The sequence below is a fragment of the Scyliorhinus canicula genome, chromosome 5 (genome assembly GCF_902713615.1).
Source record: "Scyliorhinus canicula chromosome 5, sScyCan1.1, whole genome shotgun sequence".
In the NCBI taxonomy this organism is placed as follows: domain Eukaryota; kingdom Metazoa; phylum Chordata; class Chondrichthyes; order Carcharhiniformes; family Scyliorhinidae; genus Scyliorhinus; species Scyliorhinus canicula.
Window position 1 is genome coordinate 119,084,316 of NC_052150.1, and position 121,896 is coordinate 119,206,211.

The window sequence follows — 121,896 nt, forward strand, 5'->3', positions numbered from 1 at the left end:
CAGGGATCTCCGACTGCTCCAGAATGTAGCTGTCGTACATGCTCCTGGGGAAGCGTACGCACACGTGCATGATCTTGAGGTGTTGGTCGCACACGAGTTCGGCGTTCAGGGAGTGGAACCCTTGCTGGGAACATTATCTGGTTCAGGTTCCCTTCCCGATCCACACACTCACCCTCTGGCCGCGGGATATCCCCAGTGCTGAAGCCCAGCTCTTAGCTGCTGCCTCTGTGGTGCTGATGGCTCCAGTGTTTAAGTAAGATCTCCAGGCTCATGGTCTGATTGGGATGCTAGGCAGTAACACTCGCCTGTGACATGGCACATCTACCTACGGGAATCCACTCAAGAGCTGTGAAGTGCTCATATAATTAACAATGCCAATTCTCTATTGCCAATTCAGCTGTGCAGCCAGAGATTGCTACAGTCAGAGGGGGTTACGGTGACCTTCACCATATTAGTACAGTCATGGCTCTGTCCTGGGGGTGTTTGATGGGACGGACAGGCAGCAGCTGGAGTTGCCTCTGGTATGGATATATACAATCCAGCAGGTTGGCCTGTTGGACCCGCGGGAGCTGAGCTCCTCACTACCCAGTCTAGGGCTGACCCCCACCAATAGCGCCCAACCCCGCCGACCAGGCCCATTCCCCCGGGGTCTTCTCCACCACTCTCCCATCCTCCAGAACACTGGGGCAGCAGCTTCAGTGCCATGGGTAGATTGCCTGATTTTGAAGATGGCTACTCACCTCTGATCCCCACAGCAGCCATTGCTGGCTTCACATTTTTAAATCGGTATTCTGAAGGCGCCCATGTGACCACTCGCTGGGGAGGGGTTAGATCATGGGAGGCAGTTAGGTAGGAGATCCGTCACATTAACGGCATGGAGATGGGCATTAATTGGTGATTATTGGTTTCCCGCCATGTCTAGGCAGGATCCGGATCCCGCCAATGGGAGCAGGCTGGTTAGATCGGACACTGGTCGGCACCTGGTGTAGATCCCAATTTTGGCCTCCCCCGCGATCTAAGCGGCTACCACGGACCCATATGGGGCACAATGCAGCCATTAGGTTGTCTCCAAACTGGGTATGAACTTTGGAGTTTACAGTTTTATAAACCACTTGGATAGCCTCCTGATCAGGTAAGTACAGCACCCTGGGAGGAGAGAGGGTCACACCCAGGCAGTATCCCAGCAGTGCCAGGGAGCAGTGCTAGGGGGCAGTGCAGGGGAGCCCACCCCTCCAGCGTGATGTCATAGGACCTGTTTCCAGGATTTGCTTTGACCAGTTGTCAAAAAAATATGGCAGAAAAATCCAGCAGTGGATTCGATGGGCTACACACCACTTTTCCTGCCTGAGTCAACACGTGGTCGGCAAAGCTTAAATTCTGCCCTATTGTGACTGGAATTCTCTTGGAGGATTGAATGACGGCTTGTGATGCAATCTCTTTACTTCAGTCCACCCTGAGTAATAATCGATGACAATGTGGAAGATTTCTCCATTAAATTTATATAAGTCTGTTCCCAGGCACTCCCAGTGCCTTGATGGAAAGGTAGAAGATAACAGTGGTTCTTTTTGTTCTTGGCTGTTTAGGGCACAAATAAGGAAGTTAGAAATAATTTCATCTGGAGCACATAACGCCTGGCCAATCGACTGATTATTGCACTCTCATATGATGTTTTACTATTCCAAGATGACCTTGGTGAAGTCTTTGAAAAACATTGAGCCAAAGTGCTCCGCCTCCTCCATCTCGGCCTGTTGAGCGGCCGGCACTCCAGCCTGTGCAGCCGCCACCTGCCCCTCTGCAGCCTGCCCCTCTGCTGCAGCTTCCCCCTCCTCTCTGAGCCGACTCCACTCACGCAGCCGCACGGCATCTCACAGGGCTGCAGCCATCACCATAGTGGCCAGCATCGCGGGTTGATGTCTGAATGCCATTTTCTGAAGGGGGTGAAAGGCCAACATGTTAGTATGGCGCATACTCCCGTGCTCATCCAGGTTCCCGGTTGGCAGTATGGGCACCACCCATACATGTCCCTCCCCCACACCCCCACGCCCCTGCCCCGTCGGTACCCTCCCCTGCCGGGGCCCCCTGTTGCGGCGCACGTCCCACCTGCCAGGGCACCTTTGGCTGACATTTCCCTCACTCGGGTGCGGCCCTGGGTGGCCCTCTGGTGGGTGGCTGCCGGGTGGGCGGGGTGCTCAGGCCAGGGGGTGGCACAGCTTTGCAGGGGGTGGCACAGTTTTGCAGGGGTTGTCACAGTATAGAACCAGGGGCCAGGGTGGTCAGTCAGTGAGTGTTCAGCCAGACAGCAGTCGCTGCCTGGTCACTGCCCCGGTCCCGTGGGGGGGGGGGGCACCCGGCTGCTCGGCCACCCTACCCCTCCCCCTCACCTCCCATGGTCCTGGCAGGGGCCCCCTCGCTGCAGTCAGCACGGCCGCTGTCCAGGCCATCAGCCCGCAGTCACTACACACCATTTCCTACCACCTCTCTCTCGTTTAGCAGCCAAGATGCCACATTCACAATTTTTATAACCACAAGTGAACCACGCCATCGGTAACTCAGCCCATCGAAGGCGGTGAATCGAGGAGGCCCCGGAGCATCGGTTGTCAGGCCCGCTATTGACATACCTACTGTACTTATAGCCCGAGTTGCGAGCAACGCATTTAAGCTATTTTTGGGGTGCCAAAGCATCCCGATTTGGGGTCAAACCGGCGCCTACCGTGATTTTGACCTTGGAAGCTATTCTCTACCTACTCGCGTTTCGCGATTTTCACGTCGGCAAACAGAGAATCCCGTCCAACGTGTTTGAGCCATTTTACTTTCTCTGATATAGTAGAAACACATGCTTCTGCGTTTAAGTTAACTGCAATTGGGTGTCCATCCACTTTGAGTTTAATATTCAATACTTGTTTTCAGTGTCATTTACCACAAGACCATAAGACATAGGAGTAGAATTCGGCCACTCGGCCCATCGAGTCCGGCCCCCATTCAATCATGGCTGTTATTTTTATCATCCCCATTCTCCTGCCTTCTCCCCATAACCCCTGTATCCCCTTATTAATCAACAACCTATCTATCTCTGTCATAAAGACACTCAGTGTTTTTGCCTCTACAGCCTTCTGCGGCAAAGAATTCCACAGTTTCACCACTCCCTGGTTGAAGAAATTCCTCCTCATCTCTGTTTTAAAGAATCGTCCCTTTAGTCTGAGATTATATCCTTTGCTTTTAGTTTCTATCCTCTTGACATCTTCTCTATCCAGACCTCGCAGTATCCTGTAAGTTTCAATAAGATCTCCCTTTATCCTTCTAAACTCCAACGAGTACAGACCCAGAGTCTTCAACTGCTCCTCATATGACTAGCTCTTCATTCCAGGGATCACTCTTGTGAACCTCCTCTGGACTCTTTCCAAGTTCAGCACAACCGTCCTTCGATACAGGGCCCAAAACTGCTCACAATATTCCAAATGGGGTCTGACCAGAGCCTTATATAGCCTCAGAGGTATTTCCCTGCTCTTGTACTCTAGCTCTCTCGACATGAATGCTAACATTGCATTTGTTTTCCTAACTGCCGACTGAACCTGCAAGTTAACCTTAAGAGAATCATGAACAAGGACTCCCAAGTCCCTTTGTGCTTCAGATTTCCTAAGCATTTCATCCTTCCAAGTGCATAACCTCACACTTTTTGACATTGTATTCCATCTGCCGCTTCTTTGCCCACTCTCCTAGCCTGTCCAAATCCTTCTGCAGTCCTCCTGCTTCCTCAATACCACCTGTCCCTCTGCAGATCTTTGTATCATCTGCAAACTTAGCAACAGTGCCTTCAGTTCCTTCTTCCAGATTATTAATGTATATTGTGAAAAGTTGTGGTCCCAGCACAGACCCCTGAGGCCCACCACTAGCTGCCATCCTGAAGAAGACTCCTTTATCCCCACTCTCTGCCTTCTGCCAATCAGCCAATTCTATATCCATGCCTTAACACCATGGGTTCTTTATTTATTTAACAGTCTCCTGTGTGACGCCTTCTGGAAATCTAAATAAATCACATCCACTGGTTCTTCCTTGTTACCTCCACAAAAAGTCTAACAGATTTGTCAGACTCAGTCCTATTTTCTCATGCACTTTCAAGTACTCCACAATCTCATCTTTAATAATGGACTCTAAAATCTTACCAACGACTAAAGTCAGGCTAACCGACCTATAATTTCCCGTCTTCGGCCTCCCTTCTTTCTTAAACAGCGGTGTTGCTCCTGCCATTGCTGTTCCACTGTCTTCCCTGCTAGGCTCCTTTTCCAATCAACTCTGGCTAGTTTCTCCCTCATGTCTTTGTAGTTACCCTTATTTAATTGTAATACCATTACATCTGATTGCAGCTTCTCCCTATCAAACTGCAGGGTGAATTCTATCATATTGTGGTCACTGCTCCCTGAGGATTGCCTCACCTTAAGTTCCCTAATCAAGTCTGCCTCAATACACATCACCAAATCCAGAATTGCCTGTTCCCCAGTGGGCTCTACCACAAGCTGCTCCGAAAAACCATCTCTTAGACATTCCACAAAATCCTTTTCTTGGAATCCATGACCAACCTGATTTTCCCAGTCCATCTGCATATTAAAGTCCCCCATGATTGTTGTAATATTGTCTTTTTTACATGCCTTTGCTACCTCCTGATTTATTTTCTGCCCCACCTTCTGAAAACTGCTCGAGGGCTTGTACATAACTCTCATAAGTGTCTTTTTACCTTTGCATTTCCTCAACTCTACCCACAGAGATTTTATGCCTCCTGATCCTATATCACTCCTTGCTATCGATTTAACTTCATTCCTTTTTTAAAAATAATCTTTTTATTGGCATTTTCAACATTCTGTACATTGACGTTCGTGTTTATTTATTGTATAGTGTAACGCAAAAAGGCTTTTGGCTTACTTTACTTTATTTACAGATTGCTGTCATCTAGTTTGGCATGTCCTCCCCCCTCCTGTACTTCCCTCCCCCCCTGCCCCCTTTCTCTAAACACTTCCCGTCTCCCACCCCCCTTGCTATCCTCTTTGATTGATACGGGGTGTTTACCCCCCTTTTTTGGTGATGAATGGAGGGAGGGCTCCCCCTCCCCCCGTGTTGTCCCTCTTTGCTGGACTCAGACTCTCTGCCCCCCCCCCCGCCCCCTGGATTGTGCATCCCTGGCGTTGCTCCTTGTCTTTTGTTTTTTTCCCTTCTCTACTCATTCCAGTTTTCCCTCTATTGGTTGTTGCTGGCCTCAAACAGATTTTGGAACATACCGACAAATTGCTCCCATGCAGTAAGGAAGCCTTCCTCTGACCCTCTGATGGCGTATTTTATCTTCTCCAGGTGGAGACATTCTGAAAGGTCAGGGAGCCAGTCTGCAGCTGTGGGTGGTGCTGATCGCCAGCCGAGCAGGATTCTCCGGCGTGCAATTAGGGAAGCGAAAGCAAGGGTGTCACCCCTCTTCCCTATGTGTAACTCTGGCTGCTCTGATACCCCGAAGATTGCCACATTTGGGAATAGCTTCACCCTCACCCCCACAACCTTGGACATTGGCTCGGAGAAGGCTGTCCAGAACCCAGCAAGCTTGGGCAGGCACAGAACATGTGGGTGTGGTTGGCCGGGCCCCTCTGGCACTTCATTCCTTACTAACAATGCAACCCCGCCCCCTTTGCCCATCTGCCTGTCCTTTTGATAGGACACGTGTCCTTGGATATTTAGATCCCAGCCCTGATCTCCTTGCAGCCACGTCTCTGTGATGCGCACAATATTATACCGACCAATTCCAATCTGTGCAACAAGTTCATTTACCTTATTCTGTATACTGTAAGCATTTAGATACAACACCCTCAGTCTTTGGCAAATAGGGTTAAGGAAAATCCCAAGGCTTTTTACATGTACATAAAATGCAAGAGGGTAACCAGGGAAAGGGTTGGCCCACTGAAGTTCAGGGGAGGGCATCTATGTGTGGAGCCAGAGGAAATGGGCGAGGTACTAAATGAGTACTTTGCTTCAGTATTCACCAAAGAGAAGGAATTGGTGGATGTTGAGTCTGGAGAAGGATGTGTAGACAGCCTGGGTCACATTACGATCCAAGAAGAAGAGGTGTTGGGCGTCTTGAAAAATATTACGGGCAGCAGGGTAGCATGGTGGTTAGCATAAATGCTTCACAGCTCCAGGGTCCCAGGTTCGATTCCCGGCTGGGTCACTGTCTGTGTGGAGTCTGCACGTCCTCCCCCTGTGTGCGTGGGTTTCCTCCGGGTGCTCCGGTTTCCTCCCACAGTCCAAAGATGTGCGGGTTAGGTGGATTGGCCATGCTAAATTGCCCGTAGTGTCCTAATAAAAGTAAGGTTAAGGGGGGGGGGTTGTTGGGTTACGGGTATAGGGTGGATACGTAGGTTTGAGTAGGGTGATCATTGCTCGGCACAACATTGAGGGCCGAAGGGCCTGTTCTGTGCTGTACTGTTCTATATGTTCTATTACGGTGGATAAGCCCCAGGGCCGGATGGGATCTACCCCAGAATACTGAAGGAGGCTAGAGAGGAAATTACTGAGGCCTTGACAGAAATCTTTGGATCCTCACTGTTTTCAGGTGATGTCCCGGAGGACTGGAGAATAGTGAATGTTGTTCCTTGGTTGAAGAAGGGTAGCAAGGATAATCCAGGGAACTACAGGCCGGTGGGCCTTACGTCAGTGGTAGGGAAATTACTGGAGAGAATTCTTCGAGACAGGGAGCTACTCCCATTTGGAAGCAAGTGGACGTATCAGCGAGAGGCAGCACGGTTTTGTGAAGGGGAGGTCGTGTCTCACTAACTTGATAGAGTTTTTCGAGGAGGTCACAAAGATGATTGATGCAGGTAGGGCAGTGGATGTTGTCTATATGGACTTCAGTAAGGCCTTTGACAAGGTCCCTCATGGTAGACTGGTACAAAAGGTGAAGTCACATTGGATCAGAGGTGAGCTGGCAAGGTGGATACAGAACTGGCTAGGTCATAGAAGGCAGAGAGTAGCAATGGAAGGGTGCTTTTCTAATTGGAGGGCTGTGACTAATGGTGTTCCATTGGGATCAGTGCTGGGACCTTTCCTGTTCGTAGTATATATAAATGATTTGGAGGAAAATGTAACTGGTCTGATTAGTAAGTTTGCGGACGACACAAAGGTTGGTTGAATTGCGGACCACGATGAGGACTGTCAGAGGAAACAGCAGGATTTAGATCATTTGGAGACTTGGATTGGCAGATGGAGTTTAATCCGGATAATTGAGAGGTAATACATTTTGGAAGTTCTAATACAGGGAGGGAATATACAGTGAATGGTAGAACCTTCAGGAGTATTGACAGTCAGAGAGATCTAGGTGTACAGGTCCACAGGTCACTGAATGGGGCAACACAGGTGGAGAAGGTAGTCAAGAAAGCATACGCCATGCTTGCCTTCATTGGCCGGGCATTGAGTATAAGAATTGGCAAGTCATGTTGCAGCTATATAGAACCTTAGTTAGGCCACACTTGGAGTATAGCGTTCAATTCTGGTTGCCACACTACCAGAAGGATGTGGTGGCTTTAGAGAGGGTGCAGAAGAGATTTAGCAGAATGTTGCCTGTTATGGAGGGCATTAGCTATGAGGAGAGGTTGAATAAACTTGGTTTGTTCTCGCTGCAATGACAGAGGTTGAGGGGCGACCTGATAGAGGTCTACAAAATTACGAGGGGCATAGACAGAGTGGATAGTCAGAGTCTTTTTCCCAGGGTAGAGGGGTCAATTACTAGGGGGCATAGGTTTAAGGTGTAAGGGGCAAGGTTTAGAGGCGATGTACGAGGCAAGTGTTTTACACAGAGGGTAGTGGGTATCTGGAACTCGCTGCTGCAGGAGGTGGTGGAAGCAGGGACGATAGTGACATTTAAGGGGCATCTTGACAAATACATGAATCAGATAGGAATAGAGGGTTACGGACCTGGAAGTGTAGAAGATTTTAGTTTACACAGGCAGCATGGTCGGCAAAGGCTTGGAGGGCCGAAGGGCCTGTTCCTGTGCTGTACTTTTCTTTGTTCTTTGTCTGTCTGTCTTGTGTGTTTCTGGGTGGAGGGTGGAGCGAGGTTTTGGGATCAGGTAGACTGGTAGACCATTGCTCTGTTATTTCTTTATCTATTCATCTTTTCCTCTTATTATTCAGCAACAGTTTGCTAAGGTTTTACTTATAAATCTGGTGTCTATGGTCATTGGAGCAGTCAAGGGTTAAAGATCTGACTTCCGGTGGCTGTGATGAAGTAGGAAGCCACACATTTGGGAGCTCCCATTTTAAACTGACTTTTCGGCTCTTTTTAGAGCCCAAAACGGAAATTTTTCGACGTCTCCCGGTGGGGGAAGGTGTGCTGAACGACCATGACTCGAACTCGAGTGGAAAGGGCGAAAAAGCAGCAGCAGCTCCCCAGAAAAAACGGGGGAAGGGATCCAAGATGGCCACCGGCAGAGCTCCAGAGGAGTGGAAACAGTGGGTCCAGGAGCAACTAGCTGCTCTCCTGCGTTGCTTCACAGACTTCAAGGCTGAGGTACTGAGCTCTCTGCAGGAAACAAACAGAAGGCTGTCGGAGATTCAGACCACCCAGGCTGCTGCCATCAAGGAGTTGCAGACGCAGGCCACTGAACGAGAGGAGGAGGCTGTGGTCCTCGTGAGTAAGGTGGAGGGGCACGAGGCACTCCACAAGAAGTGGCAGGAATGCTTCGAGGAGCTTGATCACCGCATGAGGCGGAAAAACCTGCAGATCTTGGGCCTTGCGGAGGGGCTGGAGGGGTCGGACCTGACAACCTATGTGGCTATAATGTTGAAATCGCTAGTGGGGGCCGGGTCTTTCCATCTGCCCTTGGAGCTGGAGGGAGCGCACAGGGTGCTGGCCAGGAGGCCCAAGGAAGATGAACCCCCGCGTGCGGTGCTGGTGAGGTTCCACCGGTTCAGTGATCGGGAGTGTGTGCTGCGCTGGGCCAAGAAGGTGAAGAGCAGCAATTGGGAGAATGGGGTAGTACGGATCTACGAGGATTGGAGTGCGGAGATGGCTAAGCGGCGGTCCGGATTTAATCGGACGAAGGAGGTGCTTTACAGCAAAAGATAAAGTTCGGAATGTTGCAGCCCGCGCGCCTGTGGGTAACTTATTCAGACCGGCATTATTATTTTGATTCCCCGGAGGAGGCGTGGGCCTTCGTGCGGACGGAGAAACTGGACTTGAACTAGGGGTTTGGGGTTGCGGGGTCGGTTGTAATATCTTAGCGCTGGATTCTGCTGTTGCTATGTTCTTTTTTTTGTACTTTTGCAATTTTGATATGGTTATTTATGGGGGTGTTGTTCTGCTATATTTTTTTCTGCTGTGGGGCATTGGTTGAGTTGTGTAGCTTGCGGGGAGGGTCGGGGGGGTTTGTTGTATTCTATGTCGGGTTGGGGGTATGGAGTGGGATTGGTATTTGGGAGCTGCGTCAGAAGGGTGTGGTGGGGCAGTGCGAAAGCGCGGGCTTTCCTTTGGGGGGCGGAGATGGTGACGGGGAGGCGGGGCCTTAATTGGTTCTTCCCCGCGCTGGAGCGGTGCCTGGAGGAGGGATAGATTGGGGGATGATCCCACTTTGGGAGGGGTCGGGTTATTGGCGGGAGTTTCCGGGATCAGCAGAAGTTAACTGACCCACGGAAGTACAATGGAGGACGGTTCGCGGCTAGGAGGGTTCCTAGCCTGGGGGGAAGGGAGGGGGGGGAAGGGGAATACCGGGTTGCTGCTGGTAGGGTCAGGAAGGAGCTGGTGGGGGCTGGGGGGACAGAGGAGAGGTGTTGTCGCTGTGGGGACTGGGTCGGGCAGGGGGTACTGGCCTGGGGCGGGCAGTCGACGGGCTATGGCTAGTCAACGGGGGAGGGGGGCGGGACGCCCTCTGATCCGGTTGGTCACCTGGAATGCGAGAGTGTTAAATGGGCCGGTGAAGCGGTCGAGGGTACTGGCTCACCTGAAGGGGCTAAAGGCAGATGTGGCAATGCTTCAGGAGACCCACCTGAAGGTGGCGGACCAGGTCCGCCTGAGGAAGGGATGGGTGGGGCAGGTTTTCCACTCTGGGTTGGATGTGAAGAACCGGGGAGTGGCGATTCTGGTGGGGGAAAATGTGTTGTTTGAGGCATCGGAGGTGGTGGCGGATAAGGGGGGTAGGTATGTTATGGTTAGGGGCAGGCTACAAGGAGAGAAGGTGGTACTGGCTAGTGTGTATGCCCCAAATTGGGACGATGTGGGCTTTATGAGGCGTATGTTGGGACGGGTCCCGGATCTGGAGGTGGGAGGTCTGATCATGGGGGGGGGACTTTAATACGGTGTTGGATCCTTCACTGGATCGGTCCAGCTCTAGGACGGGTAGGAGGCCGGCGGCGGCCAAGGTACTGAGGGGGTTTATGGATCAGATGGGTGGAGTGGATCCATGGAGGTTTGTGAGGCCGAGGGCATGCGAGTACTCTTTCTTCTCTCACGTACATAGAACATAGAACATAGAACAGTACAGCACAGAACAGGCCCTTCGGCCCTCGATGTTGTGCCGAGCAATGATCACCCTACCCAAGTCAACGTATCCACCCTATACCAGTAACCCAACAACCCCCCCCCCCCCCCCCATTAACCTTACTTTTTAGGACACTAAGGGCAATTTAGCATAGCCAATCCACCTAACCCGCACATCTTTGGACTGTGGGAGGAAACCGGAGCACCCGGAGGAAACCCACGTACACACGGGGAGGACGTGCAGACTCCGCACAGACAGTGACCCAGCCGGGAATCGAACCTGGGACCCTGGAGCTGTGAAGCATTTATGCTAACCACCATGCTACCGTGCTGCCCACTCCTTGGGTCTCCTTTGCAGGTTCACCTTCAAATTAGGCTGACCGCACTGCACGTATGCAAATTTCCCCAGAACAGCTGATCAGTAGCTCTGCTCTGCTGCCCTCTGCTGGATGCTTGCCTTCACTCAAACTCCTTGGGTCTCCTTCGCAGGTTCACCTTCAAATTAGGCTGACCGCACTGCACGTATGCAAATTTCCCCAGAACATGGGGTCTACTCTCGGATAGATTTCTTCGTGGTGAGTAGGGGACTGATTCCGAGAGTGGAGGAGGCCGAGTATTCGGCCATTGCAATCTCCGACCATGCTCCGCATTGGATAGAGTTGGAGATGGGGGAGGTGCGGGACCAGCGCCCGTTGTGGCGGTTGGATGTGGGGTTGTTGGCGGAGGAGGAGGTGTGTAGGAGGGTCCGGGCAAGTATTGAGGGGTACCTCGAGGTGAATGATACGGGGGAGGTTCAGGTGGGGATGGTCTGGGAAGCCCCGAAGGCAGTGATTCGTGGGGAGCTGATATCCATCCGGGCACACAGGGAGAGGAGCGAGAGGAGTGAGAGGGATAGACTGGTGGGAAAGATGCTGGAGGTGGGCAGGAGGTATGCAGAGGCACCAGAGGAGGGACTGTTGGGGGAGAGGCGCAGCCTGCAGGCTAAATTTGATTTGCTGACCACTAGAAAGGCGGAGGCACAGTGGAGGAAGGCACAAGGGGCAGTGTACGAACATAGTGAAAAGGCGAGTAGGATGCTGGCTCATCAGCTCCGCAAGCGGGATGCGGCTAAGGAAATTGCTGGAGTGAGAGACAAGAGTGGGAATGTGGTGCGGAAGGGGGTAGAGGTGAATGAGGTCTTCAAGGATTTTTACGGGGAACTGTAACGGTCGGAGCCAATGGGGGAGAGGAGGGAAATGAAGAGGTTCCTCGACGGGCTTCCTTTCCCGAAGGTGCAGGAGGAGAAGGTGCAGGGGTTGGGTGCGCCGATTGAGCTGGAGGAGCTAGTTTAGGGGATCGGGCAGATGCAGTCAGGGAAGGCACCGGGGCCGGATGGGTTCCCGGTGGAATTTTATAAAAAGTTTGTGGACCTAGTGGGCCCCTTGCTGGTGCGGACACTCAATGAAGTGTGGGAAGGGGGGACTTTGCCCCCGACGATGTCACGGGCGCTGATCTCGTTAATTTTAAAGAGGGACAAGGACCCCCAGCAGTGTGGTTCATACAGGCCCATATCTCTCCTCAACGTGGATGCTAAGGTCCTGGCAAAAATCCTGGCCACCAGGATAGAGGATTGTGTGCCAGGGGTTGTGCACGAGGACCAGACAGGTTTTGTGAAGGGAAGGCAGCTGAACACGAATGTGTGGAGATTGTTGAATGTCATCATGATGCCGGCGATTGAGGGGGAGGCAGAGATAGTGGTGGCACAGGATGCGGAGAAGGCCTTCGATAGAGTGGAGTGGGGGTACCTATGGGAGGTGTTGGGGAGGTTTGGATTTGGTGAAGGGTTCATTAGATGGGTAAGGCTGCTATATGAGGCCCCGATGGCGTGCGTGGCCACGAATAGGAGGAGGTCGGAGTACTTCCGGCTTTACCGAGGGACCAGGCAGGGTTGCCCCCGTCCCCCTTGTTGTTTGCATTGGCAATCGAGCCGCTGGCGATGGCGTTGAGGGATTCAGAGAGGTGGAGAGGCTTGGTGCGAGCTGGAGAGGAACATAGGGTGTCGTTGTATGCCGATGACCTGTTACTGTATGTGGCGGACCCGGTGGGAGGGATGCCAGGAGTGATGGAGTTGCTAGCTGAGTTTGGGACCTTTTCAGGTTATAAATTAAATTTAGGCAAGAGCGAGGTGTTTTTGGTGCACCCTGGAGACCAGGAGGAAGGAATTGGTAGGCTCCCGCTTAGGCGGGCAGGGGAGAGCTTTAGGTACCTGGGGGTGCAGGTGGCCAGGGACTGGGGGACTCTTCACAAGCATAACTTAACCAGACTTGTAGATCAGATGGAGGAAGAGTTCAAGAGGTGGGACATGCTGCCATTATCATTGGCGGGGAGGGTACAGTCCGTCAAAATGACGGTGCTTCCGAGGTTCTTGTTCCTCTTTCAGTGCCTGCCCATCTTTATCCCCAGGGCCTTCTTTAGGAGAGTGACTAGCAGTATTTTGAGCTTTGTGTGGGCACATGGGACTCCGAGAGTGAAGAGGGTATTCCTGGAGCGAGGGAGGGATAGAGGCGGGCTGGCGCTGCCCAACCTTCTGGGGTACTATTGGGCAGCCAATGTGTCAATGATGCGTAAATGGGTGATGGAGGGGGGGAGGGGCGGCGTGGAAAAGAATGGAGATGGCGTCATGTAGAGGTATGAGCCTGGGTGCCATGGTAACGGCACCGTTGCCGCTCTCCCATAAGAGGTCTACCACGAGCCCGGTGGTGGCGGGGACCCTAAGAATCTGGGGACAGTGGAGACGGCATCGGGGGGAAACAGGGGGCTCGATGGAGGCTCCACTGGGTGGCAACCATCGGTTCATCCCGGGGAACAAGGATGGGGGATTTAGGGGGTGGCAAAGGGCGGGCATCAGCAAATTGAGGGACCTGTTTATTGGCGGGAGGTTTGCGGGCCTGGGGGAACTGGAAGATAAATTTGGCCTTCCCCAAGGGAACATGTTCAGATACTTGCAGGTAAAGGCGTTTGCTAGGCGACAGGTAGAGGGATTCCCTCTGCTGCCGTCGCGGGGGACGATGGACAGAGTGCTTTCAGGGGTGTGGGTCGGAGAGGGGAAGGTGTCTGACATCTATAAGGTAATGCAGGAGGTGGAGGAGTCGTCAGTGGAGGAGCTGAAGGCTAAATGGGAGGAGGAACTTGGGGAGCAGATAGAGGACGGGACTTGGGCGGATGCCTTGGAGAGAGTCACCTCTTCCTCCTCATATGCGAGGCTTAGTCTCATCCAATTTAAGGTGCTGCACCGGGCCCACATGTCCGGGACTAGGATGAGTAGGTTCTTTGGGGGTGAGGACAGGTGCACCAGATGTTCGGGGAGTCCAGCGAACCACGCCCATATGTTCTGGGCATGCCCAGCACTGGAAGAATTCTGGAAGGGGGTGGCGGGGACGGTGTCGATGGGTGGTTGGATCCAGGGTCAAACCAGGGTGAGGACTCACGATTTTTGGAGTTGCGGTAGAGCCGGGAGTGCAGGAGGCGAAAGAGGCCGGTGTCCTGGCCTTTGCGTCCCTAGTAGCCCGACGTAGGATTCTGCTACAGTGGAAGGATGCAAGGCCCCCAAGTGTGGAGACCTGGATCAGTGACATGGCGGGATTTATAAAATTGGAAAGGGTTAAATTTGCCCTGAGAGGATCAATACAAGGGTTCTATAAACGATGGCAGCCTTTTCTGGACTTCCTGGCTCAAAGATAGGTATCTTGGTCAATAGCAGCAGCAACCCGGTGGGGGGGTGTTCCTTATTGTAGTGTCTATTCTGTAACTTTATATTGTGTTAATTTGCGTTGTTGTTAAAATGCTGTGTTGTTCATGGAGGTGAGGCGAATGTTTATGATTGCTAATATTATTGTTATTTTTGGTATTTTACTATGGTGCGTTATTGTTGTATAAATTCAAAATTTTTCAATAAAAATTATTTTTTAAAAAAAAGGGTTAAAGATCTCAGGAAAACATAAATTATTGGTTAATTCATTTATGTTGAGACTCTGGGGTCTGTGGGACTGGAACTGGCCCACAGTGTTGTAATAATAGGCATTGCCAACATGGATTTATGAATGAGAAATCATGTTTGATTAACCTCTTTAAGGATGTTACTAACAGAGTTGTTGAAGGGGAGTCGGAGGATGTGGTATAGTTGGATTTTCAGAAGGCTTTTTATAAAGTCCCGACAGGAGGTTGGTTAGCAAAATTAGATTGGATACTGACATAGGTTAAGGATTGGTTAACAGTCAGAAAACAGAGTGTAGAAAATTGGTTATACCCGTGTTGACAGGCTGTGACTAGTGGGATAATGCAGGGATCAGAACTTGGGTCCCAACTGTTCCCGATATAAATAAATGTTTTGGATGTGGGGACCAAAGTAATAATTCCAAGTTTGTGGCTGACACAAAACCAATGTGTGAGAATGTGCGCTGTGAGGAAGATACAAAGCGGATTCAAGAGGACTTGAACAGACTTAGTGAGTGGGCAAGAACATGGAAGTTGGAATATAGATGGAAATAATGTGAGGTAATATACTTTGGTACGAGGAACAGATGTGCTGCGTATTTCTTAAATGGTAAGAGATTAGAAAGCTCAGATGTATGAAAGGATCTGGGTGTGTTGGTCAACAAATCACTGACAGATAATATGTAGGTACAATAGAAAATTAGGAAGGCTAATGGTATGTTAGCCTTGATCACAAGAGGGCTTGAGTACAGGGGCAGTGAAGTCTTACTTTAATTTTATTGGACCTTAGTTGGACCATACCTGGAGAACTGTGTGATGGTTTGGTCCCCGTACCTTAGGAAGGATACTATTACCATAGAAGAAGTGCAATGAATGTTAACCAGATTTGTTCGCAGGATGGCAGAACTGTCCCATGAGAAAATTGGGCCTGTATTCTCTATAGCTTTGAAAAATGAGAGGTGATCTCATTGAAACCGACAAAATACCTAATGGAATAGACAGGGTAGATGCTTGTAAGATGCGTCTCTTGGTTGGGGAGTTTAGAACCAGGGGACGCAATTTCAAAATAAGAGGAAGCACTTAGGACGAAGATGAGGAGAAAAGCTTTTATTCAGAGGGTTGTGAATCTTTGTAATTCTCCATCCGAGATGACCGTGGAACCTCAGTCATGAGCATGTTAAAAGTAGATATTGACAGATTTCTGAATCCCTATGATTTGGAGGGATATAGGGCTAGTGTGGGGGCAATATGTTGAAGTGGATGCTCATGGTGATGTGTTAGGCAGGTTGGTTTGACATTGACTGCAACTTGATCCAGGAAAGCTAGAAACAAACGTCTAACACGTTGATCCAACACGGTTTTATTTAAACTATGAATGGCTGTACATGTTCAGCTGTGGGTTGACACTCTACTAATCCTACTGATGACCTCTTACTGGCTCGACCAGACTTACTAGCTACCACATGGCAGTAGTGCCCACTAACTTGTGCACTCTGACTGTCTCAGTGTCTGGGTCCCGAGAGAGTGGGAGTTTTAATGCCCTATGAGCTTTATAGTGGTGGTGTCCTGTCTGGTGATTGGTTGTTCTGTGTTGTGTGTTCATTGGTCATCCTGTGTGTCAATCAATGCCTGTCTGCATCTCATTATATACATGAGTGGATATTATAACATCTCCCTTTTAAAAAAAATAAGTTTTGGAATGTGAAGATATATACATGCCTGACTATGTACAAGTGGTGAGTTAATGAACATATGTACTTGGGAAGGTGTGTATCGTGCAGATACAGAGCAAACTGAACAAAATTTACAAAAGTAAAGTCTATAGATTCAGTCTTTGAGATGGGCGGTGAATTCTTGTCAATCGCCGCAGAGGTGGAGCAGGAGATGCCGGCACTTGGACAGGTGGGATTGCTGGAATTGCGGTGGTGTCGTGAACAGGCGGGATCACTGGCAGATCGGTGTCCGCGTGGCAGGAGACGTCCAGAGAAAGCATGATAACTGGTGGAGCAATGCGGTTAGGCGGTGGGCGGGGAACTCTCCGCAGCGCCCTCCTGTTACGCCGGAGAATGGAGCCGTCGGCCATTTGAACAATGAAAGACATTGGGGCAGCCTTCCTGACAACAACAGTTGGAGCCGACCAACCTCCCTCAGGCAACTGGACACGAACAACATCTTCTGGAGCCAGCGCAGGCAGATCTGTGGCATGAGCATCATACGTGATCTTCTGCTGGTACCTGGATCACTGCACTTTCTGCAGCACCGTGAGGTGGTCAAGATCTGGAACATGGATCGCTCGAACAGTCATCCTCAGGTTGCGGTTCATGAGCAGCTGTGCTGAGACAAACCAGTCCACAGAGGGGCCGCCCTGTAGGCCAGCAGCGCCAAGTTGAAATCGGAGGCTGAGTCGGCAGCCTTGCACAACAACAGCTTGACGATATGGACCCCTTTCTCGGCCTTCCCGTTTGATTGCGGGTTATGGGGCTGGAGATGATGCGTCTGAAGTTGTCGGATCATGCAAAATCGGACCACTCCTGGCTGTAGAAACATGGACCGTTGTCCCTCATTACTGTGAGTGGTATCCCGTGCCTGGCAAATGTCTCTTTGCAGACTTTGGTGACGGACCTAGATGTGAGGTCCGACAGTTTCACCACTTCCGGGTAACTGGAGAAGTAGTCGGCCAAGAGCACGTAATCACGCCCATTGGCGTGAAAGAGGTCTCCCCCCACTTTAGACGGAGAGGTCACAAGCTCGTGCTGTTGCAGTGTTTCCTTGGGCTGAGCTGGTTGAAACTTCTGGCAGGTCGGGCAGTTGAGGACTGTGCCAGCAATGTCCTGGTTGATACCCGGCCAATAAACCACCTCCCGAGCTCTGCATCAACATTTTTCGACCCCAAGGTGACCCTCATGGATCTTTCCAAGCACCTAGCTCGCATGCTTTGAGGAATGACGATCCTATCCAGTTTAAGAAGGATTCCCTCAATGACCGTTAACTCGCCCTTAACGTTAAAGAACTGGGGGCACTGCCCCTTTTGCCAGCCATGGGCGAGGTGTTGCATCACGCGCTGCAGTAGAGGATCCTTGGCAGTTTCTTCACGTATTTGGACCACACGTTCATCAGTGGCTAGTTGGTTGATGGCACACAACTGCACCTGTGCCTCAATATGGCAGATGAAGTCGCCCTGTTCACACGGCGTGGAGTTGGACCTGGATAGGGCATCCGCGATGATCAGCTCCTTACCCAGTGTGTAGATGAGTTCAAAGTCATATCGATGGAGACGAAGAAGAATTCGCTGTAGCCGAGGTGTCATGTCATTTAAATCCTTCTGGGTTATGTGGACTAAAGGCCTATGGTCGGTTCCCACCGTCAACTTTGGCAGGCCGTATGCGTAGTCATGAAACTTGACTATTCCTGTCAGGAGACCCAAGCACTCCTTTTCGATCTGGGCATTCCGTTGTTCGGTCGGAGTCATGGCCCTGGAGGCGTATGCCACTGGGGCCCAGGACGAGGAGTCGTCTCGCTGGAGGAGCACCGCCCCAATGCCGTACTCGCTAGCGTCAGTAGATATCTTGGTGTCCCTGGTTGGATCAAAGAACGCCAGTACTGGAGCTGTGGCGAGCTTCGCCTTTAGCTCGAGCCACTCCTTTTCATGGGCGGGCAGCCACTGGAACACTGTTGTCTTCTTTACGGGATGCCCGAGGACCGTGGTGTGGATGGCTAATTGGGATTGAATTTCCCGAGAAAATTTACCATCCTGAGGAAGCGGAGGACCGCCTTCTTGTCCTCCGGTGTCTTCATGGCATTGATTGCCAGCACCTTGTCAGCGTCAGGTTACACACCCTGCTGTGAAATGTGGTCACCCAGAAACTTGATAGCGGATTGATCAAATGAGCATTTGGCCTGTTGAGCTGGAGGCCATTTTCATGAATCCACTGGAAGACCTGTCTGAGGCCGGCAATGTGATCCTCGGGCGTTGTGGACCAGATGATCACGTCGTCCACATAGACTCCCACCCCCTCGATGCCCTCCATGATGCGATGAAATAGTTCGGAAGCTGATGATACCGTAGGGAATGCGGTTGTAGCAATAGCAGCCGAACGGAGTATTGAACGTGCACAGCTTCTGACTGGGCGTGTCCAGCTGTATTTGCCAGAAGACACGGGAGGTGTCCAGCTTGGTGAAGAATTTGGCATGAGCCATCTCACTGGTTAACTCTTAACGCTTCGAGATCGGGTAGCGCTCTCGCATGATGTTGCGATTCAGGTCTTTGGGATAAATGCAAATGCGGAGTTCACCAGAGGATTTTTTTATGCAGACCATGGAGCTGACCCAGTCTGTTGGTTCCGTGACCTTTGAGATGATGCCCTGGTCTTGGAGGTCTTGCAGCTGCTTTTTTAGATGATCCTTGAGAGGAGCCGGCATCCGGGACGGTGCATTGATCACTGGGATGGTGTTCGGCTTGAGCAAAATTTTAAAGCGATATGGGAGCATGCCCATCCCATCAAACACGTTGTGGTATTGTGTGAGAATGTTGTCTACCTCGGCCTGGAGATTCACATCGGGCGAAGCAGTCACCGGTGTCGAGGACATGGTGTGGACTCGCTGGACCAGATTCAGGAGCTTGCAGGCGCGAGCACTGAGCAAGGACGCTCTGTCAGGCCGGACGATATCGAATCGTAAAGTTGCCTTGATTGCCTTGTGAGATACCCCTAGCCGACACGATCCACTGGCAGCTATGGCATTGCCATTGTAGTCGAGGAGTTGGCATGCTGGTGGAAGAATGCTTGGTCGGTCACGGATGCTGTTGAGATCTGACTGCGGTATGAGGTTCGCAGACACGCCGGTGTCCAGTTTAAATTGGATGCGAGCCTGGTTGACTGTGAGGATAACACACCACTCATCATCTGGATCCACACTGAGGATCGAAAGGCGCATTGCAGGTGCAGTGGGGACCAGCTTGCATGTGGTTATGATGCCCACCCGATATGGAGATTCAAGGTAATCAGCATCGGGATCCGTTGGGCTGTCAGGATCAGAATCCTGCACGTCTTGTTGTACCGAGTGGACACTTCTACGCCATGTCTGGGACCGCTGGCTGATAATCGGTGGAGCGGACCTGCAGCAGGCCGCGTAATGCCCAGGCTTCCCACACTGTAGGCATCGCCGTCCTTTGGCTGGACATTGCTGCTTTAAATGGACGGATCTACAATTCGAACACGTCATAACGCTGATGTCAGCGCGTTCGTGCGCCAATGCGTATGTGCAGTGCGGTCGGCCGACGTACGCACCTGCGCATTAGGGTTTTCGGCCTTGTCGTCCACCCGGCTGTGGCGTACAGGCATCGGGACCCGGGAAAATGCGCAAAACGGCCACTCTCCTCGATATTCAGGCCTTGCATTTTTGCCTGATTTCCCTGATGTGGGAGTAATGATTCTTGGCATGCTCAAGGAGTACGCACATCTCGATAGTGACGGAGAGGGTGAGCTGTTTGATTTTGAGGAGCTGCTGCCGCAGGGAATCGGAGTGGACCCCGAAAACGATCTGATCCCGGATCATGGAATCAGCCGTCGAGCCATAATTACATGACTGCGCCAGGATGTGGAGATGGGTCAGGAAGGACTGAAAAGGTTCGTCCTTACCCTGAAGCCACTGTTGGAAGATGTACCGTTCAAAGCTCTCATTCACTTCAATGTCACAGTGGCTGTCGAATTTTAGCAGAACTGTTTGCACTTCGTCTTGTCTTCGTCGTCAGCAAACATACGCGAGTTGTAGATATGGATGGCATGATCCCCCACGGTCGAGAGAAATAGTGCGATCTTCCTTGAATCTGATTCTGCCTCGAGGTCGGAGACCTCGATATACAGGAGGAACTTTTGCTTGAAGATTTTCCAATTGGCGGCAAGGTTGCCGGAGATGCGGAGCTGCGGAGGAGGCTGGATCTTTTCCATTTCGCTGGATGGCCGCTTGCTGGTCGTTGCAGATTCACTCGAGGTAGGTTTGGCAGGATTAATAGCATTCTGGTACCATGATGTGTTAGGCAGGTTGGTTCGACGTTGACTGCAGGGAATCTAGAAACAAACATCTAACACTGGAGATGATCCAACACGGTTTTATTTAACTATGAATTGCTGTACATGTTCAGCTGTGGGTTGACACTCTACTAATCCTACTGATGACCTCTTACTAGCTCGACCAGACTTACTAGCTATCATATGGCAATAATGCCCACTAACTTGTGCACTCTGACTGTCTCAGTATCTGGGTCCCGAGAGAGAGAGAGAGTCTTAATGCCCTGTGGGCTTTATAGTGGTGGTGTCTTGTCTGGTGATTGGTTGTTCTGTGTTGTGTGTTCATTGGTCATCCTGTGTGTCAATCACTGCCTGTATTATATACATGAGTGGATATTATGACTCATGGCTGATCATATTGAATGGCTGAGTAGGCTCGATGGGCTGTATGGCTGTTTCTACATTCCTACTCCCACTGGTCGCAGAATTCAAAAGATGTAAGACAGGCAAAATAGCAAATTAGCAGAATGGCTGACTCAAAATGAGGTTTGGGCAGTCAAATGCACCAGTTTGAGTGTTGTAAAGTGGCCCCTATAAGGGGCGGTCGGTCATCAGGCACATGACCTACCCAGGGCCTATCAGATCAGAGCGCATGAGGCAATGGGAAGATAGCACACACCCTGGGGCCCGAGTTAGCGAGGATCCAGGAATCAAGGAGAAAAACCTGTTTTTCAACTCCTGTTGCTGTATTTAGTTTCCCCAGTTTTTAGTTCTAATAAATCACTTACTGTTGTTCAAGAAAGCTCGTTTGCAAGGATTCTCAGTATCCTTGCCAACATGTTACATTTTCACAGGAAACGTAATTCAGATAAAAGCAAATTGCTGCGGATGCTGGAATCTGAAACAGGAACAGAAAATACTGGACAATCTCAGCAGGTCTAACAGCATCTGTGGAGAGAGAAAAGTGCGAACGGGTGGGATTCTCCGGTCTCCGACCCTGTACTCTCATTCAGCAATCGGCCGGAGAATGCCCGTTTGCCATATTGGGTGCTCTACGCTGCCTGCCTGCTAGCCCCCCACCACCACCACCACCACCACGGTGGCCGATTAGTTCAGTGAGCTAGATGGTTGGTTTGTGTTGCAGAACAAGGGCAGCAGCGCGGGTTCAATTCACATACCAGCTTACCCGAACAGGCGCTGGAATGTGGCGACTAGAGGCTTTTCACAGTAACTTCATACTTGTGACAATAGAAGATTATTATTATTGTTTTACGCCAATTTTTCGGTTGTAAAATGCCACCGTTTCCACGCCCTGCGGGGTCAGGACAGAAACTTGGAGAATCCAGCCCCATGTGAGGAGTCTGGGTGACTGTCAGACCTGCTGTGGCTGTGCAATATTTTCTGCTTTTGACACAAGTTCAGACATTGTAATCAACCAATTCAGGCAGTAAATGCCGCTTACATATAAACCAACTAAGTGCTGCCAAGGTTATCAGTAAGAAGTCTTACAACACCAGGTTAAAGTCCAACAGGTTTGTTTCAAACACGAGCTTTCGGAGCACGGCTCCTTCTTCAGGTGAATGGAAAGGCTTGTTCCAGAAATGTTTATATAGACACAGTCAGAGATGCCCCGGAATGCGAGCACCTGCAGGCAATCAAATCATCAAAGATGCAGAGAGAGAGGTAACTCCAGGTTAAAGAGGTGTGAATTGTCCCAAGCCAGTTCAGTCGGTAGGCCTCTGCAAGTCCAGGCTTGTTGGTGGGGGCCGAATGTAATGCGACATGAATCCCAGATCCCGGTTGAGTCCGCATTCATGCGTGCGGAACTTAGCTATAAGTTTTTGCTCAGCAATTTTGCGTTGTCGCGTCTCCTGAAGGCCTCCTTGTAGAATGCTGACCCGGAGATCAGAGGCTGAATGTCCTTGACTGCTGAAGTGTTCCCCAACTGGAAGGGAACAGTCCTGCCTGTTGATAGTCGCACGATGCCCGTTTATTCGTTGTCGCAGTGTCTGCATGGTCTCGCGAGACCATGCAGACACTGCGACAACGAATAAACGGGCATCGTGCGACTATCAACAGGCAGGACTGTTCCCTTCCAGTTGGGGAACACTTCAGCAGTCAAGGACATTCAGCCTCTGATCTCCGGGTCAGCATTCTACAAGGAGGCCTTCAGGAGACGCGACAACGCAAAATTGCTGAGCAAAAACTTATAGCTAAGTTCCGCACGCATGAATGCGGACTCAACCGGGATCTGGGATTCATGTCGCATTACATTCGGCCCCCACCAACAAGCCTGGACTTGCAGAGGCCTACCGACTGAACTGGCTTGGGACAATTCACACCTCTTTAACCTGGAGTTACCTCTCTCTCTGCATCTTTGATGATTTGATTGCCTGCAGGTGCTCGCATTCCGGGGCATCTCTGACTGTGTCTATATAAACATTTCTGGAACAAGCCTTTCCATTCACCTGAAGAAGGAGCCGTGCTCCGAAAGCTCGTGTTTGAAACAAACCTGTTGGACTTTAACCTGGTGTTGTAAGACTTCTTACTGTGCTCACCCCAGTCCAACGCCGGCATCTCCACATCAAGGTTATCAGTGTTATTCAGCTGCTCAGCAGTTTGAGGCGGTCTGTGGGGGAGGAGGGAAAGGTGGGGGACGCCCTGCTGACTGATCGCAGAGCTGTGCCTGGCCATGGCGAAGCTGCTAAAAGTCGCTGTTTGCATCGGGATCCTCTCTGTGGTCGTATACCAGCTCGTGGATTTCTGGTAAAGTGGGAAAGCGAGAACTGAGGGGATTTGTTTTCCAGCTGGAGGGTTGGGAAGTTCTGGCCCCGCAAAGCGGAGCGTGTGAGGGCAAAGTGCCACCGTCAAAGCGGTGCAGGTAATCCCATTGTGGAAGGAGCCGAGTTACAGCACAAAGCTGTCCGCAAGCTGTCCCACCAAACCCTCCCCAACACCCCTCCCCAGCACCCCCTCCCCGTGCCCCCTCCCCAGCACCCCCTCTCCGTGCCCCCTCCCCAACATCCCCTCCCCGTGCCCCCTCCCCCAGCACCCCCTCCCCCCATATTCCCGCTCCCCCGCTCTCACTGTGTTCCCACTCTCTCCCCCCCTCCGTGTTCCTGCTGTCCCCCCATATTCCCGCTCTCACCCCACTCTCCCCATATTCCCGCTCCCCCGCTCTCACTGTGTTCCCACTCTCTCTCCGCTCTCGCTGTGTTCCCCGCTCTCGGTGTTCCCGTTCTCCCCCCCAACCCTCACTGTATTCTCACTCTCCCCGCTCTCGCTGTGTTCCCCGCTCTCGCTGTGTTCCCGCGCTCCCCCAGCTCCCGCTGTGTTCCCACTCCCCGCTCTCACTGTGTTCCCACTCTTTCCTCACTCTCGCTGTGTTCCCACTCTCTCCCCGCTCTCGCTGTATTCCCCGCTCTCGGTGTTCCCGTTCTCCCCCTCCCTCCTCGCTGTATTCTCACTCTCCCACGCTCTCGCTGTGTTCCCGCTCTCTCCCCCCCGCTCCCACTGTGTTCCCACTCTCCCCCTGCTCTTGCTGTGTTCCCGCTCTCCCCCTGCGTTCCGCTCTCCCCATATTCCCGCTCTCGCTGTGTTCCCACTGTCCCCCCCCCCGCTCTCTCCACCCCGCTCTCTCTCCCCCCGCTCTCTCTCCCCCCGCTCTCTCCCCCCCACTCTCGCTGTGTTCCCGCTCACACCCGGCCTTCGCTGTGTTCCCGCTCTCTTCCCCTCCCGATCCCACTGTGTTCCCGCTCTCTCCCCGTTCTCTGTGTTCCCACTCTCCCCATTCTCGCCGTGTTCCTGCTGTCCCCATTCTCGCTGTGTTCCCGCTCTCTCCCCATTCTCGCTGTGTTCCCGCTCTCTCCCCGTTCTCGCTGTTCCCGCTGTGTTCCCGCTCTCTCCCCGCTCTCGCTGTGTTCCCGCTCTCTCCCCATTCTCGCTGTGTTCCCGCTCTCTCCCCGCTCACTCCCACTGTGTTCCCAATCTCCCCCCTCACTCCCACTCTCTTCTCCCTGTTTCCACTCTCCCTCTCCTTGCCCCGCTCCCGCTTTGTTCCCGCTCCCCCCTCCGCTCCCACTGTGTTCCTGCTCTCCCCCCCACTCCCGCTCCCGCTCTCCCCCTCCTGTTCCCGCTTTCTTCCCACTCTCTCCCCCCGCTCCCACTGTGCTCCCACTCTCCCCCTCCACTCCCGCTGTGTTCCCACTCTCCCCCCACTCCCACTGTGCTCCCGCTCTCCCCCTCCACTCCCGCTGTGTTCCCACTCTCCCCCCGCTCCCACTGTGCTCCCGCTCTCCCCCTCCACTCCCGCTGTGTTTCCGCTCTCTCCCCCCCGCTTCCATGTGTTCCCGCACTACCCCACGCTGCCGCTGTGTTCCACTCCCGCTGTGTTCCCGCTGCCTTGCCCCCCCCGCTTCCGCCATGTTCCTGTTCCCCCCCGTGCTCCTGTTGTGCTTCCGCTATCCCCCCGCTCCCGCTGTTCCACTCCCGCAGTGTTCCCACCCACCCCTGCTCTCGCTGTGTTCCCGCTCTTCCCCCTTCCCACTCCCGCTGCATTCCCGTTGCCTTTCCCCCCTCTCCCACTGTGTTCCCGCCCACTCCGTGCTCTCGCTGTGTTCCCACTCTTGGGGGAGCACGGTAGCATGGTGGTTAGCATAAATGCTTCACAGCTCCAGGGTCCCAGGTTCGATTCCCGGCTGGGTCACTGTCTGTGTGGAGTCTGCACGTCCTCCCCGTGTGTGCGTGGGTTTCCTCCGGGCGCTCCGGTTTCCTCCCACAGTCCAAAGATGTGCGGGTTAGGTGGATTGGCCATGCTAAATTGCCCGTAGTGTCCTAAAATGTAAGGTTAAGGGGGGGTTGTTGGGTTACGGGTATAGGGTGGATACGTGGGTTTGAGTAGGGTGATCATTGCTCGGCACAATATCGAGGGCCGAAGGGCCTGTTCTATGCTGTACTGTTCTATGTTCTATGTTCTTCCCCCCTTCCCACTCCCGCTGTGTTCCTGCTGCCTTGCCCCCACGCTCCTGCTGTGTTCCCGCTCTCTCCCCACTCCCACTGTTCCACTCCTGCTGTGTTCCCGCCCACCCCCTGCTCTTGCTGTGTTCCCGCTCTTCCCCTTCCCACTCCCGCTGTGTTCCCGCTGCCTTGCCCTCCCCGCTTCCGCCGTGTTCCTGTTCCCCCCCACTCCTGTGTTCCTGCTCTCTCCCCGCTCCCGCTGTGTTCCCACCCACTCTCTGCTCTCGCTGTGTTCCCGCTCTTCCCCCTTCCCACTCTCGCTGTGTTCCCGTTCCCCCCTGCTCCCGCTGTGTTCCCACTCTTCCCCCCTCTTCCCCCCTCTTCCCACTGTGTTCCCGTTCCCCCCTGCGCCCGCTGTGTTCCCGCTCTTCCCCCTTCCCACTCCCGCTGTGTTCCCGTTCCCCCCTGCTCCCGCTGTGTTCCCACTCTTCCCCCCTCTTCCCACTCCCGCTGTGTTCCCATTCCCCCCCCTGCGCCCGCTGTGTTCCCGCTCTTCCCCCTTCCCACTCCCGCTGTGTTCCTGCTCACCCCCACCACTTCTGAAAAGACAGACATGTTGCCAAGCTTTACATCTGAACACATCAGGACGAATGGCAAATTTCAAACTATCTCAACAGTTTATACAGTACTACCTGAGAAAAGGATGCTGTCTGGTAAATAGACTCGGATTGGCTGGTGATGCCGTGGTGAAACTATTGGTTTTCCAAGTTGCTGAGTAATTGATGAGCAGCACCAGCCTCGAACTTCTCTTTGCAGAAAATGGGCCCCATGCATATGAATTGATGTCACTTGTAGCTTAAATGACCTATATTGAGCTTGACTGATTATGTTAAGTTGCTTTGTAGTGTAGCTATTAGCACTCCAGATTGTTCAGAAACTAATTTGCTTTGGGTTTTCCAAGTGTGGGCTGGTTTTAGTATGGTCTGTATTCTGCCTACATACTTTGGTTTCATTGGTTATAACAAGGGGACCATTAGCCAATTATTTTCTTGCATGTTGACTTATTTTGTAATATATTCAATATTTGCTTGTAATTTGAACTTTGGGAAACAAGTAACTAAAACACAACCTGCATGTGGTTATTTGCTCTTTTGTGCAAATTCCACTGGTTCAGCTGCTATGTAGGAAATGGAAGAGGGAGAATCACTAACATTGAACACCTTAATCCCAGCTGCTTCCTCCTGACCAATGTCTATTAAGTAACATTGTACATTATGTCCATTGTTCATGAATGAAAGATGAAGTTTTTAGAATTTTTCACTATATAGACATTTGATGTCTTAAGTGACCTATTAGTTTCCTGCATGATATATTTAAATAGCACAATCTGGAGATCATAACTGAGAACTATTGCTCCATATACAATACTAATACTGGCATGCATTCATTTTTCATGGCAGGTGAATTGAACAGCACATCAAATGGAATTTAGCTTATTTGACCTATACCCAGCACTCTTGTTACAATCCCTGGAGAGACCAAAGGCTTTAAAAAAAAAATCAACTTAAAGTTAATAGTTGCATGGATGATATAACAAGATTTCACATTTTAAGACATTTACTGAAACAGACTAAAAATGGTATTGACTAAACAATATTTTTGTAAGTAACTTGTATTTTAAACTGCAGAACAGAATGTTTAACACAACTCCAATGCAGCAATAAATTGAAAGTCCATGGCAATATATTTGAACAGATTTTTAAATTGATGTTGTTTTTCATTTGTTTGCAGCAAATTGATGGGTGTATTCCGAGAACTGGTTCCAATTGAGCCTGGTAATTGCCATCTGATTAAAGGAGTTGGTATGTAGTTCTGTTATTTACTTTCACCTGTAAAAAGAGAAATTGAAAGGTAAAATTTCAAGCAACAAACATGGATTGTTCCAAAATAATTGGTTTGGCTTGATGGGTCTCATACAGATTGGAAAATGTAACAGTAGTTAGCAATAACTGTTTTGAAAAGACTGTTCCCAAGCAGCATCTGCACAGACAGTCATACACAATAGAAAATAAGAGGCAAGGAGAGTTTATGGGAGTAAGTTAGATACCAACTGGGATTTTCGTCTTGCCCCCCACCCCCCACTCTGCAGCATCTTCTGCAGCTCGACAGTGGCCGGCAGCAGGACCTTCTTGTCTTGCTGTTATCAACAGGATTTCCCATTAACTTGCCGCTGGGAAATCCACGCAGCAGGGGTGTGCTGTTGGCTGGACCGTCAAATCCCTCCAGAGTGAACAGGCGGAAAATCCAACCGACCATACAAAGGAGAGGGGAGCTGATTAGGGAGCAAAGAAAGGAAAACTTGTGGAAACAAGGGGCGCGATTCTCCGCTCCCCACACCGGGTGGGAGAATCGCGGGAGGGCGGGGCGAATCACGCCACGCCACCCTGGCACTCCCGCGATTCTCCCACCCCCCCCCAAAATGGCGTGTCGCGTTTTGCGTGACGCCGCTCGGAGAATCGCCGTTCGCCGTCTTTCACGGCGACCGCCGATTCTCCAGCCCGTATGGGCCGAGTGGCCTGACGAACCCGACCGGTTCACACCGGCGCCAACCACACCTGGTCGCTGCCGACGTGAACAGCGCGCGACAGGTAAGTGTGGGGCCTGTGGGGGGCGGAGGGAGGATCGAGCACCACGGGCGTGCTCATCAGATGTCTGGCCTGCGATCGGTGCCCACCGATTGTCAGGCCGGCGTCTGTAAACAACGCACTCTTTTCCCTCCGCCGCCCCGCAAGATCAAGCCGCCATGTCTTACGGGGCAGCGGAGGGGAAGACGGCAACCGCGCATGCGTGGGTTGGAGCCAGCCAACCTGCGCATGCACGGCTGACGTCACTTAGGCGCCACCGGCCGCGTCATTCTCGGCGCGCCGCTTTGACGCAAGCGTCAAGGCCCAGCGCCCGAGATTCGCACACCGCCGCTCCTAGCCCCCCGGGGGGAGGGGGGGGGGGGGAGAGAATAGGGGGCGAGGAGCAGCCTCCGATACTGGAGTGAAACACTCCGGGTTTCACTCCGCGTCAGCTGTTTCTCTCCGCTTCGGAGAATCGCGCCCGAGGTGTAGCGAAGTGAGCACATTTTGCCCTTCTTGAATACAGAATGGTATCAATGTTACTGTAAAGGAAGGAAATACTAGAGAAATTGAACTAGATAAAGATACTGGAGTTAATTAAGTTGGCACGGTTCAAAGTAGGAAAGTCACTGGGCCCAGACAGGAGGCATCTGAGATTGCTGATGGAAGCAAAGGCGGAGATAACAGAGGGTCTGCCCACCATCTATTGATCCTCCTTGGGAGTAATGCCGCTTTTCAAAAAAAAAAGATAAGCCAATCAGCCTGTCATTGATGATGAACAGAAGTTTAAACAATAAACTGAGACAAAGTTTCACTTAGAAAAAAATATAGGTTAATAAATAATGGCCATTGTGGGTTTATTAAAGGTTAACTGTGTTGGGCCAACCAGAGTTTTTTAAAGTAAGAGCATTAATGAAGGTAGTGAGATTGATGCGCAAATAGTCTGAAATTACATTCAATAAAACACCACATAACAATAGACTTGTGAGCAAAATTGAAACCTATGAGATAAAAGGAAAACTGACACTGTGATGAATGTAGGAAATTGTTGTATTATATTTTATATTTTCTTCTAATGTTTTTTTAAAACCCTGGTTTAAAATACATAGTATGTCTGCTGTGATAAAGGGATCATAGATAAGGTAATCATTGATTCTAACCATTTACTTGTTTACAGAGAGATGGCCAATGGAATATTGTTTATGTTTAGTTTGTAGTTTTGCAGGATTTAAAAAAAAAAATCCAATTCTTGGTTACAAAGCCAATGTGCAGATTGGACAGGGCAAGCACTTAAGCCGTTTCATTGCTTGCTCCAAAAACAAATAAAATTCAAATTTAATCCAATACGTGGTCTCCACAAGAGAGAAACACAAGATCCAAGTTGACAAAACAAGGCATCGCACTTCATCTTGGGTTTTTCTTACATTTGATCTTGGCCAAAAGGCTGAAAGTCTGACAATAGAACATAGAACAGTACAGCACAGAACAGGCCCTTCAGCCCTCGATGTTGTGCCGAGCAATGATCACCCTACTTAAACCCACGTAACCCGTATCCCAACAATCCCCCCATTAACCTTACACTACGGGCAATTTAGCATGGCCAATCCACCTAACCTGCACATCTTTGGACTGTGGGAGGAAACCGGAGCACCCGGAGGAAACCCACGCACACACGGGGAGGACGTGCAGACTCCACACAGACAGTGACCCAGCCGGGAATCGAACCTGGGACCCTGGAGCTGTGAAGCATTGATGCTAACCACCATGCTACCGTGAGGCCCCAAGACAGAAGGATTTTCAGGTTGTTCCTGAAAAGGTCTTTCTCTAAAGGTCTGCACAGAGAAGCAAGTAACCTTGATTGTTAACTTTATTTATAAGTGGCATTTGAACTGCATTGGGTTGGTAATTGGAATATACAGTGGCATGTGTATATAGTGAGGTAAAGTTTTTCCTTTTATTTAAGAACTGTTTAACTGTTAATTGTAAAACTATTTCCTTGCTGATGTGGTTAATTCTGTGTTTAAATTGAAGTTTGTTTTGGGTTCAATTGTATGGAAAATTTGAAAATCAAAAGTTAAAGGAGATGCTAGGAGTGCAGGTTAATGATGAGGTGGTTTATTACCAGAAAATAAAATGGAAAAGACAGAACGTGTGAAAGTAATATTGCACCTAGGGAATAATATTGCACAAGTAGGGAAATTTGGTATTAGAAGAAACCTGAAAGCTTTGTGTCTGAACAGAAGAAACTTGAAGATTGTTTCTTGGAGCAATATGTTGTGGAACGAGCCAGGGAGCAGGCTTCTGGATTTGATGTTATGCAATGAGGAGGGGTTAATTAATGACCTCATGCACAAAACATTCAGAACAAATTAATGAACTAATAGCGCAAAGAGAGACAAAGGGTTATGATTTGGTGGCGATTACTGAGATATGGTTACAAGGAGACCAGGTCTTGGGGTTGAATATCCAAGGGTACTCTGTATTTCAGAAGGATAGACAGAAAGATAAAGGAGGTGGTGTAGCTTTGCTGGTAAAGGAATGGATCAGTGCTGTAGTGAGGAATCATATATCGACACTGGAGATCAAGACGTGGAATCGGTCTGGGTAGAATTAAGAAATAGCAAAAGAAGGCCCTGATGGGAGTAATTGATCAGTCCCCAAACATTAGTTCTGCAGTGGAGCACAGTATAAACCAGGAAATATTGGAGGCTTTAAGAAAGGTACAACAATAATCATGGGTGATTTTAATATGCATCAGACTGGATTCATCAAATTCACAAGGGTAGCCTTGAGGGAGAGTTCATTGAATGTATTAGAGATTGTTTCTTGGAGCAATATGTTGTGGAACCAACCAGGTAACAGGCTTCTGGATTTGATATTGTGCAATGAGGAGGGATTAATTAATTACGTCATAGTCAAGGATTCTCTAGAGGGAGAGTTATCATAGCATGATAGAAGGGCCTGTACTGCACTGTAATGTTCTATGTTCTAAGGTTGCTGAAAAAAAGTAATTAAAAAGAGCAAAGGTGACTTCCGGTTGCGGCTATGACCAGCTAAGTCGCACATTTGGCAGCTCCTGCGACAGAGGTGTTTAAGGGCCGATTGGAGGGCCCCGACGGTACTGTAAAGACGAATCCCGGTGGGGGAAGGCTCCCTGAGGAGAGTGAGACCAACTTTATGGTCGGTACTCGGAGTGGGGCGACAAAAAAAGCGGCAGCAGCTCCCCGAAAAAAGCGGGGGAAGAGGACCAAAATGGCGGCCGGTGGCGCACTAGAAGATTGGAGAAAATGGGCGGAGGAGCAGCAGGCCGCTCTCCTCCGGTGTTTTACGGAGCTGAAAGTGGAACTCTTAGAGTCTATGAACGCGACGACCACAAGGCTGATGGGGGCCCAGGCGACCCAAGAGGCGTCGATAAGAGAGCTGCAGCAGGAGATGACTGCAAGGGAGGAGGAGGCCACGGTCCTCGTGGGAAAGGTGGAGGTGCACGAGGCACTCCACCTGAAATGGCAGAGCCGCTTTGAGGAGCTGGACACTCGAATGAGGCGGAAGAACTTGAGGATCCTGGGCCTAGCAGAAGGCCTGGAGGGGCCTGATCTCCCGAAATATGTAGCGGAGATGCTGAGCTCCCTGATGGGAGAGGGGGCCGGTCCATCGCCTCTGGAGCTGGAAGAAGCATATCGGGTCATGGCTAGGCGGCCTAGGGCGAACGAGCCCCCGAGGGCGGTGCTGGTGCGATTCCAGCGTTTCTGTGATCGGGAGAAAGTGCTGAGGTGGGCCAAGAGGGAGAAAAGCAGCAAATGGAGAATTCGACGGTGCGGATATATCAGGACTGGAGTGCGGAGGTGGCAAAGCGGCGGGCCCGGTTTAACCGGACGAAGGCGGTGCTGCATGCAAAGAGGATCAAGTTCGGAATGCTGCAGCCAGCGCGCTTGTGGGTCACCTACAAGGACCAGCACCATTACTTTGAGACCCCAGAGGAGGCATGGACTTTTGTTCGGGAGGAAAAGCTGGACCTGAACTAGAACTTGGGAACGCCGGCGGTCGAGGCCGCCCGAGTACCCTTGACTGAGCAAGTGGCCCATGTCTTTCTTAGGCCAGGTCGGAACTTGGTTAAAGTTGATGGATCGTTTGGTTTCTTTGAAACTTGTGTTATGGGGGGTTTCTTTGTTCCTTTTTGTGTGTCTCTTCCCGTTGCCAACTTCCCTTAATTATTGTTGTTGTAGGGGGGGCTTTTTTACTGTTTTTTTGATCTGTTCTTTAAGGGTTATGGTTACTGTTCTGTTCGATGGAGGGTGATGGTTAAATACGTTATTATTGGGTAGTTATTTAGTTATGCAGGCATAGTTATGTATTCATGTATTTATTTGAGATTTGTTATTTATATTGTTATATTGTTAAGTTGGGGAGGCGGGACGGGGGGGGTGCAAGTTGGTTATGCGGGTTTTCTTTTTCTCTTTTTTCTTCCTCTCGTTTTAAGGGGGCTTTTTTATGGGCTTGGATGGGGACGGGGGTGGAATTGAAGATGGCGGGGTAGGGTGTGGCCGGGCGAAAGCGCGGGCTTTCCCCTGTTTCCCGCGCGCGGGACGGAGGAAGGGGGAGGAGAGAAGAGTGGGGTGTGGCCAGCAATGGCGGCTTTTCCCGCGCTGAAGCGGGGTCAGAGAGGGATGGCAAGGGGGGGGGGGAGGCCCCTCCCCCCCCACATCGGGAGGAGTCGGAGTGTGGCAGGGGCAGCCGGGTCAGCGAAAATCAGCTGACTCTCGGGAGTACGATGGTGGATACACCGCGGCTAGGAGGGGTCCTAGCCGGGGGGGGGGGGGGGGGGGGGGGGGGAAGGGGGGTTAGGGGGGGATACCGGGTTGCTGCTGGAAAGGCCGAGGACGGGAAGGGAAGAACGGGAGGAGAGAGGGGGGGGGCCATCGCCATGGGGAACGGGTCAGAAGGGGAGGGTCGACCCGGGGCGAACAGGGGACAGGACATGGCTAATAGACAGGGGAAAGGGACAGGTCGCTCCGCGACCCGGTTGGTTACTTGGAACGTGAGGGGGCTGAATGGGCCGGTCAAGAGAGCAAGGGTTTTTTCACACCTAAAGGGACTGCAGGCGGATGTGGCAATGTTGCAGGAGACTCACTTGAGTAGTAGTAGACAGGTGGAAGGATTTCCCTTGCTTCCCGATAGAGGGGTGAGTGATAGGGTGCTGTCAGGGGTCTGGGTCGGAGAAGGGAAGGTCTCGGACATCTACAAAATAATGCAGGAGGTGGAGGAGGTATCGATAGAGGAGCTGAAAGACAAGTGGGAAGCGGAGCTGGGAGAGCAGATAGAAGATGGGACATGGGCGGATGCCTTAGAGAGGGTCAATTCGTCGTCGTCGTGCGCAAGGTTGGGCCTCATCCAATTTAAGGTGCTGCACAGAGCCCATATGACGGGGACTAGGATGAGTCGGTTCTTCGGGGGTGAGGACAGGTGTGTTAGGTGTTCGGGAAGCCCTGCGAACCATGTACATATGTTCTGGATGTGCCCGGCACTGGAAGAGTTCTGGGAGGGGGTGGCGGGGACGGTATCGAGAGTGGTGGGAACCAGGGTCAAACCAGGGTGGGGGCTAGCGATTTTTGGGGTTGGGGTGGAGCCAGGAGTACAGGAGGCAGGTGAGGCCGGAATATTGGCCTTTGCGTCCTTGGTAGCTCGGAGAAGGATCTTGATTCAGTGGAGGGACACAAGGCCACCAAGTGTTAACACCTGGTTAAACGACATGGCAAGCTTCATCCAATTGGAAAGAATCAAATTCGCCCTGAGAGGGTCGGTACAGGGGTTCTTCCGGCGGTGGCAGCCCTTCCTTGACTTTCTGGATCAGAGATAGGAACTGGAGGCCGAAACAGCAGCAACCCGGGGAGAAAGGGGGGGGGGGGGGGAAAGGAGGGGGGGGGGGGGATAGCAACGAAGGGAGCACGTCAGCGGGGGGTCGCGGGCAACGACTGCCCGAGGCCATCGGCAGAAAGGGAAAAACGGTTTGGTTGCTAGACTGGTAGCGCGGGGGGGGGGGGGGGGGGAGGGTGGGGGGTGCGCGCGGGGGAGGGCGTGGGGAGGATTTTCCAGGGGGGATTTGTTGTGTTATAATTTAAAATGTAGTAGGGGTAAATGTTTGTATCGAAAAATTTCAATAAAAATTATTTAAAAAAAAAAAAAGAGCAAAGGTAAATTGTGAAAGAAAACTGGCACAAAATATAAAAAATATAGCAAAAGCTTCTGAAAGTATATAAAAGGGAAGAGAGTAGCTAAAGTGAATGTGGGTCCCTTGGTGGATGAGACTGGGGAGTTAGTAGTGGAGAAGGCAGAAATGCCAAATCAATATTTTGCTTCAGTTTTCACGGTGGAGGACACTAGTACCATCCTTTATAGGAACAGGTAATGCAAAGGTAATAGAAAGGGTGGAACCTGGAAAAATCATCACCATAAGGAACAAATACTAAACAAACTATTGGCATTAAAGGCAGTCCAGTCCCCAAGGCCTGGAGGCTTACATCCTGGGGTCTTAAAGAAAGTGGCAGCAGAGATAATGGATCCATTGGTTATAATATTCCAAAATTTCCTGGATGCGAGAAAGGTTCCAGTGGATCGGGAAAATGCTAATATAACGCCCTTATTCACAAAGGGAGGCAGGCAGAAAGTAGGAAACTACTGACCAGTTAGTTTAACATCGGTTATTGGGAAATTGTTAGAATTCATTATTAAGGATGTAATAACAAGATATTTAGAAAAACACAATCCGGGACTTCCGGTGACGGCGGGCGGGAGGTGGCCATGCAACGGAAGGCCCCGTTCGGGAACGGCATTTTCGTGGCTTTAAGCCCGGTCCAAGGGTCCACGGAGGCATCAAAGGCACGGAGAAGGCGCAGAGGAGGCACAGCAGAAGAAGATGTCAAGGATCAGTAAGAAAACGGCCGTTAAAAAAGCAGCTGAAAGCCCATCAGGGAGTGGAGCGGTCACCATGGGGTCACCAGGGAAAAAGGAGGCTGGAGCACCAGGGGAGGCCGCATTGCTTAAGGCTGAAGAAATAACCAAGGTAATTGCTGCAGAATTCGAAAGGCAGTTTACAAGACACTTGGAGGCGATGAGGAAGGAGATGAGGGAGGTTTTGAGTGTGCTGGTGGAGGAGGCGATTTCCCCGGTGACGACGGCGGTGGCGAGTGCAGTGGCGGAGGTGCAGGCACAAGGGGAGGCACTGAAGGAAGTGGAGGAGACGGTGTTGCAGCACGGTGATCAACTTACCTCGATGGGGAAGGAGATGTGGAAGGTGATAGAGGTGAACAAGGATCTGCGATGAAAAATGGAAGACCTGGAAAACAGATCCAGGCGACAGAATTTGACGATTGTGGGGCTGCCCAAAGGAGTTGAAGGGCCGAGGCCGACAGAGTATTTTGTCGCTATACTGACGAAACTATTGGGGCAGGGGGAGGATCCCTCCTAATATGAACTGGATCGGGCTCATCGGTCGTGGAGGCCTGTACCAAAGGCGGGTGAGCCGCCAAGAGTAGTGACTTTGTGCTTCCGTAGGTACAGTGTGAAGGAGAAGGTCCTGTGCTGGGCCAAGCAGAAGCGGGTGGTGCAGTGGGCTGGAGCTGGTATACGTATATACCAGGACTTTACAGTGGAGCTGGCGCGGAGGCGGGCTGCTTCAACTGGGTGAAGAGGGCACTGTACATTAGCAAGGTGCAGTGCGGCATTGTATGTCCAGCGAAGCTGAGGGTGACTTATAAGCTCAAGGACTTTTATTTTGGAACGGCGGAAGCAGTGAAGGAGTTTGCGAAGGCAGAAGGACTGTGGCAGAACTGAGAAATTGAGAAATGGCCATGTGCCGATGTAACCTCAGGACTGTATTTTCTTCTTTTTTGTTTCTTCTTTTTTGTTTCACTGCGTGTGGGTGTATGGGCTAAAGGAGCCAATGGTGTATATATTTGGACAAGGGAAGTGATGGGACTTGCACTAGAAGTGAGGGCTCTTTGGGGTGTAGGTGGATATGCGGGGTGTGTGTGCTAAAAGGGGATTTCCGGGTTTTCCTAGGGCCGGGCAAGGGTGGAAAGGGACCCAGGCGGGGGCCTCCGCGCTGGCCGGTTTAAACCGGCCAGTGAACGGGAGTGAGGTGGGGGGAGGGGCTGCGGCCATCGGAGCCTGGCAGAACAGGGTCCGAGTGGTCTAGCCAGGGTGGAAAGTTGGGGGGAAGGAACCGAGGTTGGGGGGAGGAGTTTTACAAGAGGCAGGAGGAGTTGGAGGGGAGGGGGGGGGGGGGGGGGGGGGGGGTTTACAACTCTTGGGTATCACGTACGGTACTCTTTCAGAGGTTAGACGGCGTTGAGTGTGGGATGGGGGGTGGACTCTAGGGTGACCATGGACGGTCCCGGACTCTCTTTTTCTTTTTCTCCTTTGTTTTTTGTTTCCACCGTGGGAGGGTTTGTTTTATTGGATGCATATATTGACAGGTGGGCCGTTGTTTGGGGTGGTGGGAGGATGGGATTGTTGTTATTGTTAAGGGGATTGATTTTGTATTTGCTGCCGTTTACTGTTTGTGGGTGGGGTGTGAATTTTGGAGGAAAATGTGAAAATGGAGAATAAAAACATTTTAAAAAAGGAAAAACACAATCCATCAGAGTGAGTATGGATTTATGAAGGGTAAATAGTGTGAGACTAATTTGCAAGAGTTATTTTGAAGATGTAGCAAGTCAAGTGGACAATGGACATACTGTAGATGTAGTTTATCTGGACTTGCAGATAAGGTGACGCACAAAAGGTCAATACATGGGATTGGGTAATTTATTAGCTTCGCTAACTGATAGAAGGCAGAGAGTGGGAATAAATGGGTCTTTTTCTGGTTGGCAAAATGTAACTAGTGGGGTGCCACAGAGTTCAGTCCTTTACAGTATTTATTAATGACTTGGATGTAGGGATAGTCAAATTTGCAGACAAAATTAAAAGAGGAGGTTTAGTAAGTTGAAAAGAGGAAATAAATTTACGAATAAATAATTGGGCCAAAATTTGGCAGAGGAGTGTAACGTGGATAAAGTGTGAAGTTATCCAGTTTGGTCAGAAAAATGGAAAGGAAATTTATGATATAAATGGAGAGAAACTTCAAAGTGCCTCGGTGCCGAGGGCTCCGGGTGTCCTCGTACATTAATCAGGAAGCAAAATGGATTTTGGCCTTGATAGCTAAAGGAATAGCATAGGCTGCTTTTCCCTTTAGAGGAGGGAAGCTGGCGGGTGGTGATTTAACCTGAGGGTCACCACACCTCAGACGAGGGACAAGGTTGAGAAGGCAGGGCCTTCATGAACAACCTCAGCCGATATGGGAATAGTGTATACAAGTAGGGAAGTGTCGCTGCAACTGTATATTAGTGAGTAACTAACGCACCTGAGTGTGTATAGTTTTAGTCCTCTTATTTCAGGAGGGATGTACTAGCATTGGAGGAGTTCAGAGGAAGGGCACTAGATTTATTCTAGAGATGAGGGGCGGGATTCTCCCAGCCCGACGCCAGGCTGGAGAATCCCTGCAACCAGGCCACACCGCCCCGGCACCGGCACATGATTCTACACAGAGCAGACAATCGGCGCCAATGGCGCCGGCGCGTTTGGCACGGCGCAGTTGCTGTACGCAGCCGGTCTGCTGATTGACGGTCCAGGATGGGCCGAGCAGCCACTCTAAAAAGGCAGAGTCCCGCCGGCACCGTCCACACCTGGTCGCAGCCGGCGGGAACTCTGCACGCAGGGTCCGGGCCGGCCTCTCGCTCCCTGGGACTATTTTCTTCCGCGTCAGCCCCTGAACTCCCATGCCATGTTGTGTCGGGGCCGGAGTGTTGAGGGAGGCCACCGCCGGCGCCACTGCGCAATCACGGATCTGGCGGCGCACAGTTTGCGCTGGGATAGGAGGCTGGACGCCGTGAACCATTCCAGCGCTGTGCTGGCCCCTTGTAGGGGCCAGAATCGGTACTCCCAGCGGCCCGCTCATGCGTGGACACTCTGTTGCCGAATGGGAGAATCCCGCCCCATGGGTTTGTCTTATGAAGAGAGATCGAGGGCAGCGTGTCAGAACAGAGTGTGTCGATAGGGGGAATATTGAAGCTACTGCGAGTATTTGGGTCTTTCTCGGGGTACAAGCTAGACAAGAGTGAGTATTTTGTGGTGTCTCAGCTGGGGGTGGGGGCAGAGGTAGGGGAGGGCTGCCATTCCGTAGGTCAGGGACTTACTTTAGGTATCTGGGGGTGCAGGTTGCCCGGGAGTGGGGGAGGCTTCGCAGATACAACATCTCTAGTTTGGTGAGGAGAGTGAAAGCCAATCTGGCAAGGTGGGATGGTCTCCCTCTGTCACTGGCGGGTCGGGTACAGGCGGTTAAAATGAATGTGTTGCCGCGATTTCTGTTTATTTTTCAATGCCGACCGATTTTCCTGCCAAAGGCTTTTTTCAGGGAGATTGAGCGAAGGATTACTTCGTTCATATGGGGAGGGAAGGTGGCCAGAGTTAGAAAGGTGCTGTTCCAGAGGGGAAGGCAGGCAGGGGCTTTGGGTCTTCCGAACCTGATGTACTACTACTGGGCGGCGAATGTGGAGAAGGTCCGGGGCTGGGTCAGAGGGGTTGATTCCCAGTGGGTCAGAATGGAGGAGAGTTTGTGAAGGGGGTCAGGACTGAAAACACTAGCAACAGCGTCACTCCCGATAGCTCCGGGGAAATACTTAAGGAGTCCGGTAATAATAGCGTCATTGAGAATTTGGAGGCAGTTTCGCCAAAACTTCGGGTTGGGGGCAGGGTCAAGGGAAATGCCGATTTGGGGGAACCATAGATTTGAGCCAGGGAGGTGGGATGGAAATTTTCGGAAATGGGAAGAGAAGGGATTTAAGATGTTAAAAGATTTGTTTCTTAGGGGTCGGTTTGCAGGATTGAAGGAGCTGGAAGCGAAGTATGGGCTGGAGCAGGGGGAAATGTTTAGACACATGCAGGTTCAAGATTTTGCCAGAAAGGAGATACAGAGCTTCCTGGAGGAACCGGCCTCCACATTGCTGGAGGAGTTGCTGACGACAGGGGGACTGGAGAAGGGGGTAGTGTCAGCGGTGTACAGAGCTATTTTGGAAGAGGATAAGGCATCACTGGAAGGGATCAAAGCAAAGTGGGAGGAAGACTTGGAAGAGGTTATAGAGGAGGGGGTCTGGTGTGAGGTGCTCCGGAGAGTAACTATCTCCACATCCTGTGCGAGGTTGGCGCTGATATAGGTGAAGGTGGTATATAGAGCACACCTCACGAGGGCGAGAATGAGCCGATTCTTTGAAGGAGTAGAAGATGTGTGTGAGCGTTGCGGGGGGGGGGGGCGGCACTAATCACGTTCATATGTCTTGGTCCTGTCCAAAGCTAGAGGATTGCTGGAAGGAGGTTTTTTAGAGTAATTTCCAAGGTGGTGCACGTGAAACTGGACCCGGGCCCCGGGAGGCCATATTCGGAGTGTCGGACCAGCCGTGGTTGGAAACGGGTGCGGAGGCAGATGTTGTAGCCGTCGCCTCGTTGAACTCCCAAAGGAGGATCCTGTTGGAATGGAGAGCAGCCTCTCCACCCTGTGCCCTAGCGTGGCGGGGGGGACCTGTTGGAATTCTTGACTGTTGAGAAGGTTAAGTTTGAACTGAGGGGAAGGATGAAGGGGTTCTACAATTCATGGGCATTATTCATTATGCACTTTCAAGAACTGGATAACATCGAACATTAGTTGGGGGGGGGGGGGGGGTTGGGGGGGGGGGGAGGGGGGCTGTGTGTATTAAGGGTGACTATGGGTAATCCCGGATTCCTTTTTGTCATTTGTTTATGTAAACATGCGGGCTAATGTTTGGGGTTTGGTGGGAGGATGGGATTGTTGTTATTGTTATGGGGATTGACATATGTGTTGCTGATTATTGTTTATTGTTGGTGGGTGTACATTTGGGAGAAAATGTGAAAAAGCAGAGTAAAAATATATTTTTAAAAAATCTGTCCTGGTCCACCGACGTCGACACTATGACCAAGAAAGCACAACAGCGCCTATACTTCCTCAGGAAACTTAAGGAAATTCTGCATGTCCACATTGACTCTTACCAATTTTTACAGATGCACCATAAAAAGCATCCTATCTGGCTGCATCACAGCCTGGTATAGCAACTGCTTGGCCCAAAACTGCAAGAAAGTACAGAGAGTTGTAAACACAGCCCAGTCAATCACGAGAACCTGCCTCCCACCATTGACTCTGTCTACACTTCCCACTGCCTGGGGAAAGTGGGCAGCAAATTCAGGGGGCACGATTCTCCGACCCCCACGCCTGGTGGGAGAATCGCGGAAGTGCCGGGCGAATCACGCCACGCCGCCCTGGCACCCCCACGCGATTCTCCCAACCCCCCAAAATGGCGTGTCGCGTTTTGCGGGAGGCTGCTCGGAGGATCGGCGCTCGACGGGATGGGCCGAGCGGCCTGCCAAATCCGACCGGTTCACGCTGGCGCCAACCACACCTGGTCGCTGCTGGCGTGAACATCGCGCGACCTCTGCGTGTGGGGCCTGTGGGGGACGGAGGTAGGATCGAGCACCAGGTGGCGTGCTCAGGAGGGGTCTGGCCCGCAATCGGTGCCTACCGATCGTCGGGCGGGCTTCTCTGAAAGACGCACTCTTTTCCCTCCGCAGCCACGCCAGATCAATCCGCAATGTCTTGCGGGGCAGCGGAGGGGAAGACGGCAACCGCACATGCGCGGGTTGGCGCCGGGCAACTTGCGGATGTGCGGGTGACATCATTTAGGCGCTGCCGGCCACGTCATTCAGGCCACGCCGCTTTGACGCAAGCGTCAAGGCCCGGCGCGCGAGATTGACGCGCCGCCGCTCCTCGCCCCCCCCCCCCCCCCCCCCCCGGGGGGGGGGGGGGGGGAAGGGATAGGGGGCAAGGAGCGGCCTCCGACGCCGGAGTGAAACACTCCGGGTTTCACTCTGGCGTCGGCACTTTGTCTCCCTTTGGGAGAATTTCGCCCAGGGTGTCCATATAGTGCTCTCGATTCCGAAAGGTGATCCATAAACGTTCCGGATAGAGAACCCTGAATTTTACGCCGCCTTTATGCAGAATTGTCTTCACCCTGTTGAATCCAGCCCAACGTTTAGCCAGTTCCGTGCCCCAATTGGGATAAATTCAGATCACGTTCCCCTCCCATGTACTCTTCTTTTTTTTTAAAATTTAGATTACCCAATTATTTTTTCCAATTAAGGGGCAATTTAGCGTGGCCAATCCACCTACTCTGCACATTTTTTTTTGGGTTGTGGGGGCGAAACCCATGCAGACACGGGGAGAATGTGCAAACTCCACACGGACAGTGACCCAGAGCCGGGATCGAACCTGGGACCTCAGCGCCGTGAGGCAGTTGTGCTAACCACTAGGCCACCGTGCTGCCCCCATGTACTCTTCTTTGCCTGCCTGGCCCATCTGAGGTTCTCTGCTTGTCCCTTGGCTGCTCGCCTACCTTTGGCTTCCTTCTGAACGCTCTATGCGTTGGTCAATCTCGCTCTTTTAGTCAAAGTGACTCTCTCCCATCCATTTCTCGAACTGCTGTGCTGTGTATTCAGTGGTCTGTGAGCCCTCTATTCCCTCCGACAGACCTACTATGTGGAGATTTTGACTATGTTCGTGGTTTCCAGCTCGTCAATTTTGTCCCGCAATTTTTTGTGGCTATCAGCCACCAAGGTAAGTTACACATCCAGCAAGGTCAGCCGATCCTCATAGTCAGCGATGCACCCCGAGCTTCAAGTCGCTCTTCCACTCTTTGCACAGCCTCCCTGATCAGGTCTGTGGTTCGAGCCAGGTCTTCAGAGGTTTCCAACCTCTGCTTTGTGAACTGCACTGTTAGAAAGTCCTCCAGGTGGTCTGTGAACCATTGGGCCGAGGCCGACTCCGAGCCCGCCAGCATCGTACCTTTGACCGTGCTCTCCAGGGCCTCGCAGTCTGCCTGCAGCAGCTTTTTTTCTGCCATTAATCCTGGATGTATGAGTGCTGGACATCATTTTGAATAATGTTGTTTACGTTGTTGAGTGTTTAAAAAGAAGAAGGCACATTCGGCCGTTCGATCGGGGTTACAGGACTGAAATGTATTTCCCTGGGTGGGAGCCAGCAAGTTTGTGACAGTTTACAACATGGTTGCCATCGGAAATCCATCAGCGACCATCTTTGACCAGGTGGTTGTTGAAGCAGATTTATTTATTTCAGGAAAATTGATAGAATTACAACGAAAAGATTCAGAGGTAAAGCAGTTGTCAGAAAGAATTTGAGTGCATACTGGAGTGTTATTACATTAGAAATAATGTATGAAAGAGGAAGTAGATGGGAAATGGATCGATGGGAAATGGGCCCATCAAGTTGTATTACCAGTGACTTTCATATTTTTCCCCTCATTCACTTCATATTCATCTAGGTTAGACTGAATCTGCTCAATATGTCCTCAGCACGGTTAGCACAGTTGCTTCACAGCTCCAGGGTCCCAGGTTTGATTCCCGGCTTGGGTTGCTGTCTGTGCGGATTCTGCACGTTCTCCCCGTGGGTTTCCTCCGGGTGCTCCGGTTTCCTCCCACAGTCCAAAGATGTACATGCTAGGTGGATTGGCCATGCCAAATTGCCCTTAGTGTCCAAAAATGTTATGTGGGGTTACTGGGTTACGGGGTGGAGGCGTGGACTTGATTGCGGTGCTCTTTCCAAGTTCCGGTGGGGACTCGATAAGCTGAATGGTCCTACTGCACTGTAAATTCTATGATTTACCAGTCTGTCTGTGTCCACATGAAGTTTGCTACGGTTTTCCTCCCTATTTACTATTTATTCTATGATTCAGTACTGGTTGAATATGCAACTGACGTTGGGACATTTTCTGGAAATAACTCCACTCATCTGCCAAATATCTCTTGCCATTGTGCTTCAGTTTTTCTTGCAGCTTGATTCTATGTAATTGCCCTTTATGATTATAGCTAGTAAGTAATGCTTCTGAAGTTATGATGTGTCGTCTTATTGACTGATTTAAAAATTTAAATATTTTGCTATTCCAGAGTATGGTTCTGAAGACATTAACATTCTCCCTGGAGGGTTGGCCCTTATCAGCACCGTAAGTCTGCATTAGATATTTATCTAATTAATTGATTTTTTTTCCTTCCCCAAAAGACATTGGAGAACAAATACTTTAAACTAAACAGCCTTTTTAAAAAATGTATTTTTATTGAGTTTGGTGGTCACATCAAAACAAAAGAGAAAGACGGAAAAAGCAAAAGGTTTCACTGCAAAACAGGACAGCATAAAACCAAAGTCTTTGTTAAATAGAAGCAAATAAGACAGGATGAGTTGGGGAGAAAATCTCCAATGTGTCCCCCCCCCCCCCAAATACAAGATCTGCCTGTATCAAGCAGGATACAGTCAACAACACATAATTACATCATGCCCATAGCTTAAAAATAACAGGAATAAAATAAATCCCATGTATCCTAGAGTTAAGGGGGAATTACACTGACACCCACAACGCAACTCCCTTCCAGGCCCAGAACAGAGCAGACACCCATTGCACAACTATAAGACAATAAGGAGAAGACCAAGTACCACAAGTCCAAGAAAATCCCAGGCCTCAGACTTCAAACCTCAAATCCAAGATCCCCCATTGAAAATTAAGCAACGAGCAAGCAAGACCTAGTTCCCTGGGAGGGAGGGCCAGCCCACCCCAACAACCAGGACCACTCAGAAAAAGAATTGGGACTACCTCAAGACCACTTTTCAAAAGTGTCTGCGCTCATTTAAACAGGGCACAAAGACCTGACATCTTAACATCAACGCAAGTAGCTCAGAGGAAATCCACGAAGAAAGTGAGGGTGAGGGACTGAGCAGAAGACACACCTCCAGGTTCTCCCAGAAGGAAGAAAAGGATAAAGAGAAAGAGCCAGAACTACTTTAACTAATCAAACTGCCCGGGCTATTGCCCAAGGTATACAAAAATAGACGAGACCCTGCTAACCGAACAACAGGGGGACCTCCCTCCTACCCCGGGGGAAAACAGGATAACTCTTGGGTACAAAGGTCGCACAGTGGTTAGCACTGCTGCCTCACAGTGCCAGGGAACTAGGTTCAATTCCGGCCTTGGGTGACTGTGTGGAGTTTGTACATTCTCCCTGTATCTATGTAGGGTTTCCTCCTAAAGTACAAAGACGTGCAGATTAGGAGGATTGGCCATGTAAACAGCCCCTTAATGTCCAAAGGTTAGGTGGGGTTACAGGGATGGTGTGGGCCTAGGTAGGGTTTCTTTTCAGAGTCCGTGCAGACTCAATAGACCGAATGGCCGTCTTCTGCACTGTAGGGATTCTATGATTCTATGATTCTATTTTGTTTGGACCAACCCAATGTCATTGCTCACCTGGGTGCCAGAACCAACCACACTGGGTTCACCCTGCAGGCACCCTGAGAGAGAGAACCCCGTTCCTTAGGGACAGTGGGATATGGACCATGCTGCCCACCATTGTTACAGAAGACTCAGAAAGGACTTGCATGTGTGAGCCACGTTCCCATTACGCTGTTTAATACCAGTACCCATTTTACACCACCAAGTTACACTGTTACTTGTATCTGATAGGCAGTGTTTGTGCAAAATGATTAAACAAATTTGCGGTAATAACTGTGTAGAATAACCAATTTAAAATTCTGAAAGTACAGATTATTATGTGCCTATAAGATTGAAGTTCCATTGAACATGCTTTATTTCTATTACTGCAAGATTGTGTCTGTTCCCGGTTTTTGCTTTTAAGGGCCTGAAGTACCAATCATTGCCGAACTTTGACAGTGATCGACCAGGGCATATCCTCCTTGTCGATCTAAATGAATCCGTTCTGTCAGCTGTTAAACTGAGAATCAGTCGTGGGTTTGACGTGGAATCCTTTAACCCACACGGGCTGAGTACATATATAGATGGAGGTAAGGATCAAGAAAGTAACTGTTGAATGGGAGAACTTTTGGATCCAAGTACTGTTAATCAATAAGGTTAAAGTGGAAAGACCTTTGATAGTTTGCCAATTAATGTCATGGTGTAGGAACATAATTACAAATTATGAATATTTTAACTTTGTAAACATGTCTACAGGGTCATATAACAGTGTTCTTAACGTTCCGTGGGTTCATTAACTAACACTCTACTTTATTTCTAGATGGTACTGTGTATGTTTTTGTTGTGAATCATCCACGGCAAATCACCACAGTGGAAATCTTTACGTTTGACGAGGACCAAAATAGTTTAAATCATTTAAAGACCATCAAACATGAACTTTTACACAGGTAATCATGAGAAACTGATGTCTGCTGTTGATTGACAGGCACTGTGATGCAAACAGACATTTAAAAAGATAGTTGAGTAAAAAAATAGCTTCTGCAGAATGCCGAAGTAAACTTCACCCATGCAGTTTGGAAGTTGAGGGATACTGCACCCATGCAGTTTGGAAGTTGAGGGGAAACTGCACCCATGCAGTTTGGAAGTTGAGGGATACTGCACCCATGCAGTTTGGAAGTTGAGGGAAACTGCATCCATGCAGTTTGGAAGTTGAGGGGACACTGCACCCATGCAGTTTGGAAGTTGAGGGATACGGCACCCATGCAGTTTGGAAGTTGAGGAGAAACTGCACCCATGCAGTTTGGGAGTTGAGGGAAATGCACACATGCAGTTTGGAAGTTGAGGGGGGAAACTGCACCCATGCAGTTTGGTAGTTGAGGGATACTGCACCCATGCAGTTTGGAAGTTGAGGGAAATGCACACATGCAGTTTGGAAGTTGAGGGGAAACTGCACATGTGCAGCTTGGAAGTTGAGGGGAAACTGCACCCATGCAGTTTGGAAGTTGAGGGAAACTACACCCATGCAGCTTCCCACAATCTATGAGAGTTGCCTTAAAGTTGGGAGATTAGTGAGGCAGCATCTTTGTTTCTGAATCTACACTGGCTGCTGTTAAACAATGTTATTGTTTTAAGATAGTCAAGTTTACTTCATGATTTTATATGGAATGGAAATAGGTAAACATGCCTGTAGTTCCCTGTCTCTTTATTATCTTTTTTGAATGCGGACACCTCGATTAGTCTATTTCCAATCTTGTATTTTCCGCAATGTCCACTATGTCTCAATGATTGGTCAGTGCTTCAGGGATATCCTCCTTATTCCCTCACAGTGCCAGAACCATTCGCCTGCTGATCTCATTACAGCCTTAGACCAAATTTGGACTAAGATCTGAATGAAGGTGATGTGAGAGTGACTGCCCTTCACATCAAAGCACCAGTGTTATGGGCCAGGGTTTAGAAAACTCCAAAGTATTTAATGGAGTTCACCTGACCTATAACTGTTTGTTAATTTTGCTTATGAGCACAAGAGCCTGCCTTTCAGGTATTATTAACAGAATTCCTAGGTGCTTATAATCAAAAAACAAGCTTTATTCTACTAATTTAGTTAATATTTGTATAAACACACACAGTAAGAATTTTTATCAACTACAAACAAAGAACCCACACAGCTACAGTAATCTATGTATAACCCTTAATGAATCCCCCTTAACTGTTCCAATTCAATAACATAATCCAAGTAAAACCAGAAACCGTTTTCCAAAGGTGTGGCCCAGCACACGGCATCTTACTGGTATATAACTTGGTATTGATAAACTTGTTTCCTTTCCAGATAGCAGGTTTGAATTCCTTCCAGAAAGCAATTATCTATTTTATGTTATCAAGCAGTCTGGACACACCCCGGGAAACATGTTTAGGTACATGCAGGTTAGGAGGGGTTCCCTCTGCTGCCCCCACATGGGGTACAGGACAGGGTGCTCTCGGGGGTGTGGGTTGGAGGAGGGAGGATTTGGGACGTGTACCACGTAATGCAGGAGGTAGATGAGGCCTCGGTGGAGGAGCTGAAGGGTAAATGGGAAGAGGAGCAGGGTGAGGAGATTGAGGAGGGGACGTGGGCGGATGCCCTGGAAAGGGTGAATTCCTCCTCTTCTTGTGCAAGGCTTAGCCTCATACAGTTTAAGGTGCTACAAAGGGCTCACATGACCGGGACGAGGATGAGTAGGTTTTTCAGGTGCGAAGATATGTGTGCTAGGTGCTTGGGGAGCCCAGTGAACCATGCCCATATGTTCTGGGCATGCCCAGCACTCAACGGTGTCGAGGGTGGTAGGATCCAGGGTCAAGCCAGGCTGGGGACTCGCAATTTTTGGGGTCGCAGTGGAGCCGGGCGTGCAGGAGGCGAAAGAGGCCGGTGTTCTGGCCTTTGCGTCCCTAGTAGCCCGGCGGAGGATTTTGCTTCAATGGAAGGATGCGAGGCCCCCAAGCGTGGAGGCCTGGGTCAATGATATGGCGGGGTTCATCAAATTGGAGAGGGTGAAATTTGCCCTGAGGGAATCAGTACAGGGGTTCTTTAGGTGGTGGCAGCCTTTCCTTGACTTCCTGGCAGAACAGTAGGAAAATAGGCCGGCAGCAGCAGCAACCGGGGGGGGGGGGAGGAGGGGGGGGGGGAGGAGAGGAGGAGGGGGGAGGGGGGGGAGGAGGAGGGGGGGAGGGGGGGAGGGGGGGGGAGGAGGAGGGGGGAGGGGGGGAGGAGGAGGGAGGAGTGGGGAGGGGGGTAGGAGGAGGAGGAGGGGGAGGGGGGGAGGAGAAGGGAGGAGGGGGAGGGGGAGGAGGAGGGGGGAGGGGGGAGAAGGAGGGAGGAGGGGGAGGGGGGAGGGGGGAGGGGGAGGGAGGAGGGGTGGGGGAGGAGGGGCGGAGGGAGGTAGGGAGGGGGGAGGGGAGAGGGGAGGGGAGTGGGGAGGGGAGTGGGGAGGGGAGGGGAGGGGGAGGATTTGTTTCGTGGGAGGGGAGAAATGTGTACATGTGTTTATTGAATATGCCGGGTGCGTATCTATTTCTTCTTTTTGTAGTTACTGGGGGGGGGGGGGGGTTTGGTTTTGGGGGTTATTGCGTTTTTCTTTTTTTTTTGTTGTTAATACTGTTTTCTTGTTGATATTTTTTGTTTTTGATATTTTGTGAAAATCTCAATAAAAATTATTTTTTTTAAAAAGTAGTCTGGAAACAGCTTTTAAAATGAAGATAGAGAAACACTTTCAACTTGTGCAGTTCAAACAGTCCAAAACACAAAGTGAAAGTAAAACCCAGAGCCACCGCCCAGCTCCACCCACACAATGACACCACTGAAGCCATGTGATAAGAAAAAAACATTTCTTAAAGGGGCACTCCCACGACACCAGGAGTGTGATGAATATTCTCCACTTATTTGGATGAGTGCAGTTCCCACAACACTCAAAGCACGATGTCATCCAGGACAAAGCAGCCCGCTTGATCAGAACCCCATCCACCACCATCGTAAACATTTACTCCCTCCACCACCAACGCACAGTAACAGCAGTGGGTACCATATACAAATTGTGCGATAGGAACTCATTAAGGCTTCTTTGACAGCACCTTTCAAAACCATCCACCCGCACCACCGAGGAAGACAAAAGCAGCAGATGCATGGGGTCCCTATCTCCTGCAAGTTCCTCTCCAAGCCACACACCATCCTGACTGGGAACAGCTTCGCCGTTCTTACACTCAAAGAACAAAGAAAGGTACAGCGCAGGAACAGGTCCTTCAGCCGTCCAAGCCTGCGTCGACCATTCTGCTGTATAACCTAAAACCTTTTGCACGTCTGGGACCCATATCCCTCTATTCCCATGCTTTTCATATATTTGTGAAGATGCCCTTAAACGTCACTATCGTTCCTGCTTACACCGCATCCTCCGGCAGCGAGTTCCAGGCACCCACTACCCTCTGTTTAAAAAAAAAAGAATTTCCCTCACTCATCTCCTCTAAACTTTGCCCCTCGCACCTTAAACCTATGTCCCCGAGTAATTGACTCTTCCATCCTGGGAGAAGGCTTCTGACTATCCACTCCGTCCAGGCCCTCATAATTTTTTAGACTTCTATCAGTTGCCCGTCAACCTCCATTGTTCCATTGATAACAAACCGGAGTCAATAGGAATCAGGTGGAAAACTCTCCGCTGGTTGGAGTCATACCTTGCACAAAGGAAGATGGTTGCGATGATTGGAGGTCAACCATTTCAGCTCCAGGACATCACTCTAGGAGGTCGACAGGGTAGTGTTGTGGGTCTGCCCGAGGGGGTGCAGGGCCTGAGGCCAACCAAGTAATTTGCAAAGATGTTTGCCAAGTTGATGGGGGGGGGGAACGAGCTCTAACTCCGAGTTGAACGGGGCACATTGTTCGCTAAGGCCTAAAGCGAATGAGCCACCAAGGGCGGTCATAGTTTGGTTCCACAGCTACCACACGAAGGAGAAGGTTTTGAGCTGGGTGAAGCTGAGACGAGATGCGAAAGGAGAAGGCGTTGGGATACGCATATATCAAGATCTGACGTCAGAGTTGCCGAGAAGGCGGGGGGCCTTTGAACGGGTGAAGGCGGCACTGTATGGCAGCGGAGTGAAGTTCGGACTGGTCTACCCAGCAAAGGACTTTTGTTTTGTGCTGGTGGTTAAGGCTGAAGGACTGGGACTGAGATGAACATAGAGACCAAAAGAGACAATTCTGGAAATTCTCAGCAGGTCTGGCAGCATCTGTAGGGAGAGAAAAGAGCTAATGTTTTGAGACCAGATAACCTTTGTCAAAGCTGTGAACAAAGTTGGGATTTGGACTTTGTTGGAATGGGAATGTGAGTTTTTTTCCTTGGATTGAGGTTTTGATTCTTAATTTGGTGTGTGTGGGGGGGGGGGGGGGGGGGGGGTTGTGTGCGAGAGTCTTCTTTATTTCATGGTTTGTGGGCAGTGGGGTTTTGGACATGAGGGGCTGGGTTACTGAGGAGGGGGGCTCTGGCAGGGGCACTGCACTAGCAAACTAAGGTTGGCTAGTGCGCAGAAGTCTAGTGGAAGAGGCGAGGGGGGGCACTATCGCTGGAGCCTGGTCGAACAGGTGTTGATGGACCTGGGAGGTGTGAATGGTGGGGGAAGGGGTTCAATACTGGCTGAGGTGGCTCAATACTGGCTCATTTCATTTCATTTTTCATTTCATTTTCATTTCATTTCAGGTGAGAGGAAGTGGACGGGGGGAATTCTGGGAGGAAGGGTGAGGGAGTCGACGGTAACAAAGGGTTGGGCAGGTCCGGTCGGATGGGTCCTGGGGTAATGGTGAATTAGAGGGGCGTGGGGAGTGAGACACCCGGTCAGAATAGTGACGTGGGACGTGAGGTGTGTGGTTAGGGGGACCGGTGAAGAGAGCGAGAGGATTTGTGCATTTGAAGAGTTTAAAAGCTGATGTGGTGATGCTGCAAGAGACCCATCTGAGAGTAAAGGACCAGATGAGGCTTAGGAAGGGCTGGGTGAGCCAGATGTTTCATTCGGCTTTGATTATAGGGCCCGGGGTGGGGGCAATTTTGGTGGGCAAGCAGGTGACGTTCCAGATGGAGAAGGTGATGGTGGATCAGGGGAGCAGATACGCGGGTGCGCTGGAAGGGAAGGTTGGTGAAGTTGGCTAACGTATATGCCCCCAATGGGGATGACGCAGGGTTCATGAAGAGAGTTGGATGCCATTCCAAATCTGGATACCCCTGAGCTGATAATTGGGGGGGGGGGGGGTGGAATTGGAACACAGAGCTGGTGCGGAGGATAGGTACCAGCCAAGCACGTTGACCCCGTACGGGGTGGGGGGTTGGGGGCGAAGGTGTGGGCTGGGCTCCTGAAGGAGATGGGGTTGGGGGGGGGGGGGGGGTTTGACCCGTGGAGATTTTTTTTACACCCGAGGGACTGTGAGTATTCCTTTTTCCCAGTGCACAAGGTGTTCTCAAGGATTGACTTTTTTGTAGTGGGTAAGGTGCTGTTGGCTGGGGTTAAGAGGGCAGAGTATTCGGCAATTGCGATCTCAGATCATGCTCCGCACTGGATGGACATGGAACTGGAGATTGGGGCAGCCCAGAGGCCAGGGGGGAGAATGGATGTGGGGTTATTGGCGGATTAGAGCTTCTGTGACAAGATAGCAAAAGGTGTATGTGGGTTTAATTGCATGAGCGAGGTCGGTGGTTTGCGAGGATCTGAAGGTGGTGATGAGGAGGAGGTGATCTCGTTTAAGGCTAAGATGGATAGGGAGGAATGCCAACAGTAGATAGAAAAGATTTTGGGGGTGGATGGGAGATATGCGGGGGGACTCGGAGCCGGAGCTCCTGGCAAAGAGGATGGAGTAGCAGGCAAAGGTTCTACCTACTGTCCACAGGGAAAGCGGTCCGTCAGTTGAGAAAGGCGAGGGGGAACTGTTTGAGTATGGGGAGAGGGCAAGGTGTATGTTAGCAGGTCAGCTTCGTAGGGAGGCTGCAGCGAGGGAGATGGTTCGGGATAAGATGAGGGAGTTGGTGGTGGCTCTGGAACAAGGTGCTTGAGGAGTTTTATAGGGAATTGTTTAGCGGGTGAGGGAGCTTCTGGGGGGGGGGGGGTGGTTGGAGTGCCCACGTTTGGGTGAGGTGAAGAGGGCAGGGCTGGGGGAGCTGATGGGGGTAGAGGAAATGAAGGTGACAATTGGGAAGATGCAGCAGGGAAGGCGTGGACCCAGATGGGTTCCCGGTCGAATTTTATAAAAGATTTAAGAATAAACTTATTGGTGGAAATGTTTGAGGACATGATGGACAGGGGTGTTTTGCTGAAAACGATGGGGCAGGCCTCGATCTCATTGCTGCTTAAGAAGGGCAAGGATCTGGTGTGGGTTGTATAGGCCCATATCTCGGAATGTGGATGCCAAGATATTGGCCGAAGTGCTGGCCTTAAGGTTGGAGGTGTGCCTTCTGAGGGAGTGATTGGGTGAGGTGGAGAGGGCAGTGCAGGAGGAGCTGATGGGGGAAAGAGATCGGGAAGATGCAGCAGGGAAGGCGGTGGGGCCAGTTTGGGGAGGATCAGATGGGGTTTGTCAAGGGCAGGCAGCTGTCATTGAATACGAGGCGGCTCCTGAATGCGGTGCTTTCTTTGGCAGAGGGAAGGGGCTCGGAGGTGGTGATCGCGTTGTGGAGAAGGCATTTGATTGGGTGGAGCTATTTGATAGCGGTATTGGAGAAATTTGGAATTGGGCTGAAGTTTGTGGCATGGGTGCAGCTGTAGAAGGAGCCAATGGCAAGCGTGTGCACAAATAATATGAATTCAGGATATTCTGCATGCAGGGGTGTCCTATGACCTGCCCCCCCCCCCCCCCCCCCCCTTCTATTTGCATCGGAGATAGAGTTCTTGGCCATGAGGAGCTCGGGGTTGTGGAAGGGGACAGTGAGGGGGGTGGGGGTAGAGCGGGGTGGGGCGAGTGGAGCATAGGGTGTCCTTGTGTGTGGATAACTTATATATTTTGGAGCCGGGCTTCTCGGTGGGGGATATAATGGGCTTGCTGCAGAGATTTGGGATGTTCTCTGGGTACAAGTTGAATTTGGGGAAAAGTGAATACTTTGTGGTTTCTTCTCCAGGGACAGGAGCTGGGATGGGGATGGGGGACAGGGAGGTGGGCTGCCACTTGGCAGCTTCTTGCTGTAGGTATCTGGGGGTACAGGTAGCCCGGGTTTGGGCAGGTCTCCGATAGTTCAATTTCACTAGCTTGGCGGGGAGGATTGAAGGCTGACGTGTTGAGGTGGGATAATCTTCCTCGGCCATTGGTGGGCCAGGTACGGTAAAGATAAATATTTTGCCACAATTCTTGCTTTTGTTTCAATGCCTACTGGTCTTTTTGCCCAAGGCATTTTTCAGGGGAGTGGATAGGCTGACCTCTTCATTTGTCTGGGTGGGGAAGATGGCGAGGATAAGGAAGATGGGGCTGCAGAATTTGATGCTATTATTGGCCGGCGAATGCAGAGGAGGTTCAGGGATGGAATAGGGAGTTGGAGGTTTTGTGGGTTAGGAATGAGGTGGATTCATGTCGGGGGTAGTGGTTGTGGACGCCAGCAACAGCTTTGCTCCCATTGTCCCCAGGAAAATATTCAGAGCTGGATAGCTGCAGTCACAGCCAAAAGATGTATTAGAGTCTCTCTCTGTAATCTAAATAATGTAAATCGATCCTTTAGATCATAGATCATAGAATTTACAGTGCAGAAGGAGGCCATTCGGCCCATCGAGTTGCAACGGCCCTTGGAAAGAGCACCCCATTTAAGTCCACACTTCCAACCTATCCCTGTAACCCACCTAACCTTTTTGGACATTAAGGGCAATTTAGCATGGACAATCCACCTTTGGACTGTGGGAGGGAACCGGAGCACCCGGCGGAAACCCCCGCAGACATGGGGAGAACGTGCAGACTCCACACAGATAGTGATCCAAGCCGGGAATCGACTCTGGGACCCTGGAGCGGTGAAGCAACTGTGCTAACCACTGTGCTACGAATTGAAGTGCACAAATAAATAAGACCTGTTACAACTGTATGGGACACCTAGAATGCAGAGTGCAATATTAGTCTCATATTTAAGGATATACTTGCATTCGAGGCAGTACAGCAAAATTTCACTGGCATGGTCTCTTGGATGAGACAGTGTCCTGTGATTTATAAGAGGCTGGGTAAATTGGGTCCATATTCCCTGGAGTGGAGAAGTGTGAGAGGTGATCTCATTGAAACATTCAATATTATGAAGGGGCTTGACAGGGTAGGAAGGGGCTTGTCAGGGTAGATACAAAGCTGACTGGGGCACGTAGGACAAGTTTCAGGATATGGGGCTATCATTTAGAACTAAGATAAAGAGAAATTTCTTCACTGAAAGGTTTGTGAATTTTTGGAATTCTCGACACTAGTGGGCTGTGGATGTGTCATCAGTGAATATATTTAAGATTTGATGTCTCACGGATTCATGGGATATGGAGAACAGGCAAAAAAGTGGAGTTGAAGACAAAGATCATCCTGATCATATTAAATGTCGGAGCAGGCTCAATAGGCTATTTGGTCTTCCCCAGTTCCTGTATCCTATAAACCTCCTCCTCCCCCCCCCTCCCCCACCACCTTTGAACATTGCACATAGAACATTACAGCGCAGTACAGGCCCTTTGGCCCACGATGTTGCACCGTCCTGTGAAACCCTTCTAAAGTCCCTCTACACTATTCTCTTATCGTCCATATGCCTATCCAATGACCATTTGAATGCGTTTAGTGTTGGCGGCAGGGCATTCCACGCCCGTACAACTCTCTGAGTAAAGAACCTACCTCTGACATCTGTCCTATATCTATCTCCCCTCAATTTAAAGCTATGTCCCTTCGTGCTGGATATCACAATCCGAGGAAAAAAGGCTCTCACTGTCCACCCTATCTAATCCTCTGATCATCTTGTATGCCTCAATTAAGTCCCCTCTTAACCTTCTTCTCTCTAACGAAAATAGTCTCAAGTCCTTCAGCCTTTCCTCATATGATCTTCCCTCCATACCAGGCAACATTCTTGTAAATCTCCTCTGTACCCTTTCCAATGCTTCCACATCCTTCCTATAATGTGGCGACCAGAACTGCACACAATACTCCAAATGCGGCCGCACCAGAGTTTTGTACAACTGCAACATGACCTCATGGTTCCGAAACTCAATTCCTCTACCAATAAAAGCTAACACACCGTACGCCTTCTTAACAACCCTCTCAACCTGGGTGGCAACTTTCAGGGATCTATGGACATGGACACCGAGATCTCTCTGCTCGTCCACACTACCAAGAATCTTACCATTAGCCCAGTACTCTGCCTTCCTGTTATTCATTCCAAAATGAATCACCTCACACTTTTCTGCATTAAACTCCATTTGCCACCTGTCAGCCCAGTTCTGCAGCTTATCTATGTCCCTCTGTAACTTGTAACATCCTTCTGCACTGTCCACAACTCCACCGACTTTAGTGTCATCTGCAAATTTACTCACCCATCCTTCTACGCCCTCCTCCAGGTCATTTATAAAAATGACAAGCAGCAATGGCCCCAAAACAGATCCTTGTGGCACACCACTAGTAACTGGACACCAGTCAGAGCATTTCCCATCAACCACCACTCTTTGTCTTCTATTAGCTAGCCAATTTCTGATCCAAGCTGCTAAATCACCCTGAATCCCCTGCCTCTGTATTTTCTGCAATAGCCTACCGTGGGGAACCTTATCAAACGCTTTACTGAGATCCATATACACCACATCAACTGCTTTACCCTCATCCACCTGTTTGGTCACCTTCTTGAAGAACTCAATGAGATTTTTGAGGCACGACCTACCCTTCACAAAACCATGTTGACTATCTCTAATCAAATTATTCCTTTCCAGATGATTATACATCCTATCTCTTATAAACCTTTCCAAGAATTTTCCCACAACAGAAGTAAGGCTCACTGGTCTATAGTTACCGGGGTTATCTCTACTCCCCTTCTTGTACAAGGGGACAACATTTGCTATCCTCCAGTCCTCTGGCACTATTCCTGTAGACAAAGATGACTTAAAGATCAAAGCCAAAGGCTCAGCAATCTCCTCCCTAGCTTCCCAGAGAATCCTAGGATAAATCCCATCCGGCCCAGGGGTCTTATCTATTTTTACACTTTCCAGAATCTCTAACACCTCCTCCTTATGAACCTCAAGCCCTTCTAGTCTAGTAGCCTGTGTCTCAGTATTCTCCTCGACAACTTTGTCTTCTTCCTGTGTGAATACTGACGAAAAATACTATTTTAGCACCTCTCCTATCTCCTCGGACTCTACGCACAACTTCCCACTACTGTCCTTGACTGGCCCTACTCTTACGTTAGTCATTCTTTTATTCCTGACATACCTACAGAAAGCTTTAGGGTTATCCTTGATCCTACCTGCCAAAGACTTCTCATGTCCTCGCTTGGCTCTTCTTAGCTCTCTCTTCAGAGCCTTCCTAGCTAACTTGTAACTCTCAAGCGACCCAACTGAACCATCACGTCTCATCTTCACATAAGCCTCCTTCTTCCTCTTGACAAGTGTTTCAACTGCTTTAGTAACCTATGGTTCCCTCACTCTACCACTTCCTCCCTGCCTAACAGGTACATACTTATCAAGGACACGCAGTAGCTGTTCCTTGAACATGCTCCACATTTCCATTGTGTCCATCCCCTGCAGTTTTCCTCTCCAGGCGATGCATTTGGTTGTTGCATTGCCTGTCTACCACCATTCATGACTGAATGGTGGCAGGACTACAGATCTTAATTTGTATCTGTTGGTTGTAGGATTGCTTAGCTCTGTTGCATGCTACTTCCACTGTTTAGTATGCATATTGTCCTGTGTTATATCTTCACCAAGTTTAAAAAAAAATTTAGAGTACCCAATTTTTCTTTTCCCAATTAAGGGGTAATTTAGCGTGGCCAATCCATCTAACCTGCACATCTTTGGGTTGTGGGGTAAAACCCACGCAGACACAGGGAGAACGTGACCCAGTGCCGGGATTCGATACCGGGTCCTCAGCGCCGCAGTCCCAGTGCTAACCACTGCACCATCGTGCTGCCCCCCCCATAGCTTCACCAAGTTAGCACTCACTTTTAGGTATGCCTGGTGCTGCCCCTGCCATTCTCTCCTACACTCTTCATTGAACCAGGCTTGATAGTAATGGAGGAGTGAGGGATATGCCTGGCCATGAGGTTACAGATCATGGGGAAATGTAATTCTGCTGCTGTGAAATGGTTCACAGCAGCTCATGAATTTCAGTTTGGAGCTGCAAAACTATTCTGAATCCATCCCATTATGGTGGTGCTGTCACACAACATGGTCAAGGATGTTCTCAGTATGAAGTAAAGACTTCTCCTCCACAAGGACGGTGTGGTGGGCATTCATCCTAATGAATAGATGCATTTGTAACAGGTAAATTGGTGAAGATTAGGTCAAGTAGTTTTTTCCCCTCTTGTTGGTTCCATCACCGCCTACCACAGTTCTAATTTGGCAGTAGCAAGACTTGGTCAGCTTGGTAAGTAGCGACATTACTGAGCCACCCTTGATGTACATTAAAATTCCCCAGTCAGAATAGATAATGCACTTGCTGCACGCAGTGCTCTTCAACTTTCCATCTTTGCAAATGCCTCATATATAATAGTGAGACCAGAGCTGCACATGGTACTCCAAGTGTGCACTAACGAAGTTGAACATTTATATCCTAAAAATGAAGTTGAGTACTTGATTTGTTTTTCCCCCCAAAATGGCCTTAATTAACCTCCTTCACTACTTTTAGTGATTTATGTTTCTAGATTGATCTCTTTTCCCTTCCATCCCATTTAGTTTGGTGATTTAAAACTAATAACTGCTCTCAGTAGTGACTTTAACCTGATGTGCTTCTGTTAAATGTGTTTCGAGTCTTATGGATATTAAAAGGAAAATAAGAATTACTTAGTGTTGTATTCTTTGGGGGTTATATTTGAATTGATAGTTGCTAAGATGTTCACTGTATGTTTTAAAAAGGTTAATTGGTGGTGACTATGCTGAAGATCTGGAGGCAGTTTCGGCAACATTTTAGGTTGGAAGCGGGGTCGGGGGATGCCGATCAGGGAAAATCACAGGCTTGAGCTGGGGAGGATGAAAAGTAAAGGGGATTACGAAGCCGAAGGATCTGTTTTTGGGAGGGAGGTTTGCGAGCTTGAGGAGCTGAATGAGAAGTTTGGGTTGGCACGGAGCGGGGAGAGTTTCCAGTACATGCAGGTGCAAGACTTTGCGAGGAAGGTCTTCCTGACCTTTGCGATAGCGCCTGGCTCCTCGCTGTTGGAGGCGGTGCTGTCAGCAGGCAGGGGTTCGTCTCAGCGATTTATGGGAGGATTTTGGAGGAGGGGGTTAAGGCGAAGTGGGGGGGTAGAGTTGGTGGCGGCGCTGGAGGAGGGATTGTGGTGTGAGATGCTGCCGAGGGTGAATGCCTCGACTTTGTGTGTGGAAGGAGGGGAAGGAAGAGAGGTGGGGGAGGGAGGGGAGGGTGGATTTAATGTGTTTGGTGGGTTTTGTGTTTTGTTATGGCCAGGGTTTAGAGGACCACAAAGTGTACCATGGAGTTCACCTGACCCACAACCTTTAATAGATTGTGATGCGGGGAGCATACGGCCCACTCTACAAGTGTGCAACAGCAGAAATGGAAAAGTATTTTTTAAAGCAAAATGATGTTTATTCTATGAACTCAAATTAACCTTTGTAAAACATACAGTGAACATCTTAGCAACCATCAATTCAAATACAACACTAAATAATTCTTACTTTCCTTTTAACATCAATAAGACTTAAAACACATTTTAACAGAAGCACATCAGGTTAAAGTCACTACTGAGAGCAGTTATTAGTTTTAAATCACCAAAGGATCGATTTACATTCTTTAAATTACAGAGAGACTCTAATACACCTTCTGACTGTGACTGCAGCTATCCAGTTCTGAAAACGAAACTAAAACACAACCTGCAGCAAACAACCTAAAATGAAAGTAAAAAGCTGGCAGACAGCCCAGCTCCACTCACTCTCTGAAATCACTGCAGTAATAAACACCCATTTCTTAAAGGTACTCTCACTACAGATATTTATATACATACCCATTTATAAACATCCATTTCTTAAAGGTACGCTCACATGACACCTCCCCCCAAGAAAAAATAATAAACCATCAAGTTCAAGGTGGTTTCATTTTTCACCTTTTCACTATCCTTTAAGAAATGCTCACAGTAAATATACTTTTTGTCTCAAAAAAACAACACACACAAACAGGTATATTAATATAGTCCATTTTTTTCGTTCTTCTTCCTCCAACTGAAATCCTTCTTGATTGACCGTCTCTTTGAACAAGAAGGTCTCTGCACAATCCGTCTATTTCTCTATGCCTCGGCATTTCTCTTTAAAGTCAGATACTTTAGTTACTTTAGTTATTTGTTATCACAGCTTTCAGGCAGATAAATGCCTGTTGAAAGTCCGCTGTCCACTGAAATTTTCGACGTTTCTTCAGCAAGTCCATCAGTGGAGCAATCACGCCACAAAACTTTTGCACAAATGTTTGAACAAATCCACTCATGCCAAGAAATCACATTATTTCCCTTCGTCTTGAGGGTATTGGAAACTCCCAGTAACCTTTGGTTTCACCATGTCACCATTCAACCCTGTCCGATTGTATGGCCAGGGAAAGTGATTTGGACTTCTCCAAATTCACTTTTAGCTAGGTTGATCACCAAACCCGCCTCCTGAAGTCGATTGAATAACTCCAACAGATGTTTTAAATGTTCTTTCCGTGTCTGGCTGAAAATTACCAGATCGTTGATGTGTACCGCATAATTGGTAATCCTAAAATGACTTTGTTAGTTAACCATTGAAACGTGGCTGGGGCGTTTTCCATGCCAAATGGCATAACTTTGAATTGGTATATACCATCTGGAGTCACAAAAGCTGAAATCTCCTCCGCCTTTTCGGATAAAGGTACCTGCCAGTAACTTTAAAGTAAATCCAGTTTGGAAATAAAAGCTGATTGTCCCACTTTCTCAATGCAATCGTCCAAATGTGGGTAGGATAAAAGTCCTTTCTTGCAACTGCATTAACCTTTCTGTAGTCCACACACAACCGTTGGGTACCATCTGGTTTTGGTACCATCACTATGGGTGAGCTCCATTGGCTGCAATCCACTTCAATTATGCCATTTTTAAGTGTACTCTCAATCTTTTTGTTAACCTGTGCCAATTTTAAAGGGTTAAGCCTATCTGGATGTTGATTGATTGGAATAGCATTTCCCACATCTACATCATGTATAGCCATTTTAGTACTTCCCAATTTATCTCTACAAACTTGCTCACGTGATATCAATAACTCTTTCATGTCAGTCCTATTTTACTCTGGAAGGTAACTCAACGATTTATCCCAATTTTTAAGAACATCCTTGATTTCCAATTTAATTGAGGTATGTCAAATTCACAGTCATCTGGATTTGACTCATCACTTTGAGTTAGAATCACTAAAACCAGTGAGCTGGTTTAGCTCACTGGGCTAAATCACTGGCTTTTAAAGCAGACCAAGCAGGCCAGCAGCACGGTTCAATTCTCGTACCAGCCTCCCCGGACAGGTGCCGGAATGTGGCGACTAGGGGCTTTTCACAGTAACTTAATTGAAGCCTACTCGTGACAATAAGTGATTTTCATTTCATTTCATTTTTCTCTCCTTCCCTTTCAAAGTACCCGTTAAGCATATTTACATGACATACTCGGTGAGTCTTCCTTCTGTCTGGTGTTTTTACCACATAATTCACCTCACTTACTTTCCTTTCAATCTGATAAGGTCCACAAAACCTTGCTTTTAAAGGTTCACCTACCACTGGTAACAATATTAAAACTTTATCTCCACTGGCAAAACTACAAACTTTGGATTTTTTGTCCGCTACCCGTTTCACCACATTTTGTGCAACTTTTAAATGTCGTCCAGCCAATTCATCTGCGTTATTTAATCATTCCCTAAAATTTGACACGTAACCCAATAATGCAATTTCAGACTGCTCACTCACCAATTTTTCATTGATCAATTTAAGTGGTTCTCTTACCTCATGACCAAAAATTAGTTCAAAATGACTGAACTTGGTTGACTCATTCGGTGCATCCCTAATTGCAAACAGTATGAATGGAATTCCTTTATCTCCAACTTCTGGATAATGTTGACAATAAGCCCTCAACATTGTCTTTAATGTCTGATGCCACCTATCTAACGCTCCCTGTGCTTCTGGATGGTACGCGGTTGATTTAAATTGTTTTACTCCTAAGATATCCATAACCTCTTTGAATAACGTTGAGGTAAAATATGATCCTTGACCTGATTGTATTTCTGTGGGTAGTTCATATCTAGTAAAAAAAGTTGAAGTAACTCTTCCACAATCTTTTTAGCTGTAATATTGCATACTGGAATGGCCTCTGGAAACTGAATACACACATCCACTATAGTCAAAAGATATTGATTCCCACTTTTCGTTTTAGAGCGCGGTCCTACGCAACCAATTAAGACCCTTATTAAAGCTTACTCAAATGCTGTAATGAATATTAAGGACACTGGTTTTACCACTGCTTGAGGTTTCCCTATCATGTGTGACATGATCAACAAAATTTAACTACATCTTTACATAGTCCAGGCCAATAAAAATGTTTTTGTATTTAGCTTGTTATTTCCTTACTCCCAAATGACCTCCCACTGGTACCTCATGTGCTACTCGCAACACCTCCTTTCTATACCCTACTGGCAATACTACTTGATGGACTTCTGCCCACTTTTCATCAGCCTGCATATGTAAAGGTCTCCATTTTCTCATCATGACATCATTTTTACGGTAATAACACTCTGGTATACACTCAGATTCCTCTTCCGTGTATGCTTTCTGATACATCAGTTTTATTTCCATATCTTTCTGTTGTAACTCTGCCAATTTTCCTGATCCAAAAATATCCGCCTCATCCTCCACTTGTTCTTTTTCAACCATCTGATCAAACTTTGTTTCTGATAATTGAACTTCCACTATCTTCACTCTTTAATTTCTCCTCTTGTCTTAACCTGTGACTTTGCGACCTTGTTACTACACAATCTGGAAAAATCCCAGGATACTCGTCCTTCAACACTTCAGTTGTCTGATTTTCCACTGGCTTATCAACCACAGTAGGCATCACTCCCACTTGTGATCCAGCTATATCATCACCCAAGATAAACTGTATTCCTGGACAAGATAGTTTCTCTATTACTCCGACTACCACTGCACCACTCTTCACTGGACTTTCCAACCTTACCTTATATAATAGAACACCACTCCTCTTACCCTGAATTCCATATATTACCACCTTTTCGGGCAACATTCTTCCCAAACAACATAACGCCTCATCTCTCACCATTAAAGATTGACTAGCCCCTTTATCTCTTATAATTGTGACTTCTTTACCTGCACCTCCTGATACACATGAGTAAACTTTACCCACACAAGTAAATTCTTTAAAGAGATCTGGCACCTTCTCAATCACCTCTTGATCAGGCTGTACAATCTTTTGCTCCTCCTTCGCCTCACTTGGGCTTTCCTTTACCACTCTAACAAACCCCACTGTCTTATCCTGTTTTACCACATCAGCCTTCTCAGTGCTTTTCTTCAACCACCAACACTGTGACTTTACACGGCCTAATTTATTACAGTGAAAACATTTGAAACTTTTCATTTCTTTTCCACCCTCCTAGATTTATTTTTTAATCTGAGGCACACTCCTTATTATCTCCCATCAGATTACCTTTACCTTTACCACTTGAGTATTTCTCATGTCCCCAGTTTCTATCCCTCACAGGCTGAAACTGATGTTGGAAACCAAGCTTTGATTTATGAACTAATTCATAATCATCTGCCATTTCTGCTGCTAATCTCACAGTTTTAACCCTCTGTTCTTCCACATGAGTTCTCACTACATCAGGAATTGAACTTTTAAACTCCTCCAAAAGCATAATTTCTCTGAGAGCTTCATACGTTTGGTCTATTTTCAAAGCCCTTATCCACCTATCAAAATTACTCTGTTTGATTCTTTCAAAGCCCATGTATGTTTCACCAAATTATTTCCTTAAATTTGTAAATCTTTGTAGGCTTCAGGCACTAGTTCATATGCACCAAAGATCAATTTTTTCACCCCCTCGTACGTCCCGGATACGTCCTCCGGTAGTGATGCAAACACTTCACTAGCCCTACCTACCAGCTTTGTTTGAATCAGTAATACCCACATGTCCTGTGGCCATTTCATTTGTTTAGCTACCTTCTCAAATGAAATGAAAAAGGCTTCCACCTCCTTCTTAAACCTTGGCAATGCTTGGTCATATTTAAATAGATCCCCACCAGGCCTTCGACTATGATGCTCTTTCTCACCACCCTCATCACTATCAACCAACTGTACATTTCCCTTTACGTCTGCCAATTTTAAATGACTGTCATGTTTCATGGCCATTTTCTGAAGTTCAAACTCTCGCTCTTTATCTTTTTCCCTGATCTGTATCTCCCTTTCTCTTTCTTTTAGTTCTGCTATGCTATTCTTTCTATTTTCCTTTTTTCTCTCATTTTCCACTCTCTCTTTCTGTCTCTCTTTTTCCTCTCTCTTTCGTATTCAAGCTGCTTTAATTCTTTCTCATGTTCCATTTGTTTAATTTGTAACTGAAGTTTTGCCATTTTCAATGAGTCAAACTGTATCTTAGGAAACTTGAAATGCTTAGCCACCACCATAATTACCATATCTTTTTGCATTTTGTCAGGTAATGTTAACTGCAATGTTTTTGCCCAATCTGTTTTTAGTCTCTGTCCGTAAGGTACTGTGTGTGACCGTCTCCACCCCCATAAACCTCAGAGCCTCTGAAAGAGCCACTTCCCACAACACACTCCTTACTTAAACTGAAATACCACACCTGAAAAGCAACCACAATATGCTCACCCCTCACTGTCTTTAAGTTCACTAAGCCAATCCAATAGATAGACTTTTATCCCGGACGAGCCCCTAATTTGTTATGGGCCAGGGTTTAGAGAGCCTCAAAGTGTATCATGGAGTTCACCTGACCCACAACTTTTACTAGATTGTGGTATTGGGAGCACACAGCCCACTCTACAGGTGAGGTTCAGCAAAAATGGAAAAATATTTTTTTTAAGCAAAATAATGATTATTCTATGAACTCAAGTTAACCTTTTTAAAGCATACAGTGAACATCTTAGAAACCATCAATTCAAATATAACCCCCAAAGAATACAACACTAAATAATTATTACTTTCCTTTTAACATCCATAAGACTTAAAACACCTTTTAACAGAAGCACATCATGTTAAAGTCACTACTGAGAGCAGTTATTAATTTTAAATCACCAAAGGATTGATTTACAATCTTTAGATTACAGAGAGAGACTGTAACAGACCTTCTGGCTGTGACTACAGCTATCCAGCTCAGAAAACAAAACTAAAACACGCCATGCTGCAAACAGCCTAAAATGAAAGTAAAAAGCTGACAGACAGCTCAGCTCCACCCACTCTGACATCATTGCAGTAATAAACACCCATTTCTCAAAGGTACTCTCAATACAGATTTTTATATACATGCCCATTTATAAACACCCATTTCTTAAAGTTTGTTGTAAATTGTAAAAATGTTGGAATAAAAATAAAATAAAAGTACTTTAAAAACAAAGAATCCTATGCCCAAAGAACAGTGACAAACATATTCTCACCACCAAAATAGAGAGTGACGAGTGTGACCATTTTAGAAGTCAGAATCCTGTATCTGGACTGTCGGAAATACAACCTTCTCAACCAAACTGATACTATCCATTCATTGCACATTAAGTTGAAATTGAAAAGAAAATCTGCAAGGAAACCGTGAGTATTGTACCTGGTAAACACGAGCGGGCCAGGAGTAGCAGGGTAACCAATGCACCAATCACAGTCGAAGAGTCAGCCTGTGACCTGCAACAGATAGACAGACAGATTTGACATTATAGGAAATGTTGAAGGCAATCACACCTCAGAAGATACATTCCTAGAAAGTGCAGCAGTGTGCACATACAGGAATAGCTTAAGAGCGAGTTGGGTGACATGGAGTGTAAAAACCTTGTGTGTCATGTACACCAACATTGTGACTGGCACAGCAGCTGGGTGCTGAAAAAAAATGACGGCACAATCTGGGTATGCTTAGAACCAAGACATCTAAACCCGTCACATCTCTATCTTTCTCCAATTCAAATGTTAGCACTTTTTTCTCTAAAGATGCTGCCTGACCTTCTGACATTCAGAATTCTCTATTTTTCTTAGTAAAACAATTCACCATTATTTTAGCACTTAAAACTGCTGACCTTCAAACGCACTGAAATATCAAAACAAAAAGTCTTATACTTTGCCGCATTTCAAAATCCACCACCTCACAATATGTCTTTGCAAAACTACAGACAAAAATATCCTCTACTACCATTTTAAGCATTTTTGAATAATTTTGTTCATTGCAGATCAACACCTAAGAATATTGTACAAAGTGTGTAATTTGTTCCCAGATTTGTAATTTAATTTCTTCATTTTGTCTTCTAGTGTGAATGATATTGTAGCACTAAGCCCTGACAGTTTCTATGCCACCAATGACCACTATTTTTCTCACGAACACTTGAAGAATTTGGAGCTAGTTATTGGCTTGTCATGGTGCACTGTTGTTTACTACAGTCCCTCTGATGTCAAAGAAGTGGCAACAGGACTTCGATTAGCCAATGGGATTAATGTTTCTCCTGACAGAAGGTGAGGAAGTTCTTAGTTTTTCTTAGCCGGTTTAGCTCAGTGGGCTGGACAGCTGGTTCGTAACGCAGAGCCGCAGATGCGGTGATCCCTCGTGTTAAATCGCCACCAGTCCATTCTCCACCTCGGGACGAAAGCAGCCTATGGCTTATTGGTGATTTTACCTTTTCTTGTTAAATAGCTGTCTGTGATCAAGAGAAATTCTTGGAAATTAATGGTTATGTTGTACACTTGTGCAGAGCAAGATGTCATTCAGCAATTGGCAGTAACTATTTGTTTAAGGTTGAGTTGTGTTCCTGAAAGGTGCAATTTTAAGTAAAAGAACATTTGAAGTGACTCCAGTTTCCCCATTACAATCAAAACTTAAAACTAGATTGGTTCATTAGGATCCTTCTCAGCAGAACAACCATTGAAACACTGTACATTCCCAATGACCTGCATTTGTAAATGAAATAACTTTCAAAGTTTTTACAAATATCAGATACAAGCTCTTTCTCCCCATCTCAGTCACCCTCCGCCTCATCTCGGTCTGTCTGCCTCCTTCCCCCCCCCCCCCCCCCACCCCATTTAGGTCTGTCTGTCTCCCTCCCTTCGTCATCTCACTTGCCATTTCTCCCACCCCCCATCGCTCTATCGCCCTCCCTCCCTCCCCATCTCTCTCTCGCCCTCCCTCTCTGCCCCGCCCCATCTCTCTCGCCCTCCCTCCCTGCCCCATCTCTCTCTCTCTTGCCCTCCCTCCTCCCATCTCTCTCTCGCCCTCCCTCCCTCCCATCGCTCTCTCGCCCTCCCCATCTCTCTCTCGCCCTTCCTCCCTCCCATCTCTCTCGCCCTTCCTCCCTCCCATCTCGCTCTCCCTCCCTCCCATCTCTCTCTCACCCTCCCTCCCATCTCTCTCTCGCCTTCCCTCCCTCCCATCTCTCTCTCACCCTCCCATCTCTCTCTCGCCCACCCTCCCTCCCTCCCATCTTTCTCTCGCCCGCCCTCCCTCCCATCTTTCTCTCACCCTCCCATCTTTCTCTTGCCCTCCCTCCCTCCCAGCTCTCTCTCGCCCTCCCATCTCCTTCTTACCCTCCCTCCCATCTCTCTCTCACCCTCCCTCCCTCCTCTCTTGCCCTCCCTCTCCCCATCTCTATCTTCATTGTACAGTTGTGTCGAGCAAGTGCAGAGCAAGAGGTTATTCAGCAATAAACAGTAGTTCCTTCTTTAATGGTCTATATCTCTAGTTCCTGAAAGGTGCAACTTTAAGTGAAACAACATTTTAAGTGTTTTCACATTACAACCAAAATTTAAAACTGTAGATTTGTTCTTCAGGATACTTCTCGGCAGAACAAACATTGAAACACTGTACACTCCCAATGACCTGCATTAGTAAATGAAATAATTTAATTTTAAAAATATCAGATATACGCTCTTTCTCTCTCCCCTTCCCATCTCATTCTCTGTCCCTCCCCATCGCTTTCTCTTCCCCATCTCTTTCTCTCTCCCTCCCCCCATTTTTATCTCTCCCCCATTTCTCTCTCCCCTATCTCTCTCCCCATCTGTCTCCTTCCCTTCCCCCATTTCTGCCTCTTTGTCTGTCTGTCTGCCTCCCTCCCTCCCCCCGTCTGTCTGTCTCCCTCCATCCCTCACTTCCCCCATCTGTCTCCCACCCCATCTTTCTCCTTCCCCCATCTCTGTCCGTCTTTGTCCCCCTCTGTCACTCCTTCCCTCCCCCATTTCAGTCCCCCCTCTCTGTTAATGTGTTTTATAATTTTAAAAGTTAGAATCTTGTGCAGATAACATTTCCAGCCTTTTTAACAAATTATTAATGAATTACTTATTCTTTAGTTGTGTCACAATTAAGACTTACTTAACTAATCTGGCTGGATTCCAAAAGTGCAGGTTTAGTTTTTATTCAAAATGTTTTTTGTCAATTTAACACAAAATGCTCAAGATCCTATTCATTCAAATTACCCAATCATAAACACACTAAATCTATTGATTTTAAAACTACCAACATCTGGCTATACCGACGGTTGAAGTTGGTCAATTTAGGGAGCAACTAAAGAAGTCCTGGAACTTGCAGTGCTTGCGGAGAGCTGGAAGAGGAGGAGCTGAAGTCCCTGATGGTGGCAGAAGACATTGGGGACTTGGGAATGCACGGAAGAGATTCCTAATGGGGGTGCACTGACCCCAATGGCATAGTGGAAAATAGCAGAAAATGCTATGTGCCCATGTGGAATCTGCAGGTCACAGACCAGGAACTGTGTGACACTGATGTTTTAGTGAATGTCACAATGTTAAACAATGATATAATGCTATTTTAAGACTGACATTATAATGAAGCAGTGTCAACTGATTCAACATTAATCACAGCCTTGGTGCAGTCTTGGTGCTGGCCAACAACCACGTTCCCCTCCATTTCCACATGTCGAATTGCCACCTCCAGACACCTCGAACCACGAGGCCACCAGTTGTGCCTCCCACTCACCTGTCAAGACACCGTCACCCCCTCCACCACCTCTCCGGCAGTCGACAAGGATCAGACGCAAGCCTAAGAGACTGGACTTATGAGCATTTGTTTTGTTTGTTCTGTTCTGTATTCCTCAGTCAGTCAAATTAGACAGACACATTCACATGTATATACGTCTAAAAAAAAAGAGGGGCGATGTCATGATATGCAAACATACATTAGACAGACATAGACAGACACATTCACATGTATATACATCTAAAAAAAAGCGGGGGGGGGGCAGATGTCATTATATGCAAACATGCAACCAATGAACACTCAGAACTGGACACGACCAATGGGCAGTCAGGACACTCAGAGGTGGCATCACCACAAGGGGGCATGACATAAACACTATAAAAGGGATGAGGCACTAACACCCTGCCTCTTTCCACAGACAAACATCTAGAGAGTTAGACAGGGTTGATCAGCAACATCACACCCCAGCACGTGACTTCGAGCAAGCTGGTACAGTTAGACTGAGTTACAACAGTTAGATTAGCAGAGAGTCGACTCATTTGAGAACTGTGTTAATAGTTCAATAAACACATTGAACTCATTTCAGAGTCTGGAGCATCCTTTAGTTAAGACTGCATCAAGTCGCAGCCTGTGTTATCCGAAGCATAACACAACATGATGCCAGGAATGACTGTTCAATCTATTTAGTTCAACTCAGCAAGAACCGTGACAACCAGCTACTGAATACAGGCGCAATGGACAAGATTCAGGCTTCTCATCAGCTCAGGACCACTGGCAATCTTACTGCCAACTGGCGATCATTCAAGCAGAAATTTCAACTATACGTGGAAGCATCTGACCTCAATGGCGCGACCAATGCGCGGAAGATAGCTCTTCTACTCACCACTGCGGGTGACCATGCGATAGAGATCTTCAACTTCTTTAACTTTTCCAACGGGCAGGACAAAAGGAAGTACCAAACCATCCTGGACAAATTCGACAGCCACTGTGAGGTGGACACCAATGAAATCTTCGAGGGCTACATCTTCAAGTAGAGGATGCAAGGTAAAGACAAATCCTTCAACTCCTATCTAACTAACCTTAGACTGCTAGCGCAATCCTGCAACTTCGGTGGTATCACTGACTCCATGATCAGAGACTATATTGTTTTTGGAGTCCAATCTGATCCTCTGCGAGAGCAATTGTTGAAAATCAAGCACATAACCTGCCAGTTGCAATTGAAACGTGTACTGTGCACGAGCACTATAAAAATCGCTATTCACAGTACAAAATGGCAGAAAGTGAAAAACAAGCCTCCCATGAGGTGGAGTGTGTTCAGGCCATCTCCCGGATGCAGCGCCTCCACATTGACGAAAGTGGCCATTTTGCGACGCCTGACACATGCGCAATGCAATCGGGAACACTAAACAGCAGAAAACCGCACTGCGCAGGTGCAGACATCCGAGAACCGCACCACGCATGCGCAACGACGCATTGAGCGTCATGACGTGTGTGAACTGTGGCACCGCCCATTTTAAAAAAAAAACTGCCCTGCAAGAGGCAAACACTGTTTAAACTTTGGGAAACCAACTACTATGCAGCCCTGTGCAGAGCTGAACCACCAGTCAGGAGCCAGCGCTCCCAATTCCGACAGGGGCGCATCAGAAGTGTGCAACACCGAATGCATGACTCTGATCCAGGCAGTGCGACAGATCCAGATGATGAATATCTGGACAACACTTACCGAGTGGGCATTATTACAAAGTGAGAATACACCACAGCGGACACATCGCGAGTCCAATCAATCCTGGCCGTGGATTCCGAGGACAAATGGCATGCAGTGGTGAAGGTCAACCATTGCCCCATCCAGTTCAAACTTGACACAGGTGCCTCCACCAACCTGATTTCAAGAGAATCAAGAAGCCCCCCACCATCCTTCCAGCTGCCTGCAAACACCTGGACTACAATGGAAACGCAAACAAGGCACTGGGGTCCTGCCATCTGCAGGTGTCTAGCCGACACACACAAGCAAGCTTACACTTCGAGATTGTTAAACCAGACAGGCGTCCCTGCTATGTGCGCACTCCTGCAAGCAACTGAACCTCATTCAAAGGGTCTACACCACGATGCCGTCCCATTCGGATCTTCAGGCCAGCGTTGATGACATCCTAACCCAGTACCCAGATGTATTTAGCGGGACGGGCACGCTGCCGTACCAGTACAAGATTCTACTGCGGCCTGATGCCAAGCCAGTGGTCCACGCACCACGACGAGTTCCTGTTCCACTGAGAGAGCGCCTGAAGGCAGAGCTCATGAGTCTACAACAAAAAGGCATCATCTCCAAGGTCACTGAACCAACTGACTGGGCCAGCTCGATGGTGTGCGTAAAGAAGCCTTCGGGGGACCTACGCATCTGCATTGACCCCAAGGATCTAAACAAAAACATTATGTGGCAACATTACCCCATCCCGAAGAGGGAAGAAATCACGAGTGAGATGGCACATGTGCGCTTCTTCACAAAATTGGACGCAACACAAGGAGTTTGGCAAATCCAACTTGAAGAATCCAGTTGAAGGCTCTGCACCTTCAACATGCCTTTTGGCAGATTCTGCTACAACCGAATGCCATTGGGCATCATCTCGGCATCAGAGATTTTCCATCGCTTCATGGAACAGATGATGGACGGAATAGAAGGGTCTATTCCGTCTGTGTCTATATTGTGTCTACGTCGACGATATCGTAATCTGGTCCACATCCCTAGAGGAACATATGTCGCGACTCAAGAAAGTATTCCGACGCATACATGAACATTGCCTCAAGCTAAGCAGGTCCAAGTGCTGTTTTGGGACATCCACGCTGAAGTTCCTGGGCGCTCAGATTTTGCAACACTGTGTTGACAAAATTAAAGCCATCCAGGCAATTAAAATCCCAGAGGACAAGAAGGCAGTACTGCACTTCCTGGGAATGGTCAATTTCCTTGGCAAGTTCATCCCACATTTGGCCACACACACCACGGGCCTACGCAATCTGGTGAAAAAATCAACCGCCTTTGAGTGGAAGACGGAGCACCGAACAGAGTGGCTGGAGCTGAAAGCCAAGCTCACCACTGCACCCGTCCTTGCAGTCTTTGGCCCAGACCGAGAGACCAAGATATCCACAGATGCGAGTCAGGATGGCATTGGTGCGGTGTTGCTTCAAAGAGACGACACGTCATCCTGGGTACCAATAGCATACGTGTCACGGGCAATGACACCCACTGAGACCAGATATGCGCAGATTGAGAAGGAGTGTTTAGGTCTTCTCACCGGCATCCTCAAATTTCATGATTATGTCTACGGCTTGCCAACATTTACTGTTGAGACGGATTATAGGCCTCTGGTCCCCATCATCCAAAAGGACCTGAACGACATGACGCCTCGTTTGCAAGAATTCTGCTCAGACTCCGGAGGTATGATTTTAATTTGGTGTACACACCTGGCAAGGAGCTCATCATCGCCGATGCTCCGTCAACTCACCCAGTGAACCACTGAAGATCATCCAACACATTGAATTGCAGGTACAACTGCGTGCGAGCACGCTCCCGGCAAGAGATGAGAAGACCTCCGAGAAGAGACGGCCAAAGACCGACCCCCTGTTGCAGCGAGTCATCCACAACCTCAGCAATGGCTGCCAGAAAGGGCAATGCCCTCAATTCTACAATGTCAAGGACGACCTGACGCTGATCGATGGCATCCTGCTCAAGCTGGACAGGATAGTCATCCCGCTACATCTGCAGAGCATGGTGCTGCGGCAGATTCATGAGGGACACCTGGGTGTAGAAAAGTGCAGGCGCAGGGCCCAGCAAGCTGTCTACTGGCCGGGCATCAACCAGGACATCACGGACAGGGTCCTGAACTGCAAAACCTGTCAGAGGTTCCAACCAGCGCAGAGCAAGAAGACGCTCCAACCACATGACCTAGAGACCCCGCCGTGGTCCAAGGTTGGCATTGACCTATTCCACGCGAATGGTCGCGACTATATCTTGATCATCGATTACTTTTCGAACTATCCTGAGGTGCTGCAGCTGCCAGACCTCACCTCACGGACCGTCATCAAAGCGTGTAAAGAGACATTCTCACGGCATGGCATCCCGAACAATGGCCCGTGCTTCCACAGTCGAGAATGGTCCACGTTTGCCAAGAGCTACAATTTCAGGCATGTCACCTCCACTCTGCACTATCCGCAGCCCAATGGCAAAGTCGAAAAAGGGGTGCACATCGTGAAGCAGCTCATCCGCAAGGCCTCGGACTCTGCTTCCGACATACACCTTGCACTACTTGCGTACCGGACGACTCCCTTGTCCATGGGCATGTCGCCAGCTCAACTCCTGATGAACAGGGACCTGCGGATGACGCTTCCAGTCATACACCTGCCCAGCCTTGATCACCTCCCGGTGCTGCAGAAGATGCAGCAGCTTTGCGACAGCCAGAAGCAGGGCTATGACGCACATGCCACCAATCTGGATGTACTATACCCGGCAGACACGGTCAGGATCAGGATACCGGATGGTGGGTGGTCTACTCCGGCTGTCGTTGTTCAACAGGCCGCGCCCAAATCCTATGTCATACGTATGGTTGATGGCTCTATTGTGCGAAGGAATCGAAGGGCACTGCGAAAAGTTGCTTGCCCACAACCACTTTCCCCTCCATTTCCACATGTCGAATTGCCAGATCCAGACACCTCGAACGACAAGGCCACCAGTCGTGCCTCCCACTCGCCTGTCAAGACACCGTCATCCCCTTCACCACCTCTCCGGCGGCCAACGAGGATCAGACGCAAGCCTCAGAGATTGGACTTATGAGCATTTGTTTTGTTTGTTCTGTTCTGTATTCCTCAGTCAGTCAAATTAGACAGACACATTCACATGTATATACGTCTAAACAAAAAGAGGGGCGATGTCATGATATGCAAACATGCATTAGACAGACATAGACAGACACATTCACATGTATATACATCTAAAAAAAAGCGGGGGGGGCAGATGTCATTATATGCAAACATGCAACCAATGAACACTCAGAATAGGACACAACCAATGGGCAGTCAGGACACTCAGAGGTGGCATCACCACAAGGGGGCATGACATAAACACTATATAAGAGATGAGGCACTTAAACCTTGCCTCCTTCCACAGACAGACATCTGGAGAGTTAGGCAGGATTGATCAGCAGCATCACACCCCAGCACGTGGCTTTGAGCAAGCTGGTACAGTTAGACTGAATTACTACAGTTAGATTAGCAGAGTGTCGACTCATTTGAGAACTGTGTTAATAGTTCAATAAACACGTTGAACTCATTTCAGAGTCTGGAGCATCCTTTAGATGCATCAAGACTGCATCAAGTAGCAGCCTGTGTTATCCGAAGCAGCATAACACAACACCAGGCACATTTCAGAGATTTTTCTTTTTTCTTTTATTCATTCATGGGACATGGGCGTCGCAGGATCACTAATCCAGTGACAATACCACAATGCCACCGCCTCCCCTCCAACATAATCTAAGGTGACACTTCAGTGCTGTACTGAAGGAGTGTTTAGAGGTGCAGTCTTTTAAAGGAGACTTTCAGTGGAGGTCTATCATCTTGGTTGGATGCAATAGATCCCGTGGCAGTATTCAAAGAGGAGACGAACATTTCAAAGTGTTTATTCCTCATCCAATACTTCTAAAGTAGATTCTGATTATTTGCCATTTTATGGGATCTTCCTGTGCAAACAGGCAGCACTTTGCCTGCACAGTGACTGCCACAAATGACTGGTTGTGAAAGGTGCTCCTATAAATGATCTTGCTTTCTCTTTGGGAGGAGGATGGCTGGGATATTGCTTTGCATCTTGCTGCTGTGGTCAAAAATTGATAGCACTCCAGTCTGAAAGTTGCAGTAACTGACTTTATTCCGAAACATAGCTCTGTTCCTCAGAAATGTCTGACTGATATCAAGGTTGTGTAACATATTTGTGTCTTTTGGTTATCATCCTTGCACTAAGTCTCAAAAGTAGTATTATCCTGGCTGCAGCTGTAATTGAACTAATTGAAGGTCTGTGCTTCTTATCACACTTTTGCTTACCCATTCTCTGAAGGTCATCAAGTTTGAGATTGCTACTTTCTCACACCAGCCTGATGAGAAAAGGCTCTAATGACTAATCTTTAAAAGTTATTGATGTTCATTATTACATTTACCTACTTCAAAGCTATACATGTCAAATTCTTTCATTTCCCCCACTTCCGTCCCTCTTTTCGAACCCCTGGCCAGGCATTACTGATTCTCATCTGCATTCGTTATCCTCTCATCTTCAGTTTGTCTGGAGAGGTTTTACTAAAGTATTCTGGCCCCTGCATCTCTCCCTGAACATGGAACATACATACAGTGCAGAAGGAGGCCATTTGGCCCATTGAGTCGCACCGACCCACTTAAGTCGTGCAGACTTATGGTCTGCAGACCTGGGTACCCTTCTGCCATTTCCTTGGATCTCTTCCCTATTGCCTCCCCCCCCCCCCCCCTTTTTCTTGTCTGATTTCTGTGGCTGTGATGGTTCCTATTCACCCCCAACCCCCTCCCTTTCTATCCATGCTTGGCTTCAAACAGGTCCAGGTACAGGCTGATGAATGGCTCCCATACTTTGTGGAAGTCATCGTCCAACCGTCAGATGGTGCATTTGATCTTCTCCAGATGGAGAAATTCCGACAGGACTGCCAGCCTGTCTGAAGCTGAGGGTGATGCTTCTGATCCCCAGTTGCGCTGGATTCTCAGATGGGCAATTAAGGAAGAAATGGCAGGGAATCGCGCAACATGGTCGACCAACACCGCGGACCGGCCCCGACAATATAGGCCCCCCCCAGATTGCACACACCCGCCGATCGGTGGACCCCAATCATGAGCCTGGCTGTTCTGGAGCCCCCCCCCCCCCCCCCTCCCCCCCCCCATCCCCCTCCCCCCCCCCCCCCACCAGGTGACGGTCTGAGTCCACAGCCACCACTCCGAGTGCCTGCCGGGTGGAACCATTAGTGAACCACGCTGGCAGGAGAATCGCCACGAGGGCCTCCTTCAATGGCCCCCGACCGGCGCTGCATCGACTGCGCATGTGCTATTGGTGGCGATTCTCTGACCCATTCTCCGCCCTTGCGCTGAGTGCGATTGCGGCTCGGAAAATCCCAGCCTTTGTTTCTTTGAAAAGTATCCCACTGGCCTCTCTGTTCCAGTCTTGTTACCTTGTAGTAACACTACACTGCATGGGAACAAAATAAATAACAGAAAGGGCTTATACACTTTAATTATAAGCGGTCTTTCAACTGTATTTGTTTTCTTAATTGGAATATATATAGTTGCAGGTGTAGGGAATAAGCTGAAGTTACAGCACCAGACCAGGTCCCCAATTAATGTTCCAAAACCAGAAGCGAAATCCCAACAATCTTTCAATTTGTGAACCGTGAGAAAAGGATACTTTGCCTGCCTCCCCCCCCCCCCCCCCCCCCCCCCCCCGCGCAGGAGAGATTCTGCTGACAATTAGGGATCTTTTGTGTTAAAATCAATTTTATTAATACAGGATTAACCCCATTGACATTAAAGGAAAAAACAGCTTTTCAATGAACAGTTAGAACAGTACAGCACAGAACAGGCCCTTCGGCCCTCGATGTTGTGCCAAGCAATGATCACCCTACTCAAACCCACGTATCCACCCTATACCCGTAACCCAACACCCCCCCCCCCCCCCCAACCTTACTTTTTAGGACACTACGGGCAATTTATCATGGCCAATCCACCTAACCCGCACATCTTTGGACTGTGGGAGGAAACCGGAGCACCCGGAGGAAACCCACGCACACACGGGGAGGACGTGCAGACTCCACACAGACAGTGACCCAGCCGGGAATCGAACCTGGGACCCTGGAGCTGTGAAGCATTTATGCTAACCACCATGCTACCGTGCTGCCCCTTTGTTAAAACAATTGTTTTAAAAAAAAGGTCTCTGAGCTTACTTTCCCAGCTACTTAGAAAATTTCAATTGAGCAAAATCCACATACAGGTCAAATGTAACTTATTAATAAAGTTAACACTTAGTGGTTTACAGATTTATTCATAAAAGTTCTTGGAGGAAAGCCTTCCTAAGCCAGTCTGAAACAACAACTCCTTTCCTCTGAACCCAGAGCAGAACTCTAAAACTGACAAAGGGCAGGGCTGATAAACAAAACTAAAACAGACACAACCCCTCCAGGAGTGATATCACAGCCTGACTAGCTGTTAACCCCTTATCACAACTTTTGCAAACATATAATCTGGATACCTTAACCCAAGTCCTTTTAATAACATTACTGCAACAGACATATAATACAATAAGTCTTACATTCATCACACCTTTTATTTAAGAACTGTTGACTGTAGAGTTATTACTTTGTTGCTAATGTGATTGATTTTGTGTTGAAATTAAAACTTGTTTTAACACGAGCGATACCTATTGGTCAGTGTTATCACTCCTGTGGTGCAATAACCTTTCCTCACAGTTTTATAAATTGCAAATAGTTGGGTTGTCATCCATGATCCGGATACTGTCCAAGCATGCTTTCCCCCCATGTATTAGGATCAGCTTTTAAGCTTGGAGATTGGCTTTCCGATTGTTTGATATCTGTGTTTCCACATCTTGTGACGCGGGTTCCCATTATCAGCTCACTGTAGAGTACTGCCTTTGTTATGTGCAAAATGGATTTTGTAAGTTTTGTTATTCTTACAAATCTGTATATATTTGTAAAGATATAGTTGTGGTGAAGGAGCTGTGTAAAATAGGTCATTTTTTGATTATTTTGTTATAAGTTCATCAGCTGATTCCTGTGACACTGCTCAGTAGCCATCTTCCACATATCTAAAATACAAGTTAGGAAATATCAAAGACCAGTTCCATCCTGGGACCTGACTTGTCCGGTAATATCAGCTGGGATCCTAACACTTCCTTCAGACACCTTTCCATTTGGGCAGCATGGTAGCACAATGGTTATCACTGTTGCTTCACAGCGCCAGGGTCCAAGATTTGATTCCCGCTTGGGTCACTGTCTGAGCGGAGTCTGCACGTTCTCCATGTCTGCGTGGGTTTCCTCTGGGTGCTCTGGTTTCCTCCCATAAGTCCCGAAAGATGTGATTATTAGGTGATACGGACAGTCTGAATTCCCCCTTAATGGACCTGAACAGGCGCAGAAAGAGGCAACCAGGGGATTTTCACAGTAACTTCATTGCAGTGTTAATGACTAAGATTACCATTTGGGTTGTTCCTAGGATGTTCTCTTCCCATGCATTGGGTTTCAGCTTGCAAGTTCTAAGGTCATCTTTCAGATTGCCTTTATAGTTCCGTTTCCCTATATACCTGGCGGGAAGGATTAGGGAAAATCCTTTTTTCTACACTTATGGGAGAAATAAGAGGATGATCAGAGTGAGAGTAGGGCCGATCAGGGATAGTGGAGACAAGTTGTGACGAGAGTCTGAGGAGATGGTGGAGGCCCTAAATGAATATTTTGCTTCAGTATTACTGGAGAGAGGGACCTTGTTGCTCAAGAGAACAGCGTGAACCAGGTTAATAAACTCAAACAGGTTGATATTAAGAAGGAGGATGTGCTGGAAATTATGAAAAGCATCACGACAGATAAGTCCCTTGGGCCTCTATCCTGATGCTTTTCAAAATTTCCAGCACATCTTCCTTCTTAATATCAAGCTGTTCGAGTCTATTAACCTGGGATATACCCAAGGTTACTACAGGAAGCGAGGTAGGAGATTGCTGTGCTGTTGGTGATGATCTTTGCATCCTCACTCTCCACTGGAGTAGTACCGGATGATTGGAGGGAGGCTAATGTTGTTCCCCTGTTCAAGGAAGGGAATAGGGAAATCCCTGGGAATTACAGACCCATCAGTCTTGCATCTGTGGTGAGCAAAATATTGGAAAGAATTCTGAGAGATAGGATGTATGATTATTTAGAAAAACAGTTTGATTAAAGATAGTCGGCATGACATTGTGAGGCAGGTCATGCCTCACAAGCCTCATTGAATTCTTTGGGGAGGTGACTAGACACATTGATGAAGGTCGGGCAGTGGATGTAGTGTATATGGATTTCAGTAAGGCATTTGATAAGGTTCCCCATGGTAGGCTCATTCAGAAAGTTAGGGGGCATGGGATACAGGGAAATTTGGCTGTCTGGATACAGAATTGGCTGGCCAAAAGAAGACAGTGAGTGGTAGTGGATGGAAAGTATTCCGCCTGGAGGTCGGTGACCAATGGTGTCCTGCAAGGATCTATTCTGGGACCTCTGCTCTTTGTGGTTTTTATAAATGATTTGGATGAGGAAGTAGAAAGGTGGATTAGTAAATTTGCCGATGACACGAAGGTTGGGGAAGTTGTAGATAGTGTTGAGTGCAGCTGCAGGTGACAACAGGACATTGACAGGATGCAGAGCTGGGCTGAGAAGTGGCAGATGGAGTTCAACCTAGATAAATGTGAAGTGATTAATTTGGAAGATTGAATTTGAATGCTGAATACAGGGTTAAAGGCAGGATTCTTGGAAGAACAGAGGGATCTTGGGGTCCATGTACATAGATCCCTCAAAGTTGCCACCCAGGTTGATAGGGTTGTTAAGAAGGCGTACGGTGTGTTGGCTTTCATTAACAGGGGGATTGAGTTTGAGTTTAAGAGCCGCGAGGTTTTGCTGTAGCTTTATAAAACCCTAGTTAGATCACATTTGGAATAGTGTGTCCAGTTCTGGTCCCTCATTATAGGAAGGATGTGGATGCTTTGAAGAGGGTGCAGAGGAGATTTACCAGGATGCTGCCTAGACTGGAGGGCATGTCTTATGAAGAAAGGTTGAGGGAGCTTGGGCTTTTCTCACTTGAGCGAAGAAGGATGTAAGGTAACATGATAGAGGTGTACAAGGTGATGAGAGGCATTGGATAGAGTGGATAGCCAGAGACTTTTCCCCAGTGCAGAAATGGCTGGCATGAGGGGACAAAATTTTAAGGTGATTGGGGGAAGGTATAGGGGAGATGTCAGAGGTAGGTTCTTTACACAGAGAATGGTGGGTGTGTAGAATGCACTGCCAGCAGAGGTGGTGGAGTCTGAGTCATTAGGGACATTTAAGCGACTCTTGGACAGGCACATGGACAGGAGTAAATTGAAGGGGTGTAGGTTAGGTTGATCTTAGAACATAGAACATTACAGCGCAGTACAGGCCCTTCGGCCCATGATGTTGCACCGTCCTGTGAAACCCCTCTAAAGTCCCTCTACACTATTCCCTTATCGTCCATATGCCTATCCAATGACCATTTCAATGCGTTTAGTGTTGGCGAGTCCACTACTGTTGCAGGCAGGACATTCCACACCCTTACTACTCTCTGAGTAAAGAACCTACCTCTGCCATCTGTCCGATATCTATCTCCCCTCAATTTAAAGCTATGTCCCCTCGTGCTGGACATCACCATCCGAGGAAAAAGGCTCTCACTGTCCACCCTATCTAATCCTCTGATCATCTTGCATGCCTCAATTAAGTCACCTCTTAACCTTCTTCTCTCTAACGAAAACAGCCTCAAGTCCTTCAGCCTTTCCTCATATGTATTCCCTCCATACCAGGCAACATTCTTGTAAATCTCCTCTGTACCCTTTCCAATGCTTCCACATCCTTCCTATAATGTGGCGACCAGAACTGCACACAATACTCCAAATGCGGCCGCACCAGAGTTTTGTACAACTGCAACATGACCTCCTCCTGGCTCCGAAACTCAATTCCTCTACCAATAAAAGCTAACACACCGTACGCCTTCTTAACAACCCTCTCAACCTGGGTGGCAACTTTCAGTGATCTATGGACACGGACACCGAGATCTCTCTGCTCGTCCACACTACCAAGAATCTTACCATTAGCCCAGTACTCTGCCTTTCTGTTATTCCTTCCAAAATGAATCACCTCACACTTTTCTGCATTAAACTCCATTTGCCACCTGTCAGCCCAGCTCTGCAGCTTATCTATGTCCCTCTGTAACTTGTAACATCCTTCTGCACTGTCCACAACTCCACCGACTTTAGTGTCATCTGCAAATTTACTCACCCATCCTTCTACGCCCTCCTCCAGGTCATTTATAAAAATGACAAACAGCAACGGCCCCAAAACAGATCCTTGTGGCACACCACTAGTAACTGGACACCAGTCAGAGCATTTCCCATCAACCACCACTCTTTGTCTTCTATCAGCTAGCCAATTTCTGATCCAAACTGCTAAATCACCCTGAATCCCATGCCTCTGTATTTTCTGCAATAGCCTACCGTGGGGAACCTTATCAAATGCTTTACTGAAATCCATATACACCACTTCAACTGCTTTACCCTCATCCACCTGTTTGGTCACCTTCTCGAAGAACTCAATGAGGTTTGTGAGGCACGACCTACCCTTCACAAAACCATGTTGACTATCTCTAATCAAATTATTCCTTTCCAGATGATTATACATCCTATCTCTTATAAACCTTTCCAAGACTTTTCCCACAACAGAAGTAAGGCTCACTGGTCTATAGTTACCGGGGTTATCTCTACTCCCCTTCTTGTACAAGGGGACAACATTTGCTATCCTCCAGTCCTCTGGCACGATTCCTGTAGACAAAGATGACTTTAAGATCAAAGCCAAAGGCTCAGCAATCTCCTCCCTAGCTTTCCAGAGAATCCTAGGATAAATCCCATCCGGCCCAGGGGACTTATCTATTTTCACACTTTCCAGAATCGCTAACACTTCCTCCTTATGAACCTCAAGCCCTTCTAGTCTAGTAGCCTGTATTTTAGTATTCTCCTCGACAACTTTGTCTTTTTCCTGTGTGAATATTGACAAAAAATACTCATTTAGCACCTCTCCTATCTCCTCGGACTCTAAGCACAACTTCCCACTACAGTCCTTGACTGGCCCTACTCTTACGTTAGTCATTGTTTTATTCCTGACATACCTATAGAAAGCTTTAGGGTTATCCTTGATCCTACCTGCCAAAGACTTCTCATGTCCTCGCTTGGCTCTTCTTAGCTCTCTCTTTAGAGCCTTCCTAGCTAACTTGTAACTCTCAAGCGACCCAACTGAACCATCACGTCTCATCTTCACATAAGCCTCCTTCTTCCTCTTGACAAGTGATTCAACTGCTTTAGTAACCGATGGTTCCCTCACTTGACCACTTCCTCCCTGCCTAACAGGTACATACTTATCAAGGACACGCAGTAGCTGTTCCTTGAACATGCTCCACATTTCCATTGTGTCCATCCCCTGCAGTTTTCCTCTCCAGGCGATGCATCCTAAGTCTTGCCTCATCGCATCACAATTGCCTTTCCCCCAGCAATAACTCTTGCCCTGCGGTTTATACCTATCCCTTCCCATCGCTAAAGTAAACGTAATCGAATTGTGGTCACGATCACCAAAATGCTCACCTACCTCCAAATCTAACACCTGTCCTGGTTCATTACCCAGTACCAAATCCAATATGGCCTCGCCTCTTGTTGGCCTATCTACATACTGCATCAGGAAACCCTCCTGCACACATTGGACAAAAACGGATCCATCTAAAGTACTCGAACTATAGTGTTTCCAGTCAATATTTGGAAAGTTAAAGTCACCCATAACAACTACCCTGTTATTTTCGCTCCTATCCAGAATCATCTTTGCAATCCTTTCCTCTCCATCTCTGGAACTTTTCGGAGGCCTATAGAAAAGCCCTAACAGTGTGACCTCTCCTTTCCTGTTTCCTAACTCAGCCCATACTACCTCAGTATTCGAGTCCTCATCAAATGTCTTCTCAGCCACCGTAATACTGTCCTTGACTAACAATGCCTCCCCTCCCCCTCTCTTACCACCTTCCCTGAACTTACTTAAATATCTAAACCCCGGCACCTGCAACAGCCATTCCTCGCCCTGCTCTATCCATGTCTCCGAAATGGCCACAACATCGAAGTCCCAGATACTAACCCATGCTGCAAGCTCACCCACCTTATTCCGGATGCTCCTGGCATTGAAGTAGACGCACTTTAGACCACCTTCCTTCCTGCCGGTACACTCCTGCAACTTTGAAACCTTACTCATGACCTCACTACTCTCAGCTTCTTGTGTACTGGAGCTACAATTCAGGTTCCCAATCCCCTGCTGAACTAGTTTAAACCCTCCCGAAGAGCATTAGCAAACCTCCCCCCGAGGATATTAGTACCCCTCTGGTCCAGGTGTAGACCATCCCATTTGTAGAGGTCCCACCTACCCCAGAATGAGCCCCAATTGTCCAGGAATCTGAAACCCTCCCTCCTGCACCATCCTTGCAGCCACGTGTTCAACTGCTCTCTCTCCCTATTCCTCGACTCGCTAGCAAGTGGCACGGGTAACAACCCAGAGATAATAACTCTGTTTGTTCTAGCTCTAAGTTTCCACCCTAGCTCCCTGAATTCCTGCCTTACACCCCTATCCCTTTTCCTACCTATGTCGTTGGTACCTATGTGGACCACGACTTGGGGCTGCTCCCCCTCCCCCTTAAGGATCCCAAAAACACGATCTGAGACATCGCGGACCCTGGCACCTGGGAGGCAACACACCAACCGCGAGTCTCTCTCGTTCCCACAGAATCTCCTATCTGTCCCCCTAACTATGGAATCTCCAATGACTAATGTTCTACTCCTTTCCCCCCTTCCCTTCTGAGCAACAGGGACAGACTCTGTGCCAGAGACCTGTACCCCATGGCTGACCCCTGGTAAGTCCCCCCCCCCAACAGTATCCAAAGCGGTATACCTGTTACTAAGGGGAACGACCACAGGGGATCCCTGTACTGACTGCTTGCCCCTCTCACCGTCACCCATCTATCTTTATTCTTTGGCGTAACTACCTCCCTGAAGCTTCTATCTATGACCCCCTCTGCCTCCCGAATGATCCGAAGTTCATCCAGCTCCAGCTCCAGTTCCCTAACACGGTTTTTGAGGAGCTGGAGTTGGGTGCACTTCCCACAGATGAAATCAGCAGGGACACTGACGGCGTCCCTCACCTCAAACATTCTGCAGGAGGAGCATTGTACTGCCTTCCCTGACATCACCTCTAGATTTAAAAAAAACAAGAAAAAGAAAGGAAGAGCTTACCTGATATTCCCTCAAACCCTGCTCCCGCTGAAAGGTAAGCAAATTTAAAGGCACTCACTCACCTTCACGACAGGCCCCTGCTCCCGCTTCCCAACGACCGTGGGTTTTTATTTGGTTAGAGGGGGAGGAAGGGGGGAAACACTGACTAAGTGTTTCGGGTTTAACTGTCACTTGACAACAGCCCCTCCACAAACCACCTTCAAATTAGGCTGACCGCACTGCACGTATGCAAATTTGCATACGTGCAGTGCGGTCAGCCTAATCAGTAGGTCTGCTCTGCTGCCCTCTGCTGGATGCTTGCCTTCACTCAAACTCCTCGGGTCTCCTTCGCAGGTACACCTTCAAATTAGGCTGACCGCACTGCACGTATGCAAATTTCCCCGGAACAGCCAATCAGTAGCTCTGCTCTTCTGCCCTCTGCTGGATGCTTGCCTTCACTCAAATTCCTCAGGTCTCCTTCGCAGGTACACCTTCAAATTAGGCTGACCGCACTGCACGTATGCAAATTTCCCCAGAACAGCCAATCAGTAGCTCTGCTCTGCTGCCCTCTTAGATTAGGATAAATGGTCCGCCCAACATCGTGTGCTGTACTGTTCTAAGTTCTATACCAGCACAACTATTTTTCTTGTAACTAGAATATAAAGCAAGAAGAAAAAACATTCATATTCTGTACTATATCTTTTCGGTGCAGGGTGATTTCCATCATAATTTAATATAAATATATATATTATACACAGTTAAATATTTATCCAATTTAAATCAAGTTTGCTTTTTACATTTCAGATACATCTATATTGCAGAAAGTTTAGGCCATAATGTCCATGTTATGGAAATAGCTGCGAACAATACTCTGACTCCAGTGAAGGTAAGGCTATGAAACCATTCTTCGAATTCAACCAAGGCCCTTGAATATTCCAACAACATTGACTATAAATTTAGACACTATTTTAGTGTCAAAAATAGAATCTAAATTTTACTGTTGAAGTTATTTTCCCAGCAAAACCGATGTTCAAAGTCATTTTTAACGGTTCTATAATTGTCATTGTGTCATCACCGGTATATCTGCAGGGATTGACAATTTTTCTTGGATTTGCAGACTGATTAGTGAGATGGCAGCATTACCTTATGAGGAGAGATTGGGTCAGCTGGCCTGTAGTCATTGGAGGTTAAAGGAATGAGAGGGGAACTCATTGAGATGTATAAGATTGAGAGGGTTGGACAGACTGGATGCAGGGATGTTGTTTCCTCTGGCTGGGAGATCTAGAACAAGAGGTCACAGTCTCAGGATGTGGGGTAGGCCATTTAGGATTGAGATGAGGACAGATTTCTTCACTCGGGAAGGTGGTGAACCTATGGAATTCTCGATTACAGAGGGCTGTCGAGGCCAAGTCACTGAATATAGTTAAGAAGGAAATACAAAGCTGGCTTTTAAAGCAGACCAAGGCAGGCCAGCAGCACCGTACCAGCCTCCCCGAACAGGCGCCGGAATGTGGCGACTAGGGGTTTTTCACAGTAGCTTAATTTGAAGCCTACTTGTGACAATAAGCGATTTTCATTTCATTTCTGGACACTAAAGATGTCCGGGGGTATGGGGAGAATGTGGGAGTATGACATTGAGATAGAGGATCAGCCATGATCACATTGAATGGTGAAGCAGGCACAAGAGGCTGAACTGCATATGTGATGAATGTAGGTAATTATGTATATTTTGTTGTAGTAATGTTATTAAAAACCCTGGGTTACAGGCAATGCTAAAGCTATGATAAAGGGGTGGTAAAGATGAGGTATTCATTGATTTTAACCATTTGTTTACAGATAGATGGCAAATGGAACATTGCTTTGATTTTGGAGGATCCCTGGGATGTAGATAATTTATGAGGGAATATGTTAAATCCTAGATACCTATTAGTCGGTGTTATCACTCCTGTGGTTTGTAAGCCTTCCCAACGGTCTTTCAAATTGGGATTCTTGCCCTGTCCTAACCAAATTGGGGGCTCCATGCCTGGATTTTGAAAAGTATAATTCCTTCTATATGAAATGTCCCTGTGCGTGCCCACTCTCTCCTGGCTTGCCTGCATGCACGCTTTCCTTGCGTGCTTTCCCGTTGCGCGTGCTCTCTATTTCTCTCTCACATACCTAGCCATCGGTGCAACATTCCATGGACAAGTTGTGAAACAATTATCAAATTGATGCAGGCCACTTGGCCTACTCCAGATCTTGTGTTCCTCAGATCAAAAACATGGAACCATCGCGTTTAAGGGCCAAACCTTATTCCAATATGTTGATGCCATTTGAAGTTCAAGAGAAAATCTTTGGTTATAAGTGTGTTGCGAATAATTTGAATTCATGGATGGTAGTGGTATATGATGTGAAGGCAGAAATTACAATAATACTGTTCTGGTACCGATACTTAACATATAGCTGCACCAAAATCCTCTTGTTATGAGCACAATTGTATTCTTTTTAACAGGTTGGCTGGCATGTGTTGCAGAAGTCTCAATTAATTTTGTGAGAGATTTTGCGCCTGCAATGTGAAAGAATACTTATTGCCAACCTTGAAAATGCAATTTACTTGTTTCTCTTAATATTGATTGTTCCCTTGTGAAGACTGTGAATGTTGGAACGTTGCCTGACAATCTCGAGGTGGATCCCAAGACTGGAGATGTGTGGATTGGTTGCTGTCCTATTTGTTGGAAACTATTCCTCTACAATCCTGAAAATGCCCCAGGCTCTGAGGTTTGTTACTTAAAATGTTGATGGAAAATGCAACTCTTTCTTTCTTACAGGAGTTGAATTCCAGGTTGGTGCAACCACTAGGCAAACTGACCTGTTGCCTTCAGTGTCACAATTTGGGGGTGGGGGTTGTACAAATAAACAGAATGAACAACTCATGAAACTCGGGTATGAGAAACCTATGCCAAATGGTGGATTTCCGACATTGGGGTTTTTGAAAACTGCCACTGGCATCTTCCTTTCCAACCTCCAGACCTACTTCAAAAGAATCCACAATGTTGGTTTCAGCAATAGTTGCTGTGAGTAGGGATTGCTGCATTTGATCTTTAACAAACAATTTTATTGAGGTATCTTTGGCATATAAAACAGCAACATTATACCGTAGTGTACAAAAAGCAAATGCTGCATTTGATCTTTAGGCAGCCGTGTGGTTTTCCAGTGGAGCTGCTATGCCTTCCCTGTGCTCAATACATGTCAGTTAAACTGCAGAGCATTGATTGGAAGAGTACCGAACGTGGGAAAGACAGACCTTCTCCAATCCTTGATTCCATTTCCCCCAAGCTGACTGCTCTAGCTCCTCCAGTCACAGGTTCTCTCTCTCCTGAAGTTTCAGAGGAAGAATCTATGATTGGAGCAGCAAGTGAAAGAGGGAACCTTTCATTGAAGGTTGATAAGCAGTTATTCTGGCCAGTCCTGATGTCAACATGCAGGAGACTTTTGGCTGTGCCATCATCCATCACTTTGACCATATGCTTGACGACCAGTCCCACCCAGTTGATATTCAGCGCTTATTCTTTTGCAGTATGGAGGATAAGAAAAGAGGCGGAACCAAACTCAGACAGGGTTGGGGTGGGAGTCTATACTGTTGTCTTGGATGCACAGGAGAGTGGGAACCCAGCCCAATATTGTCATGGTAATATCTTTGGATGCTTCTTTAAGTTTAAGATGATCCTGTTGGAAGTAAAGGTTAGGATATTATTAAAATGAACGTATTGTTTTTACAAAAATAAAATTGAATTGCAAACCAATTCAAACCAAATTGTAAACCATGTCTCGGGAGCAACTAAGAGAGAAGAACAAAGAACAGTACAGCACAGGAAAAGACCCTTCACCCCACCAAGTCTGTGCCGATCACGATGCCTGTCTAAACTGAAATCTTCTGCACTTCCAGGATCCATATCCTTCTATTCCCATCCTATTCATGTATTGGTCAAGAAACGCCACTATCGTATCTGCTTCCACCACCTCCCACGGCAACACGTTCCAGGCACTCACCACCATCTGTGTAAAAAAAAAAAAAACTTGCCTTGCACATCTCCTGTAAACTTTCTCCTTGCACCTTCTATGTTCTCTAGTAATTGACTTTTCCACTCTGGGAAAAAGCATCTGACTGTCCACCCTGTCCACGCCACTTATAATTTTGTAAACTTCACCAGGTCATCCCTCAACCTCCTTTGTTCTCACTAGTCTGGGTTTATCCGACCTCTCCTCATAGATAATACCCTCCAGACCAGGCAACATCCTGGTAAATCTCTTCTGTAGCCTCTCCAAAGCATCCACATCCTACTGGTAGTGTGGCAACCAGAATTGTATGCGATATTCCAAATGTGGCCTCACTAAGGTTATGTATAGCTGCAACATCACGTGCCAATTTTTATCATCAATACCCTGACTGACGAAGGCAAGCACGCTGTATACCTTCTTGACTGCCTTATCCATCTGCTTTGCCATTTTCAGTAATCTGTGGACCTGTACATCCAGATCTCTCTGCCTGTCAATACTCCTCTATTTACTGTATAATTCCCACCTTCCAAAATGCATTTCCTCATATTTATCTGGATTAAACTACTGGAAAATGAGGCTGGAGAAGTAGTAATAGGAAACAAAGAAATGGCAGAGGAACTAAATAGTTACTAGTGGAAGAACTTCAGGAGAATCAGGACAGAGATGGGTGTATTGGCCATCACTAAGAGTGGTATGGTGGCACGGTGGTTAGCACTGCTGCCTCACAGCTCCAGGGACCCGGGTTCAATTCCAGCCTTGGGTCACTGTCTGTGTGGAGTTTGTACATTCTCCCCGTGTTTGCGTGGGTTTCCTCCGGGTGCTCCGATTTCCTCCCACAGTCCAAAGATGTGCAGATTAGGTGGATTGGCCATGCTAAATTGCCCCTTAGTGTCCAAAAGTAAAGGTGGGGTTACTGGGTTGTGGGGATAGGGTGGAGTTGGGGGCTTGGGTGGGGTGCTCTTTCCAAAGGCCGGTGCAGACCTGATGGGCCAAATGGCCTCCTTCTGCACCGTAAATTTTATGATTCTATGAGAAGGTTCTGGGGAAACTGAAAGGTCTGAAGGTGGATAAATCACCTGAACCCAGAATTCTGAAGGAGATAGCAGAGCAGATTGTGGAGGCATATGTGGTGATCTTTCAGGGATCACTGGAGGCAGGGAGGGTCCCAGAGGACTGGGAGGGAGGCAGAAGACGGGAAATTATAGGCTGGTTAGCCTGACTTCAGTCATTGGTAAGATTTGAGAGTCCATTCTTAAATATGAGATTGGGGAGTACTTGGAAGTGCATGATAAAATAGGTCAGCACGGCTCCATCGACAGTTAGGAAGACACATGCAATGTTAGCATTCATGTCGAGACAGCTCGAATACATGAGCACGGGTGTACTTCTGAGGCTGTATAAGGCTCTGGTAAGACTCCATTTGGAGTATTGTGAGCAGTTTTAGGACCCGTTTTGAAAGATGGATGTGCTGGCCTTGGAAAGGGTCCAAAGGAAGTTCACAAGAATGGTCCCTGGAATGAAGAGCTTGTCATATGAGAAGTGGTTGAGGACTCTGGGTCTGTACTCGTTGGAGTTTAGAAGGATGAGGGGGGGATCTTATTGAAACTTGCAGGATATTGAGAGTGGATGTGGAAATGATGTTTCTACTAGTAGGAAAACTAGAAGGCGAGGCCACAGTGTCAGACTGAAGGGATGATCCTTTAAAACTGAGATGAGGAGGATTAATAAGGGGATCAGGGATTATGGGCAGAAAGCAGGAGAATGAGGATGAGAAACGTATCAGCCATAATTGAATAGCGGAGCAGATACGATGGCCCGAATGGTCTAATTCTGCTCCTCTGTCTTAGGGCCTTGTGGTCTTATGGTCGTAAACACCATCTGCCATTTCTCTGTCCAAGTCTTCAACGATCTGTAACCTCTGACAATCCTCTTCACTGTCCGCAACTCCACCAATCTTTGTGTCGTCCGCAAACTTACTAATCAGACCAACTACATTTTCCTCCCAATCATTTATATATACTTCAAAGGACAAAGGTCCCAACAGTGATCCCACTACCCTTTGGCTTCTAATGACCGAGCCAGTTCTGTATTCATCTTGCCAGCTCACCCCTGATCCCGTGTACTTCACCTTTTGTACCAGTCTGCCATGAGGGACCTTGTCAAAGGCTTTACTGAAGTCCATATAGACGACATCCACTGCCCTTCCTTCATCAATCATCTTTGTGACTTGCTCAAAAAACTCGATCAAGTTAGTGAGACACAACGTCCACTTCACAAAACCATGATGCCTATCAGTAATAAGACCATTTGTTTCCAAATGTAAGTATATCCTGACTCGAAGAATCTTTTCCAATAATTTCCCTACCACAAAAGGCTCACCAGTTTAGAATTTTCTGGATTATCCCTGCTGCCCTTCTTAAACAAAAAGAACAACATTGGCTATTCTCCAGTCTTCTGGGATCTCACCTGTAGCCAATGAGAATACAAAGATTTCTGTCAAGGCCCCAGAAATTTCCTCCCTTGCCTCCCTTAGTATTCCGGGATAGATCCTATCAGGCCCTGGGGACATCAACCTTAATGCTTTTTAAGGCGCCCAAAACTACCTCCTGTTTGATATCGACATGACCCAGAATATCTATACATCCTTCCCGAGACTCAGCATCCACCATGTCAGGCTCGAAGGGACAGATGGCCTACTCCTGATCCTAGTTCTTATGTCCTCTTTGGTGAATACTGATTCAAAGTACTTATTTAATATCTCACCCATTTCCACTGGCTGCACACATAGATTCCCTCCTCTGTCCTTGAGTAGGCCAACCCTTTCGCTGGCTTCCCCCTTGCTGTTTACATACTTATGTAAAGAGCAGCACGGTAGCACAGTGGTTAGCACAGTTGCTTCACAGCTCCACGGTCCTTGGTTCGAATCCCGGCTTGGGTCACTGTCTGTGCGGAGTCTGCACGTGTCTGCGAGGGTTTCCTCCAACAGTTCAAAAATGTGCAGATCGGGTGGATTGGCCATGATAAATTGCCCTTAGTGTCCAAAAAAGGTTAGGTGGGGTTACTAGGTTAGGTTGGAAGCATGGGCTTAAGTAGGGTGCTCTTTCCAAGAACCGGTGCAGATTCAATGGGCCGAATGGCCTCCTCCTAAACTGTAGATTCTATGATTTATAAAATGCTTTGGGACTTTTCTTAATCCTGTTTGCCAAGGACTTTTCATGACCATTTTTAGCACTCCTAACTCTTTGCTTAGGTTCCTTCCTACTTTCTTTATATTTTTCAAGGGTGTCGTCTGTTCTGTCTTCTGAACCTTACAAATACTTCCTTTTTCTTTTAGACTAGGCTCATAATATCCCTCGTTATCCAAGGTTCCCGAGACTTGCCATACTTATCCTTCGTCTTCACAGGAACATGCCGGTCCTGAATTCTAATCAACTGACGTATGAAAGCTTCCCACATGTCAGATGTTGATTTACCCTCAAATAGCCGCCCTCAATCTAAATTCTTCAGTTCCTGCCTAATAATGTTGTAATTAGCCTTCCCAAGTTTAGCACTTTCATCCGAGGTCTACTCTTATCCTTATTAGCGAAAAACTTACGAAGGAACAGGAAAGAAGAGGGAACAAGGTATTTTGAATGCTTACATTTAGTAGTCAGAGTGCTGTGAGTCAGGAAGCAAGCTAGTCACAGAGGAGATGTTTAATAGAAAATAGGAGCCAGGAGGAGGCTATAGGGCCCTTTGAGCCTGCTCCACCATTCATGCTGATCATCCAACTCAATAGCCTAATCCTACCTTTACCCCCCAATCCTTTGAACCTCTTCACCCCAAGTGCTATATCTTTGTTTTTTAAAATATTTTTTATTCTCCTTTTTCACATTTTCACCCAAATTTACACCCAACAATAAACAATAATCAGTAACAAATGTAATGTCAATCCCCATATCAATAACAATGATCCCACCCTCCCACCAAACCCCAAACACTAGCCCGAATGTTAACATAAACAAATGACAAAAAGGAATCAGGAATCACCATAGTCACCGTTAACACATACAGTCCCTCTCCCCCCCCCAACCCTCCCAGGCACCCCCCGCTAATGTTCGATGTGATCCAATTCTCCAATTCTCGAGAGTGCATAATGAATAACGCCCATGAATTGTAGAATCCCTCCATCCTTCCCCTCAGTCCAAATTTGACCTTTCCAAGCATCAAGAAGTCCAGCAGGTCCCCCCGCCAAGCCAGGGCACAGGGTGGAGAGGTTGATCTCCACCCTAACAGGATCCGCCTTCGGGCGATCAACGAGGCAAAGGCTACAACACCTGCCTCATTTCCAACCCCGGCTGGTCCAACACCCCGAATATGGCCTCACGAGGGCCTGGGTCCAGTTTCACGTGCACCGCTTTAGAGATTACCCTAAACACCTTCTTCCAGTAATCCTCCAACTTTGGACAGGACCAAAACATATGAATGTGGTTTGCGGGGCCCCCTCCACAACGTTCACACACATCTTCTACCCCCTCAAAGAGCCGGATCATCCTAGCCCTCGTGAGGTGTGCTCTATATACCACCTTCAGCTGTATCAAACCTGAGGCGATTGTTGATATGGGGATTGACATTACATTTGTTACTGATTATTGTTTATTGTTGGATGTAAATTTGGGTGAAAATGTGAAAAAGGAGAATAAAAAATATTTTAAAAACAAAGATATATCACTTGGGGTGGAGAGGTTCAAAGGATTGGGGGGTAAAGGTAGGATTAGGCTATTGAGTTGGATGATCAGCCATGATCATAATGAATGGTGGAGGCGTTCACCCTCCAGAGCACCTCACACCAGAACCCCTCCTCCATACCCTCTCCCAACTCTTCCTCCCATTTTGCCATGATCCCTTCTAGCAGCACCTTTTCCTCCTCCAAAATAGCCCTGTAAACCGCCGATACTGCCCCCTTCTCCAGTCCCCCTGTCGTCAGCACCTCCTCCAGCAACGTGGAAGCCGGCTCTTCTGGTAAGCTCTGAATCTCCTTTCTGGCAAAGTCTCGAGCCTGCATGTATCGAAATATTTCCCCCTGCTCCAGCCCATACTTCGCTCCCAGCTCCTTCAATCTCTCTAAAAAATGCCTTTGGCAGGAAAATCGGCAGGCATTGAAAAATAAACAGGAATCGTGGCAGCATTCATTTTAACCGCCTGTACCTAACCCGCCAGTGACAGAGGGAGACCATCCCACCTGGCCAGATCAGCTTTCACCCTCCCCACCAAACTAAAAATGTTATACCTACGGAGCCCCCCCCCTCCCACCCCCCAATCTCGAGCAACCTGCACCCCCTGGTATCTAAAGTGAGTCCCTACCTTACGGAACGGCACCCCCCCATCTCTGCCCCCACCCCTGGCCGAGACGCCACAAAATAGTCACTCTTGTTCTAGATTTAATTTGTATCCCGAGAAAGACCCAAACACCCAAAGTAGCTCCAGTATTCCTCCTTTGGACACACTCGTTTCCAACACATATAACATGTCATCGTCATACAAGGACACCCTATGCTCTATCCCCCACCGCACTATTCCTTTCCATACCCCCAAACATCTTAATGTGATGGCCAATGACTCAATCACGAGTGCAAACAGCAGGGGGGAGACATAGGACATCCCAGCATAATCCCACGGTGGAGAGGAAAGTATTCTGAGCCTCGGCTCCTTATATAATAGCCATACCCAGTCCACAAATCTGGGTCAAATTCCAAACCGCTCTAGAACTGCCATCAAGTACCCCCATTCTACCCAGTCAAATGTTTTCTTAGCGTCCAATGCCACAACCACCTGTTTCCTTTCCCTCTGCCGGTACCATAACACATTCAATACCCTCCTAATGTTCGAAAAGAACTGCCTCACTCTCATAAACCCCGTACGATCTTCACCTATCACCTTCAGGAGGCACTCCAGCCTACCTGCTAGTCCCTTCGCCAATATCTTTGTCCATGTTTAAAAGTGATATGGGCCTATACGATCAACACTCCATCGGAACCTTATCTTTCTTAAGTAACAGGGAAACCGTGCCTGCCCCAAAGTTTGTGGTAACACCCCCTTCCCTATCGCCTCCTCAAACATCCCCACCATCAGCGGTACCAGCTTATTTTTGAATTTTTTATAATGTTTCACCGGAAACCTATCCGGCCCTGCCACCTTCCCCGACTGCATCCTCCCAATCGCATATTTTATCTCATGCTCCACTATCGCCCCCTCTAATGTAGACTTGTCCCCCTCCCCTAACCTCGGGTACTCCAGCCCATCTAGAAATTTCTGCATCTCCCGGCCTCCCCCAGGTGGCTCCGACCTGTACAACCTCTCCAAGTGCTATATCTGACTGTTTCTTGAAAACATACAATGTTTTGTCTCAACTACTTTCTATGGTAATTAATTCCACAGGCAGACAGCTGTCTGGCTGAAGAACATTCTCCTCATCTATGTCCTAAACGGTCCACCCCATATCCTCAAGTGTGACTCCTGGATCTGGACACCCCCACCATAGGGGACGTCCTTCTTTTATCTTCCCTGTCTAGTCCTGTTAGAATTATAGGTTTCTGTGAGAGCCCCCCCCCTCATTCTTCTGAACTCCATCCTAACCAACTCAATCTCCTATCCTGCCATCTCAGGAATCAGTCTGGTAATCCTTTGCTGCACTCCCTCTTGAGCAAGAACATCCTTCCTCAGAGAAAGAGACTAAAACTGCACACAGTATTCCAGTTGCAGTCTCACCAAGGCCCTGTATAATTCTAGCCAGACATTCTTACTCCTGTACTCGATCCTCTCACTATGAACATGCTATTTGCCGCCTTTATCACGTGCATGCTTCAGCAACTGGTGCACGAGGACACACTGATCTCGTTGCACATACCCTTCTCCTAATTTATGGCCATTCAGATAATAGTTTACCGTCCCATTTTTGCTACTAAAGTGGATAAGCTCGCATTTATCCAAATTATACTACATCTGCCATTCATTTGCCCACTCACTCAATTTGTCCGAATCACACTGAAGCATCTTTGCATCCTCCACACAGCTCACCCGTCTATCCAACTTTGTGTCATCTGCAAATTTGGAGATGTTACATTTAGATCCCTCGTCCAAATCATCAATATATATTGTCAACGCTGATCCGTGCGGTACCCCACTAGTCACTGCCTGCTATTTGGAAAAAGACCCGCCAATTCGTACTTTGTTTCCTGTCAGCCAACCAATTTTCTATTCATCTCAATACACTGTCTCTAATCCCATGCGCTTTAATTTTACAAACTCATCTCTTATGTGGGACTTTGTTGAAAGCCTTCTTAAAGTCCAAATAAACCACATCCACTGGCTCCCCTCATTGACTACCAATTACATACTCAAAAAATTCCAGTAGATTTGGCAAGCATGATTTCCCCTTCATAAATCAATGCTGGCTGTCCGATCCTGCCACTGCTTTCTTTTTAAAAAAAAATGTTTTTACTGGTTTTCATATTTTATGTTACACATTTTGGTTCGTACGTTAAATTACAAGTGTCATAACTGCGCATAATATCAAACAGCAACCAAGGAGAAATTAAAATTACAAAAGGGAGATAGACCAAAGACTGCGAAAAACATAATACAAACAAACCAGGATCACTATAAATATTTCATCTAAATAATCCCCCCATCCTCACACCCTCTTTGGCTATGGGCCCCATTTGGCCGAGCTGGGCGGCACAGTGGTTAGCACAGTTGCTTCACAGCTCCAGTGTCCCAGGTCCGATTCCCGGCTTGGTCACTGTTTTTGCGGAGTCGGCACGTTCTCCCAGTGTCTGTGTGGGTTTCCTCCGGGTGCCTCCTATAGTCCAAACATGTGCAGGTTAGGTGGATTGGCCATGCTAAATTGCCCTTAGTGCCCAAAAGGTTAGGTGGGGTTGCTGGGTTATGGGGATAGGGTGGAGGTGTGGGCTTAGGTGTGATGCTCTTTCCAAGAGCCGGTGCAGAATTGCCTCCTTCTGCACTGTAAATTCTATGATTCTGTAGTTATGCCCCTTGTGTCCTGCGGTCTTTTTTGGGGGGCTTTTGCCCTTCCCCCTCTCCTTTATGACCTGTGGCTCATCTGCGTGGGTTTCCTCCGGGGGTTCTAGATTCCTCCCACAAAGTCCTGAAAGACGTGCTTGTCAGGTGAATTGGACATTCTGAATTTTCCCTCAGTGTACCCAAACAGGCGCCAGAGTGTGGCGACTAGGGGATTTTCACAGTGCTTCATTGCAGTGTTAATGTAAGCCTACTTGTGACACTAATAAAGATTACCAACAGTGCATCCACTACTAGAGCCACTTTCCTAAGCACTCTCAGATGTAGATCATCAGGCCCTGGGGATTTATCAGTGTTCAGTCCCATCAATTTTCCCAACACCATTTCTCTACTAATATTGATCTCCTTCAGTTCCTCCCTCTCACTAAACCCTGTATTCCCCAACATTTCTGGAATGTTATTTGTGTCCTCATTTGTGAAGACAGAACCAAAGTTTGTATTTAGTTGGTCAGCCATGTCTTTATTCTCCATTATAAATTCCTCTTCTGACTGTAAGGGACCTCCATGCATCTTCTCCAATCTTTTTTCTTCACATACTTATAGAATCTTTTACAGTCAGTCTGTCTATTCCCTGCAAATTTACCAATCCCTTGGTCCTCCTTTGTTGAATTCTAAACTGCTCCCAATCCTCAGACCTGTTATACTTGGCCAATTTGTATTTCCTTGGATTGAATACTATCTCAGAATTTCCCTTGTTAGCCATGGTTTTTTAAAAATTCTCCATTTTCACATTTTCCTTCTAAATTTACACCCCACCCACAGACAGTAAACAGTAACAAATATAAAATCAATCCCCTTAACAATAACAACGATTCAATCCTCCCACCACCCCAAACAACGGCTCACCTGTCAATATATGCATCCGATAAAACAAACCCTCCCACGGTGGGAACAAAAAACAAAGGAGAGAAAGAAAAAGGAGTCCGGGAACGCCCATGGTCACCATAGAGTCCACTCCCCCCCCCCCACATACACACACACACACACACTCAACGCCATCCAACCTCTGAAAGAGTGCACGATACCCAAGAGTTGTAAACCCCCACCCCCCCCCCACTCCTCCCGTCCACTGCCTCTTGTAAAACTCCTTCCCCCAACCTCGGTTCCTTCCCCCCCAACTTTCCACCCCGGCTAGACCACTCGGACCCTGTTCTGCCAGGCTTCGATGGCCGCAGCCCCTCCCCCCACCTCACTCCCGTTCACTGGCTGGCTTAGACCGGCCAGCGTGGAGGCCCCCGCCCGGGTCCCTTTCCCCCTTGCCCGACCCTAGGAAAGCCCAAAAATCCCCTTTTAGCACACGAACCCCATATATCCACCTACACCCCAAAGAGCCCTCACTTCGAGTGAAAGTCCCATCACTTCCCTTGTCCAAATATATACAACATCGGCTCCTTTAGCCCATACACCCGCACGCAGTGAAACAAACAAACAAAAAAAAAGAAAATACAGTCATGAGGTTACATCGGCACATGGCCATTTCTCAATTTCTCAGTTCTGCCACAGTCCTTTTGCCTTTGCAAACTCCTCCGCTGCCTCCGCCGTTCCAAAATAAAAGTCCTTGAGCTTGTAAGTCACCCTCAGCTTCGCTGGATATACAATGCCGCACTGCACCTTGCTAATCTACAGTGCCCTCTTCACCCGGTTGAAAGCAGCCCGCCTCCTCGCCAGCTCCACCATAAAGTCCTGATATACACGTATACCAGCTCCAGCCCACTGCACCACCCGCTTCTGCTTGGCCCAGCACAGGACCTTCTCCTTCACACTGTACCTACGGAAGCACAGAGTCACTACCCTTGGCGGCTCACTCGCCTTTGGTACAGGCCTCCACAACCGATGAGCCCGATCCAGTTCATATCGGAAGGGATCCTCCCCCTGCCCCAATAGTTTCGCCAGCATAGCGGCAAAATACTCAGTTGGTCTCGGCCCTTCAACTCCTTCAGGCAGCCCCACAATCCTCAAATTCTGTCGCCTGGACCTGTTTTCCAGGTCTTCCATTTTTCCTCGCAGATCCTTATTAATCTCCATCACCTCCCGCATCTCCTTCCCCATCGACGTAAGTTGATCACCATGCTGAAATAATGTCTCCTCTACTTCCTTCAGCGCCTCCCCTTGCTCCCGCACCTCCGCCACTGTGCTCGCCAATGCCGTCGTCACCGGGGAAATCGCCTCCTCCACCAGCACACTCAAAACCTCCCTCATTGTCTCCATGTATTTTGTAAACTGCCTTTCGAATTCCGCAGCCATTACCTTAGTTATTTCTTCAGCTGTAAGCAATGAGGTCTCCCCTGGTGCTCCAGCCTCCATTTTCCTTGGTGACCCCGCGATGACCTTTCTACTCCCCGACAAACTTTCAGCTGTTTACACAGCCGTTTTCTTACTGGACCTCGACATATCCCTTCCCTGTGCTTTCTCCTGGCCCTCACCGCCTTCGCTGCCCCTAGGACCGGGCGTCAATCCCCGACAATGCCGTTCCCGAACGGGAGCCCTCCAACGCACGGCTGCCTCCCGCCCGCCGTCACCGGAAGTCAGCCGTCTCCGCTTCTTAAATGGCCTTGGTGAGATCTTTTCACAGTTGTTCCCTCTGCTGCTAGAATTCAGTTTTCATAAAGGCCCTTAAGTCAGCTTGAGGCCTTTAAGCTTGCCCTTCCCCCGCCTGCATGCTGGAAGAGGCTTTTGTCTTTGCTGCAGCTTTAGCCAAATCTTTCACTGTTTCTGCGGGTCTGGTAACCAAGAAACATACCATTCCTGGGGGAAAGTACTCCTCCAACATTCACCTACGCCTTTTCATCAAAATTCCACCCCGTATTGATTAAAAAAGAGCTCTTTTCTGTAACCGTGGGCAGGAGCTGCCTTGTGTGTAACTACTTACTCCATGGTGCACACCGGAAGCCCTTGTTAGCCATGGTTTGGCCACATTTCCCGTTTTACTTTTGCGCAAGATGGAATAAACAATTCTTGCAGCTCCCCCATACACTCCTTGAACGTTTGCCATTGCCTATCCACTGTCATCCTTTTAAGTAACGTTTACCAATTGATCATAGCCAACTCACACCTTAGATCATCATTGTTTCCTTTATCAAGATTCAGGACATCTCCGAATCAAATATGACATACTCCAGATTTTTTTCAAAAATTTAAACAATTAAACACACAAAAACACCTAACATTTACAAAATCAAAACAACTCCTTGGACCCCCCCCCCTCCCCAGCAGTTGGCAGCAACCAGCTCCCCGAAATGCAATTCAAACAGACCCCATCTCTTGTGAAACACCCACTGGGCCCTCCTCCCCTCAGAGCAAATTTTATCTTCTCCAAGTACAAAAATTCCATCAGATCCCCCAGCCATATTGAGGCACAAGGTGGAGAAGCTGACCTCCACCCCAACAGGACCCGCCGACCTGCCTTTGACGACCAACAAGGCAAAGGCTGAAACATCTGCCCCCGTCCCTGTCTGCAACTCCGGCAAGCCCGACATCCTGAATATGGCCCCCAGGGGACCAGTCCACATGCAGGATTGAAGAATGACCCCAAAACTTGTCCAACTTCGGGCAGGACCAAAACATGTGTATGTGATTCGCTGGACCCCTCCCAGGGACCTGGACCTGCTCACAAATAGCCTCCACCCCCTCAAAAAAACGGCTCATCCTTGACTTTGTCAGGTGCACTCTACGTACTACCTTCATTTGTATCAACCCCAGCCTCGCACAGGAAGTCGGGGCATTCACCCCCGCAGCACCTCACCCCACAACCCCTCCTCCAGCGCCATCCCCAACTCTCGTCCAACTTGGCCATAACCCCTCCAGAGACATCATATCTTCCTCCAAAATCCACCCGTAAATCACCAAGACGACCCCCCCACAATCCGTCACCGACAGCACCCCTTCTAGTATTGAGGGCGCTGCCAGCAGAAAGGATGAACAGACCCTTTTTCACAAAATCCCACACCTGCATATATCTGAATTACTCCCCTTGCAGACCCCCAAACTTTGCCCCCCAACTCCTTCCAACTCGCAAACTGTCCTTCTAAAAACAGATTTCCATCAAATCTCACTCCTCCCATCCCTGAATACTCGCATCCATCCTCCCAGGCTCAAACCCATGGTTCCCTCAAATTGACATCAACGTCAACCCCTCCCCCAACTTAAAGTGCTGCTTGGGCGGCACAGTGGCACAGTGGTTAGCATTGCTGCCTACGGCACTGAGGACCCGGGTTCGAATCCCGGCTCTGGGTCACTGTCCGTGAGGAGTTTGCACATTCTCCCCGTGTCTGCGTGGGTTTCACCCCCACAACCCAAAGATGTGCAGGATAGGTGGATTGGCTACGCTAAATTGCCCCTTAATTGGACAAAATAATTGGGTACTCTAAATTTAAAAGAAACAAAACTTAAAGTGCGGCTGAAACTGCCTCCATACTTTCAGCGTGCCACCACCAGCGGACTCACCGACTACCTCCCTGGGGCAAACAAAGGTTCCTTACAGGACCCTGCCTCCATCTTCACCCCCAATGCTTCTGACTCCATGCTCCAACCCCGCACCTTCTCAGCATTCACCGCCCAATAATAATATAACAAGTTCAGAAGGGTCAAGACCCCCGACTTTTACCCTCACTGGAGCACCATCTCCCTAATCCTTGCTACCTTACCTGTCTACGCAAACGACAAAATCCACCTCTCTACCCCAATAAAGACAATTTTGGCAGTGATTGTGTAAAAAAGTGAAACAATAATAAAAACTGCAGCAAAATATTCATCTCAACCACCTGCACCCAGTTTGGCAATAATAGGGGATATCTATCCCACCACAATAAATATTCCTTCACCCGGCTCACAAAACTTGTAAAGTTCAACTAATGGAGCCAAGCCCAGTCCCAAGCCATCTGCACTCCCAGATACCTCAAGTGGGTAGTTGCCACCCAAAGTGGCAACTCCAGCTCCCGCCCTCAGAGGAGACACTACAAAAGACAAACTTTTTTTCAAATTTAACGTGTAGCCTGAAAAAGCCCCGAATCTCCATGCAGTCCGATTATTTCCCCCACCCGGAAGAACCCGGATTGAAAACGTGCAACAGCCTGTGCTTCACCACAAACCCCCCCTCCTTTTCCCCCTACATTTATCCGAGCACCTCAACGCTATTGCCAAGGGCTCTATTGTCAGTGCACATAGGGCACCCATGCCTCATTCCCCTGTACGAAGCGAAATCCCCTGAATTCATCTAGTTTGCACACACACTCGCCATCGGGTCCTTGTACAACAGCTTTACCCATGCCATAAACTTAGGCCCAATCCCAAACCTCTCCAACAAATAGCTCCACTCCACATGATCAAATGCATTCTCTGCATCCAGCCTACTCCAACTCCAACTCATTTCCATCTACCGGAGAAAGCAGCACATTCAAGAGGTACTGCACATTAGACGGCCATAAACCCTGTCTGCTCTTCCCCAATCACTTTTAGGAGGCACTCCTCCAACTTGAGCGCCAACACTTCTGCAAAAATCGTGACATCCACATTTAATAACGATATTGGCCTATATGACTCACACTCTGCTGGGTTCTTGTCCTTTTTCAGCAGCAGATAAATGGATGCCTGTCCCATTGTCTCTGGCTGTATCTGCTTCGCTACCATGTCCTCTAACATCTCCACCAGCAGTGGCACCGACCTATCAACCAGAAACATCTTATAAAACTCCACCAGGAAACCATCCAGTCCCGGTATCTTCCTTGTCTGCATCTTCCCCATCATCGCCCGCACTTCCTCCACCCCCACTAGCTCCTCCAACCCTGCCCTCTGCTCCTCCCCACCACAGGACACTCCAGCCGCCCCAAAATCTCCCTCATGTCTAACTCATCTTCCGGAGTCTCTGACTTATACAGATTCTTATAAAACTCCTCAAACATCTTGTTCACCTTGTTCCACAACCAACTCCCTGTCCTATCTTGGACCCAAACAATATCTCTCGTGGCCGCATGTGGGCAGAGCTGACCCTTCAACAAGCAGCTAGCCTTCTCCCCATACTCGTATACCACCTCCTTCGCCGCCTTAACTGCCGAATTGCCTTTCCCGTGGACAGAAGGTCAAACCTCGCCTGCTGCGCCTTCCTCACCAGAAGATCCAAAGTCCGATCCTCCACATACCTTCCATCCACCTCCAAAATTTCCTCTGCCAACTGTTGCCACTCCTCCTTTACCTCCCTGTCCACCTGAGCCTAAACTAAGATAACCTTGCCCCTCACTACTGTCTTCAACGCTTCCCACACCACTGACGGCGACACCTCCCCAGTCCTATTAAACCCAGTCCTCAGTTACTCTTCCTATTTTGGTGCAAAGGTTTGGGTCCGCCAACAGCCCGACATCCTACCTTCAGGCAGGCCTCTGTGCCAGCCCCTTCTGCAGACCCACTTTCATCCAATGTGGAGCATGGTCCGAGATAACAATCGCAGAATATTCTGCCTTCCTCACTCCAGCCAACAGGCCTTTCCCATGACAAAAAAAGGTCTATCCTCGAATACATATTGCGTACTAGCGAAAAAAAGAAATACCTCTCCTGTGGGTGCAGAAATCTCCACTGGTCCGCCCCTCCAATCTCCTTCATAAACACAGCCAACCAGAAGGGAGTCAGCAAACGTCACTGTTGGAACCTTCTGGTTCAACAATGTTTTCAAGGGCCCCCCAACCCTCAGTATTAACTGGTTTGTATCCAAATCTGGTATGGTAGCCAACATAATCTTCATGAATCCTACATCGTCCCAATTTGGGGTGTATATGCTAACCAGCACCACCAACCTTCCCTCCAACGCACAGTTAATTATTACATACCCACCCCCCTGATCCGTCACCACCTTCTCCATTTGGAACCTCACCCTTTTACCCAACAGTATAGCTACGCCTCCAGGCCCTGCTATCAAAGTCCGAGTGGAATACCTGTATTACCCAAACCTTCCACAGCCTCACCTGGTTCTTCACCCTCAGATAAGTCTCCTGCAACAGCACCATAGAGGCTTTCAAACTCTTCAGATGCAAGAAAACCCTCGCTCACCTCTGATTCCCCCCAACCCTCGCATATTCTATGTCACCACTCAGACTGGTGGTCCTCTCACCCCTGCCCCTCCTGTCAGTCATAACCCCTACTCCTGGCCCCCCCATGTCAGTGTCAGCTACCTGCCCCTACCCCTTCCCAGAAACCCCCCAGCCACTTGCTTTTGAAACCACCTCTCCCAGTATCGTCCCCATCCCTCCACCATTCACACCTCCTAGTCCCATACGAAACCTGTCCATACAGGTTCCAATGACTGTAGTCCCTCCCTCCACCTTGCTCCCGTTCATTAGCAACGTGCGTCTGCTGGTGTGGCAGCCCCTGCCAGAGCCCCCTCCCCCACATCGAACAAACCATCAAACCCCTCCCACACCTAACCCTTCCAAACTCCCAACATACGCTAAACCATCCCTACCCAACCATCACATCACTTAAAAAGTAATAATTAAAGAGCAAAAAAAGAAACACAGAACGAAAAATAAGTAAAAGAGAACAAAAAGCCTAAAACCGTCAAAGTCCAAACTTCATTCAGCCCCAGTCCTTTAGCTTTCACAAACATCTCTGCCATCTCAAAATAGTAGTTTCTGGAGTTGTGTGTGACCCCCCCAGCTTTGCTGTGCAGACCACCCCAAACCTCACGTTGCTTTTCTTCAATGCCTTCGCCCGACCAAAGGCTGCTCGCTTCCTCACCAGCTCTGCCATGAGATCCTGGTATTTATACCACTACCTTCCCACATCACCTCTTGTGGTGAGTTGCCTTCTTGAACCCCTGCAGTTCGTCCTTGAGGTGTAAGTGCACCCACTGTGCTGTTAGGGAAGAAGTTCCAAGATTTTGCCTCAGCGACAGTGAAGGTATGGCAATATATTTCCAAGTCAGGGTGGTGAGTGACTTGGAGGGGAACCTCCAAGTGGTGGGCTCCCCAGGTATCTGCTGCTCTTGTCCTTCTAGATGATAGTGGTCGTGAGGTTGGAAGGTGCTGTCTCAGGAACCTTGGTTACTGCAGTGCATCTTGTAGACGGTACACACGGCCGCCACTGTTCGTCAGTGTTGGAGGGTTGAATGTTTGTGGAAGGGGGAGCAATCAAGTGGGCTGCTATGTTCTGGATGGGTATGAGCTTCTTGAGTGTTGTTGGAATTACACTCATCCAGGCAAGTAGAGAGTATTCCATTACACTCCTGACTTATGTCTTCCAGATTGTGGACAGTCTTTGGGGATCAGGAGGTGAGTTACTTGTCTTAGGATTCCTAGCCTTTGACCTGCCCTGCTAACCACAGTATTAATGTGGCTAGTTCAGTTCAGTTTCTGACCAATGGTAATCCCCAGGATGTTGAATTCAGCAATGGTAATGCCATTGAATGTCATGGAGCAATGCTTATATCTGCTCTAAAAGGAGATGGTCATTGCCTGGCACTTGTGTGGTGCGAATGTAACTTGCCACTTGTCAGCACAAGCCTGAATGTTGTCCAGGTCTTGCTGCATTTGGACATGGACTGCTTCATTAACTGAGGAGTCATGAATGGTGCTGAACATCGTGCAGTCGTCCGCAAACATCTCCATTTCTGATCTTATGATGGAAGGGAGGTCATCGATGAAGCAGCTGAAGATGGTTGGGTCGAGGACACTGCCCTGAGGAACTCCTGCAGTAATGTCCTGGAGTTGAAATGATTGACCTCCAACCACCACAACCATCTTTCTTTGTGCCAGATATAACTCCAACCAGCGAAGACTTTTCCCCTGATTCCCATTGACTCCAGTTTAGCTAGGGTGCCTTGATTCCATACTCAGTCAAAGATGCCTTGATGTCAAGGGCAATCACTCACCTCACCTTTGGCATTCAGCTCTTTTGTCCATGTTTGAACCAAGGCTGTAATGAGTGATCCTGGTGGAACAGAAATAGAGTCCGTGAACAGGTTATTGCTGAGTAAGTTCCACTTGATAGCACTGTTGATGACTCCTTCCATCACTTTGCTGATGATGGAGAGTGATTGGGCAGAAATTGGCTGGGTTGGATTTTTCCTGGTTCTTATGTACAGGACATACCTGTGCAATTTTCCACATTGCCGGGTAGATGTCAGTGTTGTAGCTGTACTGGCACAGCTTGACTAGGGGAGCAGCAAGTTCTGGAGCACAAGTCATTGCCAGAATATTGTCAGGGCCTATTTGCAGTATTCAGCCATGTCTTGATATCATGTGAAGTGAATCGTTTTGGCTGAAGACTGACATCTGTGATGCTGGGGACCTCCGGAGGAGACTGATGGGATCATCCACTCGGCACCTCTGGCTGAGGATTGTTGCAAATGCCTTAGCCTTGTCTTTTGCACATATGTGCTGGGCTCCTCCATCATCGAGGATGGGGGTATTTGTTGAGTCTCCTACTCCAGTGAGTTAATTGTCCACCACCATTCACAGCTGGATGCAGCAGGATTACAAAGCTTAGATCTGATGTGTTTGTTGTGGAATCACTTAGCTCTGTTTATTACTTGCTACTTATGGTGTTTGGCACACAAGTAGTTCTGTGTTGTAGTTTCACCAGGCCGACACCTCATTTCTTTGGTATGTCTAATGTTGCTCCTGGCATGCTGTCCTGCACTCTTCATTGAACCAGCATTGATCCCCTAGCTGTTTGGTGGTAATGGTAGGAGTGGGGGATATGCCGGGCCATGAGGTTGCATAGAAGTCATAGAACAGTACAGCACAGAACAGGCCCTTCGGCCCTCAATGTTGTGCCGAGCCATGATCACCCTACTCAAACCCACGTATCCACCCTATACCCGTAACCAATACAATTCTGCTGCTGCTGATGACCAACAGCGCCTCATGGATGCCCAGTCTTAGTTGCTAGATCTGTTCGAAGTCTATCCCATTTAGCACGGTGGTGGTGCCACAACACGGTGGAGGGTATCCTCAATATGAAGACGGGACTATGTCTCCACAAGGACTTTCGGTGGTCATTTCTACCGATACTGTCATGGACAAATGCATCTGCAGCAGGCAGATTGGTGAGGATGAGGTCAAGTATGTTTTTCCCTCGCTACCTGCTGCAGTCCCAGTCTAGCAGTTATGTCCTTTAGGACCTGGCCAGCTTGGTCTGTGGTGGTACTACCGAGCCACTCTTGGTGATGGACATTGAAGTCCCTCATCCAGAGTATATTCTGTGTCCTTGCCACCCTTAGTGCTTCCTCCAAGTGGTGTTCAACATGGAGGAGTACTGATTCATCAGCTGATGGTGGCCGGTATGTGGCAATCAGCAGGCGGTTTCCTTGCCCATGTTTAACCTGAAACCATGAGACTTCATTGGGTCCAGAGTCGATGTTGAGGACTCCCAGGACAACTCCTTCCCGACTGTATACCACTGACCCACCACCATTGTTGGGTGTGTCCTGCCAGTGAGATATGACATACCCAGGAATGGTGATAGTTATATCTGGGACATTGTCTGTAATGTATGATTCTGTGAGTATGCCTATGTCAGTCAGGCTGTGGCTTAACTAGTCTGTGAGACAGTTCACCCAACTTTTGCAGAAGTCCCGAGATATTATTAAGGAATACTTTGCCGGGTCGACAGTGATGGGTTTGCCGTTGTTGTTTCCGGTGCCTGGTTCGATGCCAGGTGGTCCGTCTGGTTTCATTTCTATTTTGTGTTTTTGTAGTGGTTGAATACAATTGAGTGGCTTGCTAGGTCATTTCAGAGGGCTTTTAAGAGTCAACCACATTGCAGTGGATCTGGAGTCACATGTAGGTCAGACCAGGTAAGGATGGCAGATTTCCTTCCCTAAAGGACATTAGTAAACCAGATGGGTTTTTCGACAATCAGCAATGGCCATCTTTTAAGACCAGATATTTTATTGAGCTTAAATTCCATCACATGCCATGGTGGAATTCGAATCCAGGTCCCCAGGTCAATATCCTGGGTCTCTGGATTACTAATACCACTATGCCACCTCCTCCCCGAAGTGTTTCAAAAACAGCCACTCGAACTCTCCCATCATCACTTCGGCCAACTTTTCCACTGTAATGGGCGTGGCCCCACCTAGAAAGCTTACTCCTGCCATCTTTCCTCCCGCTGAACTCCCCACCAAACTTTTGTTTGCCCCGTTTTTCCCTGGGTTCTTTTTCTGGAATTTCAACAAGGGCCAAAAAACAGCAGACTCTGGAAGGAGCCACCAAATGTGCAACCTCTACCTACACTCCGCCACTGGGAGTCCCTCCCATCACTCTCCATAGTCATGAAAAATTCTATCATATTATGGTCACTCATTCCCAAGGGGTTTCACACAACTGGATTGCCAATGATTCCGTTCTCATTACACAGTACCCAGTCTAGGATGGCCTGTTCTTTAGCTGTTTCCTCCACGTATTTGTCAAGAAAACCATTCCGTGCATGTTCCAGGAATTCCTCCTCTACAGTATAGTGACTAATTTGATTTGCCCAATCTATATTCAGATTAAAATCACTCATAATTACAGATGTTCCTTTATCACATGCGTTTCTCATTTCCTGTTTAATGCCATTCCCAATATCACCACTAACTTTGAAGTCTATATACAGTGCCTGCTATTGTTTTTTTGTCCCTTGGTATTTCTCTGCTCCACCCATAAAGATTCCACATTGTCCACCTTCCTCACTATTGCATCAATTTCCCATTTAACCAGCAGTGCAACTTCACCGCATTTTCCTTTTTGTCTGTCCTTCCTAAATACTGAAAACCCCTGGATGTTCAGTTCCTGATCACCCTGTAGCAATATCTCCGTAATCCCAATTATATCATACCCTTATTTACATCTATTTGTGCGATTAGTTAATCCGCTTTATTGCAATTGGTCTGCGCATTAAGGCACAAGGCCTTAATCTTTTTGACATTATTTCTACAACTCCCACTGTGGCCCTGTTTGAATCTGGCCCATCACTTTTCTTATTCCCCTTTATTTCTTTTGTTTTTGTCCTCGATTCCCCCTCGACTCCTTGCATAGGTTCCCATCCTCCTGCTTTTTCAGTTTAAACCCTCCCCTGCCACTCTATCAAATACTCCCCCTAGGACATCCGTCCTGTCCCGGCCCAGCCCAGTTGTAACCCGTCCAGTTTGTAGTGGTACCACCTCCACCAGAACTGGTCCCATTGCCCCAGGAATCTGAAACCTTCCCACTCACATCATCTCTTCATCCCACTCAGATCATCTCTTCATCTATATCCTGCTATTTTTACTCTGACTAGCACGTGGCACTGGAGGTAATCATGAGATTACTACCTTTTGAGGTCCGACTTCTCAACTTTCTTCTTAACTCTCTATATTCTGCATTTAGAACCTCATCCTTTTTTAAAAAACTCATGTCATTTGTACCAATGTGTACCACAACCGCTGGCTGTTCACCCTCCCCCTCCAGAATATCCTGTAACCGCTTGAGACAACCTTGACCCAACCACCAGGGAGGCAACATACCATCCTCAAGTCATTAAAAAATATATATATATTTTATGGAGACATTTACATATACACATCAAACACAACCATAAAACAAAATAAATAAACAGGGCTGCAAATAATCAAAACACCTAAATAGCTACCCTCCCCCCTCCCACTGTTGACATCTTACCTATATTCGAAGAAGTCGATGAATGGCTGACATCTCCTGGCAAATCCTGGAGTCTTGTTGATGAACACAGAAACGCCTATCCATTCCCCTTACAATTGAATCCCCTCTAACTATTGCTTTCTCACACTTTTTACTGCTCCCCTCTGTAGCAGAACCAACTGTGGTGCAACAAATTTGGCCTCTGCTGCTTTCCCCTGAGAGTCCATTCCCCTCAACAGTATCCAAAGTGGTATATCTGTTTTGCAGGGGAATAGTCAGAGATTCCTGCACTGCCTGCCTGGTGGTCACTCATTCCCTGCCTGCCTGTGGAGTCTGAGCCTGTGGTGTGACCACTTCTCTATATGTGCTATCCATGACACTCCGCCTCACGGATGCTCCAGTGTCCCCAGCCGCTTCTTCAGCTCTGAAACCCGGGCTTCTGGGAGCTGCAGCTGGAGACACTTCCTGCACATATGCTGGCCCCGGGAAATGAAAAGTTCCCAGTTTCCCATATGGTGCAAACCACAGCTTTGAGGTCTCCTGCCATTACTTACCCTTTAAATTAAACCTTTGGAAGATGCTTGATATTAGATTTTATTCAATTCTCTATGGCCCTTCTTTACCTGTCTTCATTACTACCAAGTACAGCCCATACAGATTATAAACCACAAAAACTATTTTTATACTATGTGATAAAAGTTGTAAAGACTTACCGACGTTACCCACTACTTACCAATCAGCTCTCTCCCTTGTAGCCTCAGCTGTTGCAGCAGGGCAAGATCACTCACTGAAGATTTAAAAAGTTACAAAGCAGGGAGAAAAAACAAAAATCATCTATTCACGCTCCGCACCGAATTCCCATTCTGTTTCAAATTCCCGAATTTCAAACTCACTCTGGCTGTGTCTCACTCGGATGTGGATGTGTTCTGTCCCACTGCTCATGTGCAAAGCTCATTGAAGAAGCAACAGGAAAAGAGAGAGGCAGAGGCAGTGGCAGCCAACCTCCGGAACAACTCAGCTGGAGATGAATTGCTGAAGACAAAAGTCAGTTTGTGCAAAAGATCGCTTTCTTTGTTGAACCAAAGACCACTACCAATTCCTGGTTACTGACGCCGTATAGTGTGGTAGTCGCTGGCTAGATTTGACCAATAGATTTAAGGTTGTTGTTTGGTAAATGGAGGGGTAGAGTTTAGGATTACAAGAGAAACAGATGCTTTTGGGTTTCCAGTATTTGAGGTACTAAGTGCTTACTGCTAATGTGCTGAAGTATAAGATTGTTCTTTGTAGTATTTCATTATCTTCTATTTTAATAAATATTTTTATTGTTTTTAAATAGGAGAGATTTGAGTTCTCACCATTTCTGCAGACTTTTCTCACTAATATCCAAACCATGTGAAACCAGTGTTTCAGGTTGGAACATCTCTTGAGCATAACATCAGTAGGGTTTGGCAAAACAGTGTGCATACAGTCTTTTGAACACTTGATTATGAGAGGCCTAGTGATTTTTAAAATTTTAAGTGAGGGGGGAGCTGCTACGATTGGTCAACAATTTAATTTACTCATAGTTGAATGCCTGCTTGTGTAACCTATAAATATTGAAGTAAAATTTGCACTAGGAACATTCCTCTGAATCTGCAAATATAAACCTATCCTGTTAATTATCTTAATGTTTTTGAAACATGTTTGAAAAATATAGAATATTGGCACAAACATGTTATTATAGAAATAGGAGGGCTGTTGGAAATGTATCTCAACATTTAAACTTGAGCCTTTTCTAGATGGATGAACATAATCACAAGATCATATTGTCTATTTGGGGGTTAAGTTCCTTATGAGAGGGCAGCACGGTGGCACAGTGCTTAGCATTTCTACCTCACGACGCCGAGGTCCCATGTTCGATCCCAGCTCTGGGTCACTGAGTTTGCACATTCTCCCCGTGCTTGCGTGGGTTTCGCCCCACAACCCAAAGATGTTCAGTGTAGTGGATTGGCCACGCTAAATTGCCCCTTAATTGGAAAAAATTAATTGGGAACTCTAAATTTTTTTTTAAAGTTCCATAGGAGCCCAAGAGCTAATGATGAATTCGGTTTCATAAAGCTTTAGCTACAGTTAAATAATTTAAAACTGACTTTGAACTGAAGAAAATATGTACTCAACCAGAAGGACTGTTTACTTCAGCTAGGCTTGTCATCACCTGGAGAAAATAGACATTTGTTTTGGTTAGTTAGAATGTTTTAAAGTTACACTGAATAAGTAAACTTCGCTTTTTACGCAGGTAATCAGAATTGAAAACATTCTCTCTATGGACCCAAAAGTGACCCAGGTGTATGTCAACAATGACTCTACTCTCCAAGGCTCATCAGTTGCCACTGTTTATGAAGAAAAATTGCTCATAGGCACAATCTTCCACAAGGCTCTCTACTGTGAGCTTAGTGCACAACCATAGATTGATGCATGCTTTCTCAGCCATTAAATGTCTGTCTTCAGGCAGTGAATAAAAGTTTTTTTGTGATTCTTCCTATTCTTAAACAATGATATTAATGGTCATTTTATTTTGTCTATAATGATAATAAATTGTAATGTAAATGTTTTTAGAAACAAGGCTACTTCCAATGCATTCAATGCAATGAAAGCAAATTCTTATCAGATATATTTGCGCAGATGGAATTGAAAATGCCACATTTTTCTCCATTCACAGTCTATCATTTGAACAAGTGCAAGGATCTAATGGACTTCTTTGTCACTAGGATTAAGAACATTCAATCAGTGGCCTCTGCCAGTTCCCTCTCTCTAAAGCTCTCCCTAAACTTGTCTTATTTTCTCCCTTCATGCCCTCATCAATCCATGCCCACCCAATGTCCCTTCATGGTCTCCCACGTTAGCTGATATTAAGTTTTATTTGTTCAGATACTGCTCCCCTCTTCAAATTGGCTGTTATTATTCCACGCCTCAAAAAAGAAATGTCCTTGCCCTTGCAAATTACAGTCCCATCACCAACATCCTTTTCCTCTCAAGTTTTTGAAAAGCAACAACACATTCAAATTCATGAGTATCTTTCGTGGAGCTGTTTGAATTACTCCAATTAGGTTTCTTCTCCTACAATACATTTCTTATTACTACTTCCTCAGTCTCATTTTCCAGTGGTCCAATGTCTATTCTTGCCTCTCTTACCTTTTATATATTGAAAAAAACTTTTGTGATCTTCTTTTATTTTACTAGCTAATTTACACTCATATTTCATCTTCTCCCCGCATATTGCTTTTTTAGTTGTCCTCTGCATGTTTTTAAAGGCACTAATCCTCGCCACCTTGCATGCTTTTGCTTTTATGCTGTCCTTGACTTCCCTCATCAGCCATGGATGCCTCGTCCTCCCCTTAGCATGTTTCCTCCTCCTTGGGATGGATTTCTGTTGTGCCTCCCGAATAACTCCCAAAACTCCTGCCATTGCTGTTCCCCTGTCTTCCCTGCTGGGCTCCCCTTTCAATCAACTCTGGCCAGCTCCTCCCTCATGTCTTTCTAGTTACCTTTAATCAATTGTAATTCCATTACATCTGATTCCCGCTTTTCCCTCTCAAAATGCAGGGTAAATTCTATTATATTGTGGTCACTGTCCCCTCAGGGTTCCTTCACCTTAAGTTCCCTACTTAAGTCTGCCTCAGTGCAAATCACCAAATCCAGAATTGCCTGTTCCTTAGTGGGCTCTACCACAAGCTGCTCCAAAAAAATATCTTGTAGACATTCCATGAATTCCTTTTCTAGGGATCCACTACCAACCTGATTTTTCCCAGTCCACCTGCATGTTGAAGTCCCCCATGATTATTGTAATATTACCTTTTTATATGGCTATGACTTGAGAAACATCAAGCAATGCTTCATAATATCCTTCTAGTAGAGAAAGTAAATAATTAACATTTAATAATTTCCCCCTGTTGATATTGCATCAGTACTTATATTGCATCAGTATTTTTGTTGCAATTATGTTTTTATCAGTTTCTTCTTATTAAATCACTAAGAAGAATGTGAGTAGTTTACTGTACACTAATGTTTTATGGATGAAGTAACATTTTCCAGCAGCAAGACAAGTTAAATAAATTCATTTTTATGTAGCTGGACTTAAGATGTATGCATTAAATTTATAGTTTCATCTGGTTATCTTACAGATTTCAACATCACTGTACTTTCATTTATAATAACTTTGGGAATATTGCCATCAATATAATTGCAGTATAAGTTTTGGTTGTCGAAGCACAGATACATAAGTTTTTATTTCTATATTGTTCACAGGTTATCTTTTGTACTACTTTAGAGGTGGGTCCAAGACAACATACACTTACTAAAGTACATTCACATATATGGTTACCATTGCAGGAAAAAACGGTGGTGATAGGCATAGAAATCCTAAAATCCAAACACGAACCAGAGATCAGAAAAATGCAGACACTGTGGGACATGAAACAGGTTACATTTATAATACAGAAATGCAAGAAACATCAGAAAGAAAATGACAGTACCAGAAGTCCAAAGATGTGCAGGTTAGGTGGATTGGCCATTAATTGCCCCTTAATGTCCAAGGATGTGCAGGTTAGGTGGGATTGCCCATGATCAATCTGAGGGGTTATGAGGCCAGGACAGGGATTGGCCTAGGTAGGGTGCTCTTTCTGAGGGTCGGTGCAGACTCTGATGGGCTGAATGACCTCCTTCTACACTCAGGGATTCAATGGAAATCTATGGAATACCAAAATGTCTCAAAGTCACAACTATGTGACTGTGACAAAGGTAAGCTTTCCGTCCTCCTTGTTGCCTGGCTTCAATCTTTGACAGTTAATCACACAATCATTCCCCAACATCTCCACTGTCACACACCTGTGTGCCAGTCTTATGTCATTAAAGAATCACCTGAAATGGCTTATCTTCCTGTTATACCTTGTGGCTCTATTATTGGTACTTTCCTATTTCTCTTTCAAGTGCTGCCCCACAAAACTATCAGTTTTGGTCAAAATATGTACACCCATGCCACCCAGGTATACTAGAGGTCTCTTGAACTCTTCACAGTCTCTAAATTATCAGACTGCTTGTCTGATATCCAGTACTGGATGAACAGAAATTTCCACCAATCAAATATTGGGGCAACCAAAGCCGCAAATCCAAATTCTCTAGCCAACCACTCCATACCTGTTAACGGCAGTTGAACCAGACTGTTTGCAAGTTGGTTCCATATTTGACTTTGATAAAAATCCTGGGGCAATGATAAAACCACCTGCATAAAATTGCCTCATCCCTCCCTGTTTACCCTCCTCCCCCGCGCGCCGCCCCCCCCCCCCCCCCCCCCCCCCCCAACGCTCTTCCATTGACAAAACCTATAGACTTAACTCCTGGCTATTCTCTATTCTCCCACATACTATCTTGGCCATCCAAAACCTTGCTGCAACTGTCCTAACTCAAACCAAACTCCATTCATCTATTATCCCTGTGTTGGTTGACATTTTCTGCTAGTTAAGCAATATTTGGTGTCACTTTATTTTCTAATTATTCTGTGAAGCACCTTGGGATGTTTTAAGTGCTATATAAATACAGGTTTTGTTGCTGCTATATAGAATCCATCCCCATATAGAATGTAGATCCTCAAGCTACCCCTGCACCTTTTCAATATTTGCAACCCAACAAATTAGGTAGCGTCAAGCCCCCCCCCCCCCCCCCCCCCCCCAGCTGCCTCTCTGTTGAAATGCCCCATGAATCCATGGGGTCTTGCCCACCCAAATAAAGGAGCATACCATATTTTGTTGACCTTACCAAAGAAAGATTCGGGGAGAAAGACTGGGAGACACTGAAACAAAAACCTTGGGAGGATGATCATTTTTACAATCTGCCCGCCAAGGTCAGAGGGAGGTCGTCCACTTTTTCAAGTCGCTTTAACCCCATTCACCATGAGAATGTGAAGCAAGGGTTAATAGCTAGAACCATCCAGAATGAATGGGACACATTAGTGGAAATTTACTAAGGAGAGAGTTATTATTGAATTCGTGAGCCGATTCATGACTGTAAGCCAAATAGCCTTGAGAAACAAGGAAGATGGCTGGATGACGGAATATGAAATGTAAGAGCCATTGATAAATCATGGCTGGACACCTGGTGTTTTGCTAAAATTGCTATATGCTCATGTGCCAATAGATAACCTCAATGTCTGTAAAATTATGTATTGAAAATATGACAATAACAAATTAATCATGTACTAAACATTTGGTAAAAACAAGTTGTAATCTGTACTGGAGGCAAGCTCAAGTGAATGTAAGGGACAGCCCCTTAAAAACCATATAAAGATAGGATGTTTTGAGCAAAACTTTGGCACTCTCCCACAGGTGTTTCTTTGGAATACCTAGAGGGCTGCTCAATAAAGAATATTCTAAAGTACGAGCGTGTTCGAGACCGTTTCTTCCGGACTGAGAGACAAGTAAATTAGAGAGACGTTCACAACCAGACGAGCAAAGTTTGTGAAACGAGGCCCAATTGTGGGCCACCCGGATTCCCAGATAACGGAAGGTGATCCTGACAAGGTGAAACAGCAACTTCCCCAGATCAGCTCCCATTCCTGGGGGATTCACCGGAAAATATTCACTTTTGTGCAGATACAGCTTATATTCCACAATGCCAAATCTCCTAAGTAGCTTCATTCAGAGAGTCCATAATCTTCAGAAGCAGATCATCCGCATATAAAGATACCCTATGCTCTCCGCTCCCACCCACTCCCTGTTCTATTCCCCTCCACCATGTGGACGACCGCAATGCAGTGACCAAGACAAACAAATGTGGAGATAATGGACAGCCCTGCATCGTATCACTGTTCAACTGGAAGTAACCTGAACTCAGGACATTAGTATGTGTACTTGCGTTGGGGGTGGGGTCCTGTATAAAAGTTGAATCCTTGATATAGATTTTGGCCCAAAGCCAAACCTCCCATGAATTTCAAATGGGTACCTCTACTCAACCCTATGAAAGGTTTTTTCAGCGTCCATTCAAATAATCACCTCTGGCTCGGGCACTGGGGAGGGGGACAGAATGACATTTAACAATCGCTGTACAACTGCAAGCTTTTGACAAAGCCAGACTGCTACTCCAAAATCACCTCTGGAAGGCAGGGCTCCAAACACATTGCCAACAGCTTAGCGTCAGCATCCAACAACAAAATGGGTCTTGTGTATCCTTATTCTTTAGGATCAGTTAAATCAATGCCTGCGTCAACATGGCCGGGAACACCCCGGGGCAAGGAATCATTGAACACATCCAGTGACAGTGGGGTCCACTGACGCGAAAACTTTTTATAGAATTCGATAGGAAACCCATCTGGACTTCGAGCTCTACCCGAAGAGCTCGAATTTATTTTTAAAATAAATTTTGAATACGCAATTCATTTTTCCAATTAAGGGGCAATTTAGCGTGGCCAATCCACCTACCCACGCAGACACGGGGAGAATGTGCAAACTCCACACGGACAGTGACTCAGAGCAGGGAATCGAACCTGGGACCTTGACGCCGTGAGGCTGCAGTGCTATCCACTGTGCCACCATGCCCCCGACGGCATTAATCCGATACACTTCACAACCTCCTCCTGTCCCATTGACTCCCAACCCCTCCCTTCACCCCTGCTCCACCATTTGGAAAGACCACCCATCCAAAAACTGCATCATTGGTTACCTCTCATCTGGAGGCTCTGAATTATATAGCTCTGGATGGAAGACCTCAAATATCGCATTAACCTTACCCGGGGCGGAAACCAACCCATCATCCAAATCCCTTATCTGCACTATCTCCCGTGAGGCTGCCTGCTACCTCAGCTGGTGCGTCATATTCATATTCTCCCCATATTCATAAAGTTCCTCTCGGGTCAGAGACTTTTTCCCAGGGTAGAGGGATTAATTACGAGGGGGCATAGATTTAAGGTGCGAGGGGCAGGGTTTAGAGGAGATGTACAAGGTACATTTTTTTTTTAATACAGAAGGTAGTGGGTGCCTGGAACTCGCTTCCAGAGGAGGTGGTGGAAGCAGGGACGATAGTGACGTTTAAGGGGCATCTTGACAAATACATGAATAGGATGGGAATAGAGGGATATGGATCCCGGAAGTGTTGAAGATTTTAGTTTAGACGAACAGCATAGTCAGCGCAGGCTTGGAGGGCCGAAGGGCCTGTTCCTGTGCTGTACTTTTCTTTGTTCTTTGTTCGAGCGTCGCAGCTGGTTCACCACCTTGCCCATTGAGAGCAGCTCTAATTCCTCCTGGAATGCCTTCCCGCCAACAACTGCAGTGTCAGGCAAACATGTATTGGTGGTGCACCTTCAGGATGGAGATTTTCCTTTTGCACTTTGTAGGAGAATCTCCTACAAAGCGCAAAAGGAAAATCTGAAAGGGTGATGAGACAGAGGTTGATGGATACAAATGCACATAACAATTGACAATTACTTCACCCCCAGACCGTACGTCTTTACAAATTCATCTGCATACTCGGGCACCTCAAAATCATAGTTTCTCTCTTGAAAAGTCACTCGAAGACGTGCAGGGTACACCACCTTGAATCGCACATGACATTTGTACAACATGGCCTTAGCCTTGTTGAATGCTACACGCCTTCTAGCCAGTTATACTCCCACGTTTTGATATATCCTGATGGCATGGCCCTCCCATCTGTAGTCTCACCTCAGGTCCCGATCCTTTTCATGGTAACTGGAACCTGACAATGATCCCTCTGGTGGTTCCCCAGATCCGGGCTTCTGCCTGAGCGACCGATGAGCCTGGTCCAATTTGGGAGGGGTGGCAAGCTGCCTCCCTCCCCCACCATCTTCCCAAATATCGTGCACATACAATCTGTAGGATTTAGGCCCTCCAGCAGTCCAATGGTTCTCAAAGTTTGCCGTCAGGAGCAGTTTTCCACCTTAGCCTTCAATGCTTTATGCCCATCAGTCAGCACCGCCATCTCTGCTTCCAGGGGAACAATCCGGTCACACTGAATCGAGAGTGCCACCTCCACCCCTTGTATCAGTGTGACTTGCTCCTGGACCTTCTGATCCATCTCCTCCAAGGCTACACGGATGGGGGCTAGAGCTCCTCCCATTGCCTTATCAAGGTCCTGAGTCTGCCTGCCATTTCTTCTTTAATCCCTCCACCAAGAAGCTTGCCAGTATCTCGGTTGTCCACGGAGAGGCCAAAGCCTCAGCAAGGGCCTCCACCATTTCCTCCACTAATGTATCTCGAGAGGCTTTTGAGTTTGGCAACAATTCTTTGCCCGTCAGCTGCCTTATTTTATACTTGTCGGGCATTACTTTTATGTGTGGACTTAATCCCATCAAACTACTCAAGTTTCCTCCCAAACATCACCCAAAGGCTGGGAGAAAATGGCCAAGAAAGTACCTTGGTGGGAGCCACTGCGTATGCATCTGCTCACCACATAGTCACCACTGGAAGTCCACCGTGCTATTTTGAATATCCATGATCACTGCTTTGGTACATAGGAGCAGAAGTAGGCCATTCAGCCCATTGAGTGTGCTTCACCGTTCAAGATGACCATGGCCGATCATCCACTTGAATGCCATTTTCCCCACACTATCCCATGTCCCTTTATGTCACTGACATTTGGAAATGGCTGATCATCCACTTCAATGCCATTTTCCCCACACTATCCCATGTCCCTTCATGTCACTGGCATTTGGAAATATATCAATCTCTATTTTAACACATACTCAATAACTTGAGGTTCCACATTATATCCCTTCAGCCATGTTCTTGCCTACTCACCAAGTATGTCCAAAACCTCTTGAAGCCACTTTTCATTTTCCTCACAACACACATTCCCACCTAGCCGTGTCATCTGAGAACTTGGAAATATTGCATTGGTCCCTATATCCAAATCATTGATATATATATTGTGAAGAACTGGGGCCCTGAGTGCTGATCCCTGCAGTACCCCACTAGTCACAGCATTCCAACATGAGAATGACCCATTTATTCCAACTCTATTTTCCAATAACACTGTAGGAGCATTTATTTGTCTAAGATCAGCCATGATTTTATTGACTGGTGGAGCAGGCTCGAGAGGCTAAATTGCCTAATCCTGCTTAGAGTTCTTATGCTTTAAGAAAAAACTATTGTCTAATTCCACCTTACACCTCTTGATCTGTAGCCCTGTAGGTAACAGCACCCCAAGCACAAATCAAATGTTCTTGATTAATAAGGGGACTTATTCATTAATAAGAGGATCTGGGGTTATGGGGAGTATGGGGATGAGGAACAGATCATCCATGATTGAATGGCGGAGCAGACTTGATGTGCCAAATGTCCTAATTCTGCTCCTATGTCTTATGATAAATGATGAAAAGCTGTGACAAGTGGCATTTGATGATGGCCCTGAATACCTCCAAGCTATGCTTTCAATACACTATTTCTAAATTTCTTGGCTATGGCACCAACAAATCCTAGTTTGTACCTTAGCTTTAGTGAAATCGATTTTTTATGAAATTTGATTTATTTATTTAAAAGGACCCAGTAATCCTTAATGACCAGTTAACAAAATATAAACTGATTTTCTGACATCATCTACCTTGAACATGCAGTCTTGTAGCTTATTTATTCACTAAACAATCCAAGTGCAAGATAAATCATCTTAACTGAAAAGTTAAACGGCACAATAGGATGTTATATTACAATTTGTGTAACTATAGTTGTGGACAGTTTGAAATATTCTGATTGAGTTTACCTGAAAGGAAGTCAGAATTACAGATGTCCCAAAGCATTTTACAGCCAATGAAGTACTTTTCGAAGTGTAGTCGTTGTTGTAATGTAGGAAATATAAGGCTAATTTGTGTATAGCAGTCCATTGAACATTATCTATCTGTTTCAGATGGTTGAAGAATAAATATTGGCCAAGATAAACTGCCTTCCTCTTTGAAATGGTGCTCTTTTCAGTTCTCCTGTGGTGAAAACAACACATTGGTTTAACATCTCAGCTGACCTAGGGCAGCATGGTAGCACAGTGGTTAGCACTGTTGTTTCACAGCGCCAGGGTCCCAGGTTCGATTTCCCGGCTTGGGTCACTGTCTGTGCGGAGTCTGCACATTCTCCCTGTGTCTATGTGGGTTTCCTCCGGGAGCTCTGGTTTCCTCCCCACAAGTCCCGAAAGATGCACTGTTAGGTAATTTGGACATTCTGAATTCTCCCTCAGTGAACTCGAACAGGCGTCAGAATGTGGCCACCAGGGGCTTTTCACAGTAACCTCATTGCAGTGTTAATGTAAGACTACTTATGACAATAAATATTATTATTATTATTATTACTTGGCGGACACTTGGAGCATGACTACATTCAACAGCTATTGAACAACCATGCTAATTAGGCAATTCTATTATTAATCAGCCACATAAATGCTGTTATTGGAGTAAGTCAGAGGCCGTGTATTCTCTGGCAAGTGGTTTGCCTTGCGATTCCCCAAAGCTCCTCGCACAGGTCAACAGTGTTGATGGAAGTACACCCGACATGCCTGGATGTGTGGTGCTCTGACACAAGCTTAACACTAAAGACAGCTCAAACAGCACAGTTGGTCAGCACCGCATCCAGTAGTTTAAAAGTCCAGGCCCATTGGCATACCTGCAGTGTTTATTATCTACAGCATACACTGCAGTCATCCACTTAGGGTTTTCAGCGGCAGTTCACAAACCGATGATCTCTAAACAGCCAGAAGGACAAAGCTCGGAAATGCATGGAACTATCTAACACAATGTGATATAGAAACAAAGTCACACATCATCCTGATTTGGACCCATCACTTTTCCTTCATTATTGCTAGGTCAAACGGCATTGTTAGGATACTTTAACCACAGGACTGCAGAGGGATACCCTCCATCGTGTTGCGTTGCACTACCACCGTGCTAAATGGGATACACTTCGAATAGAGCCAGCAACTCAAAACTGGGCATCCACGAGGTGATGTGGGCCATCAACAGCAGCAGAATTGTACTCAACCTCAAACTGTCACCTCATGGCCCAGCACATCCCCCACTTTGACATCATCTCCAAGCAAGGGGATCAACCCTAGCTCAACCAGAATGCAGGAAGGCATGCCAGAAACAACACTAGGCATACCTAAAAACAAGGTGTAAACCTGGTGAAGCAAGAAACTAGGACTACTTACGTGCCAAACAGCAAATGCAGCAAGTAATAAAACTATACAGTTCCACAACCACTGGATTAGATCAAAGCTTTGCAGTCCTGCCACATCCAGCCGTGAATGGTGGTGGACAATTAAACAACTCACTGGAGGCGGCGGCACAACAAATATCCTCATCCTCAATGATGATGAAGCCATTCATATCTGTGCAAAAGACAAGGCTGAAGCATTCGCAACAACTTCAGCTAGAAGTGCCAAGTGGATGATTCATCTCAGCCTCCTCCCGAGGTCCCCAGCATCACAGATGTTAGTTTTCCTCTGATTTGATTCAATTCACTCAACACGATATCAAAAAATGGCTGAAGGCACTGGATACTCAAAGGCTAGAGGCCCTGACGATATTCCGGCAATAATCCCGAAGACCTGTGTTCCAGGACTTCCCACCCTCCAAGCCAAGCTGTTCTGGTACAGCTACAACACTGGCATCAACCTGGTAAAGTGGACAATTGCCCAAGTATGTCCTGTACACAAGAAAAAGAAATCCAATCCGGCCGATTACCGCCCCATCAGTGCACTCTTGATCATCGGCAAAGTGGTGGAAGGGATCATTAACAGCGCTGTGAAGCAGCACTTACTCAGCAATAATCTAATCACTTTGATTGATATTTATTGCCACGTGTACCGAAGTACAGTAAAAAGTATCTTTCTGCGGCCAAGTAACGTACACAGTACGTACATAGTAGACAAAAGAATAATCGACAGAGTACATTGACAGTGGTGCATCAGCAAATAGTGATTGGTTACAGTGCGGAACAAGGCCAGACAAGAGCAGCAAAGGGCATCGTGAATAGTGTTCTTACAGGGAACAGATCAGTCCAAGGGAGAGTTGTTGAGCAGTCTAGTAGCTGTGGGGAAGAAACTGTTCCGATGTCTGGATGTGCGGGTCTTCAGACTTCTGTATCTTTGGCCTGATGGAAGGGTCTGGAAGAGGGCAAAGCTTGGGTGTGAGGGGTCATCTGCCTTTCTGAGACAGCGTATGGTGTATACAGATTCAATGGGAGGATGGCAAGCTTGTGCGATACGTTGGGCTGAGTTCACCACACTCTGCAGTTTCTTGCGATCTTGGGCCGAGCAGTTACCATACAATGCTGTAATGCAGCCGGATAGGATGCTCTCTCTGGCACATCTGTAGAGGTTTGTGACAATCGATGCAGGCATGCCGAATTTATTTAGCTTCCATAGGAAGTAGAGACGCTGTTGGGCTTTCTTGACTGCTGCATGAACATGAGTGGACAAGGACAGACTGTTGTTGATGGTGACTCCCAGGAACATAAAGCTGTGACCATCGCTACTTCGGAGTCATTGATGTAGATGGGAGGGGGGGGGGGGGTTTGCTACGTTTGCTGAAGTCAATGATCAGTTCCTTGGTCTTTGCAGCATTTAGAGAGAGATTGTTTTTGGTACACCATGCAACCAAGTAATCTGTCTCCCTTCTGTAGTCCGATTCGTCGTTGTTAGTGATACGACCCACCACAGTGGTATCATCTGCAAGCTTATGGATGAATTGGAATTGAATCTCGCCACACAGTCTCGTGTGTATAGGGAGCACAGTAGAGGACTGAGCACACATCCTTGCGGGGCCCCGGTGATGAGGACTATTGTGGAGGAGGTGCTGTTGCCTATCCTGACAGATTGCGGTCCGTTGGTGAGGAAGTCAAGGATCCAGCTGCACAGGGAGGGGTCAAGTCCAAGATTGCAGAGTTTGGTTATTAGTCTTGTCGGGATAATGGTGTTGAAGGCGGAGCTGTAGTCTATGAACAGCAGTCTGACTTAGGTGCCCTTGTTGTCGAGATGTTCAAGAGTTGATTGTGGGACCAGAGAGATAGCATCTTCTGTGGATCGGTTGCCGCGATAGGCAAACTGCAACGGATCGAGACCACCCGGGAGGCTGGTGTTGATCCGTCTCATGACTAGGCGCTCGAAGCATTTCATGATAATTGACGTCAGGGCCACAGGTCGGTAGTCGTTGAGGCATGCTACCGTGTTCTTCTTTGGTACTGGTATTGTGGAGGTCTTCCTGAAGCAGGTGGGGACCTCGGAGCGGAGAAGTGAGGTGTTGAAGATATCTGCGAATAAACTGGTCAGCTGGTCAGCGCAGATTCGGAGGGCTCGCGTAGGGACTCCGTTGGGGCCTGTCG

General features: G+C 47.7%; 1 protein-coding gene and 1 long non-coding RNA gene across 2 annotated transcripts; one reads left to right on the forward strand and one right to left on the reverse strand.

Moving 5' to 3' along the window:
• Positions 1-23,067: 23,067 nt before the first annotated feature.
• Positions 23,068-111,666, forward strand: LOC119966210 (serum paraoxonase/arylesterase 2-like). The gene is made up of 9 exons (XM_038797546.1): positions 23,068-23,244; positions 27,226-27,296; positions 43,116-43,171; positions 44,850-45,015; positions 45,246-45,372; positions 65,071-65,271; positions 83,637-83,718; positions 85,461-85,589; positions 109,830-111,666. Exons 1-9 carry the CDS (start codon positions 23,171-23,173, stop codon positions 109,998-110,000), a joined length of 1,077 nt encoding a protein of 358 aa, XP_038653474.1. The 5' UTR covers positions 23,068-23,170; the 3' UTR covers positions 110,001-111,666.
• Positions 27,118-67,802, reverse strand: LOC119966212. The gene is made up of 3 exons (XR_005460696.1): positions 67,739-67,802; positions 64,382-64,455; positions 27,118-27,323 (listed from the first exon to the last, which is right to left on the reverse strand). It is a non-coding gene; the product is annotated as an uncharacterized LOC119966212 (long non-coding RNA).
• Positions 111,667-121,896: the final 10,230 nt, after the last annotated feature.

Bases quoted from the DNA above. Each gene is read 5' to 3' on its own strand.
- LOC119966210 (XM_038797546.1), top strand. From the start codon at position 23,171: ATGGCGAAGCTGCTAAAAGTCGCTGTTTGCATCGGGATCCTCTCTGTG. The intron at 65,272-83,636 runs GTGAGGAAGTTC...TTTACATTTCAG, and splicing joins AATGTTTCTCCTGACAGAAG to ATACATCTATATTGCAGAAA. The intron at 83,719-85,460 runs GTAAGGCTATGA...TCCCTTGTGAAG, and splicing joins ATACTCTGACTCCAGTGAAG to ACTGTGAATGTTGGAACGTT.